General features: G+C 35.9%; 1 long non-coding RNA gene across 1 annotated transcript; it reads left to right on the top strand.

Moving 5' to 3' along the window:
- Positions 1-31,535: 31,535 nt before the first annotated feature.
- LOC129458469 (uncharacterized) lies at positions 31,536-82,381 on the top strand. The gene is made up of 3 exons (XR_008649633.2): positions 31,536-31,633; positions 44,468-44,548; positions 82,317-82,381. It is a non-coding gene; the product is annotated as an uncharacterized lncRNA (long non-coding RNA).
- Positions 82,382-144,179: the final 61,798 nt, after the last annotated feature.

The raw sequence follows: 144,179 nt of genomic DNA, 5'->3' as shown, positions 1-144,179 counted from the left end.
ACAAAAGATTGACATACTCAACAAGACCACACCTAAACAAAGGCCTTGAAACGTTGTATGTACAAGCTTTTGAGAAGAATGCAGCAGAAAAATTAGCTTTAACAAGATAGAAACACAAACATATTTAATTTTAACTAGATAGAGGTCATTTGAATGTATTGAATAGTTGTTATTATTTTTAACAGCAAAGAAATAGCTGAATTTTATTTAAGACCTAACTATGCTTCCAAAATACATGCAATTCTACCTGGTGCTTAAATGGTTCTTTTTCACCATCAATAGCTTGTAACCTAAACAATACCAAATTTAAAATCTACATATCTACCATTCCATATCTAGAATGAGGTGCCAGGGTGGGAAAAGCATAACCCTTACTATTGTAATAGTAAGGCAGACTAGCTCCCCATGCTAGCCATCCTTGTATGCTGAGCCTGTGAATTTACCAGGAGCTGTTTTGCAGAAGACACCCCTCACTCTCTGCTAGCTAATTTATGAAGCTCGTTCTTCCAAATTAAGGCCAAGATTTTTCTTACTACCCGTAGCAGTCTTTTATTTTCTATGGCATGAAGACTCATTTATTCATCCTGACTTAATGTCAACACCTCGTTGTCTTCCAGGCTAGGGTGTCAACTTCTTAGGTGCCAGACCTCATCTTACATTCTTTGTACTATGCTGAATCTAGGAAATTCTGGGCACGTAAATAGCCAACAGGTGGATAAGACACCGGTTGTATGTAGATCTTTTGTCAGTGCTATTTTTGTTTTGGACAGGGTAATATCTATGTTGTAAATATTAAAACAGATCTGTAATATATAGGTAGCTAGTTCAAACTTTATTTCCTTACTGTGGTTTGAAAAGTTATTCTGGTTTAGAAGAGTCACAAGTAGAAAGGGACTGGATTCTGTAAGAGTCTTTTACATATTTGTAATAATGCCTGAAATGAAATTGTATTTTAAGATGAAATTATGAAATATTTACAAGTGACTATTATTTGCTGTAGGTACAGTAGCTTTGTTTCAATTATTCTGCCATGAAAGAAGCAAGATTAATAACTAGGTAAGTGTCCTGTGAAATGTTTTAAACTTACAAATATGTCCTATTTAAAATTGATTACCTTCATAATTGTTAATTGATCAAAGCATTCGTATTAAATAAGGTCTATAGAAACTTTTTGTTGTAGTCAGAGTAAGGAACTCAGTTAGAGGCCCCCAAATGAAATTACTAATAAGCCCATCAACAAATTATTGTAACTGAACACTTATCTTCGAAGCTGAGAATTGAAAGACAAGTTATTTGAGGACAAGAGATATAATTTATAAAATTACCATAATTGACAGGTTCTGAGGTCCTCTAAGTCCCTTTTCAGACAAAGAGCATTTATTTTGTTATCATTATTGTTGAAGGTATCTTTCTCTCTGAAGCCCTTGAATCTATCTTTCTTTCCTTCCTTCCTTCCTTCCTTCCTTCCTTCCTTCCTTCCTTCCTTCCTTCCTTCCTTCCTTCCTTCTTTCTTTCTTTCTTTCTTTCTTTCTTTCTTTCTTTCTTTCTTTCTTTTTCTTTCTTTCTTTCTTTCTTTCTTTCTTTCTTTCTTTCTTTCTCCCTGCTTCCCTCCCTCCTTCCCTACCTCCATCCCTACCTCCATCTGTCCGTCTCTTCCTCCCTTCTTCCCTTCCTCCCTTCATATTATTCTGATCTTCTGACGAGGAGAAAAATAAATAGACTATGCATCCCCAGCTCTTACGTTATTAGGATACAATTTGTATTTTTTCAGGGTTTTTTTTTTTTGAATAATTTTCAAAGGAGAGTACGAAGATTAATCAAAATTATTATCTATTGAGTAGGCTGCAACCAGGGAATTATCCAAGCTGTACTTAGGAAGAATCCAAGCTTTCTCACATTCAGTGGTCTCAAATTAGTAGCAGCAGCATCATCACCTGGAAACTTGTTAGAAACACAATTTCCTGGGTCTCACTCCAGAACTCCTGATTTAAAAATTCTGCAGGTACAGCTCAGGAATCTGTGTTTTCACAAGTCCTCTAGGTAATACTAAATGTATTTTAGAATCCAGTAATTTATTTCTGGGCAGAATAAGGGACATGGAAAGCCTCATTCAAAACCATTTTTTCTCACAAAAGTATATAAAAATATATTGAAAATGCAAATAGTATGGCTGATTGTAGGGGGAAATTCACACAATTTTGCTAGTTCAGATCTGATTCTTCTATTTTGTTCCACATGATTGAGGTGATTCTACTCACCCCTTAATGGGACTAAAGATAATATGTTGCCATATTAATTAGAGTTTGACAACGATCAACATTTATTAAAGAGCACAGAACAATATTCAAAGAATTTATGCTTCTATAAAGATATCTTGAGAATCTGGGGTGGAAAAGTTTGAGAAGGGATGAGTCATGGCAGAATTTTTTTTAAATCTTTAGGTAATTAATTTAGAAGGGGAATCATACATAAGCATTTCCAAATTGTACTAAAATATGAACACAACTTCACTTTCTTTCTTCCAGTAACATTTCTTAGTCATTTCTCTAAATTCCCTTTCTGTTATGGAATGCTCTTTGATTTGCAGACATGTATTATGTATAACCAAGAATAGAGGCTTTCAGAAATTGTTGACTCTAACAAATAAACTTAAAAGTTCTTAACATATGGTTGTTGTTGATTGGATTTATCTGTCATAACAAGAAACTAAGATAAGGTTTCATTGAGCAAAAACACTGTGAAGTATCACTTTATGGAAAGCCATTAGCTAAGACTAAAATATGAAGTAACATGAGAAATGCAAATAACAGCAATATAATTAAACTGTCAAATGTGATAGCAAAATGTATGTGAAAATGCATGTAGCCTCAGTGTTCTTTCCTCACCCCCTCCCCTCCCCCAGTTTTTAAGGCAACATCAAAACAGTTACTTCTGAGAATATTTATCACCTGTCAAGAGAAAAGAGTAGAGACTATGTGGCTGTGCATCGCTGAAGGAAAATGTTCATTTCAAAGCACCGTTGATGTAAATATTGCCTCTTTTCTATTTTGCTGAATGGGTTGTTACCCTCATAAATTTAATTGTGTTAGAAACATAATTATCTAAAAGCCACTGGCATTAAAAACACCAGTACACTTCTGTAATAGAATTATAGATGTGGGATCATCTTTAATATAGGGGACATGAGTCTTAATAGGACCATTGCTTTTTTTTTTTCTTTTTTTTTGAGACGGAGTCTCACTCTGTCGCCCAGGCTGGAGTGCAGTGGTGGGATTTTGGCTCACTGCAAGCTTCGCCTCCCAGGTTCGCGCCATTCTCCCGCCTCAGCCTCCAGAGTAACTGGGACTACAGGTGCCCGCCACCACGCCTGGCTAATCTTTTTTAGTTTTTAGTAGATACGGGGTTTCACTGTGTTAGCCAGGATGGTCTTGATCTCTTGACCTCGTGATCTGCCCGCCTTGGCCTCCTAAAGTGCTGGGATTACAGGTGTGAGCCACTGCGCCTGGCACAACTATTGCTTTTCATGTGAGGAAATAATAGCACAATAACAACAACAACAAAAATGTTTCAGAAGTTTGATATGGTTGATGGGACAAAGTGGTAAGAGATTCTTGCAGATGAATATTGCTATTTCTGCTAAGCTGTTAAAAACTTGAGACATGTCTAAATCTTCATTGTCACACACACACACACAGACACACACACACACACAGACACACACACACACACACAATTTCCTCCGATTGGTTTTCATTTGGTTGTATTTACTGTACACTGACATTTAAAAAAATATATATGAAGTGGCAAAATACCTCTGCAAACAAACAAAACAAGTACAACAAAAAAATTACCAAATTACATTATATGTGTAACTGAACTAATAGGAAGTGTAAATATTCTGAAAAGAGGGAATTCTTAATTAATAGGAATTAAATATTGTTTGTCCAAGGAAAGAGATGTCAGAGATGAAATGGGTAGCTTGAATAATAATAGAGGGAGGAGAGAGAAAATGAATGTGCACATCTGTGACTATGTTTTCTATTTAAAAATACAATTTTTTTCTTTCCTTTTTTTATTATTATACTTTAGGTTTTAGGGTACATGTGTGCAGTTGTGCAGTGTGCAGGTTTGTTACATATGTATCCATGTGCCATGTTGGTGTGCTGCACCCATTAACTCGTCATTTAGCATTAGGTATATCTCCTAATGCTGTCCCTCCCCCCTCCCCCCACACCACAACAGGCCCCAATGTATGATGTTCCCATTCCTGTGTCCGTGAGTTCTTATTGTTCAATTCCCACCTACGAGTGAGAACATGTGTTGTTTGGTTTTTTTCTCCTTGCAATAGTTTACTGAGAATGATGTTTTCCAGTTTCATCCATGTCCCTACAAAGGACATGAACTCATCATTTTTTTATGGCTGCATAGTATTCCATAGTGTATATGTGCCATATTTTCTTAATCCAGTCTATCGTTGTTGGACATTTGGGTTGGTTCCAAGTCTTTGCTATTGTGAATAGTGCCGCAGTAAACATACGTGTGCATGTGTCTTTATAGCAGCATGATTTATAGTCCTTTGGGTATATACCCAGTAATGGGATGGCTGGGTCAAATGGTATTTCTAGTTCTAGATCCCTGAGGAATCGCCACACTGTCTTCCACAATGGTTGAACTAGTTTACAGTCCCACCAACAGTGTAAAAGTGTTCCTATTTCTCCACATCCTCTCCAGCACCTGTTGTTTCCTGACTTTTTAATGATGGCCATTCTAACTGGTGTGAGATGGTATCTCATTGTGGTTTTGATTTGCATTTCTCTGATGGCCAGTGATGATGAGCATTGTTGCATGTGTTTTTTGGCTGCATAAATGTCTTCTTTTGAGAAGTGTCTGTTCATGTCCTTCACCCACTTTTTGATGGGGTTGTTTGTTTTTTTCTTGTAAATTTGTTTGAGTTCATTGTAGATTCTGGATATTAGCCCTTTGTCAGATGAGTAGGTTGCGAAAATTTTCTCCCATTTTGTAGGTTGCCTGTTCACTCTGATGGTAGTTTCTTTTTCTGTGCAGAAGCTCTTTAGTTGAATTAGATCCCATTTGTCAATTTTGGCTTTTGTTGCCATTGCTTTTGGTGTTTTAGACATGAAGTCCTTGCCCATGCCTATGTCCTGAATGGTATTGCCTAGGTTTTCTTCTAGGGTTTTTGTGGTTTTAGGTCTAACATGTAAGTCTTTAATCCATCTTGAATTAATCTTAGTATAAGGTGTAAGGAAGGGATCCAGTTTCAGCTTTCTACATATGGCTAGCCAGTTTTCCCAGCACCATTTATTAAACAGGGAATCCTTTCCCCATTTCTTGTTTTTGTCAGGTTTGTCAAAGATCAGATGGTTGTAGATATGCGGCATTATTTCTGAGGGCTCTGTTCTGTTCCATTGGTCTATATCTCTGTTTTGGTACCAGTACCATGCTGTTTTGGTTACTGTAGCCTTGTAGTATAGTTTGAAGTCAGGTAGCATGATGTCTCCAGCTTTGTTCTTTTGGCTTAGGATTGACTTGGGGATGCGGGCTCTTTTTTGGTTCCATATGAACTTTAAAGTAGTTTTTTCCAATTCTGTGAAGAAAGTCATTGGTATCTTGATGGGGATGGCATTGAATCTGTAAATTACCTTGGGCAGTATGGCCATTTTCACGATATTGATTCTTCCAACCCATGAGCATGGAAAGTTCTTCCATTTGTTGGTATCTTCTTTTATTTCATTGAGCAGTAGTTTGTAGTTCTCCTTGAAGAGGTCCTTCACATCCCTTTTAAGTTGGATTCCTAGGTATTTTGTTCTCTTTGAAGCAATTGTGAATGGGAGTTCACTCATGATTTGGCTCTCTGTCTGTGATTGGTGTACAAAAATGCTTGTGAATTTTGTACATTGATTTTGTATCCTGAGACTTTGCTGAAGTTGCTAATCAGCTTAAGGAGATTTTGGGCTGAGACAATGGGGTTTTCTAGATATACAATCATGTCATCTGCAAACAGGGACAATTTGACTTCCTCTTTTCCTAATTGAATACCCTTTATTTCCTTCTCCTGCCTGATTGCCCTGGCCAGAACTTCCAGCACTATGTTGAATAGGAGTGGTGAGAGAGGGCATCCCTGTCTTGTGCCAGTTTTCAGAGCGAATGCTTCCAGTTTTTATCCATTCAGTATCATATTGGCTGTGGGTTTGTCATAGATAGCTCTTATTATTTTGAGATACGTCCCATCAATACCTAATTTATTGAGAGTTTTTAGCATGTAGGGTTGTTGAATTTTGTCAAAGACCTTTTCTGCATCTATTGAGATAATCATGTGGTTTTTGTCTTTGGTTCTGTTTATATGCTGGATTACATTTATTGATTTGCGTATGTTGAACCAGCCTTGCATCCCAGGGATGAAGCCCACTTGATCATGGTGGATAAGCTTTTTCATGTGCTGCGGGATTCAGTTTGCCAGTATTTTATTGAGGATTTTTGCATCAATGTTCATCAAGGATATTGGTCTGAAATTCTCTTTTTTGGTTATGTCTCTGCCAGGCTTTGGTATCAGGATGATGCTGTCCTCATAAAATGTGTTAGGGAGGATTCCCTCTTTTTCTATCGATTGGAATAGTTTCAGAAGGAATGGTACCAGTTCCTCCTTGTACCTCTGGTAGAATTCGGCTGTGAATCCATCAGGTCCTGGACTCTTTTTAGTTGGTAAGCTATTGATTATTGCCACAATTTCAGAGGCTGTTATTGGTCTATTCAGAGATTCAACTTCTTCCTGGTTTAGTCTTGGGAGGGTGTATTTGTCGAGGAATTTATCGATTTCTTCTAGATTTTGTAGTTTATTTGCATAGAGGTGTTTGTAGTATTCTCTGATGGTAGATTGTATTTCTGTGGGATCGGTGGTGATATCCCCTTTTTCGTTTTTTATTGCATCTATTTGAATCTTCTCTCTTTTTATCTTTATTAGTCTTGCTAGCGGTCTATCAGTGTTGTTGATCTTTTCAAAAAACCAGCTCCTGGATTCATTAATTTTTTGAAGGGTTTTTTGTGTCTCTATTTCCTTCAGTTCTGCTCTGATTTTAGTTATTTCTAGCCTTCTGCTAGCTGTTGAATATGTTTGCTCTTGCTTTTCTAGTTCTTTTAATTGTGATGTGAGGGTGTCAATTTTGGATCTTTCCTGCTTTCTCTTGTGGGCATTTAGTGCTATAAATTTCCCTCTACACACTGCTTTGAATGTGTCCCAGAGATTCTGGTATGTTGTGTCTTTGTTCTCGTTGGTTTCAAAGACCATCTTTATTTCTGCCTTCATTTCATTATGTACCCAATAGTCATTCAGGAGCAGGTTGTTCAGTTTCCATGTAGTTGAATGGTTTTGAGTGAGTTTCTTAATCCTGAGTTCTAGTTTGATTGCACTGTGGTCTGAGAGACAGTTTGTTATAAATTCTGTTCTTTTACATTTGCTGAGGAGAGCTTTACTTCCAACTATGTGGTCAATTTTGGAATAGGTGTGGTGTGGTGCTGAAAAAAATGTATATTCTGTTGATTTGGGGTGGAGAGTTCTGTAGATGTCTATTAGGTCCACTTTGTGCAGAGCTGAGTTCAATTCCTGGATATCCTTGTTAGCTTTCTGTCTCATTGATCTGTCTAATGTTGAAAGTGGGGTGTTAAAATCTCCCATTATTATTGTGTGGGAGTTTAAGTCCCTTTGCAGGTCACTCAGGACTTGCTTTATGAATCTGGGTGCTCCTGTGTTGGGTGCATATATATTTAGGATAGTTAGCTCTTCTTGTTGAATTGATCCCTTTACCATTATGTAATGGCCTTCTTTGTCTCTTTTGATCTTTGTTGGTTTAAAGTCTGTTTTCTCAGAGACTAGGATTGCAACCCCTGCCTTTTTTTGTTTTCCATTTTCTTGGTAGATCTTCCTCCATCCCTTTATTTTGAGTCTATGTGTGTCTCTGCACGTGAGATGGGTTTCCTGAATACAGCACACTGATGGGTCTTGACTCTTTATCCAATTTGCCAGTCTGTGTCTTTTAATTGGAGCATTTAGCCCATTTACATTTAAAGTTAATATTGTTATGTGTGAATTTGATCCTGTCATTATGATGTTAGTTGGTTATTTTGCTCATTAGTTGATACAGTTTCTTCCTAGCCTTGATGGTTTTTACAATTTGGCATGTTTTTGCAGTGGCTGGTACAGGTTGTTCCTTTCCATGTTTAGTGCTTCCTTCAGGAGCTCTTTTAGGTCAGGCCTGGTGGTGACAAAATCACTCAGTATTTGCTTGTCTGTAAAGTATTTTATTTCTCCTTCACTTGTGAAACTTAGTTTGGCTGGATATGAAATTCTGGGTTGAAAATTCTTTTCTTTAAGAATGTTGAATATCGGCCCCCACTCTCTTCTGGCTTGTAGAGTTTCTGTGGAAAGATCAGCTGTTAGTCTGATGGGCTTCCCTTTGTGGGTAACCCGATCTTTCTCTCTGACCGCTCTTAACATTTTTTCCTTCATTTCAACTTTGGTGAATCTGACAATTATGTACCTTGGAGTTGCTCTTCTCGAGGAGTATCTTTGTGGCATTCTCTGTATTTCCTGAATCTGAATGTTGGCCTGCCTTGCTAGATTGGGGAAGTTCTCCTGGATAATATCTTGCAGAGTGTTTTCCAACTTGGTTCCATTCTCCCTGTCACTTTCAGGTACACCAATCAGACGTAGGTTTGGTCTTTTCGTAGAGTCCCATATTTCTTGGAGGCTTTGTTCGTTTCTTTTTATTCTTTTTTCTCTAAACTTCCCTTCTCCCTTCATTTCATTCATTTCATCTTCCATCACTGATACCCTTTCTTCCAGTTGATTGCATTGGCTACCGAGGCTTCTGCAATCTTCGCATAGTTCTCGAAACTTGGCTTTCAGCTCCATCAGCTCCTTTAAGCCCTTCTCTGCATTGGTTATTCTAGTTATCCATTCGTTCAATTTTTTTTCAAAGTTTTTAACTTCTTTGCCATTGTTTTGAATTTCCTCCCATACCTCGGAGTAGTTTGATCTTCTGAAGCCTTCTTCTCTCAACTCGTCAGAGTCATTCTCTGTCCAGCTTTGTTCCGTTGCTGGTGAGGAACTACGTTCCTTTGGATGAGTAGAGGTGCTCTGCTTTTTAGAGTTTCCAGTTTTTCTGCTCTGTTTTTTCCCCGTCTTTGTGGTTTTATCTACTTTTGGTCTTTGATGTTGGTGATGTACAGATGGGTTTTTGGTGTGGATGTCCTTTCTGTTTGTTAGTTTTCCTTCTACCAGACAGGACCCTCAGCTGCAGGTCTGTTGGAGTTTGCTGGAGGTCCACTCCAGACCCTGTTTGGCTGGGTGGCAGCAGCGGTCGCTGCAGAACAGTGGATTTTCGTGAGACCACAAATTCAGCTGTCTTATAGTTCCTCTGGAAGTTTTGTCTCAGAGGAGTACCTGGCCGAGTGAGGTGTCAGTCTGTCCCTACTGGGGGGTGCCTCCCGGTTAGGCTGCTTGGGGGTCAGGGACCCACTTTAGGAGGCAGTCTGCCCGTTCTCAGATTTCCAGCTGCATGCTGGGAGAACCACTACTCTCTTCAAAGCTGTCAGACAGGGACATTTAAGTCTGCTGAGGTTCCTCCTGACTTTTTGTTTGTCTGTGCCCTGCCCCCAGAGGTGGAGCCTACAGAGGCAGGCAGGCCTCCTTGAGCTGTGGTGGGCTCCACCCAGTTCGAGCTTCCCGGTTGCTTTGTTTACCTAAGCAAGCCTGGGCAATGGCGGGCGCCCCTCCCCCAGCCTCGCTGCCGCCTTGCAGTTTGATCTCAGACTGCTGTGCTAGCAATCAGCGAGACTCCCTGGGCATAGGACCCTGCAAGCCAGGTGCGGGACACAATCTCCTGGTGTGCCGTTTTCCGAGCCCGCTGGAAAAGTGCAGTATTAGGGCGGGACTGACCCGATTTTCCAGGTGCCGTCTGTTACCCCTTTCTTTGACTAGGAAAGGGAACTCCCTGACCCCTTGCACTTCCCCAGTGAGGCAATGCCTCGCCCTGCTTCGGCTCGGGCTCAGTGCGCTGCACCGACTCTCCTGCACCCACTGTTTGGCACTCCCTAGTAGGATGAACCTGGTACCTCAAATGGAAATGCAGAAATCACCAGTCTTCTGTGTCGCTCACAATGGGAGCTGTAGACCGGAGCTGTTCCTATTCGGGCATCTTGGCTCTAAAAATACAATTTTCATCGGACCCAAGAGAAAATCTTATTTCAGTAAACTATCAACTGTTTTTATGAAATGAATACAAAAATCGATGCTTGAAACTCAGTTTTGTAATGTGCTCTTATGACTTGGTTTCAACTGTTCAGTAGTTAAAACCTCCAAATAATGGCAATTTTTACAAAGAATATTGTGAATATTTTACAAATAATTGTGAAGTATAAGATACTGTATATATCTCTTATATATGAAAGTGCACATGTAGGGGCCGGGCGCGTGGCTCACGCCTGTAATCCCAGCACTTTGGGAGGCCGAGGCGGGCGGATCACGAGGTCAGGAGATCGAGACCATCCTGGCTAAAATGGTGAAACCCCGTCTCTACTAAAAATACAAAAAATTAGCCGGGCGTGGTGGCAGGCGGCTGTAGTCCCAGCTACTCAGGAGGCTGAGGTGGGAGAATGGCGTGAACCCGGGAGGCGGAGCTTGCAGTGAGCCGAGATTGCACCGCTGCACTCCAGCCTCGGCCACAGAGCGAGACTCTGTCTCAAAAAAAAAAAAAAAAAAAAGAAAGTGCACATTTAAATTACTGTTATCTCCAGGCTTTAGAAGAAAATATTTTTCAGTATTTCTAGATATGAAAAATGCCTCTAATGCCACCATAGGATGAGAGTCTAGGAGATGGACTTTAAGTTGTGGCTGTTACACTGACCCAGTTCACATATGTTTATTAATACAATGTAGAAGATCAATTATACTGCAGTTTTCAGAAGTATTAATATATGTTTATTTTTCTTAACAAAAACTGATGACCTAAAAAAAGGGAGGGAAGGCAAAAGAGAGAGAGTGACATGGTTTTGCTGTGTCCCCACCCAAATCTCATCTTGAATTGTAACTCTTGTAATTCTCATGTGTTGCGAGAGGAACACGGAGGGCGGTGATTGAATTATGGGGGCGGGTCTTTCCTTCACTGTTCTTGTGACAGTGAATGAGTCTGATGAAATCTGATGGTTTTTAAAAGAGGACTACCCCTGCACAAACTCTTTTTGCCTGCTGCCATTCACATAAGATGTGACTTGCTCCTCTTTGCCTTCTGCCATGATTGTGAGGTTTCCCCAGCCATGTGGAACTGTAAGCTCAATTAAACCTCTTTCTTTTGTAAATTTCCCAGTCTCGGATATGTCTTTATCAGCAGCATGAAAGTGGACTAATACGGAGAGAAAACAAGAAAGAGAGAAAAACAAACAGAAAGAAAGGAAGAGAAAAGATTGATTTTTAATTTTCTATTATGATATAAAAACCTCAGCTTACTCAAACCTAGGAATCATCCTTGTTTCTTTTTTTCTCACATCCATTTTATTTCCCTCACACCCCACTTCTATTTCATAATTATTCTGTCTAAGAAACCACCCCAAAAGACAGTGGCTTAGTACACATACACCTATTCCCAGTTTATGCTGTGAAAGTAATTTCTGTGGTTCCAACTGGATGTCTTTAATTTTTCCCAGGAAATTTGTCACGAGTTGTCTTTTATTTCTCTCAGGAAAATTGTCACAGAACCTTTATTGTAAAGCGAGGGGTGACAAGAATCCTTATCGTGAGCTTTCCCATATTTTCCCCAAATTCATGTTGACTTTATTCTGACCAACACATTGTTGCTTAATATGAGAGGACTGGGGATTGGAAAAAGGGTCCAGTATCTGAATCAGTACATTCAGCCCACTGAGGACATCTTCATCCTGCCACGTCACTCCTGCAGCTTACAGATGTATAGCTTCCCTTCTCTACTAGGAATTAAAGGAGAAGTTTGTATCCTATGAACAAAGTGTGCAGCTGCATGTGTGAACATACCTTGCCCCTCCCCACCACACACAGATGTAACGAGAGGTTGTGTTAATTTACATATCCAAATAAGTCTTCATAATATTTACAGTGGTTCTGTGGCTCAGCATTGGGATTAATAACATAGTTAATTTTGGGGCTTTATAATATTTTAGATCCCACCTTTGCTGCACACGTATTTTCAATGTCAGTAGCACAGAGACATCCACATGCTAATTTGAAGAGGTTTGTTAATTTAGGTTTGTTTATTCTGAAAACTCTACTAAAAATGAAATTTTAATGTACTTATAAAACATACTACTTTTCCCTTCAAAGTGATATAAGACCCAGTAAAACCTGGGTAATAAGCTTCAGCAACTAATGATATTGGTAGAGGCTTTTGAAATGCATATTAGGTGATAATATTCCATCTCTCACTGTTACGGTATTATTATGATCCTAAAACTAGTAACGCTGTTGAAGTGAAATCCATATAAAATAACAAAATTATTAGAACTTTTAGGCAGTGTGTTTGACATTTTCTTACAAAAAGTCAATCCAGTTTCTGTGCTCTTGGTTCATTTTGTTTGTCTTCTAAGTGAGTCAGGATCAATAGGATCACTATGTTTATCTATTCAAATCTGAGGTATTGACTTGGAAATAGACAATTTCATTATCCTCATGGGCATGATTTTCCTATTGGTGTCATTGGTACTAACTGAGCCTCTTGGGATTTCTACTGAAAGGTTATGATAGCCTGTGTTCAACTCAATGAGAGTTTACTAAATTCCTCCAATCATGCCTAGAGGTACTGCATACAAATATGTGGTAATACTATCAGTGTTAAAGAGTAATGTGAATGAAAGGGTTACAAAATGAACTCAAGGATTATACAGAGCTATGCAGGACACTCACTACAGCAGACGAGATCAGATGGCACACTGTGCTTGGGGTTCATGCACAATTTTCAAAACAGCAGGGCTTTGTCCTCAGCTCTTCAGTTCTTGCGGGCTTGTGAACTCTTCATCAAGATGGGAAATACAATCTTTTTGCTCCTTCTGAAAATGTGAAAATCTTTTGAAGCAGAGTTTGCCCCACAAGGGCAGTGCAAATGGTAAAGAAGAGAAGTGAAGGAATTTAGTTAAGCGGTTTGCAAAATCTTATATGAAGGGTTATTTGGGAGATTGATTTATGAGTTTATGCGACTACAGGAGAGTCATTAGAAGATTTTGTAAAAAATTAAATTGAGTTTCAGTAAGTTTATCAATAACCCATTAGATAAATCATATAATTCTTAAAAAACTTTTATGTAATGAGAGAATGTTTTTTTGTCATGATTATGTTTTTATTGTAGAAGACTACCTTAATAGTGGGTTTAGAAAAGCAAAAACAAACAAAAAGCAAAAACAATTTATAGAGAAATCTGTCTACATCAAGATAATACCTATGGACAACAACAAAGTGTGTCTTGCTGGATGTGTCTTCAGTTCTTAATGTCACGTGGTTTCCTTTGGCAGCCTCCAAGTCACAGTCTATACTCTCATTAAATTCAGAATTGTGAAAGTAGTGAATTTATCCCTTTTTCACATATTTCAACATCAAGTCTATTGTTTATTACTCATTAATTCTCTTTGCAAATACAGTGAAATTTTGTATTTTAGATTAGAGATTTGGAAATAGTAAATTTAGTGGCTTGTCCACTTGATAATTCAAACAATTATTTTTATTTGTATTATTTGAGTGTCATTTTCAAGGCAATGGAGCTCTGCGTATGAAGAGAACAAATCTAAACTTCAAGAATAATGCATTTTATATATTTCACTGTTTGAATTTCAAATTTTAAATATGCTACTTTTTCTATCAATATGCTTCTGGAACTATGTATGAACTTTCTGCTACTGATTACTTGGTAGCTATTTACTGTCTATGTGGCCTTGGTATAGTTCTGTATACTTGTGTGAAGTTGGAATTGTAAAAGTACTCACTAGATTTGGGTTTGTGAGAATTACCAGAATAATTCGTGTAAAGTGCATTTGCAAAATTTATTCAGTATGTTATCAAGAATTTAGCCTTTACTAGCATTTTTATTACACTTTATACTGTTATAAATTTGTTCATACATACTTTCTTGTTTGAGCTTCTTATGAGCTTGAAGTAGACAAGAGTGAATATGACTATACTAATTTGAGAGTGAAAGAACTGTTTAATTTCTTTATTTCTAGAGGATCTGAGTCCTCTTATAAGAATAGGTTCAATAAAACAAAAGTTATAGCAACATTATCTGATTTTCAAAATTGCAGAATTAATTTGTGGCAATCCTAGGGCAAGGCCTCAGGTATCTGGAGTGCCAGACTAACTTTTTGCTCTATCACTGTCACTTATAGACATGATTCTCAAATTATGTAATTGCATTCTCTCCTAAAATCATGAGAAAAGTTGTATAACTATAAGAAATTTTGATAAAAAATTCTTAAGAAAAATTTCCTTATTTTTACTTTAGTCCCAGTTAAGTACTTGGAAAACATTTTTGGATCAAATTTCCTTAATTGAGCATTAATGATTGACTTTGAGGTGAAGAAAGGAAAAAAACATTAAAGCGTCTTGATTGACTATATGCTAGACAAAATTGTATTCCCAATTTGCCTATAATATTAGTTTTTCTTCAAAAATGCTGATAAACTGACTTAAATCGGTCAAATATTCTCAACATGGGCAATAATTTTTAAGGAAAATCCATATCTTAATGTGGTTTCTGTATTCTTAGAAAGCATACAACTTTACAGTGCACAGGCAAAGATTTAGTGCTAACATCATGTACAGTGGCGAACCTGATACAAGATCCATAAAACACAGATTCTTTTAAAATCTATTTTTTCTTGGCAGGGGAGAGGTTTTCCCCCATTCCCTGGCAGTTCCCTCAATGTAACATAAGAAGCTCTGCAAATTGCTAATTAGGAAAACAGGATTAATAATATAGGTAGTCAATTTTCATTACCTGTTTTGCTAGCTACTCTTCTGTGTAGCAGTCTTAGCGCCTGGGAGATATAAAATAGAAAATGTCAAAGATACAGAGAAAACAGGGTATAGTCCCAGTTTAAAATAAGCATCTCACTTTAAGAAGAAATTTCCCTAAATTTCATGATAGAAGATTTGTGAAAAAGTAGACTATAAAGGATATGAGAGTGTTCTAAACAGATTTCAAGAAATGAAAGTGTAAGTGAGCAGGACATGTGGTATATAGACAGAAAATACTTTCATTCATTTTCTTTTGGATCATTTTACCCATTTGATGGCTTTTTTTTTTTTTTTTCACTTGGGCAGATGCAGTGGCTTTATGGGGTTTGGGATTTGAAGAGGGAAGATCATTTACAGATAACCAGCAATTCTCTGATTACTTGTAGTTCTATTAAAAATTTCCAATATACTATCATATAGTTCAGCATAAGAATAAAACCCTTCTTACTTCACTTAAAGCTTTTTCCTCTCCCTAGCTCAGGCCTGTTGCAGGCTATAAAGTTGTCATGAAAAAGGCAAGCATGGTAGATTCCTGTCCATCTTCCCATCTAACATTTCTGCTGCTCTGTCTCTGTTCATTGGGCTAATTGAGCCTTCTCCAGGATTTCAAATAAGGAAAAGGAGGAGACACAGGAGGCAAGAAATGGTATCTATTAACTCGAACCCATCTGTCATTGGTTAGATTCCTCTGGCTATGGTATTGGTACTTTTTTGTTCTCTCTCTCTCTCTCTCTGTCTCTCTCTCTCTCTCTTCTCATCCTCTCCATAAAATTATCTTCACTGGAGATCTCACATCTGCAGTTTCTTTGGTGCAGTTGCTTTGGACAAGTTCCTCTGACTGGTCACTTAACACATTGCCCTTGGCACTGGGACACCTGATAGATGTCTCTCTGATTTCTTTTGGGATGTGTTTGTGTGTTTGTCCCTCAATCAAGCCCCCTGGAGAATGATGCAATATAGTGCTAAGCTAGCTTATTCTCTCTTTTCATGCCCCTCACTTTCTTATCACCCATATGAGAAATGGGCATTTTTTGCTCCTACAAATTCTGGGGCAGAAAGACTTTGCCTTTTATTACTTTACGATGAGAAAAAGAGACTTGTGGCCATCTGTCACCTCTGTTACAAAGTCGCTGTTACAAGGCTTTTCCTGTATTTGAACTTAGCCTACTAAATGAATAGGAGAAAAGTTCATTTGCCTTACATACATTTGGAGGGACTAATGTTTTGTATATGAGAAAAAGAAAATAGAAGTGCTTTCTAGTATGAAAGTTTTTATTATTAGGTTTATCTGAAAAACAAAATTCTCACTATAGAAAAGAGCCAGGAATTTTATGGTTCCCTTTGCAATTATTCAATCCCTCATGTTACAGACCTTCAATTCCAAAGGACAAAATTTGCCAAATGTCTTTCACTGAATGTTCCCAATAGTATTTTCTGTATTATTCATGTCACTGTTCACGGGAGGAAAAGGTTATGAGACTTGTTGCCTTGTGTGCTCCAAAGGTGAAGCATGAGATGCTCTAAGGCATGTCCACCAAGGTTCCAATTAGACTGAATTCGGATAGATGAGATGGTATGCGGGGCAGGAAAAAAAAAATGTTCAACAGATATCATTTAAGTAAACACTAGAAACTGGAGAGGATGACCCCTAAAAATTGCCATCCAAAAATATTCTTTTAAATAAAAATACAAATTTTGAGAGTTCTTTGTGTTTTTGAGTTAAAAAACTAATATATATATGGTGTATATATATGTGTATATATGGTGTATATATATGTGTATATATATGTATATATGTGTGTGTATATATATATAGTTTGTTTTGTTTTTTGAGAAGGATTCTTGCTCTGTCACCCAGGCTGGAGTGCAGTAGTGTGACCTTGGCTCATTGCAACTTCCGCCTCCCAGGTTCAAGCAATTCTCCTGCCTCAGCCTCCTGAGTAGCTGGAATTACAGGTGCCCACCATCACACCTGGCTAATTTTTATATTTTTACTAGAGACAGAGTTTCACCATGTTGGTCAGCTGGTTTCGAACTCCTGACCTCGTGATCCGCCCGCCTCGGCCTCCCAAAGTGCTGGGATTACAGGCGTGAGACACTGCGCCTGGCCAGACTAATGATACATTGATGAATTTTAATTATTTTCTTCTCAATGAACACCAATGAAGTAGATAATAAAGAACACTAAGGTAGACGCAGAGCATGACCAACAATAGGACTATGAATATCTGGAACCTTGTAAGTCTGGATTTAAATTCTGGTTTAACTACATACAAGCCAAGCAAGCCACTTAAACTATAGGACTCTTATCTATCTTATTTATAAGACAGGTGGAATAAGATTAATTCATTAGGTTGTGGTAAAAATGAAATAAGAATAATGCAGAATGCTTGGAATAGTGTAAGTGTTAAACAAATGATAGCTATCATCATCATCACTATTTTTTTGTCATTTTCATTTTATTTATTATTTATAAAACAGCTTTACTGAGGAACAATTGATATACAAAGAACTGCACATATTCAATGTGTACCATTGGGTAAGTTTAGACAGTGCAAACCCTGTGCCTTTTGCCATCATTTTTATCTTGAGCAAACTACTTTCAAGAGCCTTTTGTTTGCCATACAGTGGTTTCAAGACCTATATCTGCAGAAAAGATATTTTTCAAAGGTAATTAAATTCATATTTCAAGTGTTTTTTTTTAAATTTTATTCTAAGTTCTGGAATACCTGTGGAGGATATACAGATTTGTTACATAGGTGAAAATGTGTCATGGTAGTTTGCTGCACCTATCAATCCATCACATATGTATTAAGCCTAGCACGCATTAGCTATTTTTCCTGATGCTCTCTCTGCCCCAGCCCCCACCTGCTGACAGGCCCCAGTGTGTGTTGTTCCCCTTCCTCTGTCCACATGTTCTCATTGTTCAGCTCCCACTTATAAGTGAGAAAATTTGGTGTTTGGTTTCCTGTTCCTGTGTTAGTTTGCCGAGGATAATGGCTTTCAGATGCATCCATGTCCTTGCAAAGGACATGATCTCATTCCTTTTTATGGCTACATAATATTCCATGGTATATATGTACCACATTTTCTTTATCCAGTCTATCACTGATGGGCAATTGGGTTGATTCCATGTTTTTGCTATTGTGAATAGTGCTGCAGTCAACATATATGTGCATGTATCTTTATAAGGGAATGATTTCTATTCCTTTGAGTATATGCCCAGTAATAGGATTGCTGGGCCAAATGGTATTTCTGGTTCTAGGTCTTTGAGGAATTGTCACACTGTCTTCCACAATGGTTGACCTAATTTACATTTCTATGAACAGTGTAAAAGCGTTCCTATTTCTCCATAGCCTCGCCAGCATCTGTTGTTTCTTGAGTTTTTAATGATCGCCATCCTGACTGGTGTGAGATAGTATCTCATTGTGATTTTGATTTGCATTTCTCGAATAATCAGTGGTGTGGAACTTTTTTTCATATGTTCTGGGAAAGCTGGCTAGCCATGTGCAGAAAATACACATAATGAAAAGACACATAATGTCTTCTTTTGAGAAGTGTCTGTTCATATACTTTGCCCACTTTTTAATGGGGTTGTTTGTTTTTTCTTGTAAGTTTAAGTTCCTTGTAGATTCTAGATATCAGACCTTTGTCAGATGGATAGATTGCAAAAATTTTATCCCATTCTGTACGTTGTTCACTCTGATGATACTTTCTTTTGCTATGCAGAAGCTCTTTAGTCAGATCCCATTTGTCAAGTTTTGCTTCTGTTGCAATTGCTTTCGACGTTTTTGTTATGAAATACTTGCCTGTGCCTATGTCCTGAATGGTATTATCTAGCTCTTCTTCTAGGGTTTTTATAATTTTGGGTTTTAGATTTAAATCTTTATTCCATCTTGAGTTAATTTTTGTATAAAGTGTAAGGAAGGGGTCCAGTTTTAATTTTCTGCATATGGCTAGCCAGCTTTCCCAGAAATATTTATTAAAAAGGGAATCCTGATTTTTAGATTTTTCAGGTTTTCTGTTCTGTTTTTTCCCCATCTTTGTGGTTTTATCTACCTTTGGTCTTTGATGATGGTGATGTACAGATGGGGTTTTATTGTGGAGCGCCTCTCCCCCTCCAAAGGAATGCAGCTCCTTGCCAGCAATGGAACAAAGCTGGATGGAAAATGACTTTGATGAGTTGAGAGAAGAAGGCTTCAACGATCAAACTTCTCTGAGCTAAAGGAGGAAGTTTGAACCCATCGCAAAGAAGCTAAAAACCTTGAAAAAAATTTAGACGAATGGCTAACTAGAATAACCAATATAGAGAAGTCCTTAAATGACCTGATGGAGCTGAAAACCATGACAAGAGAACTACGTGATGAACAGGCTTCAGTAGCCAATTCGATCAACTGGAAGAAAGGGTATCAGTGATTGAAGATCAAATGAATGAAATGAAGCGAGAAGAGAAGTTGAGAGAAAAAAGAGTAAAAAGAAATGAACAAAGCCTCCAAGAAATATGGGACTATGTGAAAAGACCAAATCTACGTCTGATTGGTGTACCTGAAAGTGATGAGGAGAATGGAACCAAGTTGGAAAACATTCTGCAGGACATTACCCAGGAGAACTTCCCCAAATATTGTGAAGGTGACAGGATCTGTCTTCACTGTCCCATTTCTGAACCTGTAACTCAGAGATACCATAAGAATAATAAAATGGTTTAGACCATTCAATTTTAGAGTGGCTTGTTACACAGTGACAGGTACTGTAAACCCCAAAAAATAGCAAATTGAGTGATAGCAGCCAAAATTTGTTGGTTATGTTATTCCAAAATAATATAACATTATCTATCATAGAAGAATATATATACAACTTAGAATTGTATGCAGTCAATACATTTGCAAATAAAGACTTGTAAAAAATTATAAAAGAGTATTCCAAAAACATTATTTGCCCTTTTAAAGTAAAATAAAAACACTATAAGCCTTCTCTTAACTCTGTAATAGTGTTGATTTAAACATATTAAAAAAAATTTCAGCCAGTCACTTGAAAAATGGTTGGTCTATAAAGTCACATGAAATTATTTTGTTTCACAATTTGCTTTTTATTCTCCCTGTTGCATTGATTTTGAAAAGCTTGCAGAGGACAGACTTTAGATATAAAGTAAACTGAAGTATTTACTCTTTCCTATTCAACATAGTGTTGGAAGTTCTGGCAGGGCAATCAGCAAGGAGAAAGTAATAAAGGATATTCAATTAGGAAAAGAGGAAGTCAAATTGTCCCTGTTTGCAGATGACATGATTGTACATCTAGAAAACCCCATCGTCTTAGCCCAAAATGTCCTTAAGCTGATAAGCAACTTCAGCAAAGTCTCAGGATACAAAAATCAATGTGCAAAAATCACAAGCATCCTTATACACCAATAACAGACAAACAGAGATCCAAATCATGAGTGAACTCTCATTCACAATGGCTTCAAAGAGAATAAAATACCTAGGAATCCAACTTACAAGGGATGTGAAGGACCTCTTCAAGAAGAACTACAGACCACTGCTCAATGAAATAAAAGAGGACACAAACAAATGGAAGAACATTCCGTGCTCATGGATAGGAAGAATCAGTATCGTGAAAATGGCCATACTGCCCAAGGTAATTTGCAGATCCAGTGCCATCCCCAAGCTACCAGTGACTTTCTTCACAGAATTGGAAAAAACTACTTTGAAGTTCATATGGAACCAAAAAAGAGCCTGCATTGCCAAGTCAATTCTAAGCCAAAAGAACAAAGCTGGAGGCATCACGCTACCTGACTTCAAACTATACTAGAAGGCTACAGTAACCAAAAAAGCATGGTACTGGTACCAAAACAGAGATACAGACCAACAGAACAGAACAGAGCCCTCAGAAATAATACCACACATCTACAACCATCTGATCTTTGACAAACCTGACAACAACAACAAATGGGGAATAAATGGTGCTGGGAAAATGGGCTAGCCATATGTAGAAAGCTGAAACTGGATCCCTTCCTTACACTTTATACAAAATTTAATTCAAGATGGATTAAAGACTTAAATGTTAGACCTAAAACCATAAAAACCCTAGAAGAAAACCTAGGCAATACATTAGGACATAGGCATGGGCAAGGACTTCATGTCTAAAACACCAAAAGCAATGGCAACAAAAGCCAGAATTGACAAATGGGATCTAATTCAACTAAAGAGCTTCTGCACAGCAAAATAAGCTACCATCACAGTGAACAGGCAACCTACAGAATGGGAGAAAATTTTTGCAATCTACTCATCTGACAAAGGGCTAATATCTAGAATCTACAAAGAACTCAAACAAATTTAAAAGAAAAAAACAACCCCATCAAAAGTGGGTGAAGGACATGAACAGACACTTCTTAAAAGAAGACATTTATGCAGCCAACAGACACATGAAAAAATGCTCATCATCGCTGGCCATCAGAGAAATGCAAATCAAAACCACAATGAGATACCATCTCATACCAGTTACAATGGCGATCATTAAAAAGTCAGGAAACAACAGGTGCTGGAGAAGATGTGGAGAAATAGGAACACTTTTACACTGTTGGTGGGACTGTAAACTAGTTCAACCATTGTGGAAGTCAGTGTGGCGATTCCTCAGGGATCTAGAACTAGAAATACCATTTGACCCAGCCATCCCATTACTGGGTATGTACCCAAAGGATTATAAATCATGCTGCTATGAAGACACATGCACACATATGTTTATTGCGGCATTATTCACAATAGCAAAGACTTGGAACCAACCCAAATGTCCAACAATGATAGACTGGATTAAGAAAATGTGGCACATATACACCATGGAATACTATGCAGCCATAAAAAAGGAAGAGTTCATGTCCTTTGTAGGGACATGGATGAAGCTGGAAACCATCATTCTCAGCAAACTATCGTAAGGACAGAAAACCAAACACCGCATGTTCTCACTCATAGGTGGGAATTGAACAATGAGAACACTTGGACACAGGATGGAGAACATCACATACTGGGGACTGTTGTGGGGTGGGAGGAGTGGAGAGGGATAGCATTATGAGATATACCTAATGTAAATGATGAGTTAATGGGTGCAGGACACCAACATGCACATGTATACATATGTAACAAACCTGCACGTTGTGTACATGTACCCTAGAACTTAAAGTATAATAAAAATAATAAATAAATAAATAAATAAAAAGGGAATCCTTTCCCCATTGCTTGTTTCTGTCAGGTTTGTTAAAGATCAGATGGTTGTATATGTGTGGTCTTATTTCTGAGATCTCTATTCTGTTCCATTGGTCTATGTGTCTGTTTTTATACCAGTACCATGATGTTTTGGTTACTGTAGCCTTGTAGTATTGTTTGAAGGTGGGTATCATAATGCCTCCAGCTTTGTCCTTTGTGCTTAGGATTCTTTTGGCTATATGGGCTCTTTTGTGGTTCCATATGAATTTTAAAGTAGTTTTTTCTAATTCTGTGAGGAATATCAATGGTAGTTTAATGGGAATAGCACTGAATCTATAAATTGCTTTGGACAATATGGCCATTTTCATGATATTGATTCTTCCTATCCATGAGCATGGAGTGTTTTTCTGGAAAATTTGTTTGTGTCCTTTCTGAGTTCCTTGAGCAGTGGTTTATAGTTCTCCATGAAGAGATTCTTCTCTCCTCTTGTTAGCTGTATTCCTCGGTATTTTATTCTCTTTATAGCAGTTGTGAATGGGAGTTCATTCATGGTTTGGCTCTCTACTTGTCTATTGTTGGTGTATAGGAATACTTGTGATTTTTGCACATTGATTTTGTATCCTGAAATTTGCTGAAGTTACTTATCTGCTTAAGAAGATTTGGGGCTGAGACAATGTGGTTTTCTAGACATGGAATTATGTCATCTGCAAACAGAGACAGTTTGACTTCCTCTCTTCCTATTTGAATACTCTTTGTTTATTTCTCTTGCCTGATTGCCCTGGCCAGAACTTCCCATACTATGTTGAATAGGAGTCGTGAGAGAGGGCATCCTTGTCTTGTGCCAGTTTTCAAGGAGAATGCTTCCAGCTTTTGCCCATTCACTATGATATTGGTTGTGAGTTTATCATAAATGGCTCTTTTTATTTTGAGGTAAGTTGCATCAATATCTAGTTTATTGAAAGTTTTTAACATGAAGGGCTGTTAAATTTTATCAAAGGCCTTTTCTGTGTCTATTGAAATAATCATTTGGCTTTTGTCTTTAGTTCTGTTTATGTGATGAGTTACATTTATTGATTTGCATATATTGAACCAGCCTTGTATTCTGGTGACGAAGCTGACTTGATCATGGTGGATAAGCTTTTTGATGTGCTGCTGGATTCGGTTTGCTAGTGTTTTATGGAGGATTTTTACATTGAGGTTCATCAGGGATATTGGCCTGAAGTTTCCATTTTTTGTTGTGTTTCTGCCAGGTTTGGGTATCAGAATGATGCTGGCCTCATAAAATGAGTTACAGAGAAGTGTCTCCTTTTCAATTGTGTGAAATAGTTTCAGAAGAAATGGTACCAGCTCCTCTTTGTACCTCTGGTAGAATTCAGCTGTAAATCCATCTCTTCCTGGGCTTTTGTTGGTTAGTAGGCTATTTATTACCAGCTAAATTTCAGAATTTGTTATTGGTTTATTCAGGGATTCAACTTATTCCTGGTCTAGTTTTGGGAGGGTGTATGTATCCAGGAATTTATCCATTTCTTCTAGATTTTCTAGTTTATTTGCATAGACGTGTTTATGGTATTCTCTGATGGCTGTTTTTATTTCCGTGGGGTCAAAGGACATCACCATTATTTTAACAGTTCACTGAAAATAACTTTCTGAGTTGCATCTGATCTATCTATCTAATCATCTTCAATATTGATAATAATATTTAGCATCAAAGTTGTACACATTTAAAAACTAGAAGCCAAGCAGTAGCTGTCTGGAGAATTAAATTGTCTAAGAAATTATTAAAGAATACTAAACAATAGTTTAAGTAATTATGATTTCTAAAAATAATAGCAGAAAGAACAATTTTATGAGAAAGTATAATAATGTGAAAACTGTTCATTTAGCAAAAAAACAGGCATTTCAGTTTTTTAAAATAAATTGCAAGAATTAGTGTCAATTTTTATGTAGAGACCACTCATCTTTTCCTGATACATTAAAGGATTTAGTGACCAGAAATAACTGGTCATTAGTTACATTCAGCTCCATTGATTTACAATCTTCAAAACAACAGCTTCAGCAGAATGAAGATGAATTCAAGAATTAGACAATTAACATTACTCTTTGGCTAGTTCTGATTAGACTTCACACACTTTTTTTTTCTATTGTACAAAAGTTTTTGAGGTTGAATAATAAAATTAAAAAAATTGTTAATATACTTTAAAAATAATAGCTGTAATATTAGACATTAAAATAGAAAATCATGATACATTTCTGAAGTGTCCTTTGTGGTCAACTAGTCTCTTCAACCAAATGTACTCATACTTTATAATTATAAGCAGTAGCCCTATTTTGGAAAAAAAGAATTCATTTTCTGAAAGCATGATGAATTCAGGAGAACAAAAACAAAAAGTAAAGATTCTAATGCTGAACATGAAGAACTTGTACTTAATCTTATTGGGAGTAGTTGTGAAATAATTATACACAGAAGAAACCTGTTGAACCATGTGTCTATAATTATCTTTTGACCATAAAATATTGGGTAGTTTTGTTCCCTTAAACATATCCCTTTGATATGAAAATGAACAGATAAATGTGCTATGATTACACCAAGAGCGTGTGAATTCAGTTGCCAAGTTTCCTTTAGATAATGTATTATTTGCCCAAATAATATTTTTAATTACTATTTGCCCAAAGGTTAAGACAAGAGTGATTTAAGAGTTTATTACTTGATTTTCTGAAAATTTTTTCACGCAGTCTAGATAGAATGACTAATTGAAAGTTAATAGTTTCAGCTACTCGGAGAGGCTGAGGCAGGAGAATGGCATGAACCCAGGAGGCGGAGCTTGCAGTGAGCCGAGATAGCGCCACTGCACTCCAGCCTGGGCGACAGAGTGAGACTCCGTCTCAAAAAAAAAAAAAAAAAAAAAAAAAGAAAGTTAATAGTTTGGGCCAGTTGCAGTGGCTCACGCCTGTAATCCCAGCAGTTTGGGAGGCTGAGGTGGGTGGATCATCTGATATCAGGTGTTTGAGAACAGCCTGGCCAGCATAGCGAAACCCCCATCTCTACTAAAAATACAAAAATACAAAAATTAGCCAGGCGTGCTGGTGCACACCTGTAATCCCAGCTACTGGGGAGGCTGAGGCATGAGAATCGCTTGAATCTGGGAGGCGGAGGTTGTAGTGAGCCGAGATTGTGCCACTGCACTCTAGCTTGGATGATGAGTGAGACTCCGTCTCCAAACCAAAACCAAAACAAACAACAACAACAACAGCAAAACAAAGTTAATAGTTTGAATGATGTGGGACATTTGGTGATGGATTCTATTTTCCTTCAATAAGTGACTCCCACATTGACCAGTGAAACAAAAAGACTAGATGATTATTGGATTATTTAGAAAGGCACCAGTACTTGGTAGTTTTATACATGCAAAACTCTGTCAGAATTTGTCACATTGTCCACTTCAATTATAGTTCAATAAAGTTATGAAAAAAGTATGAAAAAAAATCAAGTGTGAAATAAAAAAGATGGAGGACTATATGAAAGCTGTGCCTTCTTCCCCAATACAAGATAAGTTATAACTTAGGCTGAAAGAACAGAAGTTTGGAAGAAGCAAGTATGTAAGAGGTCTCTTAACTGCTTTCCTTGTCTCTAGTAATTGCCGGGAGTGGGCTGGCAAGAAAGTGAGGAAAAGGAAATGGAACTGACCTATTTTGTCCAATAGAACTGGTGGTTATAGTTTTTTTGAATAAACATAGAAATTCATCCTGCCAGTCTTGAAACTTGAGAAAATAATACTGAGTTTCTTTCTCAAGAAACCAATAATCAGTCTTCCCAGATAGTATCAAGTGAATGAAATTTACTAGATAACTGCATCTGGACAATTAGACATCAGACCTCTCATGGATCATGATTGCTTAACTAACCATTTGTTTTTCTGTTGAACCAACTTTTCTTTTTTACCCCTCCCTAATTCCTGTTTGCCTGTGTATAGTTACATTTCTGCTATGTAAGCCCCTAATTTTAGTCAGGTAGATGGATTTCAGACTGATCTCTCATCTCCTTGGCTGCAACAACCTGGTTCAAGCCTTCTTCCCTGATGATACTCATTGTATCAGCGATTGACTTTCCATGTAGTGAGTAGCAGGACCTATAACAAATCCCTGGTGCTTTGGTGAGCAGCAGGACCTATAACAAATCCCTGGTGTTTAGGTAACAGACTTTGGTCCCCTGACTAGGAGCGCATTCGTTGTTGCTCCACTGTCATGTCAAGGAGAGTTTTAGAAGCCCCCCTAAGTAGCTGCCTGAACCTTTTTTGGTAGGAGGTGAGTTTCAGTCTCTCTCTGGTTTCACTGCTGCAGGCCTCAAACACATTCCTGATTTCCTAGGAAGAATAGCGTTTGAAATTTGACATCTGCCTCCAGATAAGTGAGTGTCCTGTGTGGGCCCAGACAGCAGGATCTGTTCCTCTCAATTTGGGAAATTTTTGAAGAAATTTCCATTGTAGATCACACAAGCTTAACTGAGTGAGAGAGGGAAGCACCCTGACTGTTTCAATTTGGACACTCTTGGGGGCTTGTTTGTAATTGTTGTGTGTATGTCTCAGCAAGTGATTGTCTTTTGTGGGTGCCAGACTGAGGGATTGGTTCCTCTCAATTTGGGAAATTCCAAAGGAATTTTCAGGTTAATTGAGTCCAACCGAAGGAGAGAGGAAGCACCCCAGCTGTTTCAATTTGGACACTCTTGGTCTTGTTTGTTGCTGTGGCAGTAGGATTGTGTTTTGGTGATTGTTTGTATGTTTGTTGATAGAGTCATAGGAAATCAGGGTTCGATATGCTGATATTCCTTTGTAGTATTGTTGACCCCAATATTCTTTGGAATTTGGAGAGGTTTGGTCTTTTCATGGACCTCATTTTGCTGTTGAATGGGAAAGCAGGGTGGAGTTTTATGTATCCCAAGCTTCTGTTCTGAACAGGGTCAGGCCTGGTTACTACATGATGTGCTCCTGTGGTACTGTTTGGCTCCAGTGTTCATTGGAGCCTGGAGTGGTTTGGCCTTTAAAAATCAAAATGCCGTGGAAACTGCTTTACCCAAAATTTTGGTTCACAGCTTTCACTGGATTACTAATCGGGGCAAAGTTTAGCCATGTGAATATGTTCACAGACTGGTGAGTTTGTATCAGTCTATGAACTGTAACTGTAACTCACAGCTAGAGTTCCAAAGAAAAAGCTATTGGATCTCGTGTGTGTGTGTGTGTGTCCATGTTTATATGGTTTTTGTGCGTGTACATTTATTATGTTATATATTGTGTCTACCAAATTGCGTTATGAATAAAAAAGCACTCATAAGTTGAGTAAATAAGTATAAAATATTTTTCAAGTTCATGTGACTTAAGTCAATCTTTAATAACCAAGCTGTCTTTAAAATTATTGGTAAGATAAAAATATAAATGTCTTCTGAAATGTTAGAATACATTTTTATTTGGGTTTTATATTTGTCTCTCCTAGATATTTGAGGTGTCAGGTTTTGGCATACAAGATAATCAAATTATAAACCCAGTCAAAAGAAAATGATCTTTGCATTATTTTATTCTGATTAATGAGACTAATTTAATGTTATTACTTTAACAAAAACAGCTGACTCTTCTGAGTTATTAGCAAAAAAGACCTGGCATTTAACTTAAGGTTCTTACTTAGGTGAGTACCTCATACTCCTGGTTGTAAAAATAGTTAACAAGGAAATAACTTTACATAATGACTAGCCGTGTCTAATATCTCTGTTTTCAGAAGTAATCTAGATAAACTTCAAAATGAAAGAATTGAGTACTTTTCAATGGGAATAGATGTTGTAGGTAAACTTTATGTAACTTAAAATCTTAAAATTATTTATGATGCTTCTTGGATGTCTGGGTCATTTCCAATTAAGAAAGGGTTATGATATGGGGAAATATGTTTCTAAAATTGTGGAATGTTCTCATCTATAAAATGCTAATATCTGATTGCTAAGAATTTTTTGCTTCTTAGGTTTTCATTGAAATTTAAGATTATTAAAAATAAGAATTCTAGTTAGTATATAATTCTGTATATAAAGTGTGCCAAAGAAGATACGTTCTTATTGAGAAAAAAATAATTTTATCCAATTCAGAAGTTATCTAACGGTTGATCCAAATTTTGGACTATGGTAAAATTTTGTCCTAAGGTAAAATGATTGGCTATTTTTTGTAAAAAAAAAAAAAAAGAAAATTTAGGACAAAAGAGAAAGTTGCAAGCATGTTATAGATATTTGTGTAAGTCACATGTAATATTTTTCCCCTTTTCTCTGTATGTCTGTCTTCATACATACGGAGAGAAAATAGAAAGTTGAAAAGGCTTAGGTAGTAAAATAGTTTTTAAAACTTGATAGAAAATTAGAGAAATTTGCCTAATTAACATTGCTCATAGTTAAAGCCCTTAGTTTTCATGAGGGTAAAATAAGAAATATTGTAAAGAAATACATTGGCAGTTTTGCAATTCTATTTTAATACAGTTAAGCATGAGGCCAAATTTCACATACGTGCTTGCACTGCTTCACACTATATTTGCTATTCTGCATAGATTGTACTTGCACTAAAGTGCTTAGTGATCATGTGACTACAGTGAATTTCTTAATTCCCCAGAATGTATAGTGGTATTGGTGGACTGAAAGACATTAATTTGTATACTAGGAATGAAATATCTATCATATGCTTTTTAGGCTCTGAGTAACATTGTAGCCTCCAAGGTAAACTGAGTAGGAGAATATTTGAGGTTTTGTTTCCTGTTTGTTGTTTTTGCTTCTAATTTTCATTTATTTGCCATTTGTTCTCTCCTGAGTTTTACTTATATATACATATACAAAATCATTGATGTTTTTAAGTTTCTCATGGAAGGCTTGTATTTAGTTCTATGAAGAGTCATTCTGTTTCATGTGCATTTCCAAAAGTTCATCATTTGCTCTCCTTATCTAAAGTTCCTAAGATACCACTGTTAAGCCTGCAAAAACTTATAGAACACACCAGCCATTTAAAATTTGATTGGTTTTGCTTACCCCGGATGATCAACAGAGCTGCAAGAGCTTTAAGGTTCCTGGCAAAAAATAAATAAATAAAAGACTTATTTTTATAAGCTCTGAGCAAAAATAGTACAATATATATTTTGTCATTTGGAAAAGTAGGTGAGAATAAAAAAGTTTAAATAGTGTTTGTTTCCAAGACAATTCAACTCAATAATTTTAAGTTGGTTTCAGACCTTTTCCTGTAGGTAATGAGGAAAAACTGTGATATGGGTACAAAGTTTTAATGTTCAGGAAAGATTAGCTTTGTCCTTAAGAAAATTATATTAATTGGAATTTCTGTCAAATAACTTAGTTGTGTTTGTTATTAAAATGAAGTTACATTCATTTGGATTAAGTAGTAATAAAATATGTGAGACTTTCTAGTGATTTTGTTTCAAGATCTCTAGGGTGTCTATTTTTCTGGCCAGAAACCTCTGTGGCTGTGGCACCATTGCCCAAGTTCTTGTCCTGTGTCCAGGAAGCATGAGGTATGCAGACAAGGGATGGGTGAGGAAGAAGAGTTTTATTTAGTTTTAGAACAGCTAAGAAGAGTGGGTATCTCCTCTCTGAAGGCAAGTCATCCTGTGGAGTGTTCAGCTCTCAGCAGAGAGGAGGCCCTGGAGAGGGTAGCTCCTCTCTGCAGGCAAGTCATTCAGACGTTTCTGCAGGTCTTTGAAGCTTTCAGCCAAGAAGTTAGACCCTCTCTGCTGGCAGGTTGGCTCTGCAGCTCTCAATGGAGACGGTAAGCTGGTCATCTCATCGTCTCCAGCTGTCAGCAGAGAGGGTACCCGTCTCTGCAGTTGGTCTTCTATCCCATCCTCTCTCTGCCCTCACCCCTCTGCCTTCTTCATCCTCTGGCCATCCCCTGCCCTGCTTTGACTGAGCCCAGGGCTTTTATGGACCTCAGAGGGGAAGAAGTGCTTGTGATTGGTCCATGGCCAGCCACGGTGGCCAGAAGAGGCACCATGGACCCCCCTCCCATCTGTGGGACTGGCAGCCTGGACCCCAGCCTTCAGGCCCTCCCTGACATGAAGGTGGGGCCTTAATGGCCCACTTCTGCCCAGAAATCCATCTGCCTCCAGAGCTTCCATTCATGGCCCCAGGGCTTGGCCCCAACCCCTGCTCAAGATTGGAGCAGGCACCAGGAGTGGAAAGAGGCCAGGCAGTGGGAGCAGACACCACCAAACATGCAGGGACTGGGGGACTCCTTCCTGAGTCCCCTGAGGGTGCAGGCTGCAGAGACGCTACGGTCCTGTGCCTGGGAGGGTGGCCACAGCTGCGTCTGGGAACTCTTGCCCTGCCAACTCGGAGGAGGCTGGGCTCCTGCTTGTCCCTAGCTCTTGCCTGCTTCCTGGAGTGGGAGGCCCAGGTCTGCAGCCAGGGGAGCAGGGCTGCAGCTGCACCCAGGAAGGCAGATCCTACCTGTTCCCAGCTTCCCCAAGAGCACAAGGAGGCTCAGGATCCACAGCTGCAGTTTGGAAGGCTGTAGCACTCCTGGGGGGCGCAGGGCTCCTACTTGCTCTATAGAGCAGGAGGCCTGGGTCTGCTGTTGCATTTTGGGTGACTAGTGGCTTGGGGAGCTCCCGTCCCAACTCAGAAGGGGCAGGACTCCCACTGGCTCCATGGAGTGTGCAGTCCCAGCCGTACTTCCCTGCTGCAGCCGGCATGATGGTAGCAGCCACTGCCATTAATTTTTCATCCTAAGCCATTTATTACTCATGGGCCTTCATGTGTGTACTTGACAACAAAATATGCACAAGTGTTGTACTGGTTTGAAGATTCTAGTGGCAAAAGTTATCCAATCAGTTTTCAGTATTGTATCTAGGAACCAATCTTATGTGATGGTGCTCTTTTAAATAGCTTAAATTATTGTTTTACTTTGTCCTTGTTTTGTTGTATATAATTTAAGTAAGTGAAAGGAAATTGTTTATCCTCATACTGAGTTTCCAAAACTGATACTTGCATTTAACATTTATTTTGTTGATGGAGAAAAAAGTTAGTTGTTTTTCTCTGAAAAGTTTGGCACAGGACCTATCACATTTTTGATGCTTTTGGTTGCAGTTCTGTCATTAGAATGCTAGCAATTAGACATATGCAATGAGTAGAGTAACCTTCCTTTAATACCATGGTTTGAAGTGCTGCAGGCAGTATGTACTAGACACCAAATCAGCTTTTTCATTAGTGACATGTTAGAGAGAATGATAGGATTTTGCAGTATAAATATCCTATTAACAAATCCTTTTGTTGTTTGGTTACAGAGCTTTCACTCCAGCATCTGAAAAAGGCACCAACTCCTGCTAAATCTTGAGAACTGACACGCTGAAGCCTTATCTTCAGACTCTGGAAAAGGTGATGATTAAAATAAACTACTTTATTAAGACATAGTGCTAGAGATTAAAACTATTCAATCCCTCTAGGCCCAGGGACTATAGCAGAAGAAGTGGGTTCATGAAATTGTAAGGGCCAATTTTAAGGGATAAGATTAGTTGAGAAGTTTTTCTATAAATTTAAAAATTAATATTGAAAGCACACTGATGAAAGGCCAGCATCTAGGCTCATGTGTTGAAATAACAGGGTTTTCTTAGAACATTTATTTGTTCTTTAAAAGAAAATTGTAAAAGGTAATAGAGGTTTATGAAAATCGTACCTTATGGTCAAACTGATTAAAATTAGATAGATTTGTTTATAGGTTTTATTAAAATTAGCTTTCACATTAATAATATATATACAAAGGAAAATTTGTTTTTTTGAACAAAATTTTAATGTAAGTGATAATAAGAGATTTTTCTTTATCTCACGAGTAAAAATACAGAAGAAAAAGAAGAGCGTGAGGGAGAGACAAATTCAGTAGGCCTCATGCTGTCTTTATTAATGAAACTGAGTTTCCTCTCTATAAAAGTGTAAACGTTTCTGTTTTATCATTTCGGCTAAATGAATGACTATTTTATAGTAACCTGTGATCCTATTTGGTGATATCAAGTGCCTTAAACCTTTGATTTTTGCCAGAATTTTCAACAGTAAAGTTTCAAGTTCTAAATTCAGTCTTTTTGACCTCAAACTAACTTTTATGGGTATCGCCATCCCCCGAAGTCCAAGAGAGATATATTACGCTTATCTGGTATGTTAGAACTACAAAGAAAGCATTGTAAAATGTGAGGTGGTCTTTAACATTCTTTGGGTTGTATTCCTATATGTGTTCCAGGATTTTATGACATTTCTGAAATTCTGATATGTCTTAATATATGTTGTCAGTAATGATTATGATTATTATGTTAAATTATTGTATGTCACAGAAACAACCAAATTTTCTTGTCAACTTGATATGCTTAGGCTTTGTTTCCCCACCCAAATCTCATCTTGAATTGTAATCCCAGGTGTTTAGGGAGAGACCCGGTGGGAAGTGGTGGGATCGTGGGGGTGGTTTCCCTCGTGCTGTTCTCGTGGTAGTAAGTGAATTCTCATGAGATCTGATGGTTTTATAAATGGTAGTTTTTCCTGTGCTGACACACACTTGCGCTCTCTCACCTGCTGCCATGTAAAATGTGCCTCTTCCCCTTCTGCCATGATTAAGTTTCCTGAGGTCTCCCCAGCCATGCAGAACTGTGAGTCAATTAAACCTCTTTCCTTTATAAATTACCCACTCTCAGGTAATATCTTTACAGCATTGTGAGAATGTACTAATACACAACTGCATCTTTACTTATAACTGTCCTAGGACTTTTATCATCCACAATTGTTCTTTTGTGTTGATTCTTCTCAAAAAGTGACTTATAATCAACTACAGTCCAGGGCTTGCTTCTTCAGGGGAGTTCATGAAAAGGTCTCTAGAATGCAGGTTTCTGATAACCTTAAAGGTTGTGCCATGAGATTAGAGAGAAAACTTTCAGGACTCTAATTGAAAGGCTGATGTGTTTATAAAGATGCCTAATAAAATATGAAGCAGAGCAGAAGTTGATTGCATGGACTGAACTAATGAAGAACTGAAATAATTTTTTTGGCTTTTTTCTTGTTTGAAATGTTGCTGATTCTTTTTGCTTTGTTTTTCAGAGGCTGGATCATATTTTTCTTTTGAGCTATTTATAGACCTTAATGATTGAGTAGAGTATACTCTTGTAAACAGAAGTTGAGGCCTATTTCTCTTTCCCTCTGCCTAATATCTAGAATTTGTAAACTATTTATGAATATTATTCATGGCAATGTATTTGTTCACATATGTTTAATAAGAACTTGTTTTCTTTTATAATGGGATGCAGTTGGGGGAACTGGTTTTCTTCCTAAGGCTTTAACTGAAATGGCCTTGTGAGAGGTTCCAGCAAAGACAATTTAGGACAACCTATATGGACAATGATTCTTGTTGCAGTTTGTATAGGTAATCAGGCCAAGTATATGAGACTAAAGCTTATTTGGCAGGTGAGCTGGTCTTGTTGTGATTTGTCTTTGGTGGCAGTAGGGTACTGGAGAGAGAAAGATTGTGTTTCTAAATAAAACTATAGTGATAGATTAACCTTTGTTTCCTGGGTGGCCACGTGGACAGCCATGGCATGGAGCTGCCCACAACAGCCCTCCTCAGCATGAAGCAGCTAAAAGATTGCCAGGTGGATTCCTCATGATTGAGGAGTTGAAAAATAGAAAGGTATGGGTGAATTAAAACTGACTAATTGTCCCACAGAACTGATGTTTATAGCTTCTGTTGAATACACATAGAAATGGATTCTCTCAGTCTTGAAACTTGAGAAACTTCCTTTGTCTTATTCAAGTTTCTTTCTCAGGAAACCCACCTTCAGGCCTTCTAGATAGTATCATGGAATTAAAGTTTACTAGGTCATTGCATCTGGACAATAAGATGCTAGACCCTTCACCCATCATGATTACCTATCTGATCACTTGCTTTGTGTTGACCAAATTATCTTTCCTACCCTTTCCTAATTCTTGTTTTTCTACATGTAGTTACATTTCTGTTATATAATGCCCTAGTTTTAGTCAGTCAGGGAGATGAATTTAAGCCTGAACTCCCATCTAATGGGCTGCAGCACCTGAATAAAACCTTCTTCGCTGGCAGTACTTGTTGTTTCAGTGATTGGCTTTCTGTGTAGCAAGCAGCAGGACCCAGACCAAATCCGTGATGTTTCAGTAATAGAAAGAAAAAAAGAATTCATTTAAGTTGCAGGGACTGAAAGAGTACAATACCCTGGGATTTTGTTTTCTGGCTAGAGTTTGAAAACAGAAGCCTTATTATGTGTTCAGCAACCCTAATATAAGGGAAAGAACAAGTATATTGGAAGCATAATTCTCCTAGAAGTTTCCTTGGACCCTGAGAAGGGCGTAGATTAGACATAAACATTTCTGTGTGCCCAGTAATGAGGAAGAAGTAAGTTGGTAGAAGTAAAATGGTAGACAGATGAGATAATGAGCATGTATGCATGAGCACCGTTAGAACATCAGAGTGATGGCTCTTTTGAAGGATCTGTGAGAAGTCTAAAGGTGTGATTACACAACTGATTGCTATCTGTTAGTGCCAACACCAGATATCAAGAGAATAGAGTATAAGTGCTATGATTGGCCACTTCAAAACAACTAAAAATGATATGAGCTCCATAGTCACTGCCACTTACCTGCATGAGTGATGGTCTGTAAACTTCAGCTCTCAACTTGGAGAGGAAGGAGAAAATCTTTAAATTGAGGAATGGGCTTCAAAATTAAAAAAATATATATAATCCATTGAGACTTGGATTTTTCTTTTTAAATTCTAAATGAGCTTTTTACTTTTGTATATAAAAACACAAATTTTTGCTGCTGAGGTGAATTTCATTTAGGAAAATAAAGACAGAATCATTCCTGAATTCTGTAAACAATTGTAACTAAAAAAGGATGCCTACTACCAATATTTTTATCTTGGAAGAACTTATTGGAGAGAAGAGAAAGCAAAGAAAGAAAGGAGAAAAATAGGCTGGGCATGGTGGCTCGCGCTTGTAATCCCAGGACTTTGGGAGGCCGAGGCGGGTGGATCACGAGGTCAGGAGATCGAGACCACGGTGAAACCCCGTCTCTACTAAAAAAATATAAAAAATTAGCCGGGCGTGGTGGCGGGCGCCTGTAGTCCCAGCTACTCGGAGAGGCCGAGGCAGGAGAATGGCGTGAACCCGGGAGGCGGAGCTTGCAGTGAGCCGAGATTGCGCCACTGCACTCCAGTCTGGGTGACAGAGCGAGACTCCGTCTCAAAAAAAAAAAAAAAAAAAAAACAAAAAAAAAAAAAAAAAAAAGAAAGGAGAAAAATAAAAGAAGCAAGCAAGCAAACAAAAGAATCCCTGCAGCTACAGACACCAAAAGAGTAATTTTTAAAAACTGCGTCTGTATTAAGCTATATATCTTAACACTGTTATATTGTTATATTCTGTCTTTCCTCGCTATGTTTATAGTTTCAGTTATATGAAACTATATTTGAAACAAAATCATATACTATAATTTGTTTGTAATAAAGAGTGAAACGAGAGAATAATGTATATTTTCATTTTACATGCTCTATCAGTAATAAAACCAGGAAAGGAATGAGTACATTATATGAAAGGATTTACATGGGAAATATATTATTCTTATTTCAAAATTCTTTTGGAATTAAGCTAAATATTTTTCAAGTAATAGTATTGATAATAAATCCTGTTTTTAACTTTTGTATTTATATGTATATGCTAAGCTGCATGGGTTCATATATATTTTTCTCTCAGTATCTATAGACACACACAAATAAAGATAATATACTTTTTTAAAGTTTATATTATAAAATATTGTATTTAAGTCTTTCCTTAATAGGCTTGGTCCAAAATCTAGTATTCTCTTGGGGCTTTATTTTTTTATATCAGCTAAATAAAAATATAATATACATTAATACAAGGAATTAACATAATAGGACTTTAATAAGTCTATACCAGAGTTTGAATTCAATGGTAATCATTTTTTTAATTGAAGATGAGAAATTAGCTCTTTATGTGTCCTATTATGCTGACATTTTCTTCACATGACCCTAGATTAGTTCCCTTGAAATTCCCAGCTCCTATGTTTTGCCATTATTCAGTATATGAAGCTTGAAAGCAGCTTAGTAGTCTCTTAAATCATTCTGTCACTTGAGATCCACCCCTAATTCCTCACATTTTACTCATTAATGTGCAGCCTTTCTAGTGTAATAAGTCCTAGGGAAATTCACACTCAAGTGTTCCCTTTTCTATGTTTCTCTCACTAATTGGAAAAGTTTTTTGAAATTTGCCATTTAAATAGGTAGCAAAATTTAAAACCAGAGCTATTGAAATGTTGACAATGACTAAAATTTTGTTTAAAATACCTATATCAAAAATTCTTTTTACCTGTTTCCCAGTTATAAAAAAGTGAAATGAGTATTTTTCTAACTTCAGTAAGTTCATCACACTATTACAAAATTTAAATTATCAAAATCTGTCCCCAAAGCACATTATCAATATTAGTATTTTTCCCTGCTAGACATTTTCCCCTCCTTCTGATGACTAAGAAAAACTACATTGATTATCACAAACAAATATTTAAATATGATTTTAAATTTCTCTACCAATATTATTCATTTGCTTAGTGGGATCTGAACAGATTTTTTCTAACAGCAGGAATATATTTGGTCAAAATATGACCAAATACATACTGAAAACATCGAAAGTGTAAAAAAAAAAATAAGCTGGAGAGTTACTTGGTTGTTATGACTAGAGAAGTAGATTAGAAAGGATTTGATTTTGTATGCGTGGTGTTATACTCTAATATCATTCCCTAGAGATCTTCCAGCTTTGCCTTGACTCTCCTCTTTACCTAGAACACTTAGGTATTTCTATGATTTTATTGGGAGCACATCAAGGGCAGGAGATATTTTAAGCATTTCTGTGTTTGGCTCATAATAGGTGTTCCATAAATGTTGAGTGATGACTAAACAGACTCTTGAGTGCAGAGAGGCTGAGTGATTACCAAAGGGTCAAGATCTAGAGGTCTCAGGATAGGTTGTTGATCTGGGATGGAGAAAGATTTGGGTCACTGAAGGCAAAGCACTTCATCATTTTGCTTGAGGTTGGTGCAGGTTTTAGAATTGAATAGTAAAAATGGGAGGATAGAAAGAGAATGTTATATATGCTTTTTACTCTGCTAGACCATTAATGAGTAGTATTTTAATTACAATTTACAACCTTATTGAATAATGATAATAATCTCTAACTTACACAGGAGCAAATGAAATGACAAGACCAGAATAATATTAGTGAAAGGGTCTTTCAGGCTGTGTTTGTTCTTCTTTCATTAGATAGTGCTTCTGCTTCTCAGTCCACTAGCAAGTGACAAAAGACTTTTCCTCGTGAAAAATTTTTAGCATCACTGATACCAATATAATTACTTATAGTTATATACTGCTTACTATTTGTAAACCATTTTTATAAAGCTTTCATATACATTATCTCAAATTATATAACAACTCTATGAGGCTCAAAGGACAATTATTTCCATTTTATATATGATACAAAAGTAAGTTGTAAAATAATAAAATAATTGATAAGTTTACATGCTGATAGTAGAATGTATTGAATTCAAATTAATATTCTAGTTCTAAATCCATTGTTCCCTTAACATCATATGAAGATCATTACAATAATTAAAGAGTACTGTTAATTAGATATTCTCTATTAAATATCTTCATCTTGGAAATGATCTCCTAGCATAATCTTATGCATAATTCCTGACTTTGTTGTATTTCCTCCTTATCTCCTCTTCTTTGTCCTCAGATATATTATCTATTATAGCTCAATATCTTGGCTAATACCATTAATGGAGGCAGCTATTAGAATATTTATTAAGTTACTATTGTTTTGCTTAAGTGAAGATTTATGCCTTCCATTGTGAAATGTCATTTTGTGAGTCTAAATAATTGCCAAAGTTTACAAAAGTGTATACATACATAATAAACACTATACGTTTAAGAGCTAAGCTAATTGACAGAAATAAGTGACTGTATTTCACTAGAGACCTCTTAGGAAAAAATAATCAGAGATGACATGAACATAGTTAAGGTCCAATTTGTTTCTGGTATTTAACTATTAACCTTAAGTGCATAGGCAGTGATGTGAGTTACTTAAATCAAAAGGAGGAAGTGAAATAAAATCATGAAAGGTTAAAGGTGTAATATTCATATTTACATGTTTTATAGAGAGCCAATTATGTGTCAGGTTGTGGGGATAGATAATCATTTAAGCTTTATAATATCTTTAAAACATAAAACAAATTTCTTTAAAATATAGATACTTTAATATTTTGCAAATAATGAAACTTAATCCCATTGAAGTGATATGACTTTCCCAAGGCCTTCTAAGTAGTCAGTGGTAGAGCCACTCTCCCAACCTAGGCTTTCTGGTTAGCAAGATTATTTTCATTGTACTACATCATATTTTATCATATAATGGAAAGGCATAATAGGTGAGGTATTTTTTTCTTATTCATCAACAATTTGGGACAATTCATGAACCTGAATATTTCTCTCTTTCACTCTTGTCTTGATTATAAACTCTTGTCTGTTCTTTACTTTGTTGCATGAGAGTTAATACACCCAAATGAGGAAAAGTTTACTTTCCTTGTACCTTTAGCCATAAAATATTCTTTGATATTTCATAAGACTACATTCTTATAAAGGTAAATTATACCAAATGGAGAAAACAAATTTATTTTGTCTGTTGCAGAAGAATTTACAGTAAATAGTGATGAAATTACCACATCTGTCAACTGGCTGCTGAGTATATATGTGAGATATTCATGCCATTTTCCCTCCTAAAATAGTATTTCCCATTGATTTATGGCTAAGTATGTGACTAATAAGAAACCACCAAATGAAAACATCTGAGCTGATAATTTAAGAAAATATTCAAAGTGAAAATAAAGTCACCAAAGCTTCACAATTAATGTAGTCATGGCTGGATAATTTTTAATAGCGAACACGCACACATTTTATTGTTTTACATGAGGTGATGCGGGATATATAATACTGGGTGAGCTCTGCACCAGTGAAATAGAGGCTTCTGGGAGAAAGACACATCTCACACCTCAGGGGTTTTTTGCAAATTGAAATTCGTGCTTTTTTTTTTTTTTTTGTCAGAGAATTCTGGTCCTAAAGGTTTATCTTTGTCAGATATATCCCATAAATGATTTTATATCTTGATTTTTAGTTCAGCTTCCTACAGACAAATTAAAGGAATATTTGCATCAAATTATTTATTTTCTTATTTTTATCCTTTTAACATTTAGAACAATTCCGAAGCTAATATCAAGAAACTTTTTTTAATAAACTGAGGTGAATATGCTTTTACCCACTGGTGATCAGCAAGAAAAGTCCCTCTCTTTGTAATTCTTGGCTTGAATAATTCATTTTAGTATTTCTCTTTCTATCCTTCAGGAAATATTTATAACAAGCTTGCTGCACTTAGTAGCACTTCACATAGCTAATTACTGATATTACCATAGAAGCTGAAATTAAATTTGAAGCAGTAAACAACTTCTTATACAAGTATTTTTCCTATGTTAAAGAATTCTGAAAGTATTCTGAACTTGAAATCTAACCTAGGTCTTTGTAGGAGGAATGATGGGAGAACAATACACATTTATAATTAAAGCTGGAAAAGTAGCTTAAATAAAAGGGAAAACATTTTGAGCTCTGATATTTATCTTCAAAATTATATTGGTGATTAGAAGTTTATTTCCTTTGAATACATTTCCATCAATGGAAAGGACAAAGGAAGAAAAGAGCAGTGGAAAGAAGATATGTTAATGAATTAGACTTCTTAAAAAAGTGTTCACTATATGCAAAATCATTCTGCTAATGCTTTATGGTCTGGCTCTTATCTGAACCTCTTTATGAAATGATAGTAATGTGTTATACAGCAATTGAATCTCAAATTATTTTGTGGCTGAAAATATCCTCCTTCTCTCTGTTTTTGCATAGCTCCAGAGCTTTCAAACTTCAAGTGCTTAAGCTCCAACTCTTCCATTATCCATTTCGCTCCTCTCTCTCTCTCAAATCCCTGTTGAGGATCATCCCCATGTGCTGGCAGTTTCCTCCAGTTCCTGTGATCATTTCCCTGTGATCATTTGAGGTGATTTAATGACTGGACAAATAAAGATAATTATTTGATAATGCATTATTTCTCAGATAACATTTCCAATTAAATAGTAATTTCAGTGGGAATTTTAACAAGTGGAATTAGTGAGAAATGCACTTGCCACTCAAAATATACTGCAGGAAGCTGACAATGTTGTATAAACAGTCTTGTAGTTTAAAAATATTGACATGTTAATAAACAATATAATAGCACATAATTGGGGTAAATTTCAAAGTAAGCAAGGTTCTATCATGACAAACTTTCCCCTCCTTCTAGATATCTGCTCCTGGCAATACTCTCCTTAGGCCATCTAGTCCCCCTCTGCACAGTTGATGTCCCCTGGTAATACCCACTTATTGTAGACTGCCCCATGTAGACATTTTTTCCTCAGCTGCCTTCCTATCCTCAAGTTCACGGTCTGGTCGCTGCTGTATTCCAAGGCAGTGAAAAAAGACTTGTTGAACGGACGAAGGCTGTCATTGTTTTATACAACTGGATCAGTGTAGGTCAAAGCAAGAGAGCAAGGCTAGGTGAGATTTAGTGATTGGTAGGAAATGGTTATCATAGGAAATTATGCCTGAATGAGAGACAGTCAAGTTCAGGTAATTCATTATCAGTTGGATTGCTGAAAGGCAAGGAAAATATGCAAGCAAGGACATGTGTAGTAATAAAGATGTCTTTTCTGTATCGTTTTAATAACTTGTGATGGCATCCTTTATAGCATTTATTACACTTCAGTAGAATTACTGAATTTCTTATCTATCTCCTTCAAGGGGCACTGAATTCCTTGAGTTCATGGATAGTGCCTTTGGTCTTTGTATTCTCAGTGTTCACCATATAATGTCAAGTAAATACATGCATGTTCAATAATTATAAGTGAATTATTGTTTTAGAAAGATTTCTCTGCCAGAGAGGTTCTTTTATTCTGTACTGTGAGACATTCCTTTGTCCTCTACTTGGAAACTTGACTTAGTAAGGCTTAAATGTTCATAATTTATACAATCATCAACCATACTATGTGTGTGTTGAGGGTGAGGTACCCTAGAGAAAAAAGTGACTCAATTCACATTTCGTAATATGTTAAATTAGAAGAGGAAATTAGGGATTTGCCTTGAGCCTGGTTTTTCTGTTCCTCCAATAACTTTATAGTCAGGTAATACCTTGTGTTACGTAACTTTCTGCTTAAAATAGTTAGAGTGAAGAATTGAAAATGGAGAGTAATTATGATCTGCTGGGATTGGATTCAATAGTAAAAATTATAGTCTGCCAAAGTGACCCCTTGTATTTTCCTCCTTGTGTTCTCTACCTCCTCACTCCCATTCACTTAGAATCAGGTAACTCATGTCATATAAAATACTAATTTTGTTAATTCAAATAAATCCTTTTAAATTTGAGATTAGGATAATTTCTTTTATATATATTTTTTATTTCCAGCAACAATGTACTTACTGCCTGGAATGTAGTGACCATAAGGGAATTGATAAGGCCTTTTAGATTATCTTCTTAACTAAAGTTAGTATTGGGTTTCAAGAATTAAGAGCATAATATTTCTTCTGCAATTTAAAAGTGTTACTCTAAAAGAGAGAATTTAGTCCTGGAGAAAGAAAAACTCTTTTGGAGTCAGTGCTTCTAATATTACGCTATGTTGCTTAGTCACCATTCTACTTTTTTATCCTTGTGTAAGGAAAACCATACCATGACTGGCATTGTAGAGAAAAGAAACCAAAAAGTAATGGCCAAGGCAACTTTTTGAATATTTTAGAAATTAAATGATGAAGACAATAGGCAAACTATTAGTTTATTAAAATTCCTTTACAAAACTTGAACTCAGATTTTGAAAATTTTTTAAAGTTGGATGTATTTGATCTACTTACTGAAAATTTAAAAACTTCACATGAAGATTATAACTAGAGTATGTAATTGAGTGTTTCCTGGCAATGTTGGATGAAGACATTTATACTGGAAATCCTACAAAGTATTTTTCTGTCCCCTAATAATACTATTGTGTTATTTATGTAAGAGCCATGATTGAGTAGGGACTAAATTTATAGTTAATATATTTTGATAGGGATACACTTTCCTAATCAATTTAAGATTCTCAGTTCCTGAAACATATAGATATGTTTTCTTATGCTTTTTGACCCATTAGGGATTTCAGCAGCAAAAAAAATTCAGTCTCTGAAAAATATACTGTTCTTAATTGGTGTGTAAAGTGCTACATCTATACTCAACTCTACAAAGTGGAGGAGTAGTTTTGCCTAAAATGGAGTATAATGAAAGTTAAAGAAAATTTCAAATGAGTCTATAATTCTGCTTTTGTCAGAAAAGACAAAAACTTCACACTATGTGTCAGGATAAAACACAAGGGGAAACACTATGCTTTAAAAAAGTTCGAGTCTCACTTTACAAATCACTGAATATCAGATTTTTTCTGGGAGATGTAAAATCATCTAAGTGCAGTGGGTATTGGAGAAACAATGAACTGAAAGAGTTTTATTCAACTTGTTACAACATGTTGGTGCCCTGGGAGACTCTTCTAGTTCGATAAGAATGCATTAAAATATATCTGGATGGAGAGCAGAAAAATCAGAGGTAACTAAAAATCCATTTCTAGTGATTTTGGAACTCAGAAGGCTACTGTTTCTGCTTTCTCTCCCTTCTTTTCTTCCTTCACCTCCAAATCTCTTCAACATTTAATCAGGACATTTCATTTATTACAAATACTCTAGATTTGATAGTTTGTTAATATTATATTGATTACCAAAGTATCTTTTTGTATCTTCATAAAACTGGAGGTTTGTTATGTCAGAAAATTGTGTCTCTATATAGCAACGTATTATCACATGTGAAAACATGAGTTTGTAGCACAATTAATAGGTTATTTTCTTTGTTACTGCATTTTCTCATTGGTGATCTTGCTCTAAGTATTTCCCATTTAGTATTATAACTTTCCATCTTTAAAAAATAATTGTGTTGAAAGAATTCAGGTAATTTGTACTTTAAAAAAGAATATCTTTTTCAAATGTCATATAATAAAGCATGAAATATTAAATACCTTGTTTAATTACATTTCTGATTAAATTTCTTCAGATTATCTACTATATGGCACACAAATATAAAATGTCTGTGATTAAAATAGGTTACTGTTAATGTTAAAAGGATGCCTGCCTGTTTTTTAAAAAATATATTGAATAATTTTAGCAAATGAGGTACTAAGTGTTCCAGATGTGTGTTTACATATTCCCCCACTCCCTGTCATCCCTCCATATCCATGGGTGATTGATTCCAGGACATTCCCTGTGAATACCAAAATCCATGGATACTCAGGTCCTTTATATAAAATGACATAGTATTTGCATATAACATAAGCGTATCCTCCATATCTTTTAAATCATTTCTAAATTACTTATAATACCTCATACAATTTAAATGCCATGTAAATATTTGATATACTGTATTATTTGTATTATTTTTTATGGTTTTATTTTTAATTTTTTTTCCAAATATTTTTGATGAGAAATAGATTGAATCTGCAAATGTGGAGGGTATTATTCCATTTTCATGCTGCTTATAAAGACGTACCTGAGACTGGGCAATTTACAAAAGAAAGAAGTTTAATGGACTTACAGTTCCGTGTGACTGGGGAGGCCCCACAATCATGGTGGATGGCAAGGAGAAGCAAGTCACATCTTACATGGATGGCAGCAGGCAAAGAGAGAGAGCTTGTTTAAAAAACTCACATTTTTAAAACCATCAGATCTAGTGAGACTTATTCACTATCATGAGAACAGCATAGGAAAGACCTGCCCCCATGATTCAATTAGCTCCTACCTGCACTCTCCCACAACAGGTGAAATTATGGGAGCTACAAGATGAGATTTGTGTGGGGACACAGAGCCAAACCATATCACGTAGCCTATGGATGCTGAGCAGGAAGGCCAATAGGCATGTGTTTGTATTTTTCTGGTATTTTCTATCTTTTGTGCTTTACCCACATGTAAAGTTATTTTTTAGCCATTAATTGCCACATATTGTCTTTTATCAGGCCGGAAGCTTATCATGGGCCTGGATCTTGTGCTATTCAAATGTTTTCACCGATGGCTACAACTGTATTTGGCACATAGAAGTAAGTAAACGAATGCCAAAGGAAAGAATCAGTTTGTGCTCCTACATAGTGTTACAGATACTGGGAATTGACTTGCTTAGTGTGCATTGAGGAAAAGTAACATGACTGTGTCATGTAAGTGGAAATGTGACCTTTTGGAAACATGATGGCCATGACATTCTATTTTTGTGGGAAAGCTTTGGTAAATTTCTGTTACCCAGTTCCAAATGTTATATGTCCAGAGCAACAGGAGTAGAACAGTGGTGTTCTGAATTGTGCTTGGACACAAGGCTAGCCAGTATTTATGGCTGTTAGTATACAAGTTCAATTTTCTGGCCCTTTCAGAGATTCTGAAAGCTACTTGATATGTTTTCATAGACAGGTTTCGGCTTAATTAGCCCAGTTGGATTCTGTTGTTTGCAAATATGAACACTAATCAATAATCAGAAAGAGTGCAAAAATGCGATTACAGCAAATCTCTAGATCACTCTAAAGTATGAACTATTTTTCTCTTAATTGGAAGATGGGGAAGATGATAGAAATGTGGATGAATGAATGTGTTTTATTTTTGCATAAATTCTGCCAAACAGGTTTCTGTTCTAAAGTGCATAAATGCAGTTACTTTGTTCATTTGACATATTTTAATCACAGAATATAAATAGTAATGCCTAATATTGTCTGCATTTCTAACATTTCTTTAGTGCTTTCACATTATTTCATTTTATAACTATAATAGCCCTAAAAAGTAGGTATTGCCCATGACTTCCATGCTAATAAGAGGAAAATTCAGAAGTAGATGAGAGTGTCTCATTTTTAATTCATGCTCTATCTGAAGGTTTTTCTCTGCATGCTTACTTAGGCTATGATTGGCATTAAATATGTGGATGGCCACACAGCAGTGATACATACTTTTGTTTCTACATTTATTTAAGGGTCAAAAATAGTGACTGTGTGGATGTTTTCAGCTTGAATGACAGGTAGCCTCTATACATTGACGACATTATGAACTAGATATATGTCAAGTCATCTCTAATATGTGGAAGGAGTGATAGCTAAAACTAAACCTATTTAGTTTTCAGTTTAGAAAAATCTAGTAATAAAATTTTCAATTCTCAATATTATATTTCTTAAAGATTAAAAATATATTATCTAATTATTTTCATTTAGACCAATTTTATTTTAAAATGGTTAAGAGAAATGGTTTTTAAATCTTTTTTGTTCATATAGTCTCAGAAAAGGACTGAATTCATTTCCCACTAACAGTGTCCTTAAAAGAGATGATGATCTGATGTAAAACCTCCATTAATAATATCTGCACTCATCATTGCTATGAAATCATCATAATAAAATACATGTATGGTAATAGACTTCTGTGCTCACCGTGCATTATGGTATTCCATGATAAGTTGACAAGAGCTTTTCCTAAATTCTAAGCTCTAACTTTGCAAAAATGTTTCTGTAACTTATGAGTATGCTGTGTAATAAATTATAAAAAGTAAAAAATAGAATGTGAAAATATTTTAGTTTCCAGTAATACTTAGAGGTCATATATTTTCATAAATCACAGTGTATTTTATGACTAGTTGAGGTAATATTTGGAAAGCATGCTAGTGATTACTCTTTATTTCTGAAGATTTTACATTTAAAACTAGCTTCGATCTGAATGGCATGGATTTTTTCCCAGAAAAAAACGCATTTGATGGTACTGATGTTATGTGTTTAAGTTTCTAGCTTATATTTCTGAATAATTGGTTTCTCAAGTTAGTAAGAGGCATTCAGAAACACATTAATATTCTCACGTCACTAAGATGTGAATGATGCATTGTAATGGTAATTTCACAAAAGATGCCCCAGAGTTTTCAAAGAGCTAATGCCATCCAGATAGTAATTAATAACATCCAAAAAAATGTGCAATATTTCACTGGATTATAAAGTGCTTAAAAATAAAATTACTTCTGGGAAACAATATGGAAAAATGTACTGTTTATAAAAACATGCCTAAAGTTAGCAATGTTGAATTGGCATCATGTTAAAAATATTTTTTTAATCTGTAGATATTGACACTGAATTTTTCATTATTGATGGGAGTTTAATCCTTTTCCGGAGACTTGTTGAAACTTTTAATGGATAACAAAAGAATTATCTTTACACATGGTAGTATATGACATAGGTGATAAAGGAGGCTTGGTGTGCTCATGGATATTGATTAGATTGGGCTATCAGTTGGGTATTTCAGAGCATTGAAAGTTGATGGTCCATGGCAAATTTTAATTTTTAAAATGTTTTGTTTTTACATTGGTTTTAAATAACTGAATATAAATGTTTATATCATACCACATAAATTAAAGCTTTATAATTATAGTGAGAGAAGCATTTTAAAGATGTGCAATTGTATTGGCCATTATATTGGGGATAAATCTTTATCGATCGTATTATTGAAATATATTAGTCCTGATGAGATTGATTTTTTTTAAGGGAAGAACAACATTAAAATAAGGCAATGCTAACTGGCTCAGAGCTTGACTAGTATATAGAATACTGTGAAATGGGGATGATAATGTGAGTCATTGCTTACTCTGTTGGTTATACAGAAAAATCAAATAACAAACAAAATCAAAGAAGGTGTTTGTCCTGTAGGCATATTAATTAGGGACAGAATAGTATGAATATTTTGAGGACCATCATACATACTGGACTTACAAGTTCACCTCTTCTCCCCTCATCCTATTGCATACCTAAAACACATCCATCTGCTACTTGGTTCACTGATTTCTAAAAATTAAATTTAAATGCATATTTATTTTCTTGGTTAAAATCTTTCTTCTTCTTCCTGTGTGGATATCACTGGTGAAAACAAGCACATTTACTCTATTAGGCATTTTTACCTACACTTTCACGAATATATTAGACACCTAAGAGATGATGATGTGATGCAGGAGGCCACTGATTCTGCTGTGAAAATGGATGCTACTGGAGGAAACTACGTGAATGATTTGGGGGTTGAGGGAGAAAAATAATGAAGAAGTAATATTGTAGGTGACAAGGAATTAATTCACCTGTCTGCTTAGGACTGAGTTGGAGGGACAAATGTCTGGGTATTCATTGTAGGGTAAATGAGAAGGACATCCCACCTGACACCTCCATTAAAATGATATGTAGACTCAAAGTGCTTAATAAAACAAGGCTATGATAACTACATGAAATAGTAAATGAATCAAAAGAAAAAAGAAAAATGTGTAAGAAAACAGATTACCTTTTAAATATCTCATTAACTTATTTATTAGTTATTGGACAGTCGTAAAAGCATATAAATCAGAATTAAGATGGAAAATAAAAGAGTAATAAAAAGTATTTCTGAATAAATAGTCAAGTATTTGATTTAATCCTTGGTTTCTCCTTTTTACTTTTATGTTCTTCTAAATTTAAAGAGATAATGAAAAATGAAATAATCAATATAGTTAAGATCTTCTGACTCTTTGAGGCATTTTTAAGAAAAACTTCTAATTCATCAAAACATTCTGAAAGAATGGGAGCTACAGCTCTGGTTTCTGCTTTTACACTAACTTTTAAGGAATTCATTGTAAATCCATAACTTCGCTCAGACCCAGTTACATTTGTTGAAGGCAAATGATAATCATATTTGTTGAAGACAAATTTAGTTAAATATTCATTGTTCACCTATTCTTTTCTTTCACAACTCTTAGATCCTTTCTAACCTTTCAACATATTTCTTCAAATTTTGTTAACTTTTAACTTCCCTTTTAATTTTAGAGGTTCTGCAATAGCTTCTGCGAGGTATTTCTTTGTGTGTAGGGAACATGGGATTACAGGTTAATGTTCAGTATGGAACTTACAATTTATCATATATGATGAATTATATCAGAATTAAGATGATTGAAAATAGCATCTAAGTGGGGAGAAGCGTGACTAGATAAATAGAGAAAATTCAGTATCACTTGAGCATATAAACTGATACTGATAGGCTGGCAAACAAACTGTTGCTATGAACCTTCAGAGACACCGGGTATTCTTCAGTGACAAAGACCTGCTGTTGTTTTGAATTTCTTAACCATTTTTTGAGCCATTAAAATCTAACATGATTTTGTTTTAGTGTTTATTTATTTACATGTTCTTTCCTGTTAGGTTACGTGTTGAAAAATAAAAAAATATGAACATAGTAGAGTACAGTAATATGCTACATCTGGTTTTTTTGGCTGTTACGGAGATATTTCTCTTTAAGTTCTAACTCTAGATATAAAGGCATCTATTTAAAGAAGGTAACTTCTCTATATCTAACTCTACATATAAAGGTATTCTATTTAAAGAAGAATACGTGGAAGTTGTGGTTACTGGGGACTAATTGCCTTCAAGAATGTAGTAAGTAGTTGAAGCAAGTAATGATACCAAATAAGCAGTTCTACAATTTTTGCAAGTATGATTAGCATGTGATAGGAATATACATATTTAAAGCTGACTATGTCATTCCTTTTCTCAAGCCTTTTGCTGTGATTATTTTTAATGTCACTTGAAATTCACTTGGCTTGCTCTTCTACTAGCTCAGGAAGAAGTTTGAAAATGTTTAATAAAGTTTCTTACTTTAGATCTCTCAAGAATATGTACTAATTAGATTTGTGTCATAAAAAAAGCAGAAAATGTTATAACGCATCACAAAATAATTAACGCCTTTTATTTGAAAAACAGCATATGTTGAGATTTTAGACAACTATCTATTGGCATAAAGAAGTAAAGGCACCCACAAAAAATGACCAGTTTATGGCCAAACTGATTGTATTTAGGAAAGCAGATTTATCTTGTTGCTAGGTCAGAAGTGTGAATTATTCTTCCCAAGTCATTTTTTGTCTCAGAATGTTGCAAGTGGCTGATTTTAAGGGGTTTATATATAGCTCTTGGCTGAGAGTTACATCCCAAGGATTTGGAGTTGAAATTTAAAGAGACTTGACACTGATTTCTTTAAGAGACACCATTCAATATTAGTGAGACCAGGAAGCACCATTTATTAAAAGATAACCAAATTGTTGATTTTCTGTATATAACTGTGATATATAAACACTCTGGAATATCAAAAAAATCATTTTTTTGTTTTTAAAATTTAAATTAGATTTAAGAAATATTTATTACATTCCTAGTATAGTGTAGGCACCGTGTCAAATCTTTTTTTATTTTTATTTATTTTTTATTTTTATTTATTTTTATTTTTTTGAGACCGAGTCATGCTCTGTTGCCCAGGCTGGAGTGCATTGGCTCAATCTCGGCTCACTGCAAGCTCCGCCTCCCGGGTTCACGCCATTCTCCTGCCTCAGCCTCCCAAGTAGCTGGGACTATAGGCGCCCGCCACCACGCCTGGCTAATTTTCTTGTATTTTTAGTAGAGACAGGGTTTCACTGTGTTAGCCAGAATGGTCTCCATCTCCTGACCTCATGATCCACCTGCCTTGGCCTCCCCAAGCGCTGGGATTACAGGTGTGAGCCACTGCGCCCGACCCCATGTCAAATCTTAAGTCAATCAAAATATTTATTAAAAGACTACGCCGGGCGCGGTGGCTCACGCCTGTAAACCCAACACTTTGGGAGGCTGAGGTGGGTGGATCACCTGAGGTCAAGAGTTTGAGACCAGTCTGGACAACATGGTGACACCCCAGCTTTACTAGTACCCTAAAACTTAAAGTATAATAATAATAAAATAAAATAAAATACAAAAATTGGCTGGGTGTGGTGGCACACGCCTGTAATCCTAGCTACTCGGGAGGCTGAAGCAGGAGAATACCTAGAACGCAGGAGACGGAGGTTGCAGTGAGCCGAGATCGCACCACTGCACTCCAGCCTGGGTGACACAGGGAGACTCCATCTCAAAAAATAAACAACAACAACAACAACAACAACAACAAAACTACTGGTTAACTGTAGGCATTGTATCCACACTGAGACTACAACTACAACAGCAAATTTGACAGTTTTTAGATTTATGAAGCTTAAATAAAATAAAGCAATTTGAAATTATGGTAAATAAAGCCAAACAAAAAAATGATGAGAAAGTAAAACGAGTTTATAAGAGAAGGTTTCCTTGGGAGATGGTATTTAAACTGATATGAAATATGAGAAATAGAATCTTGAACATTCCAGCGGGCGTAGCATGTAAAACCACCTCCAGGAACTGAAACAAAGCCAGCATGGGGAGCAGATGACTGAAAAGCAGGATGGCCAGGATTGGATTTGAGAGGCAGGAAGGCAGGGAGCAGCAGCTGCAGGGTTCAGACTTATTACAGGTTACAGACCTTTATATAAAATTGCCTTCTCTATGTTTCCCCTTAGATATCCTCTAGGCTCCTTAAGCTGAAAATGCCTGACCCTATGCTTCTCCTTCTTTGTTCCTTATATCTGAAAATAAAATCTTGATCTACCTGGGTATGTCTGCCCAACACATTCTTGGAAGTTCTCTTTATTATATCCCCTGAGGGGATATGTTTTGTTCTTCTTTGCTAACAACTCTGGACGCTGTCCTCTACTCACCCTGCCCTCTTTCATCATATTCAGTTATGGACACCAGCAATTGCTTAACTAGTTGTTGTGGTCACCTCACGGAGGGCAGCATCAACCACCCATTCAAAATTTGGTTTGAATGCAGACTAATGATACCACACATGCACCAAGAGGAGATGAAAAGAGTTAAAAAATGAGGCCTTCTAAGGAGGGCAGGGCAGCTTCCCAAGTGGGTATAAAAATGGCTTGAGAAAACAGAGAAGGGAAACTGTGTTACATTGTCATGCGCTTGCATGATTTGGGTTCCTTGCTGACACCAAGAGAATGAACGTGGGCTTTCTTTTCAGCTTGCCCGGATGTTAGGGAAAAGGAGGCGATGGAAGGGTGGGACTTGAAAGTTGTGAGTGGTCAAACATAAAATATAGAATCAAATACTTTATTACACTAGTCTTTATCACTCTAGTATTGATTCCCTAAGTCTATTCTCCATGCTTCAATCTGTGACTATTCTAAAATTTAGATGATGTCATATCTTTTCTTCACTTATAATTTCATTGTCATAAATACAAGTCCAAGTTCCTTAATGTGGCATCTGAGGTCCTTCGTTGCTTGTCTTCTCACATTTTCAAGTTTTTTCTTAATATTCCTACTTTCACATTCCATTTTCCAGCCACACTGGTTAGCTGGAGAACCATAACATGCCTTGCTCCCACACTTCTAGATTTTTGTTTGCTTTTTTCCCAATGTCTGAAATACTGTTTTCTCCTCTACTCCCATATGTTTCTTTATTAATTTCAGTTTTATGAAGTATAATTTACATAAATAAAATTTTTAGCCTTTAAAAATGTGCAGTTCATTGAAGTCTGACAAATGCCTATAGTAATATAATTACTATCTCAAAATAGAGAATGCATCACCAACCCCAAAAAGTTCCTTTGTACCACTTTACAGTCACACTGTCCCTTTATACCCAGACCCTGCAGATCTGTGTCTTTAGTTTTGTCTTTTCATGATCTTATAAATGGAATTATAAGTTAGGTGGCACTTTGCTTCTGTTTTTTTCCACCAACATAAGACTTTTTGATATTCATCCTTATATTTGAATATCTTGGTTGTTTATTTCCTTTTTATTGCTGAATTAGTATTTCATTGCATGGCCATAGCATAATTTATTTATCCATTTACCAGTTGACAGACCTATGGATTACTTCCAGTGTTGGGCAATTATAAATATGTTTGCTATAAACATTGCTATACAGGTCTTTGTGTGTGTACACAAGGGTTTATTTCTCTTAGAAAAATATGTAGGAATGAAATTTCGTATTCTATGGAAACACTATGTTTAAATTTAAAAGAAACTTCAAGACGGTTGTGCCATTTTGAATTCCGACCAGTAATCTATGAATCTCCACTCTCAAATACTCATCTTGGTATTTGTCAAGTTCTAAAAATTATCCATTCTAATAGGTGTATAGTTATCTCATTGCATATTTTTAAGTAATTAATGATGATGAACATCTCTTCACGTGTGTTTATTTGCCACTCATGTATCTCTGATGAAGAAACTTCCCACATCTTTTTGACCATTTTTAAAATTGGGTTGATGGACTTTTAGTATTGAATTTAATGGTTAGAGTTCTTTATATGCTTGGAAAGGTCCTTTTGATCAGACATGTGCTTTGCAAATATTTTCTCCCTGTCTGGGGCAGATAATAACTTTGTTTCTACCCTTCTCCCAGCAGCAGTGGTCTTTTTCCTGGATCCTCTGCCCCACCCAGCATCAGAAACCTATTGATTCTAGTCCTCTACAAAGGGCAGCAGATTATTCTCTGGGACCATAGTACATAGGTTTTCCTACCTTTCCACTAGTGGCTTATGGCTTTTGCTTATATTCAAGAAGGATCCATGAAATATTAGGGATTATGTGGTTTTGTGCCATGGAGGTATGGGGGCATGCCCAAGTCCCCTGTCGTACCTGATATCTTTCTCATGAGCACTAGTGAAGTGCTAAGGGGGGCTAGGGAATGAGTGCAGACAACTCATGTATCTGGGCTCCAAGAATCTAAATTCAGTCTAGCCTATACTTGACATTTATAAATTATTTAAAAATTAGTATTTTTCTTCTTTCCTGTTTTCATGGAGGCTGCTTCTTCCTCTTTGACCATGCCAAAAGTAAAACAGTAAAAGAGTTCGTATATCCTACCTCTGCTCAGAGCAAGATCTCATCTTAGTCCACAGTCCTACCTGCCATCTTTTGGGATTCAGTTGACAAGTTGCTTGATGTTGCATTCTTGGTGTCATTGCCAGGTCTTTTGTTTTTGTTTTTGATGTGTTATGACACAAGAGTCCTGTTGTTGGTGGAAGAGTGGTTAGCTGAGCAGATTATGTTGCTCAGAAAATCCTATGGTTATAAGAGGGTAAGGATAGATCGTAAAGGGAAACATGCATTGTTTTTGTCTGTATAGATATCTATGGGTTGTTTTTTGTTTTTGTTTGTTTGTTTGTTTTTTGAGACAGAGTCTCATTCTGTCCCCTAGGCTTGAGTGCAATGGCGCGGTCTCGGCTCATTGCAACCTCTGCCTTCTGGGTTCAAGCGATTCTCCTGCCTCAGCATCCCAAGTAGCTGGGATTACAGGTGCCCACAACCACACCCAGCTAATTTTTGTATTTTCTGTAGAGATGGGGTTCCTTCATGTTGGCCAGGCTGGTCTTGAACTCGTGATCCGCCCGCCTCAGCCTCCCAAAGTGCTGGGATTACAGACTTGAGCCACTGCACCTGACATCAAGATGTCTTGATGCACATTTTTATGTACTGCTAATAAAATATTGGGATTATTTATAAGGGTCTTTGTTTAATGCCAAATCTTTATGTTAATCAGGTAAATTTAATGTTTTAAATGCTAAAAAATGTCAGACTTCAGCACTATATGATTCATCCATGTAACCAAAACCACTTGTACCCGAAAGCTATTGAAAAATAATTACTTGCAATTTACTTGCTACTAATTTAAACTCCAGTGACTGAAAGATAGGAAAAATAAAATGCCTAGTGGAACAGTTTATTCTGTGATATCTCTGGAATTTAGTAGTTATTGCACCAACCAAATAAACTTATATTGAAAATTGAATTTTCATATTACATTTATATTGCATTATATATATTGAATTTATAGTTAGTAAAGAGCATATATATAATTATAGTCATAAATTCATTAAAATGATACATTGGGTTAATTTCCCACTGAGATCTGGTAGAAATAAATGTATTCTAAATAGTGAATCAAAAGTTTATTAAAAAATTCATCAACAGTTTACTTGTTACTGTTTTCTTATGATGTGAATCTTGAATGTATCTTGAATCACTCTGCTTCTAAGAATGAAGTCAATTAGTAAAATGTCTGACAATATTGAATGGTTTTGAAGGATTTATCTTATAAATTGTCAGTCTTATACTGGAAGTTAGCCTCAAGCAAATGTAATTGTATTCACACAGATCTATTCCTTTGTTTACAAAGATATAATGACCAAATAGACTATATCAACTTAGACACAAGGAGGAAAGTCAGATTACACATAAAGAGCTAACACATTTGACCTAGAAGAGAACATACATCATTAATTATTTCTGAAAATAAAAATAGCCAAAGAAGCTATATAGCACCCTAAACTGAAACGTCAGGTTGTCAGGACCCCTATGGAAACTCTCTTGTCATTCCAACAACTACCTTCTACTTATTCCAGGACCTGGTTCATCCTTTGTGGATGGAAAGTATGGGTCAGACTTGAGCAATCGACAGCTACACTTTGATGTCCCATGCCATTCTCCACCCATTCCAGCACTCCGTGACTAAAAGAACATTCCAAAGTGGGCTTCGTTATGCCAACTCTGGTTCCCTTCAGCATCTATGATATTAAACTGTGAGGTAGAGAGAAAACATTCTTTCTGAATTTAGGTGGAAACAATTTAGTTATACAAACACACAGGTCCACAAGCACGTCTGCCCCCACTCTGCCATACAGATAACACATATCTCCAGAAGAAAAGCACTAATTGTGCATAAGCGCACAGCCTTAGAGAGCTTCAGCTGGGATATGCACAGCGCACCGCTAATAGACAAAATAATTTTGTGTGGTATGACAAACATTCTAATTTTAATAGTTGTATATTTATTTTAGTTTGGAAATAATATAACAGGATATTTATGGTGAATATACAGAAGGATCATTGGTGGAGGAATCATTGATAAGTGATTGAGAGAGAGCTCACAGAAAATCTACAGGTACTGAGATCTTGGAGACTGAGTTGGAGTGAAGGCATACCATCTACCAGAGTGTGCAGAGGTAGCTACCATGTTATGCTAGGAGAAGACCACTATGTTAGTGGAGACAAGGATGTGTCTATGGACAGTAGTATTGAAGAAGCAACATCAAGACTATGGCTGTAGGTTTTAGATATATGTTAGGCAACATTTTTTCATTTGTCTGAGGGCTGAATTGAGGGACATACAATAGCTTACCACTTTTTTGTGTGTGAAACAAATGTTGAGATCAGATATACTCTTCTACCATTTTTGAACCCCCACCAACTATTCCACAGGAGAAAGGTATTAAAGAGGTACACTGGAGCAATTCTCTATTCCAACACATTCCCTCTTTGCTGCTACAAAATAAATGTAGGAAACAACTCATAGAAGAAGGGAAGTTCAGTGCCTCTGGGCTTCATTTTTGTACAGTGCGTTCCTATGGATCCAACCTTGTGATCTTGTCCTACTGCAAAGATCACAGGATTTGGTCTTATGAGGAGAGAGCCAGAGTGTTAGGTGTTGGAACCAATATATTTGGTTGTGCTGGAATTCCCAATGCTTACTCAAAGTCTCCTTCTGGTTCCACACTCTGACAAGATGAGAGCAAAGTGCCCTGGGTGATCCCAAGACTCAGGCACTATGAATCTGTACTTACATATACCATCCCCTAGTCTAAATCAGGGCTGTGTTTCTTGTCTAACCGAGAATCTATTCTCCATACCTCACCTTGCTCCAGCATGTAGTGATGGAGTGCAGTGAGGCAGCCAAATAGAGGCCCTGCTCAGGTGGCATCTTGTAGTGTGTTTGTATGACCTGGCCAGTGAAAGGCATTCCCATCGGAAGAAGAGAGAGTCTCACTTGACCATAAACTCAGACACTTAAGAGCCTCTAGTACAGAGTTGGAAAGACTTTAGTGATTTGCTAAGTGAGGGCAATAGGAGTACGAGAAACAACTGTGGGAAGATCAGATTTGTGGCTCAAATCCAGTAATTCTTTAAGGTTAGACTGTTGGTTTAGATCAAAATTTAAAAATAAAATAATCTTAATAATATGGAACTATCTTTCATATGTTTAGTAAAACTAAGAATATTCAAACAAATATAAATTCATTGCTGGTTATATCAGTTGCATTCTTATTGGAAAGCTTTTAAGAAATTGCTTTATTACTTGAGTTTCATTTTTAATTTTTTTGAAATGCAATAACATTACTTTCTTTTCAGTATATTTATATTAATAGCTATCTTCTATTTATTTTAAATGCTACCAGTTTTCCCTTTGTAATAGTAATATTTAATTTGTCTTAAAATAAATTTGTTCAAATATAAAATTTTAATTAAATACAAACATTAATTAAATACCAATAAACTCAGACTAGGATATGGCAAAAATCATGAAGGTTGTTTGAGAATTACAGGCAATCTGAAAAACACTGGCTTTAGAGGGAGACAAGTTTAAATACGAGGTAGCGTGAGCAAAATTCTACACACATTTGGAAGAGCACATTACCTGGTGATGCAGGGTGGGTCATTATTAGGTGCCCACGTCTCTCTGAGTAAGACAAAGCGAGCATCCTCCCATTGAAATTTACACAAGAAAGCAGATGTTGCACACGACCACGTCTCTGTGCCTTGAGCGAAATCTCATTCTTAGTTAGGGCATCTCCAAACTATTCTTCCAAAAGGTGTTGGAGAAAGAGTCACTGGATAAATTGGGGAGTTTCTTTGAAGGAGTCTGCAATTTAAAGTGAGCAGAGTATCAACTTTGAAATTAATAGCTTTGGGCTGAATTTCAGAACTCCAGCTTTATGTCAACTGTGAGGGAACTTAGGAAAGATTAAACACTCTGCTTCATATGTATAAAATTAGAATAGTAATCCTAAAGGAAGTAAGGAATATTAAATGAGAATATGTATGTATATGCATGCGATATATATATATATATATGTGTATATATATATATATATATATATATACACACGTGTGTGTGTGTGTGTGTGTGTGTGTATGAAATATATTTCTTGGGGGAAAAAAAGAAAGGATTTCTTCCTCTTTTGATTAAAGGGAGCTAGATGGAGTGATCATAAACTTTCTTTCAGTATGGAAAGTTTGACCCTACCACCCTTAAGGCTGAACATGACCTAAGACAAAGGTGGATATGATATGATGGAAATCCTTGCTAGAGAGACACAATATGTTGAGAGCTGTTTGCGTTCCAGCCAGGTGGATTCAGGCAAGGGTAATGTAGCAATGTTGAAGGGAAGCAGGAGCAGATAAAGTGACCCACATGATATATCTTTAAGCCAAACCTCTTTGGATGAGGGATGGAAGATGAGGATATTACATAGCTTGAGGGAAAATTGGAAAGAAAAGGATGATGACTGTACCCTATATAATACACTAGGACAAGTCCATAAACATGCCCGTTGTCATCTTGAGTTTGGTAATATAGCAGTGGTGTCTAGGTAGATGAGACTGAGATGGTTTTCCTGTGACCTGCATATGTCAGACAGGAGGGGCAGAATTTCTCCACGCACCAGTGATCAGCTACTGCAGTGCTGGAGTCAGTGTGAAGAGGCCGCCTTGCTTGACTTTGTGACTAAAGGCAAATGCCAGCCATTATGGGCTTGACTAGAGTGGTCTTCATTCTAGTGAATGACCTAATGTGTGACCACAATACATTAACTGTCACCATTTCTGGAACTAGACAAGGGCAACCAATTTAACAACAGCCATTGGGATTCCAGAAGACACACAAGAATTCAAAAATTCAAGACTCACTTTTTCGCATTACTCGAGGTCATGTAAGTGACCCTCCTGGCATACATTCAGATGCCATGTCTGAGAAGGTGAGGGAGAAGGAAATCAAGTTAGAAAATAAAGGTTATTTATGAAAAGAAGACTTTAAAAAAACAAGCTATTTAAAATAGCACTGAGAATTCGATGAACTTCGAATAGACTGACTTAGAATATAGAATTTTTAAATGTGCAGATGCTGAGATACTAGTAATTGGCAAGTTTAAGTTTCTTCTCTGGCCGGGCGCCGTGGCTCACGCCTATAATACCAGCACTTTGGGAGGCCGAGGTGGGCGGATCACGAGGTCAGGAGATCGAGACCATCCTGGCTAACAAGGTGAAACCCCATCTCTATTAAAAATACAAAAAATTAGCCGGGTGTGGTGGTGGGCGCTTGTAGTCCCAGCTACTCGGGAGGCTGAGGCAGGAGAATGGCGTGAACCTGGGAGGCAGAGCTTGCAGTGAGCCGAGACCACGCCACTGCACTCCAGCCTGGGCGACAGAGTGAGACTCCATCTCAAAAAAAGTTTCTTCTCTTCCAAAGGGAAATAATTATGAGAAAAAGGATAATCAGATTATAACTGATCAGATCAGATCAGTTATGGAAAAATATAGCTGCTACATTTTCCTTGCTAATCTGAGTAATAGTTTGATTAAATTCTGTCTATGTCTCACATATATCACAATGCTAGACCTGTAACAGTAAGATATTAATTATTCTACTCTATACCATGCTAAAGGAATCAAATGAAGATATTCTAATAAAAAGCTAAACTATGTCCACAACACAGGTCATAAAGTCATGCTATCTTATATATCTTACTTAACAGCATTGATAAGTGTGTAGCCATAAGATTTTATGAGGTGGAGAATAATAGTAACATGGGTGTTAACACTTTCTCTGTAAATTTCAGAACGCCAATGGACCTTCCATACTGACAAGCAATCCTACCGTGTTTCTCTGGTTATTTCTTGGGAAAGACAACTTCTTGTAGAAATGAAGCTGAAAGGATACGATTTCTCTGCAACAATCTCTCATCCATTTGCAGAGAGCAGACCTAAAAATAGGGCTACTAGGATAAGAATCCAAGAAAAATCAGATGCCCTGATGACAACTGTTGAGCCGCTAATGAAGCTTTGTGTAAAGCTAGCTCTGTAATGGGACTTTTCAATCATGTGAAATACTATATTTCATTTATTGATATGCTGGCTTAGGTTAGGTATCCTGTCACTTTTCCTGAAGGACATCTGATAATAATAATAAAAAAAGATCCATGGCCAGAGCAAAGGGTACACAGTGTTGGTTGAGTAAGATACCAAAATTGAGTTTAGGTTAAACAGCATTAAGTCTAATATTCCCCCAAAGGATCCTATGAAGATGGAATCTTGAAGGCTAGGGAAAGGAATCATAGGTGGTCTGGACATTAGTCCTGTCCTTTATCATCTCCTTCAGATTTCTGTGAGTTTTAGAGCATATTGAAGTTCATAATTTTAAAAGAATAAATGAATCATATTTGAGGAAATTTATGAAAATTAAGCTGCCTGAGTTTCACTTACCTGTTGTACTTTGCCAAAAACATAAAAAACATAAACATCCCCATTCACAATTAAGTATTAATAATGTTTTAATTTACTGTTTACTTTTTGTAAAAGTATGTTTTTCTTTCTTAATTCCATTATACTCAATCCTTTTATGTTTGCTTTTTTCCCTAACATGGCCTGCAAAAAGTGCTTGGCTGTAAGATTTATTGTGTGTTTATTTCAGAATCCTTTGTGATGATTTTCAAGCAATCACTCTTGAATGAAGTAGAGGATGCAGCCATATGCTATACGTTCAGTATTTCCCCATTAAGTTAGGAAACAGAATGGCATTCTAGTGTCCTTCATCCTTTCCTCCATGTTGGCATTATGTGATTCCATCCTAGGAGATTTAATGAGAATGCTAATTCAAGAGAATGCTTCCAATTAAGCGTTTGAAAACTAAGAAAACAATATAAGATACAAACTCTTTTGAAAGTCAACTTTTATTTCTTCACTTCTTATTTTATCCTTTTTACCATTGGCTACTTTATGAATGCCTATGGCTTTACCCATCATTGAGAAATGACATAAAATTACATCTCTAGCCCAGTATTCTCCTGTAAGTCTCAAATTGGTATAATCAGCCATTAATTTTTCTCTCCTTTTAAGTGTTTAAAAAGTAATCCAAACTCAGCTTGTCTCAAATTGAACCTATTTTCATCCTCTTCTGTGATGGACAGCCTCCTAAGGTTTTTGTTAAATAGCTCAGGAAATTAAAAGATGTCTGTGCTGAATCCCCCCTACCCCATATTTAATCCATTAAAGCTCAATTTTACCACCTATATATCTTTCAAATCTGTTTAGTTCTCTCTATTCCCATGGTAGCTAGGGTTATGTTGGTAATACAAATCTAGTCATCTGAACACCATCCCCATGCCTCACACAGACCATGCTTAAAATATCAAATGTCATGTCACTGTTACTAGGACAAAGGTCACTAACCTTAAAATTGCCTAAAAGATAATTCATGTGTAGACCTGCCCTATGTGACACGGTGGCTAGTAGGCATGTGTGGTAATAGAATTGGGACTAGTCCAAATTGAGATTTGCTATGTGTGTATTTCAGAAACTCCATATGAAAAAAGAAGCATGTAAAATATCCTATTAATATTTTTATACTGATTATATGCTAAAATGGTAATATTTTACAAATATTGGGTTAAATAAAATTCTTAAAATTAATTTAACCTGTTTCTTTTTACATTTTAATCTAGCTAATGGAAAATTTAAAATGATGTAAATTTCTGGCATGATATTTTTATTAGACAGGGCTGGTCTAAAATAGAATTATGCTCCCATATGCTTTCTGTTCTCCAATTTTACTGTACTTCTTTCAGTGCCTATAAAGTGCTACACTTGGGCTTTTCATGTACTTTCTTTTGTATGGAGCACTTCTTTTACTTCAACTCTATGCAACGATCTTCCTATCACCATATGTACTACTTTTTCTTGAGATCTCAGTTAAATCATCACAGACTCAGGAAAGATTCTCCTTATATCTCTGAGTAGGTTAAATTCCTAGATTATAGAACCAGGTGTTCCTCTGTCATATAGCTCACAGTAAAAATTTTATATATTTTTTGCGTAACTCTTTGTTAAGTTTTAGATTCTCTGTAATAGCATAGACCATCTCTGGTTTTGATCACCATTATATGCTCAGCAACTAAAGCAGTATCTGCTATGTGCTAAGAGATTAATAAATATTTAGGAAATTTTTAAAAAATGAATGTCTGTTGATTTAAAAATATGGGAAACTATCATTATATATTCATAACCACCATTCAGTTACAGATTCTGAATGCCTCTGGCCAGACATATAATGTTGAAACTTAGAAAGAAACCTCTTTGGATACTTTAGATTACTATGTAGAAAACACTCACTCCTACTTCCCTCCACACTCTCACCCTACTGTGGTCAGAACAGAGTATACTTCTGGTATCCTAGACTTGAACATCAGCACATGACTTGATTTCTTCAAAGGGAAATTAGGAGGTAAGAGAAGAAGAGACTTGAATTGTGTCTGCGCAGGGGGCTTCTCTTTACACCTCCACCAATACCATGTGGATGATCTTTGGAAGAAAGTTGCTGCCCCTTCAGCCTGAGCCTAATGCCCAGTGCAACTCATAGCTTCAGCCCAGTCTAGATCAGCTGAACGTGAGCAAGAACAAATTGTTGTTTTAAGGCACTGAGCTTGGAGGTGGTTGGTTACACAGCATTAGCCAATTATTACAGTTCCCATATCAGGGCCCTAAATGTACTTTTAATAAGGAAAGATACAATATTTTGAATGGTGGAATTTTTGAAGTGGACCATTAGATTTTTTTTAAATTATACTTTGTTTTAGGGTACATGTGCACAACGTGCAGGTTTGTTACATATGTATACATGTGCCATGTTGGTGTGCTGCACCCATTAACTTGTCATTTAACATTAGGTGTATCTCCTAATGCTATCCATCCCCCCTCCCCCCACCCCACAACAGGCCCTGATGTGTGATATTCCCCTTCCTGTGCCCATGTGTTCTCATTGTTCAATTCCCACCTATGAGTGAGAACATGCAGTGTTTGGTTTTTTGTCCTTGCAATAGTTTGTTGAGAATGATGGTTTCCAGCTTCATCCATGTCCCTACAAAGGACATGAACTCATCATTTTTTATGGCTGCATAGTATTCCGTGGTGTATATGTGCCACATTTTCTTAATCCAGTCTATCATTGTTGGACATTTGGTCTGGTTCCAAGTCTTTGCTATTGAGAATAGTGCTGCAGTAAACATACGTGTGCATGTGTCTTTATAGCAGCATGATTTCTAATCCTTTGGGTATATACCCAGTAATGGGATGGCTGGGTCAAATGGTATTTCTAGTTCTAGATCCCTGAGGAATCGCCACACTGACTTCCACAATGGTTCAACTAGTTTACAGTCCCACCAACAGTGTAAAAGTGTTCCTGTTTCTTCACATCTTCTCCAGCACCTGTTGTTTCCTACCTTTTTAATGATGGCCATTCTAACTGGTATGAGATGGTATCTCACTGTGGTTTTGATTTGCATTTCTCTGATGGCCAGTGATGATGAGCATTTTTTCATGTGTCTGTTGGCTGCATAAATGTCTTCTTTTGAGAAGTGTCTGTTCATATCCTTCACCCACTTGTTGATGGGGTTGTTTGTTTTTTTCTTGTAAATTTGTTTGAGTTCATTATAGATTCTGGATATTAGCCCTTTGTCAGATGAGTAGGTTGCAAAAATTTTCTCCCATTCTGTAGGTTGCCTGTTCACTCTGATGGTAGTTTCTTTTGCTGGGCAGAAGATCTTTAGTTTAATTAGATCCGATTTGTCAATTTTGGCTTTTGTTGCCATTGCTTTTGGTGTTTTAGACATGAAGTCCTTGCCCATGCCTATGTCCTGAATGGTATTGCCTAGGTTTTCTTCTGGGTCTTTTATGGTCTTAGGTCTAACATTTAAGTCTTTAATCTATCTTGAATTAATTTTTGTATAAGGTGTAAGGAAGGGATCCAGTTTCAGCTTTCTACATATGGCTAGCCAGTTTTCCCAGCACCATTTATTAAATAGGGAATCCTTTCCCTATTGCTTGTTTTTGTCAGGTTTGTCAAAGATCAGATAGTTGTAGATATGCAGCATTATTTCTGAGGGCTCTGTTCTGTTCCATTGGTCTATATCTCTGTTTTGGTACCAGTACCATGCTGTTTTGGTTACTGTAGCCTTGTAGTATAGTTTGAAGTCAGGTAGCGTGATGCCTCCAGCTTTGTTCTTTTGGCTTAGGATTGATATGACAATGCGGGCTCTTTTTTGGTTCCATATGTACTTTAAAGTAGTTTTTTCCAATTCTGTGAAGAAAGTCATTGGTAGCCTGATGGGGATGGCATTGAATCTATAAATTACCTTGGGCAGTATGGCCATTTTCATGATATTGATTCTTCCTACCCATGAGCATGGAATGTTCTTCTATTTGTTTATGTCCTCTTTCATTTTATTGAGCAGTGGTTTTTAGTTCTCCTTGAAGAGGTCCTTCACATCCCTTGTAAGGTGGATTCCTATTGCATATTTACATTAAGCACCATCTTAAGGGCTTAACAATGGGTGAATTTAAAAAAAAATAAACAATATTTTGATATGGGTAGTATTATGCCCATTTAATAAGTGAAGAAAATGAAGCTCTATGTGTTTAAATAGGTTCTCTCATGTCACAGTTTATACATAAGGAATTTCATATTCTGGTCCATTGCTTGTAGAGCCTACATTGCTGACATCTCTTGCAAGCTGCGTTTGTATACCTGGGTTAATCTTGTGCAATTTTGTGAATTGTTTATCACCTTCCCAGAGATAATCGAGAAGAGAACTGTGAGAAGTAGAAATGTGTTTCTTTTGACTTGTGTTAATGGAAGGCAGACTAAAAATATATTGAAACCTAATTGAAAATTTAAACTAAGTGAAAGGCAGAGAAAATCATTTTCTCTTCACCCTGGAACAAATATCTTATCTGGCTCAAGGCCAAGCTAATAGTCCTAAGATTTATAAATGATTTTTAGACTTCAAGAGTTTCAAGAAATCTAAGAGATACATGACTCGGTCTATAGATGAGCATTTTATATACATAAAGAGTATACAGTATATTCAAAGGCTTTAAAATTCGTCTAAGTGAAACCAATTATTTAAATGCATTGTGTTCAAATAGGTGTTACATGTTACATTTTGTCCATCATTTGGACACCTCTTATAAGATGTTAAAGCCTGAAAGACACACTGAACGTGGTCATTATCTCTGTGAATCACAGAATACTAATATAATATATTCTAGGATATTAGTAATTTGGATTTGAAATTCTTTTGACTTAATCCTTGTGACATATATTTTAAGGCATTATCTCTAGTTTAATCTCATCTAAATTAAGGTTGTACGTGTATAGTAAATAGTGTATATTTATAGTTCCATAATGATATTATAATACTGAAGGATACTAAGTAACATAAATATATATGCATATATATTTGTTATTATATATATATATATCCTTGTTTATCTCTAAAATAAAATCCCATAGAAAGTCATCAACAAACATAGCATAAATTACAAAGAAAATACTAAGCCCTCCACTAACTGAATGGACCTCCTGTTGACCCATGAGATCCCAGAGAAACCTTAAACACTGAGTTCCTGGCTATGATGGGAAGGGAGGTCAGACACGTTTTGTTATACCATCTCCCTTTTGGAGTTTAGACACAACTGACCACAATTAATGTTAAAATGTAGATAAAAGACTGACAAAACAGACTCTTTGTGGCAATAAGGTATCATATTATAAACAAAACTTAAGGCCGTGCAAGGCAGGGGTAAGTCACACTTGTAGGACGTCAGTCTTGCTAAACAGGTCATTTTGACCCGGTATATTGTGGCTGAATCTGACATAACATTCTTATCTCAACTTAAACATTCCTTTCTGCTGACTCCAAGTTTTAGACAGAGCCTTACTCCTTTAACCAATTACAAATGAAATAATCTCTGAATCCACCCAAAACTTGTAAGCCCTGCTTCAAGATATTTCACCTTTTCAAGCCAAACCAATGTCTAACCTCCATGTACTGATTTATATCTTTACCTGTAACTTCTGCCTCCCTGAAATATATAAAAAACCAAACTGTAACCTGACCAACTTGGGACCACTTACACAGACTTTTTGAGTTTGTCTTTTCCCCAGGCTGTGATCACTCGGATTGGCTCAGAATACACCTCTTTAGAATATTTTACATAGTTTTTCCATGAACAATAAAAAGAAAAGAAGACATAATTTCTGGTGTATAAGATGAAGACAAATAGCCAAGCAAAGACTAATTTGAAACTTGCAAGAGAAACGTAGGGGGAAAAGAGAATAGCACAAACAGCATGAGCACAGTTAGGACATAACAGGTTGCGGTGGTGGGAGAAATTTTCCTGGAGTGATCTGAGTTTTAAGATTAAAGCAATGCATGCCATACTCCACACAAACATTGAAAAGGTATCTGATAATTATCCAGAGAAGGGACTCTTGGTAACAGTAGGGTGGTTCTGAAGCAGATGGAACAATAAATGCAAAAGACCAGATATAGGAGTGAATGGATAATTTGAGAGAGAGAGAGAGAGAGAGAATAAATTAATATGTTAATAGGCTGGACCATAGTACACAAAAGGATAATTTGTAATAGATGAGGCTGTAGAGTAATATATGTCACATTAATAAGTGTCCTTTTAATCCTAAAGGCAATGAGAAATCTTAGGAGGTCTTTAATCAAGAGGATAAATTAGATATATTTTAGAAAGTATATTATGGCTACAATGAACAAAAAAATGTAGTGGACTTCTGGCTTCCCTGTAGTATGCTGAAGGCTGAAGCATATCACGATGTTAAAACAACAGAAAAAATATCTGACATTCTCAAGATTCATAATTTTTCTTGAGCCTATTAGAGAACTGAGATCATAGGACAACTAATTGATGTGGAATCTAAGAAAAGACAATCATTTCTAAGAAGAAAAGGGAAGCAACCACTTGCTGGGGAAGATGCTATTGGACACTGGTAAGAAAAATTCAGCTGAACCTTTTAACAGATATTGAAAGCTGATTGGAGGCTAAGAGAATAAAAAACCCCTGAGGTCAAGACACAAGGGGAATTTGCATGGAGTCAGAGGTTCTTTTTCTCAGGCCTTACAAAAAAAGATTGGCAAAATTTCTGAGAAAGTTTCCCTCATGGTACAGACTAGGGTGTTGGAACAACAGCCACTGTAATAAAGGTAGGAAATCTCACCTAGATCCTTTCTACCTATCTCTCCAAAAGAAGAAAATACTGAAACTCCTGAGGGAAGGGTCAACATTATTGTCCTTAGGGCACCCCTGAAAACTGTTTTCAGCTAGGTAAAGGGAAGGCTAAAAAAATCCTCTACTGCTGGAATAGTGGCAAGAAATTGTGCTGGAACTAAACCTACAGCTCTGGGTAAGGCAGGACCACTGAGCAGCCCCATTCCTAAGATCCGTGGACACAGTCCTGGGACTGAGGTTGAATTAGGAAAAGAGAGAACACTCACCTTTCTGCATCTCAGTAACTACAAGGTTTGTGTAACAGGTAACAGTAGCCTGCAGGACAAGTAGCAAGGAGAGAGGCAATAGGATGTGATATAGTTTGTATATTTGTCCTTGCCCAAGTCTCATGTTCGACTGTAATTCCCAGTGTTGGAAGTAAGACTGGTGGGAGGTGATTGGATCGTGGGGGTGGATTTCTCATGAATGGTTTAGTACCATTGCATTGGTGCTGTCCTCCCAATAGTGAGTGAATTCTCAGAAGACCTGGTCATTTAAAGATATGTGGAACCCCACTTCCACTCTCTCTCGCTTGCTCTTGCTTTTGCCATGTGATGTGCCTCCTCCCCCTTCACCTTCTACAATGATCGTAAGCTTCCTGAAGCCTCCCTAGAAGCTGAGCAGATGCCAGCACGGTGCTTCATATAAAGCTTGAAGAACTGTGAGCAAATTAATCCTCTTTACTTTATAAATTACTCAGTCTCAGGTCTTTCTTTACTTCAATGCAAGAATGGCCTAATACAGTATGGAAAGTGATCCTTTCTTGATTCATTTAGTATAAATCATAGAAATGAATCTGGAGTCTAGTTCAACTCCTACCCATTTGCGGAGTGTGTGTATATATATATATATACACACACACACATACACACACACACACGCACATATAAAATGTGCGTGTGTGTGTATACACAATTTTCTCAGCTTTTCCATACCTATAGCAAAACATGCTTTCAATGACAACAAAAATAAGGCATACAAGAAATCAAGTAAAAAGACTTGTAAGAGACATGGCAGACTGAAGGAACTTGATCCAGATATAACATAGATGGTAGAGTTTATCAGACAGAAAAGCTAAAGTAAATATCATTAATATGCTACATTGTCTAGTGGAAAAGTGGACAATATACATGACCAGATAAGTAATTTCAGCAGACAGATAAAAAGTATAAGGAAGGATCAAAGGAAATGCTAGAGAACCAAAAACAAGGTAATAAAGCAGAACCGCTTGAAAAGGTTAATTTGTAAACTTGACACGGTCAAGGAAGGAATCAGTGAAATTGAAAAATGATCAGATAATTTATCCAAATTCAAATGCAAGGAGAAAATTAAAAAAGAGAGAAAATAGAGCATTCAAGAGGTACTGGACAATATCAAACAGTCTAAGATAGGTATAAATAGAATTCCAGAAAGAAAACTGGGCAGGAAAAATATTTGAAATAATGGTTGACAAGTTTCCAGAATTGACAGCCATAAAACTACAATGGGCCAAGAAAACATAAAGCTGAATAAAAACCAAACCAAACCAAAACACAATAAACAAATGCCATAGATATATGATATTTAAACTTTTAAAAGATAAAGAGAAAAACCTTAATGTATTCAGAAGAAAAGAACCACCATGTAAACAGGGAAAAAAGATACAAATCATAGCAGTTTTCAACGAAAATGTCAAGCCTGATGATAATACAGTGATATCTTTAATGTGCTGAAACAAACAATAGTATATGTCAACAAGAATTCTATACCAAGTGAAGATAATTTTTAATAACAAAAAAGAAATACAGATTTTTTTAGAAAACAAAAACTGAGACAATGCATTATCAGAAGTTCTGCATTACAATAAATGTTAAAGAAAGTTCTCTAGGCAGAAAGAATACAATACCAGAGCGAAATGTGGGCCTACAAGAAGAAATGACAAGTACTGGAAATGTAATAAATAAAGATAAGTATGCATGCCTTTTCAAAATATAATTGCTCTATAACATAACTGTATAAACACACAGCGTCTTGTGTATTAATAGCATATATGAAGACAAAATGTGTTACAAAACAAGCATTAAGGATAGGAAGAATTCTAAGTATAATCTTCTAAGATTATTATAAGTGAAGCAATATTATATTATTTGTGGTACATACTAATGAATTAAAGATGTATAGTACAAAATGTAGGGCAGTCATTACATTTTTTAAAAGCCATAAAAACTTAACCAATAGTGTCGGTAAAGCAGAATCATAAAATATATTTAATAGAAAGGAATAAAAAAAGCCTTTTTTAAAAGAGTGAACAAAGAGAAAATTAGACAGTTTATTTAATCATTTGAAAATTACAACAAATTTGTAAGGTTTAAACACACCAATTAAAGGAATTGTGAGATTGGCTAAAAAGTAAAAAACAAAAACAAAAAACAACTACAGTTTTTAGAAAATAACCACTGTAAATAAAAAGGCAGGGATACGCTGAAGATAAAAAGATGGAAAAAAAGTAATCAAAGCATATAGTATTCAAAAGGAAGTTGGAGAAGTTTCAATAAAACATCACAAAGTAGATTTCAAATCAAGTAATATTGGCAAGAATAATGAAGAATACTACATAATGACAAAAGAGTCAATTTACAAGAAGATATAAAGTCATAAATGTGTGTATACCTAACAAAAGTGCTTCAAATACATTAACTGAAAACTGATAGGACTTAAAGTAGAAATAGACAAAACCAGGAGTATAGTATAGGGTTCAACATTCTTCTTTCAGTAACTGATAGAAGTAAACAAGAAATAAGAATACTTGAACGCAATGAAAAGTATGACTTCTATAGGAATTTTGGTAGAAACATGCAAGTTGAATCTAGAATTTATACAGAAAGCCAAAGAAAATAAACCATCCAACACAATTTTGAAATAGAGGAATAAACTCTGACATCTCATAGTATCCGATTTCTAACCTACTAAATCTAGAACAGTCAAGTGGTTCTGGAGACAGGGAAAATATATAGATTAATATAACAGAATCGAGTTCTGACATAGACCTACACATATGCAGTCAATTGATTTTCAACAAAGGTGCAATGACCACTCAAGGGAAAATAATTTTTTAATATATTATGCTAAAGAAATTGGGTATCCCTTAAAAAATATTGTCAGTTGGGCACGGTGGCTCACGCCTGTAATGCCAGCACTTTGGGAGGCTGAGGTGGGCAGATCACCTGAGGTCAGGAGTTCAAGATCAGCCTGACCAACATGGAGAAACCCTGTCTCTACTAAAAATACAAATTAGCTGGTTGTGGTGGTGCATGCCTGTAATTCCAGCTACTTGGGAGGCTAAGGCAGGAGAATTGCTTGAACCCGGGAGGCGGAGTTGCGGTGAGCTGAGATCACTCCAGCCTTGGCAACAAGAGTGAAACTCTGTCTCAAAAAAACAAAAACAAAAGCATTGTGACTGATCTTTTGCGCCTGATGAAGATTAATGCATCGTAGACCTAAATGTAAACCTAAAACTATAAAATTTCCAGAAAAAAACACTGGAGAAAATCTTTGTGATCGTGAGTTAGGAAAATATTTCACAGACAAGGTACTAAAAGCATGATTTATAAAAGAAAAAAATGACAAATTGAACTTCATCAAATCTGAGAACTAGTTTTTGAAAGACACCATAAAGAGAATGAAAACTATAAGATAAAAATGAGAGAAAATATTTGAAAATCACATATCTGATAAAGGATTTGTGTCTAGAATATACTATTACCCAAAGTCAGTAGTTTAGGGTTCACTTTTGCTGTTGCACATTTTGTAGATATAATAACATATATCCACCATTATAATATCATACAGAATATTTTTTTTCAGAGACAGGGTCTTGCACTGTCACCCATGCTAAATACAGTGGCATGATCGTGGCTCACTGCAGCCTCAAACTCCTGGGCTCGAGTACTTCTCCAACCTCAGCCTCCCTTCAGGCACATGCTGTCATGCCTGGCTACGTTTTTTAATTTATTATAAAGATGGAGTCTCACTATATTGCCCAGACTCATCTTGAACTCTCATACAGAGTGTTTGTTTGTTTTGAGATGGAGTCTCACTCTGTCACCCAGGCTGGAGTACAGTAATGTGATCTTGACTCACTGAAATCTCTCCCTCCCGGGTACAAGCAATTCTTGTGCCTCAGCCTCCCAAGTAGCTGGGACTACAAGCATGTGCCACCACACCCAGCTATTTTTTTGTATTTTTAGTAGAGACAGGGTTTCATCATGTTGGCCAGGCTGGTCTCCAACTCCTGACCTCAGGTAATCCGCCCACTGCGGCCTCCCAAAGTGCTAGGATTACAGGCGTGAGCCACCACACCCAGCATCCCATACAGAGTATTTGTAATGCACTAAAAATCTACTATGTTCTGCCTATTCATCACTCCCTCTCCCCAATCCCTGCCAATCACTTACCTTTTTTACTGTTTCCTTTGTTTTGCCTTTTCCAACATGTTATATATTTGAAAATGTACAGTACAATGCCTTTCTGAGTTGGCTTTTTTCACTAAGTGATATGCATTTAAGAATTCTCCATGTTTTTTAATGGCTCATTTCTTTTTAGCACTGAATAATATTCCATTGTCTGGATGTACCACAGCTTATTTAACTACTTACCTATGGAATGACATTTTGTTTGCTTCAAGGCTTTGACAATTGTCAATAAAGCTGCTATAAACATCTTGTGCAAGATTTTGTGTGGACATAAATTTTCAACTCCTTTGTGTAAATACCAAGGAATGTAACTGCCAGATCATATGGTAATAGTAAGTTTAGTTTTGCAATAAACTGCCAAACTGCTTTCCAAAGTGGCTGTGCCATTTTTCATTCTCACCAGCAAGAAATGAGGGTCAGCATTGCTCCATATCATTGCCAGAATTTCATGTTTCCAGTGTTCTGGATTTTGGCCATCCTAATGGAAGTATGGTGGGATCCTATATTTAATTTGCATTTCCCTTATAACATATGATTTGAGCATCATTTTATGTGCTTACTTACCATCTGTATATCTCCTTTTGTGAGGTATCTGTTAAAGTAGTTGACTCACTTTCTTAATTGGGTTGTTTGTTTTCTTATTGTTAAGCATTATATTTTCAATATGTTAAATTTTGCCTAAATGCTTCTTTCATAATATTTAAAGGTTTGTTCAGAAGGAGGTTCTGTGGGGAGAGAGAGAGAGAGAGGGAGAGGAAGAGAACACAAAAGAAAGAAGCTTGATCAGTAGTATGCTTTAAAAAAAAATTAATTTTTCCTAAAGCAGAGTCAGAAAATAATACTAAAAGGAAATGGGAATATGCAAAAAGTAAAAGAACAGCTGGTTTTTCTATTGTTGAGACTACATGGTAAACTTTTCCTTTTGTTTTTGGAGGGTAATATGATTAATAATATTTAAACATACTGTCACAGGATCCTTAGGGTATCACTTCACCATCCAGAAACCTTTGTGACTGGCAGTGTCTCTGCTTAAGTTTTGCTTGTGCCTGCTGGGCTCATTCCACCCACTCGGCCCAACAGGCTGCACTTGGCTCACTACCGGCCTGGATCCCATGCCTACCAAGGGCAAGCCAGGCTTGGAGTGGCAAGGGGTGTGTGAGTGAATGAACACAAGATCTGGCCACTGTGCACAGCCAGGCACGCTGGCAGCTGTGGCAGGGCAGGCAGCTCCAGGTGCTGGCACAGATGTTGGCTCCCTCTGAGGCTGTATCTGGACCAGACAAATCGCAAGTGGCTTCTGCATGTGATTGCTAAAAAGCAACTGGATGAGGGGAATATGGTGGTGCCCAAAATCTCGGAGACACCAGGAACTGCAGAGCCCCAAAAAGGGTGTTACAGCATGTCACGCCCTTGCTCAGGGAGCCCTGAGTTCTGGGCTCCCAGAAGAGCCATAGCTCTTGTCTCCTTCTCATTGCCTGCAGCCAGTGACCTGGAGGACATGTTTCATGGGGTTGTGTTTCAGCCTGTTTTTGTTACAGCTCTTTCAGTCCCACCGCCCCACTCTGGCCCATGGCTTCTGGGCTGGCCTGGCTCAACTACTATTTCCCATCATGTCGGGTAGCTACCCAGTGCTGGCAGAGAGCAGGAGGGATATAGTGTTACAGCCCCCTTAGCTCCCACCTGCAGCTCAGCAAGCCAGCCAGGAAAGTGTTACAACCCCTTTAGCTCCCACCGTTTGGCAGGTCCCCAGTTCTTGTCCCACGTCCAGGAAGAATGAGGCTATACAGACAACTAGTGGGTAAGCAAGTAGGAGAGGAGATTTATCTAGTTTCAGAACAGCTCTCAGTGGAGAGGAGACCCAAAGTGGGTAGCTCCTATGTGTAGGCATGTTGTCCTGAGGAGTGTCTGAGTTTGGCTGAATGCAGGGGTTTTTGTGGGCTTAGAATGGAGGAAGTGCATGCTCACTGGGCCATGGGCAGGAATGGAGAAAGCACCACTTGACTGGGCAAAAGGCAACAAGGAAGTTCTCACTCCAGCTTGTGGACTTCACCCAGAACTGGTAGCCCGGCCCCCAGGCTTTAGGCTGTCCCTGGCTTGAAGGTGGGGTTCACCAGGGACCTGTCTCTTCCCACCTAGAAAACTGTCTGTGTCCCACTGCCATCAATACCACATAAAATGTAATTGTTGAATATTCAAAACAACAATGTTGGGTTTTTGGTTGGAAGCCAGTTTAAACCTAAAAAGCACAAATAGGTAGTAAAATATTGCATGCCATAACCTTAGGTATCATATGCAAATAATCTTTTATAATTTTATTTTTTTCACCCTCCAGCAAATAATTTTGTAATGATCTGAGGTCATTCATCCAGATACCAGGAACTGGCACTAATATTCACATGCCTAAATATTGGAGTTAGCACAAGAATTTATTTCTGACTTGCAATTTCACTTTTAAAATGAAACTTTTCTTCCTAAATACTTTCTTGTTTTCTTTAGGATGATTGCCATGAGGCATCATAGGATTGCTTTCTTGACTCTTTAACCTTCTTTTAGAACCTAAAACCTAAAACCTGCAGAGTCCACAGTGTACCTTTCTTACTGAAATGCTACTGCTTAGAGTGCTTTAGCAGCTGGACCTAAAACCTAATGATCAGACAAAATAAGATCACAGCCTACCTGAAGGGGCAAATAGTGAACATTTATTAAAAAGTTTAGAGCAGAAATGAAAAGAAGTGGGGTCCACTTGGAAGAGGGCCAAGCAGGTGACTTGAGAGATTCAAGTGCATGGTTTGATCTTTGGCTTGGGGTCTTATACTTTGGCATGCCTCCTGAGTTGCATCCCTTTTCCCCTTATTCTTCTCTTGCGGTGGGCTGTCCACATGCACAGTGGCCTGATAGCACTTGGGATGGGACACATGCACGGTGTGTTTTCTGAAATTGTGCACATACTCACTTAAGGCATTTTCCCCTTACCAGTCAAGTGTTCCCAGAGAAAGGTCATATACTATATGCCAGTTAAACTCTGCCATTTTGCCTCTTAGTATGCATGCTTGAGCCCACTTGCCCTACTCCTGAGATCTTATCAGGAAGCTACTTATCACCAGTGTCGGGTGTTTTCTATCTATTGGGAGACTGCCTTTCCCTGGCACTGGCTGTGACCAGTTATTATTTTAGAGACAGTTCTAAATAAACCACCTGACCATCACCTCATGGTCACCTGACATTCCTGGTGGTCATGGGGCCTTCTTCTGCCCTGCTTATGTCTGAGTAACTACCTACCGTAACACTTCAGGAAAACAGAAAGACAGTAACATGTATTGTACAAACAGCATTTATGCAAGTTAAATATACACAAAAACAATACATTTTATTCCTAGATAAGATAGCTACAAAGATAAGAATGCTACATACCACTCTCACAATTTTCTCACAAGGAAATTTCTTGTGGGCCTCAAGGTCTTCACTCTAAAACAATTCTGTTGAATTTTACCTTGGTGGTGTAAACTGATAATTTATCTTCACAAGTAAAGCAGGACAAAGGATGAACAGAATTGAGTCATCCCCCTGCTCACTTGAGACAAATGCATATTGAAATACTTACTCTTTCTTATTGTTTATATAAAAATGCAGATTCACTGAGCCAGACTAAGGCATTAGTGAGTATTCCTCTACCTCCCTCTCACATGTAAATTATGTATCTAGTAAAAAGCTGATCAAAGATTCAAAAGAAAGCAACAGTTTGTCTCTCATCTATCTATTACCTGGAAGCTCCCCTTTGAGTTGTTCTGCGTTTCAGACAGAACTGACATACATCTTACACATATTGATTGATGTCTCATGTCTCCTTAAAATGCATAAAACCGGCTATCCCATGACCACCTTGGATACATGTCATCAAGATCTCCTGAGACTGTGTCATGGTTGCATCCTTAGCGTTAATAAAATAAACTTTCTAAATTGATCGAAACCTGTTTTAGATACTTTTGTTTCACAAAGGGCACAGAATTAGAGAAGAAAAAAAAAACTTGCAGTTTCAAAGACATACTCTTAAGAATACTTCCTGTTTTTTAAAACCACTTTGTCTTACATTTCACTGATTTCATCAGATGACTTCCATCAGCATCCATAAACTAGTATTGAGACCATTCCAGAATAATGTTGAAGAGAAGTAAAATATTTTACCCCAAAATATATTTCTTTGAAATATTTTGAAGCAGCTGCCACTTGGCCATCCTGACAAAAGTGGCCTTGCAAAGCTGTCTTAAGTGAGGGAAGTTTGCATCTGTAGAGAATCTCTATTAATGCAGCCATACCCCCTACCTCCTTTTCTATGCCTTTCCGAGGATCCAGGAGACTCTGACACCTTTTAAGGTTCAAAAAGAAATATTTACCCTATATGCTCTCTCAGGGAAGCTTCACCAACATCTTAAGGCTACTTTTGCTAGCCAAGCTTCTTCCTTTCTCTCTCTCTTAACCTGTCTTGCCACTAAAGCTGACTTACTTGTATCTGGCCATGCTCTTGAGTCTATATTATTTACTGTGGCCTCAGGATAATATATAAGTTTCTGTATGTCATTGGGCACTTGGGGTTTTATTCTGAGGCACCCTTGTATACATGTGAAATAAATTTGTATGTTTTTTCTCTTATCAATCAATCTGCCTCATGTCAGTGATGGTTAGCAAATCTTTAGGGGGCCAAGAGCCTATGAACCTCACAGTATAGTGGAACAAGCTGGGCGATTATCAAAACTGTTCTTCCCTTCTGGATGGTGCAGTGAAGAGAAACCAGGAAGCTGATCTGCTGGCAAAGGGGTAAAAATTTCTTACCTGCCAGGCTCCTGGCCTGTCTTTCTCATTGCACTCCAGCTGAGTGGATGGTAAAAATTACTGTCTCATCTGCAAGGTTTTGATTAATGTGACAAAAGGATTTGTATGACTAATCTTGTGTTGTAATGACTCTGGTGTACTTTCGGTACTTTGGAATATGAATATTTATATTGTTTGGCCCCTTTTTGTCTCAGAAAAGGCCTTTCATTGTTGCCATTTTCCTTTGTCTTTTGTGTAATTCTGCTGTAAAGAGGAGTACCGTAGGGTAGAAGATGGACCTAGAACCCCTACATGCCGCTGTTCTAGCCAGCCTTGCAGACTGCTCAGTTTTGGTTTTTTGTTTGTTTGTTTTGAGATGGAGTCTCACCATGTCACCAGGCTGGAGTGCAGTGGCGCAATCTTGGCTCAGTGCAACCTCTGCCTCCCAGGTTCAAGTGATTCTCCCACCTGTCCCCTGAGTAGCTGGGATTATAGGCAAGCACCACCATGCCCAGCTAATTTTTATATTTTTAGTAGAGACCGGGTTTCACCATGTTGGCCAGGATGGTCTCGCTCTCCTGACCTCGTGATCCGCCTGCCTCAGCCTCCCAAAGTCCTGGGATTACAGGCATGAGCCCCCATGCCCGGCCTACTGCTCAGTTTTTTGCAGTTCTTACTAGACCAATGTCTGTTAAGACAAATGCTGTGGGTCCCTGACATAAAAACTAGATGAGGTTTCCCTTTCATGTTGTTTTATGTGTTGGAAGCTTGACTTTCTGACTCTGTGGGTGTACTCTTTCTTAGTCTCCACTATCCAGAGGGCGTGAATTTTTCGGTTTATGTATGAAAGAACTGGGAGTCTGAGACACATAATATTTTAAGGAGCACACTTTTCATACTGAACATGTCAAGCGATTAGAGGAGTTTTGTTTTAAAAGGCCCGATATCTGTGGGTCTTTTTTCATCTTTTACTATCTGAAGTTTACTTCTGACAATAAATTTTTGGGCATCGTGGGTATGTCTCCTCTATGCCCTCTCTAGGTATATGATAAAAGCATGGAAAACTACCACTGAGGCTTTAAAAAGACTTTTGGATTGAGTCACTATTGGAATAAATTATACCATTGAAAATTCTAGTTGTCAATGGCCAAAAGATAGAAAATATTTTAGAGATCTCTTATTCTAGACAATCGATGGGAAGGTTAAATTCTTAAAAAGACATATAATAGTGCCATGGCTAGCCTTCCGAAATCTCTTGAGAAAAAAATTGCCATGGTTAAGTCAAACCTTAGTTAAGGCATATGGGTTTCATTTGGGAGGCTATGTTTGGTAAAGAAGTTCAAAAGGCAGAAAGATCATATGCTTGTCCTTGCTAAAATCTAGTAATAAGGGATTGAAAGAATTTTTAAAGAGCTCTATAGTCAAAATATGACTTAATTAAAATGGATTATTTAGGACATATATACACACACATGTATACACACACACACATATATATATATCATATAAAATTACATATGACATATATAATTTTAGGCCTCTGTTCTCACTCTAAAAACTTCTCAGTCAACTGAACTCTGTCTAACTGTCTACTTGTGCTTGTTTCTCTTTCTACTTGATACACTCTGTGCCATATGTGGGACCTAAAACAAACAAACAAACAAAAAAAAACGAAATGAATTTCTAACAGCCTGAGATTCCTTGGGAAAAACTGAAAAGGTGTCAGGCCCCTATGATTGAGAGGAGCCTCTATTTTTCCTCATGGAATCCCAAGATTTGTAAGCAGACAGGTTCCACTCAGTTCTAAAAACTCCTCTCTTTTTTATTGCATTATCTAATCTTTCTGGCTTTTGGGGATATCAGAAAGTACTTTACATTTTGAGAAAATTTTAGACCTTGGTATATGTAATAGCTAGGTAATAGATATACTTTCAGAGATGGCTAGTGGTAGTTGCTTACAGTAAATAATTATTACTCTAAGGGCTACTCTTTGCATGTTTTAGACAAGAAAGTATGCAGTTTAAATGCTTAGAAAAATGTCTTTGAAACATAGTGCACTGTAAAAGCATGATGTGGTCTGGTTCTGTGGCAGTTCTCTCTCTTTGGGGACTCAAGATTCAGTGTGGGTCTGCTCTGAGCTCAGTGGTCCAATTAAAAGATGGAGGCTAAATTAAATACCTATGTAAATAAAATTGCTTTTATAAAATTCTATGGTAGACAGAATTCTATGATTTTGTGTTGCCTTGGTATCCATTTTTAATCTTCCTCTAACACACCCAAGCTTTTTCTCTCTTTCTTTGGTTTGAGACATAAATTTACAACCCTGTTTTCTCCAAACCTCAGTGAGGGCATTGACCATGGCCTTGTGAGGCAGATAAACTTTAACCTTTTCACAATTTAATCCAACCATCCTTTAAACTAGTGAGTTTATCTGTCTCGTGGCTAAAATTTAAAAATCAAAACTAGAAAGGCCTTATTTTGGTGTATGTCTTTATGTATACATCAGTATATGTCTATGTACTGTATACATGGGTATCAAATTGACTTACTCATAAATTAAGTAAATAAGCCAAAGTGCTTTTCAAGTTCACGTTATTTTATTAATTTTTGGTAAATAAAGATAGTATTTAAATTATTGGTAAGATAAAGTAGAAACAGCTTCAGAATTTAGACATTTGGTCTGGATTAGTCACTGTCTCTACTAGATGTTTTAAGATATAAAACTTTGCTTCTGACACTTGCTTAACTTATCTATAAACTTATGTCCTTAGATTTGAGCCTTTAGAATACGATGAAGACTAGCTCCAGGCATTGTCTTTTGCCCTTGGCTGTGCAGCTAGTACATAATTAAAATTGCTTACCTCCTAGGTTTCTCACTAGGAATAGGAGTTACTAACTCTTAAGTTAACATTACAATTATGTATGTAATTAAAACTACTAGACACATACAAAGTGTATTAAAGAGGTAGGATTTGTTTTTGGTAAGAAAATGTTAAAAGAAGATGTGGGAGTGTGGTTCTTTTTAAGAGAAAGTAATTTTATCTAGAGGTGTTTAAGGATTGTTTTAAGATAAAGAATAATAGGACAAAATTAAAGTTTCAAGCAAGTTGTAGAAGCTTTGTGGAAGACTGACCTTGTCAAAGGAATTCTGTATGTGAGCAGGCTGGTTAAAATTTAAAGAGGATTATTTCATTTTTCTATAAATTAAACTTTAAGTAAAAAGCACACTGATGCAGGGCCATAATCTAGGCCCCTGGATTGAAATAACTGGGTTTTCTTGGAGCATTGATCTGCTGTTTTATAGAAAATTATGAAAAGGTATAAAAGGTTTGTAGAAATCTTACAAATCTTAGAAATCAGTTGAAATCTTATGACTCAACTGATTAAAATTGAATTTATTTATAAGGATTTATTAAAAATTAGCTTTAGCATTAATAATACACTATAGAAGGTAAAATTTGGTTTTCTCTTCAATAAGCTGTAATATTGAGAGACAGTGAAAGATTTTTGTTTACCTTTTCAGTAAGCTGCAAAAGGAAAAAAAAAGAGGAGAGAAAGCGAAATGGATTTAGTTGGCCTTATGCTGCTTTTATTTGGTCTTACTGTTTTGGAAAGCGAATCTCCTCTATATAAAAAAGTAAGGTTTTTCCTTAATTGAAATTTTTGAGTTATCATCTTGGTTAAATGAAAGACTTATTTTATATTACCTGTTATTCTATTTTGTGATATGAAGTGTTTAAAACCATTGATATTTGAGAAACTTTCTAAAATCAAATTCTAAATTCAGTCTCTTGGACCTCATTTGTTTTTAGATATAAAGTCCCCTGAAGTCCAAGAAAGACATATTGGGCTTATATGATATGTTAAAATTAGACAGAAAGCATTTTCAAATGGGAAATGTTTGACTTTCTGTGGGATATATATATATATATATTTTTTTTTAAATGTTTTTTTATTTTTTTATGGAACAGTGCAACCTGACCCATCAGAGACATAAATTCCCAAGTGTTTTAAATTTGTTTTCCCCATCAGAATGGTACATGGCAGATAGTAGAATTCAGCACCAGGTTGTGGCTGTTGATGCAGAGCCAGCCACAGGCTGGGCTCCCGCCATTCTGGGTGGGCCTGGCGGCCTAGGCAGCCTGGGGTGCGCTAGAGGCAGGCTCCATATCCACGGACTACCCCGGACATGAGGCTCCTAAGCTCTGAAAGGGATCCTAGGCCAGGGCTGGGTGGGAGTCTTGGGCCCTTGGTTTCTTAAGGGGTCTCAGGGCATCTAAATCTCCTACCCATGAGTGTCTCATCCCCTGACTTCTGCACAGGGAAATCAATGGCCCCAAGTGCCCTAGGTTAATTGAGGTTTGAGTGCCAGTAACCACCCATAACAAGGTTTGTATGTTACAAAATTGCATGTGATTCCTATGACTCTGATATGCCTTAGTATGCATTATCAGTAGTAATTATAATTACTGTGTTAAATTGTTATATGCTACATAAACAACCAAATTTTCTTGTCAATTGTGTCTTTGACCATGGCCACTCTAAGACTTCTGTCATCTACTATTGTTGTTTTACTTTGATCCTTATCAAAAGATGGTTTATAATCAGCTATTGGAATCTGATGGATATGCTTGAATGCAGGTTTCCAATAACTTTGGAGATTTTGCCATTGGAATAGAGAGAAAAACTTCAGACTCTAATGGAGAGCTAATGTATTCATGAGGATTGCTGGCCCAATCATGAGCAGAGCAGGAGTTAATTGCATGGACTGAACTAATAGATGACTGAAATAATCTTTCAATGACCCTTTTATTTGAAACATTGATTTTTTTTAGCTTTGTTTTTACAAGTCAAGAAAACTTTTTACTTTTAAGCTATTTACAGCTTTTAACATTTGGGTAAAGTATATTCTTATGACCAAAATTTGAAGCGTATTTCTTTGTTTCTACCTAATTTCTCCAGAACTTGGAAAAACTGTTTGGTATTCTTAATTTATGGCAATGTAGTTATTTGCATAAGTTCAGTAAGAATCTGTTTTCTACTGTAACAGGTCACAATTGAAGGTGCCAGTTATGTTACCAAGGCTTTGACTAGAATGGCATGTTTTCAGTATGAGGAAGCTGCTTTGAGGAATTGAAATTGACTTTATAGAGCTGATAAAATCCCATTGTTAAAACTGGCCTCATACCTTATCCTTTACTTACTCATGGCAAGTAAAGAATCTTACTTTCTGACAGGCCCAGGAGCCTCAAGTTACCTTAGGTCCTCCAAAAGAGGAATTCTCCCAATTTATGCAGATATCTGCAAGGACAGATAAATCGTTGCCTGGGCTTGAGGCTTCTAAAAGATATAATTTTGGATTCATTATGGAAAAAAAAACGTTCCAGCAAAGCCAATTTAAAAAATAGCCTAGATGGCAAATAATTATTCTTGTTGCACTTTGTGCAAATAATTAGGCCAGGTATAACAGAATTAAAACTTATTTTGCAAATTGGTCCGACTATGATTTTGTGTTTAGCAAAATTGGAGAATTAGAGAAAAATTGTGTTTCAAAAGAAACTATGTACACTTGTAATTAGATTCTAGTCTTGGCCATTGGTATTCAGTTTTTATTATTTTCTACAATTTGAACTGAATCCTGAATTTTTTTCCTGGCTACAAGTCTCCAAACTAATGTTTTCAATTTCTTTTCTCTCCCATTTTTCTGACTTGAAAGACCTAGAAATTAAAACTGCTTCTCTTAAAGCTCTGCAAATGTAAGCTAGATAAACTTTGGGAGAAAATAACAGAACTTATATATAAACAACCTTTTTGCCTGTGTGCTGATTAAGGGCTTCTCAGAAAGTGCATTTGAAGGCCTGGTTTAAACTACAGTCCAGAAGAATCTGTTAGATTGCCACTGCAATCTGAAGATGCCTCAGAGACTCTAGAAAAACTAGTGTATAGACTGCTCTAGACATTAACTTTTGTTTATACTTCTGTTTCTATAGAAATGTGTCTTATTAGAGATATGATTGTTTGCATCATATGCAGAGGCCTAGCCCATCTGCAATGTTACCTCCTGGAATGGGACACAGCTGTTTAACTTAACTGATCTATTCTCAGGACTAAGAGATTGAGTAAAGAAGATATGGGATAATATATTTAAATTGGGTCCTTTCTATTGGTCCCAATTTGTCATTCTACTCCTTTGTCTAACTCTATCTCACATCCTGTAACCCAAATCTCTCCCAAGCTATCACCTTGGCTTCTGATATGTTAAACTTCTTTAAAGTGTCAAAGTGAGGACTGGAGGCAATTAAAATATTTTATTCCAAAATATATTTCTTTGACATATTTTGAAGTAGCTGCAACTTGATCATCCTATATTTCTTTGACATATTTTGAAGTAGCTGCAACTTGGTCATCCTGATAGAAGTATATTTGCAAAGTTCTGTTAAGTGGGGGAAATTTGCATCTGTACAGACTACTAATGTAGCCATCCCCACTTTCCCTTTCTATGTCTTTCCCAGGATCCAAGAGACATTGAGAGTCTGAGACCTTTTAAAGTCCAGGGGGGAAAAACACATTTACTGCTTTTTTTTTTTTTTTTTTTTTTTTTTTTTTTTTTTTGCTTTGTGGAACTCTTCATCTCTATGACGAGGCCAACTTTGCTAGCCAAGCTTCTTCTTTCTTTCAAGCCCTCTTAACCTGTCTTGCCACTAAACCTGTCTTACCTGTTTCTGGCAATGGTCTTCAGTCTGCATTATTTACTGGCGCCTTAGGATGGTATATATGTTTTTGTAACTCATTGGAAAGTTGGATCTTCACTCTGAAGGCTCCCATGTATACAGATTAAGTAAAGCTGTATGTCTTTTCTTCTATTGATCTGCCTCATGTCAGTGATTTTTAATGAATCATTAGGGGGTCAAGAGCCTAAGAACCCCACAATGTGTCTCCACTAAACTGTGTTAAACTATTCAAAATAAATAACTGAGTGAAAAAAAGATAATACACAAAATATTTTAGACTAGTTGTATAAGGGCTCAAAGGAATAAAATTGGAAATTAAAACAAAAAATAAATTCAATGAGGGAGAATTAGCACAGCCAGTGATATAATATACCATAAATCAAAAGGAATAAATAATTGGATCTGTAAATTTGGTGTAAAATGGACAACAGACTAGGAATTCAGAAAATCAACTTCACGAGTTATCTCTTTTTCTTCACCCTGCACCCACCCCCACAGAATTTTTCATTATTAAGCAAAAAACTAATTTTTGGAAGATACACCCTAGAAAATTAGCCCAAACAATAGGGCAAGAAATAAAAAACTGGAAAATGTTCATTAATCAAAGAATTATAAGAGAAAATGTTTCTGAGAGAACCTGTCAGAATAAAAGTTTTTATTAGTTGATGAAAGAGATTAATTCAGAAATGGACACATAAATAGTCTTGCAAATGTTATGACTTCTAACATCATTTTAAAACTAATAGGAGCAGGTAGAACATAATGGCCAAATAGAAGCCTCCACTGATTATCCTCCCTGCAGGAACACCAAATTTGACTACTATCTACATAAAAAAGCACCTTCATGAGGACCAAAAATCAGGTATATGTTCATATTACCTGAATTGAACTTCATATTGCTAAAAGAAGCACTGAAGAGGGTAGGGAAGATAATCTTGAATTACCAACGTTACTTCCCCATCCCTTGGCAACAGCAGTGTGGCATGAAGAGAGAATTTGTGCACTTGGGGAGGAGGAGAGTGCAGCAATTGTGGGAATTTGTATTGAAACTTAGTGCTGCCAACACTGGGCAGAACTCAGTCAATGCCCACAGGGGGACATTTATACCTGCCATAGCCAGAGGGGAATCACTCATCCCAGCAGTTGGAACTTGAGTTCTGGCAAGCATCAACACTATGGGCTAAAGTGCTCTGGAATCCTAAATCAATATGAAAAGGCTATCTGGGTCTGGCAGGAACTGCAACTTCTAGGCATGTCCTAGTGCTGTGCTGGACTTGGAGCCAGTAGACTTGGGGGGCACCTGACCTAGTGAGAAGCCAGCTGGGGCAGCTAAAGGAGGGACTGTGTCATTCCTCTCCCAACCCCAGATCCAAAACAGAATGCTTCCCTTTGCTTGAGGGAAGGAGAGGGATGAGTAAAGAGGACTTGTTTTGCAACTTGGATACAAGCTCAATCACATTAGAATAGGGCAACAGACAGAGTTTTGAGGCTTCCATTCCAGGCTCTAGTTCACACATGACATTTCTAAATATACCCTGGGTCAGAAAGGAACCCAATGCCTTGAAGGGAACCACCCACTCCTGGCAGAATTCATTACCTGCTGGCTAAAGAACTCTTGGACCCTGCATAATCAGCAATGGTAACCAGGCAGCATATGCTATGATTTTTGAGTGGGACTTTGAGATGTGCTAGCTTCAGGTGTGACACAGCATCTTCACAGCTGTGATGGATATGATGAGAGACTCCTTCAGCTTGAGAAAAGGAGAGGAAAGAATAAAGGAGATTTTGTCTTGCAGCTTAGGTATCAGCTCTTTTACAGTAGGGAAGAACACCAAGTAGGTTCTTGGGATCTTAGATTCTGGCCTCGGCTCTTGGATGGCATTTCTAGACCTACACTGGGCCAGAGAGCCCAGCCCTGAAGAGTGAGTCTCAGGCCTAGCAGCATTAAAAATAAGCTAACTAAAGAGCCCTTGGGCCCTAAGTGAATATTGGTGATACCTGGCTGCACTCCTGTTGGCCTGTGGTAGTGGTGGACATGGTAGAAACTCCTCTAGCTGGGGAAAGGGGAGCAAAGAGCAGAAAGGACTTTGTCTTGTGGTTTTAGTGCCAGCTTAGCTGCAATAGAATAGAACATCTAGTATACTTCTAAGTTTTCCAGCTTTAAGCCTTGCCAACTGGGCAGCATTTCTAGACTTTCCTGGTGCCCAGTGGAACTCACTGACCTGAAAGGAAGAACACAAGACTGGCTAGTGTCACCACCTGCTGATTGTTGAGCCCTGGGACCTTGAGCAAACATAGATGGTAGCCAGGTGCTGGTTACAGCTGGCCTTGGGCAAGACCTAGTGATATGTTGATTTCTGATCTGACCCTGTGCAGTCCCGGTGGTGGTGGCCATAAGGGTACTTATTTCATCCCTTTTGTGGCTCCAGGCAGCTCAGTACACACACACACACACACACACACACAGAGAGAGAGAGAGAGAGAGACACTCCATTTGTTTGGTAGATAGTAAGAGAAGAGAACAAGAGTCTCTGCCTGGCAATCCAGAGAATTCTTCCAGATCTAATTCAAGACTACCAAGGTGTTACCTCTACAAGTCTGCAAGAAATACAGAGTTATTGGGCTTTAGGTGCTCCCTATACAGCTGTAGTGATCAAAAATTTAGATCACAACACTCAAGTCCCTTCAAATACCTGGAAAGCCTTCAAAGAAGGATGAGTACAAACAAGCTCAGACTGCAAAGACTGCAGTAAATACCTAACTCTTTAACACCCAGACACTGAAACAAATACGCAAGCATCAAGACCATCAGGAAAACATGACCTCACCAAGTGACCTAAATGAGGCGCCACAGGTCAATCCCAGAGAGATAGAGATATGTGACCTTTAAGACAGAGAAGTCAAAAATAACTGTTTTGAGAATCAAAAAAAAGAAATTCAAGGCAACGCAAAGAAGGAATTGAGATGCCTATCAGATAAATTTAGCGAAGACATTGAAATATTTAAAAAGAATCAAGCAGAAATTCTGGAGCTGAAAAATGTAATTGACATACTGAAGAATGCTTCAGAGTATCTTAATAGCAGAATTGACTAACAGAAGAAAGAACTAGTGAGCTTGAAGACTGCCTATTTAAAAATACATAATAAGGGAGGAAAAGAAAGAAAAACAATGAATAAAGCATGCTTACAAGATCTAGAAAATAGCCTCAAAAGGACAGATCTAAGAGTTAATGTAAATCAAAAAAGAGCAGGAGTAGCTATACTTATATCAGACTAAATGTGAGGACAACAACTATAAAAAGATAAAGAATGTCGTTATATAATCATAACAGGGTCAATTCAGCTGGACAGTATGACAATTGTAAATATATATATATATGCACCCAACACTGGATCACCCACATACACACACACACACACACACACACACACATATATATATGTATGGGTGATAAATGAAATATAATGAAATATATATCTATGTATATATATGTGAGTGTGTGTGTGTATATATATATATATGTAAGGCACATATGATTAGAGCTTAGACCCCAATACAATAATGGCTGGAGACTGCAACACCCCACTTTCAGCATTGGACAGATCTTCCAGAAAAAAAATCAACAACAAAAAAATTGGACTTATTCTGTACTATAGATCAAATGGACCTAATAGGTATTTACAGAACATATCATATGATAGCTTCATAGTACACATTCTTTTCCTTAGCACATGGATGATTCTCATGGATAGACCATATATTAGTCCACAAAACAAGTCTTAAAACAGTCAAATAAACTGAAATAATATCAAGTATCTCCTTTGACCACAATAAAATAAACCTAGAAATCAGTAAGAGAAATTTTGGAAATTATAAAAACAAGGAAATTAAACCATGTGCTCCTTAATGACTAATGGGTCCATGAGAAGATTATGAAGGAAATTGAAAATTTCTTGAAACAAATGATAATGGAAATACGACATCTTAAAACATATGGGATATAGCAAAAACAGTACTAAGGGGGAAGTTTATAGCTATGAGTACCTAAATCAAAAAAGAAGAAATTCTTCAAATAAACAGCCTAACAATGCATCTTGAAGAACTAGAAAAGCAAGAGCAAACCAAACCCAAAGGTAGAAAAAGAAAAGAAATAATAAAGATTAGAGCAAAAAATAAATGAAATTAAAATGAAGAAAACAGGCTGGCATGGTGGCTCATGCCTGTAATTCCAGCACTTTGAGAGGCTGAAGCAGGTGGATTGCTTGAGGCCAGGAGTTCCAGACCAGCCTGGCCAACATGGCAAAAACCTATCTCTATTAAAAACACAAAAATTAGAGGGGCATGGTGTGCATGCCTGTAGTCCTAACTACATCGGGAGGCTGAGACACAAGAATCACTTGAACCCGGGAGGCAGAGGTTGCATTGAACCGAGATTGTGCCACTGCACTCCAGCCTGGGGTGACACTGGGGTGACAGAGCATGACTTTTGCTGAAAAAGAAGAAAATACAAGAGTCATGAAAAGTTGGTTTTTTGAAAAGATGGTCAGACTAATGAAGAAAAAGTGAGAGAAGACACAAATAAAATCAGAGATGAAAAAAGAGACATTACAATTGATACCAAAGAAATTCTAAGGATCATTACAGACTACTATGAACAACTATATGCCAATATATCAGGAAACCTAGAATAAATAGACAAATTCTTAGATACGTACAACTTAGCGAGATTGAGCCATAAATAAATCCAAAACCTGAACAGAGCAATTTCAAGTAATGAGATAGAAAAACATAATAAATATTCTCCCAGCAAAGAAAAGCCTGGGACCTGTTAGTTTCACTGATAAATTATACCAAACATCTAATGAAGAGCTAATATCAATCCTACTCAAATTATTTTGAAAAATAGAGGAGGAGGGGATACTTCCAAACTTATTCTATGAGGCCAGTATTACCTTGATACAAAAATCATACAATGGCACATCCAAAAAAGAAAACAACAGGTCAATATCTGTGATTAACACTGATGCAAAAACCCTCAACAAAATACTAGTAAACAAAATTCAACAATACATTAAAAAGATCATTCATCATGACCAAGTGAGATTTATCCCAGTGATGCAAGAATGGTTCAACATATGCGAATGAATCAATGTGATACATCAGATCAACATAATGCAGGACAAAAGCCATATGACCATTTCAATTGAGGCTGAAAAAGCATTTGATAAAACTTAATATCCTTTTATTTCAAAAACCTCCAAAACGGGGTATGGAAGGAACATACCTCAACATAGTAAAAGCTATATAAAACAGACCCATACCTAGTATCGTACTGAATGGGGTAAGCTGAAAGCCTTTCTTCTAAGATCTGGAACATGACAAGGATGCCCACTTTCACCACTGTTATTCATCATAGGACTGGCAATTCCAGAGAAAGAAATAAAAGGCATCCAAATTGGAAAGAAAGACATCAAACTGTCCATGTTTACAGACAATATAATCTTATATTTGGAAAAACCTAAAGACTCCGCTGAAAAACTACTAGAATTGATAAACAAATTCAGTAAAGCAGCAGAATACAAAGTCAACATACAAAAAGTAGCTTTTTTTTTTTTTTTTTTTTTGACACAGAGTTTCACTGTTGTTGCCCAGGCTGTAGTGCAATGGCTCAATTTTGACTCGCTGCAACCTCTGCCTCCTAGGTTAAAGCAATTCTCCTGCCTCAGCCTCCTGAGTAGCTGGGATTACAGACATGCGCCACCATGGCCATCTAATTTTGTATTTTTAGTAGAGATGGGGTTTCACCATGTTGTCAGGCTGGTCTCAAACTCCTGACTTCAAGTGATCCACCCACCTCAGCCTCCCAAAGTGCTGGGATTACAGGTGTGAGACACTGCACCCAGCCAAAAATCAGTAGCATTTCTATATGCCAAAGGCAAACAATCTGGAAAAAAAAAGTAATCCCATTTACAATTGCTACAAATAAAATGAAATAGCTGGAATTTACTTAACCAAAGAAGTGAAAGGTCTCTATAATATAAACTATAAAACATTGGTGACAGAAATTGAAGAGAAAACAGAAAATGGAAATATATTCCATGTTCATGGATTGGAAGAATTGATATTGTTAAAATATCCATACTACCCAAAGCAATCTATAGATTCAGTGCAATATCTATCAAAATCCTAATGGCATTCTTCACAGAAATAGAAAAAATTATCCTAAAATGTATATGGAATCACAAGAGATCCAAAATAACCAAAGCTATCCTGAGAAAAAAGAACCAAAGTGGAAGAATCACATGACCTGTCTTCAAATTATACTACAGAGCCATAGTAACCAAAACAGCATGATATTGGCATAAAAACAGACACAAAGACCAATGAAACAGAAGAGAGAACCAAGAAACAAGTTCATGCATCTACAGGAAACTCATTTTTAGCAAAGGGGCCATAACATACTGTGAGGTAGGGACAATATCTTAAATAAATGGTGCTGAGAAAACTGGATATCCATATGCAGAAGAATTAAACTAGACCCCTATTTCTCACCATATACAAAAATTAAAATGGATGAAAGACTTAAATATAATACGTGAAACTGTGAAACTACTAAAAGTAATCATTGGGGAAACACTCCAAGACATCAGTCTGGACCAAGATTTTCTTGAGTACTATTCCACAAGCTGAGGCAGCCAAAGCAAATATGGACAAATGGCATCGCATCAAGTTAAAAAGCTTCTGCACAGCAAAGGAACAATCAAATAACGAGGAGACAACTTATAGAATGGGAGATAATATTTGCAAACTATCTATCTGACAAGAGATTAATAACCAGAACATATAAGGAATCCAAACAATTCTATAGGAAAAACATCTGATAACCCAATTAGGAAATGGGCAAACTATCTGACTAGACATTTATCAGAAGGAGACATACAAATGACAAACAGATATGTGGGATGGTGCTTAATGTCAGGGATCATCAGAGTAATGCAAATCAAACTACAATAAGATATTATTTCAGCCCAGTTAAAATGGCTTTTATCCAAAAGACAGACAAAAAAAATGCTGGTGAGGATTTGGAGAAAATGGAACTCTTGTACACTGAGGGTGGGAATGTAAATTAGTACAACCACTATGGATAATGGTTTGGAGGTTCCTGAAAAAACTAAAAATGGAGCTATTATATGAACCAGCAGTCCCACTGCTTGGCATATCCTCAAAGAAATCAATGTATCGAAGAGATATTAGGACTCTCATATTTATTGCAGAACTATTCATAATAGCCAAGATTTGGTAGCAACTTAAGTGTCCATCAGCAGACAAATGGATAAAGAAAATGTGGTACCTATACATGATAGAGTACTATTCAATAAAAAAAGGGATCCTGTCATTTGCAACAACATGGATAAAAATGGAAATCATTATCTCAAGTGAAATAAGCCAGGCACAGAAAGACAAACATCACATGCTCTCACTTATTTGTGGGAGCTAAAAATTAAAATAATTGAACTTATGGAGATAGAGCAGAAGGGTGGTTATGAGAGACTTGGGAGGGTAGTGGAGGTAAGAGGGGATGTGGGGATGTTCAATGGGTACAAAAAATACAAAGAATGAATAAGATCTTATATTTGATAGTATAACTGGGTGACTATAGTCAATAATAATTTAATTGTACATTTAAAAATAGCTAAAAATTGTAATTGGATTATTTGTAACACAAAGGCTAAATGCTTCAGGTGATGGGTGCCCTGTTTATCCTGATGTGATTTTTTTACACATTATATGCCTTATCAAAATATCCCATATACCCCATAAATATGGACACCTATTATGCACCCACATAAATCAAAAGTAAAAAAATTAAAAAATAATGAAATATATTACAATAGAAAATAGAATTACATCAGCTATGGGCTTTTGCTCTGAAATGTTAGAAACCAGAAGATTTTTTTCAAATTTGACAGAATTACAAAAATAAGAGTTTATATTCTTGGAATCCTATTATGAGAGAAGCAGTTGTAACAGAATTTGGAAATGTAATGATTGAGTATTTTTACCAAGTATTAATATATATTTGGGGAAAAATACTCAAGTTCTGCCAAATGAAAATGGAAAAAAAAATAGCAAAACAAATTTACTAAATAAAGCACTGGTCATTTTAAAACAGACAAAATGAGAAAATCCTTGAAATCATGATCCAGAGAAAAAGAGCGAGAGAGGGCAAAAAGTACACAATATTAGTTGTTATGTAAAAATGTAATCGTCGATGGTATGAATAGGACAGTGTGTCTTCTTTTCCTTGCTTCTAGGGATATGAGGATGTACTAAATAAGTGAGCTTAGTCTCTCTGCCACAGCATTTAAGAATGCTCAAAGAGACATGGAAGCAGAAATAGTTTCCTTTTGGTGCCTCATTTCGAGAGTAGCTCTCGACCTGCTACTGTACCAACAGTCTTCAAGTGCAGAGCCCAAAGTGTGTGCTTCTCACCAGAATTCTACTGCTTAGATAGCTCTAGCAGCTAGACCTTAAACCTAATAATGAGAGAAAATAAAATCACAATACATGTGAAGGGATAGCTAGAGAAAGTCCTCCTTAGACAGAGAAAGTCACTAACACTTCTAGCAGACTTACTGGAAGGGATACAGGAGAATCAAACCTAAAAATGAAAGACAAAACACAAAAAAGCTTCTTAGAACATAATTTTCAAACTAATAACGGTGAGAATAAAAGTCACTTTTGAGACCCAAATCAGTGGCCTGGAAAATCATGTGAAAGCAGTATTTGAAACTAAGCATTGAACCTTAAAATTATGGATATCAAAAGGGAGATACAAAGATAGGAGGAGATAGCTAGTATACCTATAATATAAAAGCTGGGAGTTTTAGTGGAAAAAAATGAAACTTATGGAAAAAAGCTGTAAGTAAATATGAGAAGAATATTAACATAGAATGAGACTTAAGTCTGAATACTGAAAAAGTTTATCGAGTTCATAAAATAAAGAAAAAGGTGTATATTCTAAAAAATTCTTAAAATTTTTCTTAATTAAAACAAAATTACCTAAATAAGTAGAGAGATTCTGTGTTCATGGATCAGAAAACTCAACATTGTTAAGAGATAAATTCTCTCAAATTTGATCCATAGAATACATGGACCTTTAATCAAAATTGCATTAGGTTTTAAAAGAAATTGGTGAACTGATTCTAATATTTATATAGAAATGAAGAAAATAATTCACAATTGCCAAAACAACTTTGAAAAAGAGCAAATCTGGAGGATTAACACTATCTGAAATCAAGAATTTCTGAACAGGTACAACAATTAAGGCATTGTGGTGGGACATTGGCATATACAAATAGATCGGTGGAACAGAATAGACTATACAGAACTAGCCCCACACATACATGGATAACTGATTTTCCACAGAGGTACAGAAGCAACTCAGTAAAGAAAAGAAAGTCTTTTTGACCGATGGTGCTGGAACAATTAGAAATCAATATGTAAAAAGAAAAAATGTGTTTCATACACTATATACAAAAAATCAATGCAAAATGGATGATACATACAAATATAAAACCAAAAATTATGAAAATTGTGGAAGAATAGATTGTAGAAAACCTTTGTGAACTTGAATTAGATGAAGATTTGTTAGCTATAACACCAAATGAATGATATATAAAATTATGAGTTGATAAGTTAGATTTCATTAAAATTGAAAACTTATCTGTAAAGACATTGTTAAGAGAATGAAAAGAAAAAACAAAGGCTGTGAGAAATATTTATAAATCACATATCTGATAAGGTACTTGTATCCCAAATATTTAAAAACTCTCAAAACTCAGTTAAAGAAACAAAAACAAAACAAGCAGAATAAAAAAAGAATGGATGAAAGGTTTGAATAACACAGAAGATACACAGAAGCCAAATAAGCCTATGGAAAGTTGCTCAATATCATTAGTCATTAGGGAAATGCAAATTAAAACCACAGTGAGATACCACTGCACACCTATTAGAGTGACTAAAATGAAAAAGATTTTGCCAAATGTTGACAGGACTTGGAGAAAGTAGAATTTTCTTACACTGCTGATGGGGATGTAAAAGGTACAACACAGTGGTAAACAGTAGAGAGACACACCCACTTTTTAAATACTCCAGGAAGCAACTTGTGTTACTTCTGCTCACCTTCTGTAGGTGAAGGGTTTGAGGCTGTGAGCCTGGGGCACAAAATTTAAGAGGCGCTCACTCTCAGGGTTATTTAAGTGCAGGGTCAGCACTTAAAATACCTAGAGAAGAAGTACATCCTTAAATTTTACTTCCTAAACCTCACACTTGCCTCACCTTGGTGCTTTCTCTGAACAGGGACATATGAAAATGCAAGAGGGGCTGGGAAACATAACTCTCAAATAAGCAGCTTTCTCTCAGTGGCAGTGCCTCATTACGGATATAAGAGCATACATTTTGATGAATGGTTTGTTATTTTTCAATAGTTGGGAAAATAATATCCCTGTTTTTTTCCCAGTAGTTTGAGAGGTCTTTGAAGAAAATTTTATTAGTCAGGGTTCTCCAGAGAAACAGAAATAATAGGAGACAGACAGAGAGAGAGAGAGAGAGAGAGAGAGAGAGAGAAAGAGGTACGTAAGAGGGCATTTGTTATGGGAATTGGCTCATGCAATAATGGAGGCCAAAAATTCCCAGTATACTCTGTCTGCAAACGGAGAACCAGGAAAGGCAGTGGTCTAATTCAGTCTGAGTCCAGAGGCCTGAGAATCAGTGGAGCTGGTGGTGTAACTCTCCATTTGAGGCCAAAGTCCTGAAAACTGAGAGTTCGCTGGTATAAGTCCTAGAGCCTGAACCCTGAGAACTAGGAGCTCTAATATCTCAAAAAAGAAGTTGGATGTCCCAGCTCAAGAAGAGGGAATGATTTGCTCTTTCTCTGCTTTTATGTCCTATCTGGGCTCAGGTACAAATTGGTGAGAGTGGATATTTATTCAGTCTACTGATTCTAATGCTAATGTCTTCTATAAATACTCTCACAGACATTCCTAGAATGTTCTATTAGCTATCTATCTGAGTATCCCTTAGCCTAGTCAAACTGACACATAAAATGAACCATCTCAAAACAGCTGTGTAGCATTCATAATGTTATCCCCAGGGCCCAGGATAGTAATCATTGAAAGAAAAAAAAAATTTCTGGGGAAAAGACAGAGATAGTAAGAGAGGACAGTGGGGAGGAGGCTTTCATACTATCATAATATTGACAAACTGAATTGCAATGTATAAAAATTATTAATGATAAAATTAATGCAATTACATGTATAAAAATACTCTTTTAAAATCATTTAATTCTTACCAAAATCCTGACAGGAAGAAAGAGCAAATATTTTATCATAATTTTACAAATAGGAAAATTGAGATCTAGTGAGGAATAGTCCTTTTTCTGTCAGAATCTATGACTGTTAAACATTTCTTTGATTTAATGTCTCTATATAATTATGTACTTTAAAAATTACAGTAATTTATATCTTTTACATATGATTATAGTGAAAAGTAGCCCAACTTACCTTTACACCTGGAAATACTCTGAGTTATTAAATATTTTGAATATTATCCTTTATCATCAAATAAGTTTCATTATCATACAATTTTCATTTTTTTGTTTTGAGACAGAGTCTTGCTCTGTTGCCCAGGCTGGTGTGCAGTGGTGCAACCTCAGCTTACCACAGCCTCTGCCTCCCCAGTTCAAGCATTCTCCTGCCTCAGCCTCCGGAGTAACTGGGACTATAGGCGCACGCCACCATGCCCCGCTAATTTTTGTATTTTTAGAAGAGACAGGGTTTCACTATGTTGGCCAGGCTGGTCTCAAACTCCTGAGCCAGGTGATCCACCCACCTCAGCCTCCCAAAGTGCTGGGATTACAGGCATGTGCCACTGCACCTGGCCCAATATTTTTAGTAATAGATATTTATTTGTATTATCATTACATGTAGGATTTCTCCTAGTACTATATTGCTTCAGTTTTCTCCAAATATTAAAAACAAGTCTAGCTTTACTTGTTTGGTTATGAAATAATTTAGATAGATATAACATTTGCATAACAATTAAATTAGTTCTATCATTTAAATAATCAGCTTCTTTTAGTGTCCTATATAATGCAGAAACATATTAATTTAAAAGACACGTGGCAGGTTCCTTAGTATCCTGTCGAATGTACCTCATCTGTTCTACACCAAAGATGATTATGAACATTCCAAGCCTGCTATATGTCAGGACATTCCTGTGTCTCTTTTAGTCATATCAATTTTAACATAAGGCTTTCATTTGTTTGAATTTTCATGCATGTTTCCTCATGATTTAGAATAATAGGCCTACTGGAAAAATATGTATATGTGCATATGTTATGAAAAATACATAATATAGACTTCATTATTCGAAACACAATTTATATAAACTATGCCGTGGATTATGGAGCTATAATGTAATGAATGTTTATTTCTCCCCAAAATTCATATGTTGAAATATTAACCCCCGATGATGGTATTAGGAGGTGGGGACTTTGAGAGGTGATTGAGTTATGAGGGTGGAGCCCTCATGAATGAGATTAGTGCCCTTATAAAAGGTTCTGGAGAGATTCCCTCACCGCTTTCACCATGTGAGGACAGAGAAAAGATAACCACATATATATATATGTATATAGACTTCATATATATATATTTATATATAGGAAATATATATATATTTCCTATATATAATATATATTATATTATATATATTTTTCCTATATATAATATATATTATATATATTTTTCCTAAATATAATATATATTATATTATATATATATTTCCTATATATAATATATATTTATATTATATATGTATTTCCTATATATTTCAGAAAGGGCCCATTTCCTATATATATATACATATAGGAAATGGGCCCTTACTAGGCACTGAAGCTGCCAGCACCTTGGTCTTGGACTTCCCAGCCTCCAGAACTCTCAGAAATAAATTTCTATTGTTTATAAGCCAGCCAGTCCATGGCAGTTTGTTACAACAGACCAAATGGACTAAAAAATGGGCTTTTCATACGAAATCTTTTAGCAGTAATTTGAAATCATTCTAGCAACTTTTGTACCCTATGGTGAATTTAATTGTCATTGTCTTCTCCAGTAATTTAATCACCAGTAGGACACAATCTTCTAAGAATCTTGATTGAAAGCCTGCCTATTTTCTTAGCTAGAATCTAGTAACCAAAAAGTATTTGCAGAGTATCTTAGGAAAAGACCAACAGGAGTGTCATTTTGGAAAACACTTGGTAAAAGAAGTGACTTCATGAATGCTAAATTAAAGTCTGTGTACTTCACTATATAAATAATTATTTAGAATTGAACTGCTGAAGTGAAGGGAAGAAAAATCTTGAATACATACATAATCTCTAAAACATATTCCTCTATGCAGGACCTTTTCATAGAGATATTTGCGGTGACTACACATTAAAAGTGATGTGTGAGTGTGTGTGCATGTGTGTGCATGCACACATAAGTATATAATGTATAATTACATATTGGACTGTTGTATGTATATATACTTGTAAGAGAAAAGATGTTTTGTTAAGCACTACTATACAGATATGTAAATAAATAACAATATAATACTGAAAAGTTTAATTTTTAAATAACAGAATATAAATATGACGAAATGGGTAATAAGAATATAAGATGGCCTAGGATAAGTGCCAAATTTGTGGTGTGGAAACAAGTTATGCAAGAAGGAGCTTTAAGAAGGAAGGCAGCATTCCCTATAGCGCAGAGCAGTTAGAAGGCAGGCTGGGTTAGGCCCCATAAAGATTTCTGCACATGGGAAATCAGAGAAGGGAAGAAGCAACAGAGTGGCCACAGAGTACGTAGTCGGTAAAGAATGCCAGAGGGACGACCTCTGGCAACATCAGCAAGGCTATGTGGTAAGCAAGAGGTTTGCGCAGGTTGTAAAGTGAGCTGTGACACACTGTGGTCCAGCAGGATGATATCTCAATTCAAAGGTCAGAAGATTCAATCAGCACACTGGCAATACTGTCTTCCCATTCCAAGCTCTTTGAACATACCGCTGTGGCAACAAAAAAGCCAGCATGGATTACGGCACCTATGCCAGTTTTCTCTGAAACACCTATGTGCTTTGTTGGTGACTGGTCTTCCCAGCTCTTACATCCTCCTTAGCATTGCTCTGTGCTCTAGATTTGGCATGTTTTTATGGCTCTTGCCACTATTGGTGACTGACTTTAACTCCTCTACTTATTTACGTCTCCGTCCTGCATAGTCTGAGAAAGAGGAATCCTTGCTGGCCCTGGGCCCATGGCACAGACTTCTCACTATCAGGCCCCATGGGACGGGAATCCATAATACCAGGCACACAATGATAGTCTATTCAGCATTAGGTGTCTAAAACTGTAAATAATCAGGAGTAAGGAAACTATGAAATCTCTCATCAACTTTATTTTTGCCTTTATTTTTAAAAGACAAACAATGAAACAGAGAAGACTTGTTTGCCGTTTTTTAAAAAGCAACCCAGTGCCATCCTCTGCCTCTATTTTATTTTTCATTCTCTCATCTTCTGCTACTCCAGACTATGCTGCTGACAAGACTACCTACTTACCACAGCTCATGTTCTCTGCTTGCTCCCATTCCAAGCCATTTCACAAATCCTCACCTCTCTCCAAATAGCTTTCTCAATCTTCTTTCCAAAAATATGTCACTAGCTTCTCCAAGAACTTACTGACTCCTCTCCTTTCCCTGACAGTTTCTGAAAACCCTTCCAAAAAAGTTTGCCTGGCACTCCAGTCATTCCAGCAAACACTTTTACTCACACTGTGCCAGATTTCCAAAGTGTCCTCTCCTCTGCCTTCTTCTTGTCTAAAGTGTATCCATTCATCCAGTTGCAATACCAGCTGACATTTATCTTCATGGACCTGACCACCCTAGCCTGAAGTTAGCACTCCCTTTCCTGAACTTTTGTAAAATTTATTGTCTGAATAATTCATCTGGCAATGAATCATATTATGCCTTGTGACATCTCTTTTATAATTGTTTGTTGCTGTTATTTAAGCTTTTTTCCCCTTCTTCACATGATTATGTGTATTGTCTTTCCTCACAAAACAGCACCTACATGTTTTATATTCTCGACTGTTCCTAGCTCACAGCACTAAAATGTACACATTTAGTAAATATCTATTGATCTGAGTTGATATAAGGAGACTAAAATAACAAGACCACATATCTGAATTATGTCTTCAGATATAACTATTGAAAGTTATATGAAGTCTCTCTCATTATTCTGCATTTTTACTTTTTTTTTTTTTTTGAGACAGGGCTCTTGTAGCCCGGGCTGGAGTGCAGTGGTGCAATCTTGCCTCAGTGCAGCCTCAGCCTTCTGGGTTCAAGCAATCCTTCCACCTTAGCCTCCCAAGTAGCTGGGACTACAGGCATGTGCCACAACACCTGGCTAAGTTTTGTATTTCTGGTAGGGATGAGGTTTTGCCATGTTACCCAGGCTTGTCTTGAACTCCTGAGCTAAAGCTATCCACCTGCCTCGGCCTGCTGAAGTGCTGGGATTACAGTTCATTTTTCCATTTTATCTTATTTAAGGGGTTATAGGTGATTAGTCTGGTCCCTCAAAGACCTATTTCTGCTTCAGCCTATTTTATTTATGAGTGGAAGGATTTTCAGCAGTTAGAAGGGAGGGTCAGAATGAACAGAGTCAGAATATTAATGAGAACAATGTATCTTAGTGTAGTTGAATCATAGAACAAGGTAAAAGGAGGTAAGAAGATAGTGATGAGGTCATTTGATTAGTAATCTAATGAAAATCTACTTAAAATGCATATACACAAAGGTTCCAACAAAAATTTAAAAGTATTAATAATTTTAAAAATAAAGATTCTAATATTCAAAGTTGCATAGTTTCTGTCACAGTTAATAGAGTTTCAGTTTGTATAGTATGAATGAAACAAAACCAAAACCTGTCATTCTAATGTTTTTTCATATTGGTCAAGGGATTGTCAGTCATGGAAGTGTTGTAGACATGGTGAATATCAAATCTAGCATAACATCCTTGAGAATGAGATTGAGATAAATGGGGAGAATGGCTGCACAGTTAGATTGCTTCATAGTAGGTGATAAAATGTACCCAAAGTGCTTACTGATGAGTCAGTGCCAGGCTGGATGAAGGATTCTGGAGATTTTATGTAAGTGTCCTTCATAGTCTTTGCACTGGTCAACATTTACTCAAGGACTTTGGCATTGTGAAAGAAGGTTTATGATTATCCAGTAGCAAGAAGAGATTGGGTTAAACAGTTGGTACCTGGGGCATAATTTACAGGAGGAAATAAGAAGATAGAAGATAGATGATAGAGAGAGAGAGAGAGAGAGAGAGATGAAACCTCGCACCTAGCTTCCATTATGAATTTCACAGACATAGGCTTATTAAGGGAGGGTATGGTGAGGCTACATATAAACAAACATAGGATTTTAGTTGACTTAAGTTCTGTATAAACTGGAGTATTATCTTGAGTTATAGGTGCTACATTTAAAATTTTTGTTTGGCTTGATTTTGTTTTAATTAGATTTTATTTAGGGGAAATCCATTAAAATATTGAAGGTACTTAAAACTAGTTGGATGGGAGATAAGAAAGGAAGTGGGATTGTGGGTTATTAATCTTTAAAAGGAGAATACTTTGTAGGATTGAACTGGCTGCCTTCAGATATTTGAAAAATTGCCACGGCAAAGAGCAATTACATTCATTGTGCTACAGCACTGGAAGGCAGAGCAAGAATCAATGAACAGATGTTATGAGGAGATGGATTTTGGTTAAATGTAAGGAAGAACTAACATTAGAGCCAAAATCAGGTAAGCTAGCCATTGTTAGCTTTTATTTGCCCTGAGAAATATCATCTGGGGAATCCTTTTAACAGAAACCTATTAGATTAAATAGTCCTTCAGATCCCTTTCCCATTTGAGGCTAATTCTAAGACCATTTTCATTTTCAAGTGCATGTTGGATGGTATCATCTTTCAATTACTAGTCTTACCGTATGAAAATACAGAAAACCCATCACACACATAGGAAGGGTGTCCTTCCTGTGTATCATGGAAACTCCTTACAGATGACGTGAGAAATGTACCTAATTTGAGATTTTACTTTAAAATTGCTTCTATGTCTTTCCTTTCTAAAGTATCTATTTTTAGTATTTATAATTATCTATTAAAAATATAAGGAGACTAAAATAACAAGACCACATATCTGAATTATGTCTTCAGAAAAATTTTCTGTTAGTTATAAGGCTCTGATTTCCCAGTATTTCATTGACATCTTAATTTCGCGGAATATTACTATAACTTGGCTTCTTAAATGTTAGCTGTCTTTTTAAGTGCTCCTACTGTGTCTCAGGGCCTCTTTACCTCACACTATTATTTTTCTAGTAATGGTTTTATTCAGTTCTTCCCCCAATAATTTACCTTCTATATAACTACCTTGCTGATTGCCATTTAAATATTACTTCATAATAAATCACCCCAAAACGAGTGGCTTAATACAACTACTTAGTATTTCTCATGAGTCTACCAGTTGGCCAGGCTGTTCTAGTGATCAGGGTTGGTCTGAGCGAGATTCATTTATGTGTCTTCGGTCAGTTAAGGACCAGCTGGTTGACTCTGTTTATCTTGGCTGGGCTGATCACATGTAAGGTGTTTCACCTCAGCAACTATGCTGACTTGGCTCTGTTCCATGTGGTCTTCCATTCTTCAGCAGGCTGATTAGGGCTCATCCTCATGGAGGTATTAGAGTTCCAATAAAGACAGTGGAAGTGTGGAATTCTGCTGTGATTTAGCTCAGAACAAGTACACTGTCACTTCCTTTGCCTTTTATTGACTACAGCAAATCAAAAGGCCAGCCCATACTCAAGGTTCCACCTCTTGAAGAATGAAATAGCAATGTTGCATTGCAAAGAGTGTAGTTATGCAAGGAGTAGAAACTTTGGGCTATATTTGCAAGCAATCTACTGTAGAGATACCTTGAGAATATGCTAAGAACTAATAATTAATAATTTAATTCTTAAAGATTCACAGAGACAGCCAAATGCCTATCTTGAATCAAATCTAAACTTTGCAACCTGAGTTCAAGGACTTCAGTATTTTTACTTAGCCTTTTTTAACAACTCACAACAATGGGAACATTCTGACTCTAGAAAAGTGGCATGGTTTCCTAGGAAGAGTTGGAGCTGTGGCCTCAGAGAAAAACAGATTATAACTAACTAGACATTGTAGCCTATAATCTATAATTGCACCTTTGTCTTTCTCCTTTCTTTTCTTATTTCTGCTGTATGTCTGGTTTACTGAATTGAACTGTGTGGCAGGAAAACTATGATGGCCCCCGTGGTTTCTGCCCCTAGGTATTCATGGTTTTGTATGATTGCCTCCTCTCTGATTAACTTGCTTTTAGCCAATAGAATGCAGCAACATTGATGAATATCACTTCCATAATTGGGTTACAAAAGATTCTGACTTCGATATTGCCGGAAGACTCGCTGTACCTTCTCAGCTTGCACATTTGATAAAGCAAACTGATGTCTTGGAGAATTTCAGGTATCAAAGACCTAAGGACAACTTCTGGCCAACAGTCAGTAAAGAACTGAGGTCCTGAACTCAACAGCCCATTACGAACTGAATCCTGTCAACAATCATTTGAACTTAGAGGCAGTTTCTTCTCCAGTTGACCCCTAAGATGACTACAGCTCAGCTAATATCTTGGCTGAGTGACCCTGAAACAGAGGATCCAGTTAAGAGATTCCTGACCCATAAATGCTCTGAGATAATAAATGTGTGTTTTAATCTGCTAAATTTTGGAGTTGTTATGAAGCAAATAAATTAATACAGATTGCAAGTATTTTGTGTAAGAAAACTTTTATTTTAATGAGGAGAAGCAAGTGAGTCTGTCACTCACTTAACTTTTAAATTTTCTAAGTCTGTGGCTAAAATTTGTATAAACATACCTATTTTCTAACATTGTTGGGAAAATTAAATGAGGTAACACATGAACTGTACTGAGTATAAAGTAGTGCAATGAATTTCATCTCCCTTTCTCTTTTCTCTTTACAGTGTCTGTTTTTGTCATTTTCTTTTAACATTTCTCTTTTACATTCCATATTTTCAATATATTTGAATGATGAAATTAACTAAAAAAAGATTAAAGATGCAAGTAAAGGGTTATGAAGTAAATGACTTCTTTTCTGTCTGAGTAATTTTTTGAAGGATGGCAAATATTTGTCTTCCCTTAGCACACCCCATAGGAAAGTATCAGCATACATGCTTTTGCTTCAGGCTTGACTTTCTAGAGCCCACCGGAAAACCTGCTGTTCATTCCAAGGGATGAGCATTGGTAGAGACAAGCAAGGAAGAAGAATTGATTTGTTAGCTCCTGCTCCTACTGGTCTAGGTTTTGCCCTGTGGTGCGTTAACTCATGCACACCTTGGCTTGCAAGACATGTATGGTACCATGGGAATTGTGTTGCTTCTGAGGCTAGGAACCAACAGAGAAAACCTCAGGGCAGCAGGTGAAAGATGAGAGGCCTGGGCATGAGATCAGGCAGTCTTAGATTATATCTATATAAAGGAAGACTGAAGCAATGCCAGATGAGATTGCCTCATATGCACCTTGGATTAGAAACAGAGACAGGAGAGCTGAGAAGACCCACAGTATCGCAATGCACATTTAGGTAAAGAGGAGTAAACAGAGTTTAGGAGGAGAATTTCTCTGTAAAGGATATTCAGGCACTCCAGTCACATAGGAGAGGAGACAAGGTTGAATTGTATAATAACTGTGAAGACAAAGATAGGATTCTGCTAGCAATTAGGTAAAAAGTGAAAAATAAAATGCCATCCCCATCAAGCTACCAATGACTTTCTTCACGGAATTGGAAAAAACTATGTTAAAGTTCATATGGAACCCAAAAAGAGCCCACATTGCCAAGTCAATCCTAAGCCAAAAGAACAAAACTGGAGGCATCATGCTACCTGACTTCAAACTCTACTACAAGGCTACAGTAACCAAAACAGCATGGTACTGGTACCAAAACAGAGATATAGACCAATGGAACAGAACAGAGCCCTCAGAAATAATGCCGCATATCTACAACCATCTGATCTTTGACAAACCTGACAAAAACAAGAAATGGGAAAAGGATTCCCTATTTAATACATGGTGCTGGGAAAACTGGCCAGCCATATGTAGAAAGCTGAAACTGGATCCCTTCCTTACACCTTATACAAAAATTAATTCAAGATGGATTGAAGACTTAAATGTTAGACCTAAAACCGTAAAAACTCTAGAAGAAAACCTAGGCAATACCATTCAGGACATAGGCATGGGCAAGGACTTCATGTCTAAAACAGCAAAGCAATGGCAACAAAAGCCAAAATTGACAAATGGGATCTAATTAAAGAGCTTCTGCACAGCGAAAGAAACTACCATCAGAGTGAACAGGCAACCTACAGAATGGGAGAAAATTTTTGCAATCTAGTCATCTGACAAAGGGCTAATATCCAGAATCTACAAAGAACTTAAACAAATTTAAAAGAAAAAAACAACCCCATCAAAGAGTGGGCGAAGGATATGAACAGACACTTCTCAAAAGAAGACATTTATGCAGCCAAAAGACACGTGAAAAAATGCTCATCATCACTGGCCATCAGAGAAATGCAAATCAAAACCACAATGAGATACCATCTCACACCAGTTAGAATGGTGATCATGGAAAAGTCAGGAAACAACAGGTGCTGGAGAGGATGTGGAGAAATAGGAACACTTTTACACTGTTGGTGGGACTGTAAACTAGTTCAACCATTGTGGAAGTCAGTGTGGCGATTCCTCAGGGATCTAGAACTAGAAATAACATTTGACCCAGCCACCCCATTACTGGGTATATACCCAAAGGACTATAAATCATGCTGCTATAAAGACACATGCACATGTCTGTTTATTGTGGCACTATTCACAGTAGCAAAAACTTGGAACCAAGCCAAATGTCCAACAATGATAGACTGGATTAAGAAAATGTGGCACATATACACCATGGAATACTATGCAGCCATAAAAAATGATGAGTTCATGTCCTTTGTACGGACATGGATGAAGCTGGAAACCATCATTCTCAGCAAATTATCGCAAGGACAAAAAACCAAACACCACATGTTCTCACTCATAGGTGGGAATTGAACAATGAGAACACATGGACACAGGAAGGGGAACATCACACACTGTGGCCTGTTGTGGGGTGGGGGGAGGGGGGAGGGATAGCATTAGGAGATATACCTAATGCTAAATGACGAGTTAATGGGTGCAGCACACCAACATGGCACACGTATACATATGTAACTAACCTGCACGTTGTGCACATGTACCCTAAAACTTAAAGTATAATAAAAAAAAGATTAAGCGTTATATAACTTTGAATTCCAATTATGAGATACCTGTGTAATGTGGAAATTAAAATTATAATGAAATATCCAACATTTATTAAGTGCTAAAAAAGAAAAGTTGATATCAATCATCACTAAGATTGGGGGATAAAGCAATGTAAGAGGTACAAAAACCACATACCCTAAAAAATGCAGAAACACTGCATGTGGGGGAGAAAAACATCTTGGAAGAGGAGGAAAATTTGACGCAAATCTGGAAAATAATACAAAATTAAATATACATAGCCTTCTCAGTTAAAATTAATGAGGGGCATAACTGCTACTAATATCTGAAGGGTGTTAACAGGAAGAAGAGAACATAATTACTTAGCACCATACCAGTAAACATAATTAGGAATAATCGTACGCAATTAAGAAAAGAAAAATTTAGTCACAACATCATGAAAGTTCCTCTGTGCTGGTGAAATCTATTAAACTATGGCATCGTTTTCCAAAGCAATAGGGAGGAGTGTTGTTCCCTGAAGCACACACTATAAATGACACTAAATTGCAAAAGGAACACCTCATAGTATCAGTAGAAAAAAGGACTGTAGATCTGAAGTAGAAGTCTGAATAGATCTGTTTCACTGATTTTTGTGTTTCTTTGAATTGGGGTCTTGGAGAAGAAAATAAAGTCCTAGGATTTATGTTCTTAACTGATGTTGTTATTTGCTGTGCATGACCTTACTGTTTTGTGTACATATGAAAACCAAGCACTGGTTGAACAGCTGATCACAACGCTGTATCCATCTCGGTTTAAGGCTTTAAGGTCTTTCCTGTACTTCTAAGGTGAAAACTGACAATGGAAGTAGTACTTTTAGGGCAATTAGAATGTTTAGTATTCTTTTCTTCCATCTTAAACATCTTGGTGAACTCCTTTTAAAAATAGATGGGGATTAAGTAGCGATCTGTTGCTGGATAAGGGAAGGGCAAATGAGGGTGACTGCTCTCAGCTTTAAGATTCCAAAGTGGTTACTGCAAAAGTGGCAAAAGAATACAGGAATCAAAGGCCTATTAGAGAGACCTCGGGTTGTTAAATGCAGAACTAATGGTAGAGAGAAAAGGGTAAAGGGAATTAAATGGTAATTTTTTTACCGTCTACTCTTAAAAATGCCAATGGTCCAATTCAGTCTTGATGCTTTAATAACTCATAAGACATTTAGGCTTTTGCAGCGAGTGTGCACATTTAAAGAACAGCAGTGGGCTGCAATGTAAATATTCTTTGACTGATTAGTATGAAAATGGTCCTTCCTCCTCGCCTCCCTTTGTGATGCTGACAAGAAAGTGACCTGATAGATACATGAATTATGTATTTTCAGAAGACAGATCTGCTGAAAATTGAAGAAGGGAATGCTTATTTTATATTGTTTTGTGCTTTCCCTACAGTGGATATCTGCTTAAATCGGTTGTGGTTAATTTATGAGGGCTGCCATCTCTCTGCTTAATCTTCAGGACACAGAAATTTGTTCTTCATACTTTTTTACCTACAGATATTTTAGCATATTTCTGGGAAGCTAGCTGATCTGTGTCTCTTCACAGTTGTAAAAATGATCAGAGTTGGTATAATCTGGGTAAAATAAAAAAGGGGTATATCCTATGCAAGTGTCTTTCCATTCTGGCATGCCAAAGTGTTTAAATTCCTTATCTTACATTCAATTACACCCTCTTAATATCCATATAATTTGTAACTAATAGTAGTATTCATCTCAGGATTTTGTACAGATTAAGCTGTATAATTTGATCATATAAAATGCTTAGCATAGTGTCTGGTAACAGTAAAGATTCAGTTATTTTATTATTGTTATGAGGCTTATGATTATGATTATGACTACGATTAATACATTATTGGCACAAGGTGACAATCTCACAATGATTTTTGTTGTTGTTGGTTTTCTGAGACAGAGTTTTGCTCTGTTGCCCAGGCTGGAGTGCAGTGGTGAAATCTCAGCTTACTGCAACCTCCATCTCCTGGGTTCAAACAATTCTTGTGCTTCAGCCTCCCTAGTAGTTGGGACTACAGGCATGTACTACCATGCCTGGGTAATTTTTGTATTTTTAGTAGAGATAGGGTTTCACCATGTTGGCCAGGCTGGTCTCAAATTCCTGGCCTCAAGCTATCCACCCGCCTCAGCCTCCCAACATGCTGGGGTTACAGGCATGAGCTACCGTGCCTGGCCAACTCACAGTGTTTTAATGCACAGCCATAACTGACTTGGAACTTCTTTATCAGAGATTAATACCCAGAGAAACAGGAGACAAGGTAGGAAAATTTTCATGAGGATTTGAAAAAGCAATCTAGATGGCTCTGAAGCTATATTCCTACCCACTTTGCTGAGTGAGCCAAGAATGGGTTCAACTTGATGAGGTAGCTCAACAAAACCTAGGCCAATTTCAGCTACTGGCTTCCCTGGCTGGCTCTACCTTGTGAACAAGGCCATTTCCTATTGCTACTTTGTAGTATGAAAGTTCGACTACCTCTCTCCCTACCGTGCACACCTGTTCCTCTAAATACATAGAGCATTACAGGTTTGGGATCTTTCTCTTTGGGATTGTTGGCCATGGTGTTTACAGACCATCTATGCCCAGGCTAGCTGTAGGGGGTAATGAGAGCTTAGGGGATCACACATATTTCACTCTTTCTCTGCTTGTAGGTTTTGCCCTGGTAAGCCCTGTATCTCTAACACATGCAGTGTAGATCCATGGATGCTTTGTAGAACAGATTGGGGTGGGAATGTATTTCCTTAAGCAAGAAGTATAGGCTCTTGGGCAACTCAAATGCCTTGTTCCCTGTAGAAAGAGTGGATGATTGAAAGAACTCAGAAATTCGAAGTTATTAATAGCATAAAATTCACCGTTTTACCTAGCTGTTGTTACAAATAACATTCGTGTTGATACAATAGCAATTTCCAAGGAAAATTGATGTATGAAATGTCAATTCGACTTATTTCTCTTTTCCTCTGATCTCAGTGTCCTGATGTAGTCTGCTAATTTCCATCCTTTTTAGTTCAGTTGTCAGTCAAAGAGGACATTAAAAAGTTGGATTAATAATAGTTCTTCTCATCAAAACGTTATTATGGTCATTTAAAATATTACCCATGGAGGCATAGATTACTGTTATCTATTTCTAATTAGAAATTAATTATCTACCACTAATTGGAAATGAAGCACAGAGTATTAAATGAGAGTTTCAATAGAATGAAGTCATACTAAATGAGAAATCACAAAATATCAAAAGAAGTCCCCCTCAAAAAATGTTTAAATGGAAAATAAAAAGAATCAAGATGATCTAAAATGCATTAGAGAAAGCATGTTAGAGAGAGGGAAGAAATCTTTATTTCAAAAAATCACTAAAACAGAAAATATAGAGAGAAGTAAAACCACTTCCATCTGACATTGAAGAATGCCCATCTCTTAACAGCAAGTATTAAAAATAAGTAGGTCATAAAGATGAGAATGTAAAATGCTATGATATTGGCTGCTTATCTTTAAATGAAATTCTAATTTGACTCTAGCACAAGGAAAGGGAACGAATATGGTGTGTTTTCCCATGCGAGCTGTCAGAATGATGAAACTGAATACTCTCTAAATCAGCTTTTCCATGGACAGCTGGTTCATCATCATCAGTATGTATATCCTTATTAATATCTAGGCCACTCAACTCTGTAAGAACTAGATGGCTGCTCTTTGAAATTTAGTACTATTCCAATCAATTACAAAAGTCTGTACACAAATATTACGCTATAATAATCAAAGAAGTAGTATTGTTCTTATTGGCTCTTCTACAGAGGAAAAAATATTTTGCTACACCATTCTGCTTTAAAAACATTCTAAAGATTTTTTAATAGTAGAGTATATGCCTTTCAATTTAGATGCCTGCATGCATGTGTATTTCTTATTTCCTTAGCTCCATGAAGAGCTCAACATACTGTGTGAGTTGGAATGCTTTGTCAACTGGCTGAAGTGGCCTGCCAGGGAGCAGAGGTTCTTTAATTTTAAAATGAACTGGATTAAAATAATTGGCCATAAGATTTGAGTCCTGTTCCTTAGTCGTATTTCTTGTAGTCATTACCAGCCTATATTTGGAAGTACAGAAATCACATAAAAGGAGATTAAGTGATCAATTTCAACATTGATTCTCAATGTAGAAATTGAGGCAAAGACAATTAAGTGAATTACCAATGGAGACAAGCAGAACTAGGCTAAGAATTTGGATCAAAAGCTCAGAACACTTCTCTAGTACCAACAGCATTTATGAACAGAAAAATTTTTTCTGATGGCCCTTATCAACATGCCCATATGATTTAACAAATGTTGGTATATAATGTCTGCTAACTGGACTCCAATTATATTCTGTGGCTTAGAAACAATATAATTGTTTATTTCTCTCTCTCCCTCTTTTCCTCCTCCTTTTTATCTTTCTTTCTTTCCTTTATTTTTCATCTTTTTTTTCCTCACCTAAATGATCATTTAGGTTATTTGAATAATAGACTGTGCCTCAGGTGTGTGTTCTTCTGATAAAATACAAAATCGGAGGGATTTTTCTCATCTAAATGCTTTTTAAGTCTTATTTCCTATTCTTGGACTATAGAAACATTTAATTGTTCACCTCCTAAATTTCCCCAATTTCTGGACTGTATTTACTTGCATCTGTGTTATCAAACCAGGAACTCTACCCTGAAAACATTTCTTTGTTGCAATACCTAGATACAAGAAGCAGGAAGTAAACAAAACAAGTAACACTCTTGCTCTTTTTAATTACCTCCCAAAGTATGTAATTTGTCTGCATTCAGAGTTATCAGAGTTTTACCTAATGTTTTGACACAGCACATCAGTGCTCTCTAACTTTCCAACCTGCTGAATCTATTTTCTTGTAGATATTGACTTGTCACTTCCCAACTCTGTCAACAGCTGTGCTTATGCATTCAGGTTTTGGTTGTTGCAGCATCCCAATTCAAGTTTCCAATATCTGTACTACATATTTGCTCCAAAAATTTCAAATAACTCAGACATGATAGATATTGTATCTCATAAAATAATCAAAACTAGTTTGTTGGAGGTGCCAAAGTAAAAATTGCATGAGACAAAGTTAAACACACAAGGAAGACTATTCAAAACTATTGTAATGGGTTAGAGAGAGACTGAACTTAACTCTTCCAGAACAAATGGAGGGAGGGGTTTTTAAATGCTAGGGTAAGCTACTGAAAAACTACTGGAGATTCTTAGTAGGAAGGTTGGTTAATGGGATATGTTGAGCATACTGAGTTATTCCTGAGTTTGCAAATGTTCTTCTCTGATTAGGCCATCTGTGTTTGCTAATTGGCTGCCCATGAAGTTAGGCTCCTACACCCCCACAGAGACTGGGAGATAGAAGTGCTATCTCTTTCTGTCTTTATATTCAAGGAGATGATTCCCACATCCTTGGAAAAGACAATTTTTAGGTCATAAAACTGGCAGGAAGCTGGGAAGGTTTACATACATTTCAAAGGCATCAAGAAAATGTATAATTGCAAGTTTTTCAAGGTAAATGTTCTAAATGGAAGAAGGTCAGGGACTTATAGTCAGGAAGAACACTTTCTAAAGTTTAGCATAGGCGAGGGAAACATTAAAAGTGTCTTGGACAGGGTAAGAAGAGGGATGTTTGCCACACACAGTTGTCCAGGAATCCAGGCTGATGGAATCTATGCCGTACTTAACATAGGCTTGCAAAATCAAGCTTCATCACCAGCTGAAGGAGAAAGAGCAGAAATTATGATACATGTAAATATTTATTGGCCAGAACTAGCAATGGTGGACATCACTTCTGCTCACAATCTGTTTGCAAGAATTCCATTTCGTTGTTCTGTTTTCAAGAGCAGCTAGCAGTTGTGGTCTTGCTCTAATCTAAGGGAGGAGAGAATTGTATGTTGGTGAACAGCTAGATGTTCTGCCGCAGCCAAGTGTTTACCAGGCTCAATTCCAAACTAACAACTAAATGTATGATATTTTTAAAATACAGTGGCAACAACCTGAACAGCAAGTATCAGTGTCTTCACTGAATGAAGGAGTACTAAGATTTACAGTGTTATTTCTCTGATCTCTCATAATAACTAATAAGTGCTCAAAATTATTTTGTGTAAAAGCTTTATGACTAAATAGTTCATGATTGACACCTTTGTGCTACACACATACACACACACACAACTCTGAGGGGGAGAATGTATATATGTGTGATGGTGATGTTAGGAAAGTGAAAGAGCATGAGAGAGTTGCAGTTTTCCATTTAATTACTTGTTCCTTGTAGTAGATGACTGCATGGTACAACATAAGAAGCACTGGAATTAATCCCATATTCTGTTATGTTTTTCCTCAATTCTTCCCCAACAAAATTCAACCTTTCTAAATGCTTCTGTCACCTCTCCCCTAGATCTCTCTCTCCCCTATTCTATCCTGACAGTTAGTTTCAAATTACCCCAACTTTATTCAAATGGTACTTTTAAAAAAAACTTAGAGTAATAAACCTTCAGGAAAGTAAGCATTATATACAAAAGCAGAAAGAGTATTATTTTTGGAGCATGAATATGTAATCAAGAAGACAGAATTAAGGATCAAAGAAAGAGAAAGCTGTAAATTAGATGAAAAGAATACTGAAAGAATACCGTATCTCCAGTAAGTTAAAAATTTGAAGATGTTAATAAATACAATGTTTTCAGGATTTTGTAATCTCTTAAACAAAGATGGAAGATGTTAAGACACTTAAAGGAAGAAAAACGATATTCTTTCCAGTTTTCCCTATTGAACTTCATGTTATGCTTATTTTATGTAATAGACTGCGGTGCATGATATCAAAGAGTATGAAAGCCCTTTCTAAAAGACACGGTGGTTTTCTGCTGCAGAGTGTGGATATACTATACAACTCAAGATAATGTCTGCTTTTGATTCCAGGAGAGTGCAAATTTTCTATCTCTAGGACTGATTTTATGTATCTTCAGAGAAATTGACCTAAACTGCTAAGAACAAACAAGGGGAAGCTTTTTTCCATTTAAATCAGAGGCTATATATACATACACATACACCTTATCAGCTATTTATAAATCCTTCTATGGAATGCGGGTTTACTTTTAGTGATAATGGACTATATTCATATAATTCCCATTCAATAAAACATTATGAAGTTATGTTTCAATGGAAATTTAAGAAAAGATTAAATATCAATAAAATATCAGAAATAATACATGGTCTAGAACTGCAGTATAAAAATATTTTACATAGAAATTATGACTTCGATTTTGTAAATATTTGTGTGTGTATATGTGTATTTTTTTTTGCCATAGTAATTATTGATCAAGCTCTGTTGTAAATAATAAAAAAGAGGCCAGAACGTTGAAAATCTTCATGGAGCTTTTATTCTAGTCCACATGTAATTATATGTCTATAGTTTTAAAGATACACATCTATTTAAGAGACAGAGCATTAAACGTGGTAATTGATCATGTGTGTATTTTTTGTCTTATAAAAACTACACTAAAATGAAAATGATTTTAAAAAAATGACATTCACTGACAGGGATAAAAACTAACAGGGAACATAGCAAAGGAGTTTAAAACATCAACAATATATTCCAACAGGGTAGAGGAGTAGTATGTAAAGGAAGCAAAATCATACGCTTTTATAGTCAGAGGTTAGACATGAGGATCTAGCAAGTGGGGAAGCTGTTCCTGAATAGTTCTCAAAGTACTCTGTGCTTAGAGATACCAGGCACTGAAGCAAGCACAAGGGAGGGGAGGCACTGGAAGCAGGTGACTGCTAGAGAGTCTGCAAAGGAAACCTTGAATCCCCAGCACCCTCCCTTCTTCATGCAGCCAACTGACTACCTCACTTGGGACCTGATTAAATTAAACAGCTTCTACACATCAAGAGAAGCTATCAAGGAAGTAAACAGGCAGCTTACAGAGTGGGAGAAAATATTCACAAACTATGCATCTGACAAAGGTCTAATATCCAGAATCTATAAGGAACTTAATTCAATAAGCAAAACCAAATAGCCCCAGTAAAAAGTGGACAGGCCGTCCGTGGTGGTTCATGCCTGTAATGCCAACACCTTGGGAGGCTGAGGAGGATAGATCACGAGGTCAGGAGTTCGAGACCACCCTGGCCATGATGGTGAAACCCCGTCTCTACTAAAAATACAAAAATTAGCCAGGCGTGGTGGCGGGCACCTGTAATCCCAGATACTTGGGAGGCTGAGGCAGGGGAATCGCTTGAACCCAGGAGGCGGAGGTTGCAGTGAACTGAGATCATGCACTGCATTCTAGCCTGGGCAACAGAACAAGATTCCATCTCAAAAAAAAAAAAAAAAGTGGATAAAGGACACAAGCAGACACTTCTTTTTTTTTTTTTTTTTTTTTTTTTTGAGACGGAGTCTCGCTCTTTCACCCAGTCTGCAGTGCAGTGGCACAATCTCGGCTCACTGCAGGCTCTGTCCCCCAGGGTTAACACCATTCTCCTGCCTCAGCCTCCCGCCTAGCTGGGACTACAGGCACCCGTCACCTCGCCCGGCTAATATTTTTTGTATTTTTAGTAGAGACGGGGTTTCACCGTGTTAGCCAGGATGGTCTCCATCTCCTGACCTCGTGATCTGCCCGCCTCGGCCTCCCAAAGTGCTGGGATTACAGAGGTGAGCCACCACGCCCGGCCGCAGACACTTCTTAAAAGAAGACATACAAGCAGCTAAGAAACACGAGAAAAGATGCTCATCATCACAATTCATCAGTGAAATGTAAATTAAAACCACAATGAAATACCATCTCACACAAGTCAGTATATGGCTTTGTTAAAAAGTCAAAAAATAACAATGTTGGTGAGGTTGCAGAGAAAAGGGGACACGTGCACTATTGGTGTGAATGTAAATGAATCCAGCCAATGTGGAGAGCAGTTTGGAGATTTCTTAAAGACCCATGACTTGAACTACCATTCGACCCGGCAATCCCATTACTGGGTATATACCAAAGGGAGATAAATCATTCTACCAAAAGGACACATGTACCTGTATGTTCATTACAGCACTATTAGCACTATTCAAAACAATAGCAAAAACATGGAATCAACTCAAATGCTCATCGACAATGGATTGGATAAAGAAAATGTGGTATTTATACATAATAGGATACTACACATCCATAAAAAAGAACAAAATCATGTCCTTTGCAGCAACATGGAAACAGCTGGAGGCCATTGAGTGAATTAATGCAGTAACAGCAAACCAAATATGGCATGTTTTAACTAATGACTGGGAGCTAAACATTGGGTACTCATGGATATGAAGATGGGAACAATAGACACTGGGGGACTACTTGCTGGAGGAGGGGCACAGAGGAACAGGGACAAGAGCTGAAAACTACCTATTGGGTACATGCTCAATACCAGGGTGATGGGTTCATGCATACACTTAACCTCAGCATCATGCAATGTATCTTTTAACAATACTGAACGTGTACCCTCTGATTCTCAAATAAAAGTGGAACAAGAAAAAAGTGTCACTTTTATATTCTTTCTCAACTGTCATTTACCAATTAAACTAGAAGTTAAGAATCAATTTTTATCCCAGGCATTTACCTTATTAATTAGAATAGAGAGATACCTGCAAAAAATTATTTTTTAAAGTTGAGGATGCTTTGCCTCTTTAGAGTTCTGCAGACCTATTGTGAAGGTTTATGGAATACAGTAAAACTTCAAAAACAGCTCTCCCTGATTTTAAAGTGCAGAGGGCAAGATAATATCAGATTAACAAATACTTTGGGAACCAGCCTGGGCAATAAAGCAGGACCCCATCTCTACCAGAAAACAAAAATTAGCCAGGCATGGTGGTGAGCATCTGTAATCCTAGCTACTTAGGAGGCTCAGAGAGGAGGATGGCTTGAGCCCAGGAGTTTGAGGTTACAGTGAGCTATGATCACAGCATTGTACTCCAGCCTAGGTGACAGAGCAAGACCCTGTCTTAAAAACAAACAAACAAAAAAACCCCATAAAACAACAACAATAACAACAAAAACTGGTTATTTAAATAAATGTGGTTATATATTTTTATTTAAAGGATTTTTTCTATTGTATGTATTTAATTATTTCTCTGAACAGTCTATTAATAAAATGCAAATGATGGATTTCTTCTTCCATTAGTTTCTTCTTTCCCCTATCCCCTGAGGCAAGTAGTGTGTTATTAGTTAAAAATATTTTGATTAAAGAAGCAGTTTTCATGGAAACTTCCATAAAGGTTGTCACTGAAAAAAACAGCTTGCATTTCCAAAAAGTACAAATAATCTCCTGCTAAGTAGTTCATGTCCCAGTTATGACAGAATGGGCCTAGTTTTCAAAGTTTAAATGCTTAACCCTTATTTTTTCCAATTTTGTTTTACATTAGAAAACGTTTTGTAACTTATTACTGTGAAAGAGAAGCTCTTAGTTTTAGCCTTTTGGACATTTTAATTGGCACTCATCTTATTCACAACTATCATAACCTCACACTATCATAACCTTATCTAATGAGAGATTTTCTAGTTGAGTCATTACCTTGTCTGAGCATATAACATAATTTAACAGCTTATTTGAGAGCCTCCTTCACTAAGACTCTATGACAAAAAGCTGTCATGTCAATGAAAACAAACTCTTCTGCATATGATGGCTCAAAGACAGTCGTGGGATGGTATGTCCTATTCTTTTTAGCTTCATTTAAAATAAAAGCCACAATCTAGCAGATGGTTAATAACAGGATCCTAAATTGTTCTGCAGAGAGACATGAAATAGAAGATGCTGCTTTGATCTATCAAAACTTTTGTTTCTGATCACAGCTTCAAATATAACCTTAGGCTTTTTTCAAATTGTATAGAATTTCTGTTTGTAAAAGGCTTTCATTTAGCATATTGCTACTATTTTATTAATTCCAAAGTTTCATTGGTAATATTGAATAAGTTGTGATTTTATTCTTTGACTTATTTTTCTCATATTTCTTTCTATAACCTAATTTTATACATAATACATATTTTTCTTTTATAATGCATTTTAAAGAGTGATATTTTGCATAGGTACCCATACATCATTCATCAAATTTTTTTTTCTTGTAATCCATTTCCCCCTTAGACTTTGTATACATGATTAAAATTGAAATACACTGACCCACTTTTAGAATTCTTCAAGAATGCTATAAAATAATTGACACCATCTGTCTTCCAACTAAATGTACTTTTTCAGAAGTTTATATGTTTAGCTAAATTTAGGTGGAAGTATCTGAGGCAGATCTGAAACTCACCCTAGCTGAGGGCAGATCCGGGAAACTGACCTTTGGTTGTCATGTAGCATGAATATCCTGAAGCTATTACGGGTTTTTGGTGAGAAAGAGGAATAGGATGAGTTATGTAGCCAAAGCTCAAGGATATTCAGGAGAAAAGAGGGAATAAAACTCTGTGAGGCTTGTAGGGGTAGTATTTCCACAAATTTCACAAACACCTGATTTTCACTCTGATCAGATGTATTACCAGGGGACTTTGGCCTACTGATTTCAGATTCACAGCGATATTTAAACAACTAGAGCACTCCCCTAAATTGTATGAGTTTAATAAAACCTCTGGGAACAAATTGATGTGAATTTGTAATGCAAGTGGAGGAGAAGAAGAAATGTATCTGTTGTCTATTTTCTATCTGTCTGTCTGTCTATCTATCTATCTATCTATCTATCTATCTATCTATCTAGGTATTTTTGTTACCTATGTTTGCTTTGCCTTTACTGTGATGTAAGAGGCACTCAGATGACCAACATTTACCCTTTCGGATTTTTTCCTTATGTGTTTCCTTGCATATTTCCTTTCCTGCTCCTTTTAGTTCTTTAGTATCAGATAAGTGGTATTTGTCTTAGTAAATCACTTTTGATTTATTTCTGGTGGTAAAAATAAGTAAAAGGTAAATAAATCTTACAGTTAATGTAAGAGAGTAACAATAAACAAAACTCCTTTCATTTCATGGAATCACAATAAATTAACAAATTTCTATTTTGCAAATGGCCCAGAAATAGAGTTTTTTCATGTTCATCTATTTACTTATGGTTTTTGAAACAGAATACATTAGTGATTCAATGTATTTTAAGTATGAGCCACTCTTCTCTGCTTTCCCCTCCACTTTATTCATGCCCCCCCTTCTATAACCATACATATCTTGACCAATATTTCCTTAGATGAGCCATAAAAAACTTATGGTTGTTAGAGGCTCCCATGATGTATATTTACTTTTCCACAAATAGAATGGGCAGAAATTATTGTCAGTATTTGGTTGCTAAGTGGATGCAAAAAAAAATAACAGGAAGAAATACCCTTTTGAATACTCCACAAGTGATGAATCAGGGGATAGCTGTGTAGTTAACTGAAGATCGGATACCTCTTCAGTATCCGACTGAAGATACCTACATTCAGGGAATTCAAGTCAGTGAATGACCTCAGTGTTTTAATTCCTTTTGTCAAGAACATTTCTGTTTTGAGATGCATGCCATGAGTTATCTAAAGTGCTGATAAGCATTCATTTTATTAATACCAGTTTACACTTGCCCTAATTGTATAATTATAAAAGCCCTTAAAAATATACTAGCCAATGTCAATGTTCCTTTGAGGGAATACTTTGATTATTAGTATTCTAGTACTTTTGTAATAATTTTAATTTTTTATTTTTGTACTGATTTCATATTTATGTTGTATGAATTTAGTTAATGGATCTTCTCTGGGTATGTTAACAAGTAAGGATATCTTATGTTAAAAGGTAAAGAACTGATATCATAATATGGTAAATTTATCAAGGTTATAAGTGCTAATGTAAGAGGTCAGCTGACCACCTACTACATTTGTAATAATCTCAACATGACCATGTGGGCTCATGTGTAAGTATTTATAATTTTAGAGAAATTTCAAATGTAATCAAATTATAGTAATGCAGTTGACCCTTGAACAACACAATGCAGATCTACTTACATGTGGATTTTCTTCTACCTCTGACTCCCATGAGACAGGAAGGATCAACTCCTCATCTCCCATCTCCTTCTCAGCCTACTCAATATGAAGACCTTGCTGATGATTCACTTCCACTAAATAAATAGTAAATATATTTTCTCCTCCTTATGATTTTTTCTTTTACTTTTTTTTTTTTTTTTTTTTTTTTTTTGACACGGAGTTTCGCTCTTTTGCCCAGGCTGGAGTGCAGTGGCACGATCTCGGCTCACTGCAAGCTCCGCCTTCCGGGTTCAAGCCATTCTCCTGCCTCAGCCTCTTGAGTAGCTGGGACTACAGGCGCCTGCCACCATGCCCAGCTAACTTTTGTATTTTTAGTAGAGACGGATTTTCACCATGTTGGCTAGGTTGGTCTCGAACTCCTGACCTCATAATCCGCCCACCTCGGCCTCCCAAAGTGCTAGGATTACAGGCGTGAGCCACCATGCCCTGCCCCCTTATAATTTTCTTAATACCATTTTTCTGTAGTTTACGTTATTGTGAGAATACAGTATATAATACATATAACATACAACATGTGTGTTAATAAAGTGCTATGTTATCAGTAAGGCATCTGGTCAAGAGTGACCTATTACGTTTTCTTTTTGGGGGGGGTCAAAATTTATACAAGGATTTTTTATTGTGCAGGGTATTAGCAGTCCATTCCCTGTGTTGTTCAAGAGTCAACCGTTACTGTATTTCTATGGCTCTTGCTCGTACTTGCTTTCTGTAGGTTCTGAGAATGAAAGTGCAAAATTCTCCTATACAGTGCATCCCATATTATTTAGGCATTTTCACTGGGTATATGTAATGAGCTTCAAAACAAATTATAATGGCTACTATTTTTGGTCCATTTGTTTTTCCTTTTGCATTCTTCAGTCCAACCTCAGGCCCTCTTTGGAGATGCTGGACAATTAAAATCATTTGAGCACTCTTGTGGACATCTTGAATTTATTGATATTATCATTTTCACTCTACTACTCCTTTCTCTTTGCTCTTCTTTTCTAACTTAGTTTCCATGATTTGTGATGGTTATTCCCTCTTATTACTACTAGTAGTTATTCCTTTGCAAATATTCTCAAATGTTTTCCCATTCTCCTCTGCAATCAGCAGCCCTGCAGGAACCCAACCGCCACCATCTCTGTGCTTGCACTGGTGTTGCTGAGTATTGTTAAAGAGAAACGAAAACCCACTCATGCTGACGTTATTATAAATGCAGAATCATCAGCTTTGAAACAGGACTAAATTTTTTAAATAAATTTACTTTCCTACCAAATCATGTTCTTTTATAACTCATCAAACTTTGTATTCTTTATGTTTCTGTGATTTCAGCTGATGAAATTTCCTTTATTTTATTGGTAAAATAGAACCTCTCATCTTTAAAAGCTTTTCCCTTGCCGTCACTAAATCTATGTATCTGTAAGCACCTGAGTCCATCTTCTTCCATGGTCTTAAAGAAAAGTGTCCCTATCTTATCAAAGGCCAAAATATCCTCATTGATTCAACCAAATCTCATTTTTTCCTTTTAAAGGCCTCAATTATTGCCATTATTTCCACTTTCTCTTGCATCATCTTTTTCCCCCTCTCAAATAAATTGTCCTCAGAGTCCATATATGCTCCAGTATCCACGAATTTAAAATTCATTTTCTTAACAATAGATCCTGACTTCATATATCAACCCCCTTTTTTTGATACAAGGTCTTGCTCTATTGCACAGGCTGGAGTTCAGTGGCATGATCATAACTCACTACAGCCTGGAACTCATGGACTGAAGAAATCCTGCTTCAGCCTCTGGAGTAGCTGGGGCTACAGGCATGCATCAATATGGCTGGCTAATTTTTTGTTTTCTTTTTTTTTTTTTTTCTGTTTTGTTTTCTGTAGAATGGGGTTGCCTGTTGCCTGGGCTGCTATTCCCCACATTTTGTGAAAAAGAGTTGTTTGTATTTGCCGTCTCTGCTTCCTCACATTCCCTTATGATGTATCTCCATTCATCTCTAACTCCTTGTCCAATCTTGCACTGGTCCAGGTAACAAGGACCTCTTACTGCCAAAGCCAACAAGTTACAACAAATTTAGTGGGTGAAATTACACAGAATTATGCTTTTACAGTTCTAGAGGTCAGAAGTGCAAAATGAGCCTAATAGGAATAAAATCAAAGTGTCAGCAATTTTTTTTTCTTCTGGAGGTTCTTACATATGACTGAGAACATGAGGTATGTTTCTTTCTGTACCTGACTTATTTTACTTAATATAAGGCTCACCATGCTCATTCATGTGGCCACAAACAACCAGATTTTCTTCTTTTTATGGCTGAATAGTATTCCATTGTGCATGGAATACCACAATTTCTCCATGTATTCATCCATGAATGGACTTTTAGTTTGATTACCTATCTCAGCTATTGTGAATGGTGCCGAAGTAAATGCGGAGGTGCGTATATCCTTTTGACATATTGGTTTTATTTCCTTAGGATAAATACTCAACATTGAGATTGCTGGATCATAGAGTAGTTCTATTTTTAGTTTTTTCATGGAATTTCCATATTGTTTTTCATAGTGGCTCTGCTAATTTAAATTTCCATCAGCAGTATATTGGAGTTCACTTTCCTTCCATCTTCATCAGCATTTGTTATTTCTTACTTTTCTATAGTGTCCATTCTTACTGGGGTGAGATGATTTTTCACTGTGGTTTTGACTTGTATTTCCCTGATCATTAAGCATGTTGAGCATTTTTTTTCAAATACTTCTTGTCCATTTGTATGTCTTCTTTTCAAAAATGTCTATTCAGATCACTTGTACAGTTTTAATCTTTTTTTTTTTGCTATTGAATTGTTTATATATTCTGGATATTAATCCCTTGTTGAGCAAATATTTTAAATATTTTCTCCCATTCTGTATGCTGCCTCTATACTATATCGTTGCTTCTTTGCTGTGCAGAAGCTTTTTACCTTCATGTAATCCCACCGGTCGATTTTCGCCTTTGTTGCCTGTGCTTTTGAGGTCTTATTCATAAAATCTTTTCCCAGACCAATGTGCTGAAGCATTTTTCCCTATGTTTTCTTCTCATATTTTCAAAGTGTCGGTCTTACATTTAAATCTTTAATCTGTTTTGCGTTGATTTTGTATGTGGTGAAAGATAGGGGTCTACTTTCATTGTTTTGCACATGGAAATCCAGTTTTCCAACATTATTTATTGAAGATAATATTCTTTTCACAATGTTTGTTCTTGGTGTCTTTGTCAAAAATTAGTTGGATGTAAATATATGGATTTATTTTTTGTTTCTCTATTCTGTTTTATTGGTCTATGTGTCTATTTTTATACCACTATCATGCTGTCTTGGTTACTATAGGTTTGTAGTGTATTCTGAAGTCAGGTAGTGTGATGCCTCCAACTTTGTTCTTTTTCCTAAAGACTGCTTTGGCTATTTGGCATCTTTTGTTTTTCCATACAAGTTTTATTTTATTTTTCTATTTTTTTTGAGGATTAACACTGAATATTAACGCTGATATTTTCAGAGAGATTGCATTCAATCTGTAGGTTGCTTTGCCTAGTATGGTCATTTTGGCAATATTAAATCTCATAATCCATAAACACAGGATAACTTTCCATTTATTTATGTTACAGTTTTTAGTACAAAGATCTTTCACCTTCTTGATTAAATTTACTCCCATGTATTTTATTATTTTTGACAGTATTGTGAATGGGCTTGATTACTTAATTTCTTTTTAAATTTGTTGTTTGTATAAAGAAATTCTAGTACTTTTTTTGTTGATTTTATACCTTGAAACTTTACTGAATATTTATCAGTTTTCTTCTTCTTTTTTTTTTTTTTGAGACGGAGTCTCGCTCTGTCGCCCAGGCTGGAGTCTGGAGTGCAGTGGCGCGATCTCGCCTCACTACAAGCTCTGCCTCCTGAGTTCACGCCATTCTCCTGCCTCAGTCTCCCAAGTAGCTGGGACTACAGGCGCCTATTTATCAGTTTTAATGTTTTTTTCATGGAATTTTTCAGTTTTTCTATGTATAAGATCATGTCAAAGGCAAAAAGATACAATTCACCTTACCCTTTTACAATTCGGAAGCCCTTTATTTCTTTCTTTTGCCTAATTGCTCTGGCTAGGACTTCCAGTACTATGTGAAGTTAGATTGGCAAAGTGTGCATCTTTGTCTTATTCCACTTTATAGAGGCAAAGCTTTCTACTTTTCACTGTTGAGTATGATGTAAGCTGTGGGTTTGTCATATATGGCCTTTATTGTATTGTGGCATGCTCCTTCTATAGCTAGTTTGTTGAGAGTTTTTATCTCAACAAATGGATGAATGGATGTTGAATTTTATGAATTGCTTTTTCTACATCTGTTGAGATGATCATTTTCTTAAAATCATTCATTCTGTTGATGTAATACTTTATTTATGAAGATGGGCTAGATTTAGTCCCGGGCTGTGAATGGAAAAGTAGTGAAGCCAGTAATGAGAAATAAAAAAGGAAAGCCAAGAGGGTGTCATCTAACAGAAATCAGGGGAAAGAAAGCATTTAAAGTGGGGAGTAGCTAATTTTAAATACAATAAGAGAAGATGTTAAGACTTTCATGTCAGTCTGACATTCTTTACCTAATACTAGACTTTAAACCAATTACATTACATTCAAGAGTAAATCAATTATTTTGCTTACCCTTTACACAGAATTGGAAACTTAATTATTCCTAAACTTCCAATTTATAATCTTGTTACTTTCTCATTGATTCTTACATGCCATTTAAAAATTGTTTGCACTCTTTTTTAGTAATCTGTTTTTCTTGTAATTTTTCAAACACATTCCCAATATCTATTTAGAGGGGACTTGTATTTTAACTTAGAGTTAACAGAATGTCTTCTTTCGCCCATTGACAGCTCCTGGCAAGTCCTGAAATAATGTAAAAAGCAAGATATTTTGCAATATTTTAAGTTATTATTTATCATTTAGGTATGTAGAGCCTCCTGGGCTACCCAGCTCTTCAGAGTTGGCCTGGGGGACCCTATGCACAATGTCATTTGCTTAGGTCCAATTCAAGAACATGTAACATTCCCAACATTACAAATATATATGGTTTCTTCTGTACACAAGCTTAATTATTATAGACTTCTTCTGTAAAGAAATGGCATGGACAGCAACATGTCTTTGGATACTCCACATTAGTTTGAATGTTATTCCTTCTTTAGGACTTCAGGGTTCAGATATTTTGTCAAATTATCATTGGTTCCTCCTGTCTTCCAACTGTTATTAATGTTGTACTCCACAAGTATACATCTTCATCTCATTTTTAAACTTATTTCTCTTATTTTCCTAACTAAAAAATACTTAAATGATTATTCTGTCTTAATTCTTCTGTTTAAAAGGTCTGTTGTTAGATTCATTTCCAGATTGACAGTAGAAGGTCCATGCATAGCATATTTTCTGAGCCTTTGCTTATCAGTGAATGTAGTTCCAATGCTTTCACAGCAAATAATAGCTTTACTAAGTATACATATTTTTTACGATATTATTTTCTCTCTGTTAAGCATTATTCTTTTTTTAAATGGAGATAGGGTTAGGTTCTAAAAGCCTGATATTCCTTCTTTTGTAAATAACCCATTTTTCCCCTCTCCATGGATGCCTGTAGAAATTTATTCTTTAAACATGCAACCTAAATTATTGTGTTTACATTAAATTTTCTTTCAGCTCAATGATTTTTTTCTTTATATATTTTTGATTTTCTGGTTTTCACTTTTCTGCTTACAAATTGCCTATTTTTGCTGACTCATTTTAATTTTATTGTCTATTTTACTCTACATAACTGACTCAATTTTCTATGGTGAGAGTTTAATTGTTTAAAAATTCACAGAAGCAGATTAAGATCCATTTTAAGATTATTTTAAGATTTTTGGCTCTTTGCAATCTCTGCTTCTTTAAGTTAGCTTTCTTTTTATCTCAGTTTATATGCCAGTTTACTTTCCATTTAATATTTATATTCTCTCTTATAGTCCAGCCTTTTATTGTATATTCTCCTGATAACATATGCGAATGATCCAACGTCCTTTCTTAATTTTTAGTATTAAACATTTTAAAACATTATTACTTACCCTATATGTAGGATCACAGGAATTTTTTTATGTCCCCCAGCACTTTGATTTCATCTTTAGTCACCCTTGAATGAAGAGAGACCAGACCTATCCTGTCAATGGACTGTAAGACACTCTTGGTTATCCTCACTGTCTGTTCGAGTGTTAACATAACATTTCTTCAGCTTTTCAGATATACATCAGGTTTGTACTTAAACCTCTGTTTTAGTTAAAGTGAAGGCTCTCATGCTGAAATACAAACCCTAAAATACAGTTTTTTAAATAATATAAAATTGTAGTGCTTCTCACATAACATTTTGGAAGGTAGTTATTCAGGCTGACAGGGGCTTTCCCTGATGGGACCATTCTGGAAACTCAGTTCCATCCACCTTTTTATCTCAAAATGTATTTTTCTCATCCTTTAAGTCAATGCTGGGCCACTGTCTCATCATGTTGCAGTCTGAGAGAAGGGGAAAGAAAGGAAAGGAAAGTTAGGTAATTTTCTTTTAAGATAGTTACTCAGAAGTTATAGGCATCATTTCCACTCATATATCATTGTTGAGAGCTTAATTACCATCTCCACCATTAGCTGAAAGAGAGACTGTCCAATTCAGACAGGCAACTGTATGCTCTGTTAACACTGTTACTGTGAAAGAAAGAGAAATGGACTTGGATGGCCCCAAACCCTAATGGTTCTGCTCACAATTCTTGCTTTTTTTTTTCTAAGAAAGTCTTCCCAGATAATATGTATCAGCAGCTATTCTCTTTTTCTTAGAAGCACTGCAGTAAATGTTTCCCTAAGCTCTACCTATCACTTTCTCAACTTATTGTTGACTTCACATTTCAGAATGTGATGCCTTACTTTCTATCCCCTTACACCATGCCCCATCTCATTGTAGTCCCTGAATGTGCATAAAAAGGAAAGGCTGCTAGAATGAAATTACCTTGGGCCCATCAAAGAGTAACTGAAAAATCTGCAGCGAGAACAGTGAAAGGTGGCAAAAGGGTGAAAGGGGACATCTGCTTTTGTATGTTGAATGACAGCAAAATGACACTACACAATATGGCTAGAGATATTACAGGTCAGAAGGAAGAAAAAAATAGCCTTTTTTTGTACTAGAGGTAAAAACAAATTTTGCAATCACTGGGGAAAATAACCAGATTGAAACTTCATAACTTAATATCTTGAGATTCTTTTTTCACACCATTTCTCCAAGTAGGGAAATGTTACCTGATCAGTCACTCAGCAATTACTGTTCCCAGCCTTAGAAGGTATTTGCCACAATATTCTTTCAGAGTTACACATTTTGTTTATGCAACTGTTGTAGCTATGGTTAGTCTCTTTTCCCAGGAGGTGGTTTTCAGAGATGAGACTGTGCTTACTTTGTCAGTCTACATGGCAGAGAGCTACGTATTTTAGGGGAAAAAAATTCACAGAAATTTCTGTGTTTTGTGCTTAGAGAAATAGTCTGAGTTTTACAATGCTATTTATATTACTATGCTAGGTGGTGTGGGAGATAGAGAGATATAAAGTGCAATAATAACATAAGGGACTAATTTTGTTTTTCTCCACAAACACGTCAGTAAATATATGGTGACATTAAAGAGCTTCTGTCTACAAAGTAGTTGCCTATGGAGAATTTAGTACAGAAAATTGCAATACGGTAATACTGTTATTTTAAAAATAACATTTAGAACTCATCTTTGGGATTGTTTTTTGCATAAGAAGCATATAACTATTCTCTGATGGTAACTTATCTTTTGGGGGAAGTAGCAATGGATTTAATTTTGGTAAGTTGCCAAAACTATTCTTTCCACATTTGTTAAATGTGATATGCAAGCTAATATTAATAGTTACACGTGAGATGACAGCAATATGGAGGAAATTACTTAAGTAAATGCAAAAAGGAAAACCTCATTAATTGATGCTCCAGGCTAGGAAAACAAAACATGTTAAATATATCAATTATTCCTAATACATTAATTAATGTAAAAATACATTCAAAGCAATGCTATTTTTTAAATATGAAAATTAACAAAATTTATCTGGTAAACTGCCAAGGTATACTTTGAAGAAAAAGAACAATGATTAGAATCTAATTCTAATTAATAGAAAATTTTATATAAACCTATATTAATCAAAATATTTTGATAGAGTTGTAAATATAAACAAATTTGATTAAACAGAATGAAGAGTTTGGAAATAGACTCAAGTATGTATGAAAAAATATATGATAATTAGAATTATAGAAAGAGATTTTAGATTTCTATTTCATACTACTTAAAAGTAAATCTCGAAGGGTTCCACTTTTGAGCTTTTAATTATTATCTAGTAAAATTTTTCTTTGAAAACCTTTGCATGTTTATGTAAGAATTAAAAAGCTTTTATTATTCCAAGATTATATTCTTCCATATTTTTCTAGTAGTTTTATAGTTTTCAAATCATTATTTCTCCTGTGTGAATAGTGTAATACAATTAAAAATGAAATCATAGAATTGAAAAAAACTAATAACATGTGCAAATAGAAGCAACATACCTATTACAGAAAATTAATTTTCATGACACTAAGAGATATCCTATAAAAGGAAAAGAAAAATAAATTATAGAAAAAAATCAGTCTAGATTATATCTTTATTTTTTATTCAAGTTAAATATTTTCCTATTAACTGTATATTCAAGTTCTAGATTATACTTTTTAAAATTAAATAACTTAGAAAAAACGGGAATAAGTTTCTATTGCCATAATAGAAAATTTCATCTCTATATTGAATCTACTCTTACTTAAATATAAAATATAAACTGCACGTTTTTAAGTGTATAATTTGTGGCGTTTTAATGTGCATACGCTCATGGAATCATCACAGTCAAAATGCTGAACATATCACCCCAAAACATTTCATCAAACTATTTCGTAATTCCTCACTCTCATCCCACACTCTGACCTTCCTTTAAACAACTACAATCTGTTTTCTGTCAAAATAGATTAATTTAAATTTTCTAAACTTTTAAATAATTGCTGTTATACACTGACCTTTTTGGTTTGTGCCTGGCTTCTTTCATTCAGCATATTTATTTTAAGATTCATCTATTTCATTTCATATGTAAACAAAAATGTCTTTTTATTGCTAAATAGTATCCCATCGTATAGATATGCTGAAACTTGATTATTCGTATACTAGCTGGTGGACATTGAATTGTTAGCAGTTAGGAGATACTATAATTAAAACTGCTATGAACATTTGTGTCCAATAGTTGTTTGTATGAACATATGCTTTCCATTCTCTTGGGTAATTACCTAAGACTGAAATGGCCAGATCATATGGCAGGTGTATGGCTTAACCTTAAAGAGACTACCAATCTGTTTTCCAAGGTAAAGTAATTAATGTTTCCAGCAGTCTATGAGAATATCAGTTCCTTAATTACCTTAATGACTTGAATGGTAATGTTTTTAATTGACTACTGGATTGATTCTACTATGTATATCGTGGGAGCTCATTGTGGTTTGAATTTGCATTTTTCTAATGTCTAATGAGGATCTTTGTGCTTATTTGCTTCTTGTATATCTTCTGTGATGTGTCTGTTTAAATCTTTTGTCCTTTTTCCCCACATGGGTTTTTTTAAATTCTTGAGTATTTAGAGTTCTCTTAACAAGCTTCTGCTTGTTTTTTTAGTTTATTGTGCCTTTTGAAGAGCAGAATGTTTCCATTTTTATGAACTCTAATTTATAAATTTGTTCCTTTAAGGATTGTATTTTGATGTCATATCTAAGTAAACTTGCCTGTTCCAAGAATGAATATTTCCACTATATTATCTTCTAGAAATGTTAGAGTGTTCGTGTTATATTTAGACATAAAATTCATCTTCAACTAATTTTTGTATTTGGTACAAAGTATGGATCAGAATTTCTAGCTTTTTTTCTTTTGCATATTGATATCCAGTTGTTCTAGCACCAACCATCTGTTGAAAAAATTGTACTTTATTCTGTGAATTATCTTTGAAACTACGTAAAAGTAATCAGTTATCTGTTTGTGTCTCTTGATCAATTTGTCTATCAGAATGCAAACACTAAATATTGTTTTTGTTATTTTTCTTGAGTTTTGTTTTTTCTTGGCTCTTTGTCTATTCTAGGTTCTTTGGAATTCCTCATAAATTTTAGAATCAGTTTGTCAGTTTTTTTTTTTTAATTTGCTGAGTTTTGGGTTAATACTGCATTGAGTCAAAGATTAATAAAGGAAAATTTGACATTTTACTAATATTGAATTTTCCAACCCATGAATAAGGTATATGTCTCTTTTTAGTTAGGCCTTCAGGTATTCTTAGCAATATTTTATAGTGGTCAATGTATTAATTTCACAAATCTTTTTTTCATATTTATTTTAATGAATCTTATTTTTTGATGGCATGTAATTGATTCTTTATCAGTTTCAATAGTTAGTTGCTAGTATATAGAAATAAAATTAATTATTATGTGTTAGTCTTGTATCCTCAAGCTTTGCTAAACAAACACATTAATTTTATTAATATTTTAAATTTCATTTTACTTTGGTAGATATGATTATGTCATCTGCAAATAAAGAGCCTTTTACAGCTTTCCTATGCAAATATCTTTTATTTGTTTTATTTTTGTTTTTGTTTTTTTATTTGGCACTGGCTGTTACCTCCAGTATAGTGATGAACAGAAATGGTAAGAGCAGTCCTGATCTTAGCGGCAAAACATGCAGTCTTTTACCATTGTGTGTAGTATAAGCTGTTGGTTTGTTGCAAAAGTTCTTTATCTAAACTCAGGGCATTACAGTCTATTTCTGGTTTGCTGAGAGGTTTTATTAGGAATGGATGTTTGAACTCATCAAAGGCTTTTTTCTTAATATGATATATAATATCAATTGATCTTTTAATGTTAGACTAAACTTGCAGTCTTGAAATAAATATTACTTAGTCATCATATTATCCTTTTAGTATATTTTGGATTATATGTGCTACATTCTATCAAGCATTAAAGCACAGTTCTAAACTCTTGTTTTCTTTTCTTCTAATGCCTTTGTCTGTGTTTGTTGTCAGGGTTATGACATTCTCACAGAGTAAGTTGAAGATTATTTGCTCCTCTTTAATTTTCTGCAAGAATCTTTATAGAATTGCTATTATTCTTTAAAAGTTTGATTGAATTCACCAGTATATCCTTATGGGTTTTAAGTTATATTTGTGGGAAGCTTTTAACTAGATTTAATTTCTATAGTATAGATAGCAATACACATGTGATCTATTTCTTTTCGAATGATCTTTGGTAGTTTGTGTTTTTCAGGGTATTTGTTTATTCCATCTAAGTTGAATTTACTGACAAAACATTCTTAATGTTTCCTTATATCCTTTATTATATCTGTGGAATTTCAATCTGTATTGGTCTCAACTCTTTTATTCTTGATATTAATAGTTCATTTTTCCCTCTAGTCTGGATAATGATCAATTATTCTGATTTTCTCAAAGAACCATATTTTCAAAATTTATTTTTCACTTTTTTTGTCTATGTCATTGATTTCTGCTTTAACATTATTATTATTATTATTGTTTACTTTGGGAATAAATTGCTTTTTTCTAGTGTCTTAGGGTGAAAGCTACTATTTTTGATTTTGAGATGTGTGTTCTTTCCTAATATAGACATTTTATTCTGTAAAATTCTCTCTAAATACTACTTTATAGGCAACTAACAAATATATCTATGCTGTGTTTTCATTTTTATTCAGCTTAAAATACTTTATAATTTCCTTTGTGTTTTTCTTTGCCATAAAAATTATTTAAAGGTATGTTATTTAGTTTCCAAATATCTAGATATCTTTCAGATAGCATGTTAATAGTTACTTCTAATTTAAATCCATTGTGGTGAGAGAACATACTTTTCATGACTTTAATCTGTATAAAATTTTTGAGATTCATTTTAGTTCCCAAATGGAATACCTTGGCAAAAGTTCTCTGATACTTGAAAAGAATGAATATTCTGCTGTTGTTGGTGTGGCGTTCTATAAATGTCAATTAGATTCAGTTGGTTGATAATGTGGTACAAATATTCCCCAATTTGAAAATATTGTGTCTGTTTGTTCTGTTTAGTATTGAACCTCTAACTGTAGTTATGGATTAGTCTATTTCTCCTTGCTGTTCTACCACTTTTTGCTTCATATATTTTAAACTCTATTATTAGTGCAAAAAATACTTGAGATTTTATGTCCTCTTGATGAGTTGACCTCTTTATAATTATAAAATGCCCCTTTCTAATTTCCATTAATTATCTTGGTTTTGCAATATACAATATCTGATATTAATATAGCAACTCCAGTTTTAGCATGGTATATCTTTTTCTGTCCTTTTACTTTTAACATCTTTATGTTTGCACATTTAATATGGGCTTCAATTAGATAGCATCATAGAGATAGCTCTTGAATTTTTATCCAGTCTGACAATCTCCACCATTTAATTGGGATGTTTAGACCATTTCCATTTAATGTGATTATTGACACATCTAGGCAGAGCTCCTCAGGGTCCTTTCTTTGTTGAACAGGATGTGCTTTATATTTGGATTATGAATAATCGACTATGTGAGAGAAAGCTGGGTTTTAGAAAACCCAGGCAAAAACTTCCAGCAATTTCTTTAATAACCCCATACTCTTTAATTCAATCTAATAGTCAAGCCAGGTTATGTGATAAGATATACCAGGTAAAAGTCATCAGTTCATACATTTCTTCAAAAATGTAGCCAAATAGTCCTGAATGCCTCCAAGGAGTTTCAAACTTGAAACAGCATATTATGAGTCACCAGCTAGTCAATATAAGACTAGAAGTATCCCAACAGACAAACACAGAGCTCCCAGGTCTTTTCCATTTCAGACATTAGGAGCAAAACATATATGCTTTCAAAATAAAGTAATATGTTAGTTGCAGCTAATTTGTAGATAACTTTTTTCACTCATAGGATTTTTATTTGAGACTTTATAGAAAGTATATATATATGTATCATAAGAGCATATATGTATAGCTATCTACTATACATAGATTTTGCCAACTATGGTTGGTGAAAACAGCAACTCTTCTGAGTCCTGAAAGACATATAGTGAATGTTTTGCTTCAGCACTCTAGAAAACTTGAACTCTTTCTTCATAACCAAGGAACACTTCTGGGTTTCACCTGAGGTTCCCCTTTTTATGCTGTACCTGGAAACTCTCTTCAGGCATTCATTAGGGAAAATCATAGTCACTTCATTACTTAATTTCTTCCATGAATCACTGTACTATGCTCTCTGTTCAAAGTTTGAAGTCTGTTTTTTTTTTTTAAATATATTTTGTTTAGTTTTATTGTTGTGTACGGTGGGAAGGTAAAACATATGCCAATTGCTCCATCTTTGCCAGAGTGAAAATCCACATTCCAGTCTTCTTATGCTTACTGTTTACATGGTATATCTTTTTTACCTCATCATTCAATTGTATCCTGTTTGTTTTCTTATATTTAATAAGTATCTCTAGTAATCAGTATATAATTGTGTCTCTTACATTATTTTGACAATCCTTGTCTTTCAATTAGGGTGTTTATATCATTAGCAATTTAATTATTGATAAGTTTGGATTGTCATCCATAATTTACTATTTTCTCTATTTGTACCATTTTCCTGCATTTCTCCGTTTCTCCTTCCCTTTGATATTTTAGTTGATTTAATATTTTTAGAGTTCCAAGCAACTTAACATTTGGCCTTTAGCTATACCATTTTACCCTTTTTATTTTATATTGATTGCTCTTTCATTCTTATTTTGTTCACCAATCTAGTAATTTGTATGCAAATTTTTACAGCTTTCTTCTCAAATACACAAGCATTATTGTAAAGACGCAAGAATTGTAAAAACTCAGGGAAATACGACACCACCAAAAGACACCAACAAAGCTTCAGCAATGGACCAAGAAAGATTGAAGATCTATAAAATATCTGACAGATAATTAGTTTAAAAAATAGAACAATTATCTTTTTTTTAAACTTAACCAGTTTTTAAAAAATGTTTAAGTTCGGGGGTACAAGTTCTTTAAGTTATTTTTCAAAAGAAGACAATCACAGGGCTAATAAGAGGTATACAAAAAATGCTCAATATCACTAATCATAAGGTAAATGCAAATCAAAACTACATTGAAATATCATCTCAATCCAGTTAAAATAGCTATTACCAAAAAGTCAGAAATTACAGATGCTAGTAAGGATGAGGAGAAAGGGCAATGCTGGTACACTGTTGGTGGGAATGTAAATTAGTACAGCCACTATGGAAAATAGCATGAGATTCCTCAAAACACTAAAAATAAATTTTCCATATTACCCAGCAGTCCCACCACTGAGTATATAGCCAAAAGAAAGAAAAAGCAATATATGCAAGATATGTGAAGACTCCTATGTTTATTGCAGCATTTTTCACAATACCAAAGAAATATAATCAACTTAAGTGTCCATCAGTGGATAAATGGATAAAGAAAATGAGATATATATTATATGTACATAAAACGTGCATAATTCAGGCACAAAAAGAATAAAATATGGTCATTTGAGGCAACATGAATGGAACTGGATGACATTATGTTAAGTGAAAGAAGCCAGGCACAAAAAGACAAATATTGCATGTTCTCATTCATATAAAATCTAAAACCGTTGATCTCGTGGAGGTAAAGAGGTAGAGAGTAGAATGATAGCTACCAGAGGCTGGGAAGCATAGGGGCATGAAAATAGAACTGAGAGTTTTGTTTAAGCAGTTAGATTAAAAAGAACAAGTTCTAATGTTCAATAGCACAATATGGCAACTGTAGTTAACAATAATTTATTGTATATTTCACAATAGTGAGAAAAGAAGATTTGGGATGTTCTCAACCCAAAGAAATGATGAATGTTTGAGATAATTGTTATAACAGTTACCCTAATTAGATTATTATGCATTGTATGTATGTTTTAAAATATCACAGTCACCCCATAAATTTGTGCAATTTTTACATGTCAATAAAAGTTCAGTGAAATTTGTTATTACAAAAATGCCACTACTTCATATTAAGTCATGGACCTTGAATTTTCTTTTCTAATGAAGGGACTAGATTTAATGATGGTATGTTCACACATTTTCCTTCAAGTCTTACTGAGATCAAGGACATATTTTTCATGAATTTACTTGTTATGTTGAACCATTTCTTGGATAGATTGTCCTGATATGATCTGGAAACATCCTGTTGCATATGTGTTTTGGTACATTCACTGAATCTCTGTTATAGGTCTGCATTTGTCTTTTCTGTTTACCACTAGAAGTTGCTTTTTCACAGGTAAGGCTAAAATGACCATACGTGCTTCTTTGATTTCACCTTCTGAAATAATTTAACCATCACTAATATAGCATCATTAATTATAGCAGTAAAGGGGTGTAATGTAAAGTACAGTATTTATTCAGTAGCACTAAAAGAAAACTCAGATTGAATTAGTGAAATGACAGTGGCTATTTGTAGCATAAGTTACATTTATAGGATGCTCTGAATTACAAACAGTAGCTGTTTAAAATCATATTTATCTTTCAGTTTTTCTTATTCTGCTAACTTTAGGTAAATAAAATACTTGTTTAATTTTTGATTCAAAATAACAGTTGATTCCTCTTGTTAGAATTGGCTTCTCATTTATTAGAAACTTTGGCAATTTTCAACAGCGTTACAAAATCGGTCCATAGATACATGTGTGAGATGCCAAATATTTAATTTGTTAAAGCTCACAGAATCATGGAAGTTTTATAACTGGACAGGGCATTTGACACCAAAGCCAAACTCTTCATTTTTTGTAAGGGCTAAAGGAGAGAACCTGTCCAAACTAGCTAATAATGAAAATTCTACCACAGAGAAGTGTGCATTAATTTAAAAGCTTTTCCAGCATAGTCTGTTATTAATTCTGTAGAAAACAGCAGGGTAGAATACCTGTAAAAGTTTTAACAACTTTTTTTAATCGGCATACTTTCTTAAAATAAAATTAATATCTAATTAACGAACTTTAGCAGTTCAGAATATCAATGAAACTTTATATTTAAATAATTCAGTTTTCATTTCTTAGCATTTTAGGCTTCATTGAAGCATAGCAGTGAAAGGATTTTCTATATTTATGGTGTGTGCTTTTCTGTCTCCAGGTTGCATTTGCTTCTGCTCTGAATTTCCACATTTTTGTTTGTCTTAAAGCTATTCTTTTAATACTCATTTAACATATTGAACCTAATAATAGAGGCATGTGGATGTATGCTTGAGTAAAGACAATGGAATGGAGCTCATAGCTGACATTTAATTTTATTCCAATCATTTTACAAATAAAGTAGTAAAACTTCTAAGTAAGTATAAAAGTTGGCAAACATACCTATACAAAACATGCACTTGTTATCTATCATGCCATGATATGCTTTCTTTTAGAATTAAAATTTTAATTAACTATGATGTATTATAAAAATATAGATAACAATAATGATATGGAAGCCCCTTTTCTAGTTATTTGACACTGTTATTTTGATATTCATGTACCCTTTATTATTAGTTTTGAATACTTACCAATTTACAATGCTATTTGAACTTGGAGAGATATTTTTATAAGTCCAATTAATTTTGGCTAAGTGTATACTCTAGTTTTTCAAGGATTCCTAATCAATTTTTGTTTTAAAAAGGAATCAACTGACGATTTAGTCTCTAGGACGTATCATGCTGAGGTGGAGAATGTACTACTGGAGTAGTGTTTCTACTCAGACAGAATCATTTATTCACAAAGACTCATTATTACAAGTAATCGAAGGCAACAATGCCTTAATTGTTTTGAAAATACAGTTTCTTTCTCCTAAAAATGTGATTTCTGTAACTGTTTTAAGGAATATATTTTCACAATCTCACAGACATTTTCAAGTCTGATCAAATAGACTACTAAATCTGTCCATTTCCAGTCATTGATGGATGGTGTCTGTGTGTGTGTTTGTGTGTGTGTGTCTGTGTTAGATTAAAGGGTTGTACCCAATGAGGAGAGATAATTTTTTTACAACTTTATTATTTTTCTAAATTTAGTTTTCTGCACTTTTTACCTTTTAAGCTATTGTATTTGATTACTTTAAATTTAGATTTTTAAAATAAATTCAGTTTATTAATTTATAAATACAAGAATTTTGCAGAATTGTCCTTAATTTTATATATTGCCTCTTTTCTACTTGTAATTTTACTTATTTCTAATTATACTTATTTGTATATTTTCTTGAATATACTTTTCAGAAGTTTATTTTCTCCTTAATCTTGAAAATATATGCCTTAGTTAAAAGAAGATACAGTGTGAATGGCGATAAAAAATATTGTTTCATATAATATTGTGATTTGACATCTGAAACTATTAATTGTAAAATTTCCTTTGGGTTATAACTTAACTATTTCAAATATTAATGTATGCTGAGTTCTTTCTTTTCTTTGAAGGAATTCCATAATATTTGATACACTTACATAGGTTGTTTACTGGGTGTGGTTTTTTTTTTTTTTTTTTTTTTTTTTTTTGAGATGGAGTCTCACTCTGTCGCCCAGGCTGGAATGCAGTGGCGTGATCCTGAGATCACGGTGGACTGCAACCTCCACCTCCCAGGTTCATGCCATTCTCCTGCCTCAGCCTCCCGAGTAGCTGGGACTACAGGCACCCGCCACCACACCTGGCTAATTTTTTGTATTTTTAGTAGAGACGGGATTTCACCGTGTTAGCCAGGATGGTCTTGATCTCCTGACCTCGTGATCCACCCTCCTCGGCCTCCCAAAGTGCTGGGATTACAGGCGTGAGCCACCACGCCCGGCCTGTTTACTGAGTTTTTTACTTTTCCCATCAGTGAACAAAGCAGCTCTTTCTGGTATATAAAATCACAACACAGCAGTTTGGGACAGCAAAGGAAATCTACCATAGTTACATGAAACCACATAGGGGTTTAGGTAGACTGAATGTCATTACCCAAGGTGGAATATTACCAGCCTGGAAACACTAATGTCTATAATCCTGAAAATTCTCTGTGATCTGGAATGGATTCAATTGGTTGTCTCTGGTTTGCCCTCTTTAAACTTGCTTGTTCAATTCTAAGGTGCCATATTATAATGTTAAAAATTATTCAGAATAAAAATACTTTTTGTTCTTACAAAGTATTTGCTACAAAAATCCAGAGCAAATAATGGAGGCATGAGATATCATTTTTCAATTTCTAAAGCAATTTTTCAGGAGAAAATATAACTTGGTGGTTTGAGTCATATTTACCACAAGCTAATAGGACTTTTAGAATATATAAACTAATTTTTTGTTGTTGTTGTTTTTGAGACGGAGTCTTGCTCTGTCACCCAGGCTGGGGTGCAGTGGCATGATCTCGGCTCACTGCAACCTCCGCCTCCCTCTTTCAAGCAATTCTCCTGCCTCAGCCTCCTGAGTAGCTAGGATTACAGGCACCTGCCACCAAACTCAGCTAATTTTTGTATTTTTAGTAGAGACAGTATTTCACCATGTTGGCCAGGCTGGTCTGGAACGCCTGACCTCGTGATCCCTCCTCGGCCTCCCAAAGTACTGGAATTACAGGTGTGAGCCACTGCACCCGGCCTATATAATTAATGTTTTTAAGTGTATGAATACTTTCGAATATTTTTCAGAGGGGTAATTAAAATGATATTGATGCTCTTAGAGTACAAACACTGTGATTCAGTAGCAGATAGAGTGCCATGGTACTTTCTTCCGACACAGCTCATGATAGCAATTCGATATGCAGTTATTTTATTTTGGAATGGAAAAGGCTGCCAACTTAAAAGAAAATCTCATTTCAATGTTGGAGAATTAAGTATGTTGGGGGCTCTTATTACAGTGATAGCTAGAAAATATTAACGTTACAATTTTGATGAAATGTCATAAATAGGCTACTCTTGATCCAATTTTAACAGATACGTCTAAGATACAGAGTACCATTTTCCTCTTATTGGCAAGGAGAAGTGAGCAACCTCTCAATAGGCAAGCGTAGTCTTACATGTTTATAACTCATATTCTGATGAGAAAAGATGAATTATAGCAGAAGTAAGAGTGAGGTTACACAACAAGGACATTATGACTAAATTTCCCTTTTATTCAGGAAATTCTGAGTTGTTGTGTACCCTTGAAGTTTTTATTTGTCCCCTGTTCTTTCTAGGTTCAATTCTTGTTCTAGTTAGCTAGTCTGCTTTATTCTTTCTGCTCTCAAGTCTTTGCAAAGGGAATAAAAGCAGTTGTGATATAATGCAGAGGATTTCAGACTCTCATTCAAGCAAGAGAAACCGTTTCTTTTTCTCTCCTAAATGAAGCTTATTTAAAATGCAGTATAAACCATAGTGAAATAAGAACCCAAGTCATCCTCTGCTTAGCCTTCCCTTTCTCCTTTTCATAGCCTTTTATGAACCCTTAAAAGGGAATCAGTTGTCCCTAGTAATCAAGTATTTGGTTTATTTTAAAGCAGAATCCTTTCCTGCAGCTAATTGCACTATTTAAATATACTTTTGAAAAGATTTATTCATTAACCTTTATCTATTCACATAGATACGTTGGGGGAGGGTCATACATTTTGTGTAAAATAAAGTGTGGCACTATAGCTAAACAAATATGACACATTTTATGAGGAATTTATTTATACCATACCAACTGGCTATTTGGAAATGTCTGCCTTTGAGTGAATATGAACAGAGAATTGAAATGCCATTTCAGTCTGCAGTTTCACCTTTACCATTAGGGATCTCTAGTTATGACAAATAGAGGCACCTTGCTAGGTCAGGTTGATTGACAGTTGGAGACATCACCACTTAAAACTGTGTCATCCATATATTCCTCTCTAATGCATAGCATGATGATAACGGACTTAAAACCATCCTATTTCATGTAACCACTGGAAGTGAGCTTCAATATGTATTTCTACTTTATGTGATTTAAATAAATTGCATATACCATCAATAAAGAGCATATTTTAATTTTTAGGCAGTGAAACATACTGCTATGATAACATATTGTCAAAATAAATTTGCAGTAAAAAGTCAAAATCGGAATTAATAATATTGTATCAAGGATTCAAACTCTAAAATGACATTTTCATTTAGAGTTGAGATGGAATCTTGGGGTTTGGTATTATCTCATGCATGTGTTCTATTTAGAAGTATGGAATAGGTAGGCAAATTTAATAAAGCAATGACCCTAGAATCGAAAACTTTGATGAATGACATTTGAGATTTATTACCTATCCCCTCTTCTTTCTGATCCACATTCACTTCTCTTCTGCCATTTTTAAAGTGATGTCCCCATTTATAGAGCAAATAGAACAGATTTGATTTGGCCTTTTTCTATGTTAAGTGATTTTATATCAAGACTGATGAAATGTCATTAATCATCAGAGAAATGCAAATCAAAGCAACAATGAAGTAGCATCTCACACCTGTCAGATGGCTATTATTAAAAGGTTAAAAAAAAAAAAAAAAAAAAAAAAAGATGCTGGGCTGTGTGCAGTGGCTCACGCTTGTAATCCCAGCACTTTGGGAGGCCAAGGCGGGCAGATCACGAGGTCAGGAGATCGAGACCATCTAGGCTAACACAGTGAAACCCCGTCTCTACTAAAAATACAAAAAATTAGCCGGGCGTGGTGGGGGCGCCTGTAGTCTCAGCTACTCGGGAGGCTGAGGCAGGAGAAGGGCATGAACCCGGGAGGCGGAGGTTGCAGTGAGCCGAGACCGCGCCACTGCACTCCAGCCTGGGCGACAGAGTGAGACTCCGTCTCAGAAAAAAAAAAAAAAAAAAAAAAAAAAATCAGATGCTGGTGAGGCTGTGGAGAAGAGAATGCCTATATACTCTTGATGGGAATGCAAATTAGTTAAGTCACTGTGGAAAGCAGTTTCAAGATTTCTCAAAGAACTAAGAGTTGAACTACCATTTGTCTCAGCAATTCCATGACTGGATATGTACCCAAAAGAAAACAAATCATTCTACCTAAAAGACATATGCATTTGTGTGTTTATTACAGCACTAGTCACAATAGCAAAGACATGAAATCAAGGTACCTAGGTACCCATCAGCAGTGGACTGGATAAAGAAAGTATGATACATATACACCATGGAATAGTATGCAGGCGTAAAAAAGGACAAATCATGTCCTTTGCAGCAACATGCATGCAGCTGGAGGCCATTATACTAAGTGAATTAATGCAGAAACAGAAAACGAAATATCACATGTTTTAACTTATAAGTGGGAGCTAAACATTGGGTACTCATGGACATGAAGGTGGCAACATTAGAAACCGGGGACAACTAGTGGTGGGATTAGAGGCAAGAACTGAAAAACCAATTCATGCGTCCTATACTCAGTACGGTGACAGAATCATTGATACCCCAAACCTCAGCATCACACAATAGAGCCAGGCACTAAGCCTGTACATGTGCCCCCTGAATTTAAAATAAAAGTTAAAAAAAGAAAGGAAAAGAAACATTGTCTTCTTCCCTTGCATGTAGAGAAAATCTCATGTCTGCCTTACATTTAGAGAAGATTGTAAACCCCTAGCGGAAATGAAAACTTCTGTGTATTAATCATCTCAAATATCTAATAAAATGACACATATATAAACAAAAAAGACAGATGAGTTTCTGACAATTTATTCTTAGCTTGAGTGGTTTCATTAATTACATATCCAGCACTGAAAAGAAGATAAGATATCTGGGAAAACAACATGATATTTGTTTTAAAAACTCATCTCAATATTTGGACCAATGGAAAACATGTCATCAGCTTCATTGACACTAACCAGATTCTTATAATAATGATCTAAACTATAGTGTACTGCTTTGTTTAGTTTGCTAATTTTAATTGAAATGGAAATTCTGTGTTAGTATACTCATTTTTTTTACATTAGATTTTGATTTGTGTGTGTTCTAATTTTTTTTTTTTACTCTATGAGGATAAATGTGTGTGTATTTGGACATGCTATGGTTTACACACACTCCTTCAAATAAATCAAGGTGGACGTTTGGAAAATTTCCATGCAACACTAAATCCATTATTTGTTGGTATTGGTAGTACTGATGTTTTATGAAAATAACTTTGACTTATATTAACATGTTTGATATGTACTTTGTGCAGAATGTACTTATATTTCTTAAATTTGAATTACATTTAGTTACACAGTGTCAACAGAAATTTAGGTAAGCTTATTATTTTAAACATTTTAATGCAGAATATTTGTTGTTTTCTTATCATTTAAGTTTCAAAAGAAAGGTATAAAGAATACAGAGACATTATTATTTTTATTTATCTTTTACATGAAGGAGATTTCTTGGAGTTTCCTCTTTGTTTACGGAGTTGCAAAGTTTTGATTTTTAAAAAATTTATCAACATCTATCTGGGATGTTACATTTGGAAGATTGGAAATATGAGGGTCTGTTTAGTCTTTTGGTTGGTTTGTTTTTTGCTTTACCATTCAATAAATTGAGAACTCACCACATTTCAAGGGACTAATTTTTTCCAAATAAGTGTATTAAATCTGCTGCTAGAGAGACCAGCGGATGTGAACACTTCACTGAGCCTGTGGGGAGCAGCTCCCTGCTGAGCCTTTATAGAAGAACAACTGTTTAAAGAAGAATGGAAAGTAGAACAGACACAAAGTTAAAAGACAAATGTGCAGACTCCTGCTTTTAATGGTATTCAAGGGTTTAGCAAGCCATTAACTTTAGTGCTGTGGAATTGCTGAAAGTAAGATTTAAAAATAAAAACTTGTGGTTATCTAGGGACTAAGTAACTGAGGGATCCAGTTTGCTATTGGAGGGGACTTCCAAGCATGGAAGGTCAGAGTCAAGTGAAAAGAAATATGGAAATGGTAATATATTCCCCTTCTAAAACTAGTGGCTATTGCAAACAATGAGGATAAGTAGGCTGGTAAATCATTGGTGTTTAAATATTTAAGAAGACACATTGTCAATCTTTATAGCCATCTCAAACTTTATTTAATAAAGAAGATTGTCTTCATAGAAATAAACTATCAGCAGTTATTAAAGGTGAAAAATTGTGAACATTATTGGAGATTTGATTATCAATTACTGGGGAAAATACCCCATGAAATACCATATATTATGCTGCAAAGTACCTATTTCTGGTACACTCCACATCCTGAAGAATGACTAAGCTTGGTGTCTAATTCATCAGTATCTCCTCTGGCTTATTTTGTCTTTCATTCTCCATCTCTCCCTTGTAAATTTTCAAACAGCACACAGAGCCAGAAATCTTGTTCTTTTGAAGATGAGACATCTAATTCTAATACTAGGGTTGCCGTCAAATTTTCTTCTTATCAGGTATGCCCTTAGTATTTTTAATTTCTAAAACATGGAAAGAGATCTGATTTTCCTTTAATAAAAATTAAATTTAAATCTGCTATTCATAAAGCACAGGAAGAAATCATATCTAGGTTTGATTAATTAGCGATGAAGACGATTTGTGATAAATCTTTGCCTGTAATTCTTCATGTAAAAAAATTGACTTGAAGCCAAGTTATCAGCAAGAATTCAATGCTCTTTACTGTTGTACTTATTTGAAGCTAAGTCTTGGATTGAAGCCACTGATGAAAAAGCTGTTGTACGTGGCTCATGATGGAGGGGTGTACTGCAGACAATAGGGACACTTGGATCCTATCATGAAGGTGAATGTGAAGTCACGGGACAGAAATGAAGAAAATGGACTTAATGCCTGCTAGGTGTCTGATATTTTCATAAACACTAACCCTCTTAATCCAAATTAAATGCCTCTCAAACACTAAGAAAACAATATCACATGTGACTCATAATAGCCTAAAATATGTATTCTGGAGTCAGACTGACTACTTCAGTTTGGATCTATTCTATCCTAGTAGTTATGTGAGGTTGAGCAAAATACTTATTTTTATGTGCCTATTTCCTCCTTTGTGAAATAGTAACTATAAGGTGTATATGTGTTAAAGTAGTTAATACTTCTAGGGCTTTTAGAAGAATGCCAAACTAATAAGTGATAAGCAAGTATTTGCTACTATTATAAATAGAGAATACAGATTTAATATCACAAAGCACTGCCTCATATCTTATAACTTTAAAAAGATGCTATCCAGTCATATTTTGCAAGCAAATGTAGCTAATGTAAGATTAATGAGAATCAATAAAATATTTATTTTGAGGAAAATGTTATTTGTAAAATTATTTTCAGCATTACAAAATAATGTATTTGTGATTAAACTAATTATCAGCAAGGCATGATATTGATGAAACACCTAAACAACTGAATTTCCAATTGCATTCTTAGTTTTCAATTGCATTCTTACATGGTATTCAGTTTGCTGCATGGTATGCTGAGTTTCAGGTTATTCAGATCCCTAAAAGGGAGAGGGAAATGGACAGCTTTGCCATATCATTGTTTTCCAGGTATTCTGGCTTTGTACAGATAAAACTCAGGAACTCATATTATTAAACATTTCTAAAGATTGAATATCAATGGGCTAGAACACGAAGTTAAAAAAATAACCTATATGAGAAAAGATTGTCGATGAATTTCAGAAAGTCTTAAGGCAATAATGCTGCTTCCTTTAGACATTAACAGAACAAGGAGTTAACCATGGAATAGGTACAAATTATAAAGCCATATTTATATATCCTGTGGAAGAGTCACCATTTTATAAGTAGTTTCAACTCTGTAAGAAATTGTGATATATTCTACAGTTAAGTGCCTTTGAATACTAGTGAATATTTCTGTTTTGTGAAGCTACTCTCTTATATCATTCAAACATTTATTTTCACATGTCAGGTTTATGTTTTTATTTGAAGGCAATTCTTATGTTTTGAGGCCTATGCATTATTTCTAAAATGGGTCAAGAATGACAACAACTACAATTAACTTGAAAGATCTACTTTCAATGTTGAATAGCTGCTGACATGTGATTTCATAGATAGGCTTTATTTTAAATATGGGTATGTATGGCTTTGTAGTAGATGATAACAGAATCTTACATTTTATAAGCAACTTCTTTTACCATTTATAGTGGAATAGTAAGTAGGCAAAGACTTATAATTACATTTCTTCAGCATATCTGATATTTGGCACATTTGAACATTTATAACTTGCTCCTTTAATTATTCTGTAATATTGTTGTGGGGTAGGGGGAGAGGGGAGAGGGACAGCCTTAGGAGATATACCTAATGCTAAATGACGAGTTAATGGGTGCAGCACACCAACATGGCACATGGATACATATGTAACAAACCTGCACATTGTGCACATGTACCGTAAAACTTAAAGTATAATAATAATAATAATAAAAGAAAAAAATAACAAGTTTTTAACTACATAAAAACAGATTAATAACAATAATGTATGAATTGATATTTTTCTTAGCTGTATAGTAGAATAAAAAAGAGATAGTTTAAAACCTTTAAAGAAAACTTATAATTAGATTTAATATTCTTTTACTTGTGCACAAGTAATTACATTCATTAAAGTTTTAATTTCTAGCAGTATTGCCTAGATAAGAGTAAGTAAACATCTCCTTTTAATATCTGTTTGTATACTAAACATTATTTGCCTTTTACCCTTCATGCAATCTGCATTCAATTATAATTACTTTTTTATATTTATTGCTCACCCTTATTGTAATAATGCTGCATGTACTACAAAATCATATGTAGAGTTGCTAGAGGATGTAAAATTTTTGTTTACATATAAAATAAGCTCTACATTCATTTAAATTAATGGACTTTCAATTTGACAAGGACTGTGTCTTTGATAAAACATTTCATTTAATGTCCCTTGTGATAAAAAAGCTTCAGCTACCTTGAGGTAGCTGAACTAGATAAAAGTTTACATATAATTTACCAAATTCAATCAACATTTTTTGCTAATATACAGATAATTCTTGATGTATAATTCCTTATATTCTACTTTAAAATTCCTAAAGTCCATGGAGTTGAGGCTTAGTGATGAGCCCAAGCAAACATGATTCATGTTTATAAATGACGGTGGCTCAATTTTTTTAACATTTTAAATGTTCAACATTTATAAAGAAAGGAATTACGTATTTTAAATTTTCTTCTGGAATCTTTGTGTTGTCTCTGACACTGACATCATTATTATATAGTCAGGCAGTCTTCAATCTCACATATATGTGAAGAAAGAAGAGCAATACAACATGTGATAAAAAGAGATTCAGAGAGGGGAGGGACCTCCAATAATATTAATAATGAATGTTGGGTATCTCCTGTAGTGATAATAATAATATAGGGGAGACACAATTAGAAAAACTAAAACAGGAGACTAGAGGTTAAGTTCCCTGAAGCTGCTCAAGCAAATCAGTTCATACTAATTGAATTTTTTCATCCAATACTGATTTTATTTCTATTATCAAGTTGTAACTTCAGATCATCTTTAAAGCAGATATCTTCATTTTGCTACTTTTTAAAATGTGATAATTACAGTAATCATTGCAACAGTCTTAATCATGTGGCAGTCTAAATAAAATGTTAGAGTAATTTATCATATTTACCACATTTCTCTAGTTATCATATTACCATTATTTTGCTTTTATACTGTTAAACCTACAGAGTATGAGTAGTTTAAGTCAACTGACCTAAGAATTTAATCTTCTCTAATGCAAGCAATGGTAGCTTTCAGTTGAGTAGTGTGTTTTTGTTGTCACTTTCACATGATTTTGAATACAAAAATGGAAAAAGCCATTTGTAATATATCAGTAGTTGGGCCATTTTTAAATGAAAAAGATAAATATATTAGTCACAGATGATGTGATTATAACCCAGAAATTAATGTAAGTTTTCTTCCAGGCAGGAGGCAGTGACACTTTGTAAATAAAACAGATGAGGAAATAATATGGTTTGGCTCTGTGTCCCCACTCAAATATCATGTTGAATTGTAACCCTCAGGTGTTGAGGGAGGAACTTAGTGGAAGGTGATTGGATCATGTGGATGGTTCCCCCCTGCTGTTCTTGTGCTAGTGAGTGAGTTCTCACTAGAGCTTACGGATTTTTAAGTGTTTGGCA

This window comes from Symphalangus syndactylus, chromosome 19 (assembly GCF_028878055.3).
Source record: "Symphalangus syndactylus isolate Jambi chromosome 19, NHGRI_mSymSyn1-v2.1_pri, whole genome shotgun sequence".
Lineage (NCBI taxonomy): Eukaryota > Metazoa > Chordata > Mammalia > Primates > Hylobatidae > Symphalangus > Symphalangus syndactylus.
This window is presented reverse-complemented; position numbering and strand designations above follow the sequence as displayed.